At 34.5% G+C, this 144179-nt stretch overlaps 1 protein-coding gene across 1 annotated transcript; it reads left to right on the top strand.

Moving 5' to 3' along the window:
- Positions 1 to 25249: 25249 nt before the first annotated feature.
- SH3BGRL2 (SH3 domain binding glutamate rich protein like 2) lies at positions 25250 to 118315 on the top strand. The gene is made up of 4 exons (XM_003769228.4): positions 25250 to 25549; positions 81331 to 81516; positions 105086 to 105166; positions 116603 to 118315. The coding sequence occupies exons 1-4, from the start codon at positions 25505 to 25507 to the stop codon at positions 116612 to 116614; spliced, it is 324 nt and encodes a 107-aa protein (XP_003769276.1). The 5' UTR covers positions 25250 to 25504; the 3' UTR covers positions 116615 to 118315.
- Positions 118316 to 144179: the final 25864 nt, after the last annotated feature.

The raw sequence follows: 144179 nt of genomic DNA, 5'->3' as shown, positions 1-144179 counted from the left end.
AAGTTCTCTTATTCAGTATTATGACTTGATGATGTACTTTCTTGGACATTTGAATTATGGGAAAAATGATAACTGCTGGTCAGGTTTTAGTAGGATGAATTTTAAATGACTATAAATCTATGATGGGGATCTCTAATTTATATGAGGAAGACTGAAAACTGTATAGCCCTTAGGCCTTTCTGGAATCTAGAACAGCTGAATTTGATGTAGAGTTGTTGTTGTTCAGTCATTTCAGTTGTTCCAACGCTTTATGACTCCATTTGGGGCTTTCTTGGCAAAAATACTGGAGTGGAATGATATAGAGTGGCCATTTCTTTCTTAGACTTTTTACTGATGAGGAACTAAGGCATACAGGGTTAAGTGACTTACTCAAGATCTCATAGCTAGTATGTGTTTGAGATCAGATTTGAACTCATTAAGATGAGATTTCTTGACTCTAGGCCTGGCACTCTATCTATACCATCATCCAACTATCCTTTGGTGTCAGAGTACTGAACTTCAACTATTGGCTCTGATACTTATTATATTTGTGACTACAGCAAATGATTTAATTTCTCTGAGCACTGGTTTCCTTATCAGTGAAATGAAAGGTTTCAACTAGTTGATCTCTAAGTGCCCTATCAACTCTAAATTTATAATATTACGCTATTGGATCTCATTGTAAAATTAGCACAAAACAGTCCTCATGGTTGATGGTCATCATAACAGTTTCATTGAGTATGTATCTCTCAGTACATTCTGCAATCTCTCTGAAGTATGTTATTTTGAATCTTGTATCAATTAAATGTTAATAATTAATATAAAATCTTAACTATCCTCTTGGGAAGATAAAAAGGGCTGCATTTGAAATTTTCTTCTCCTACTGGAGAAAATGCAAGGTTTCCTGTCTGTGTGTTAGACTTTGGATAGTCTTGAATAAATCATGGGCCTTTGAATGGTCTGAAGGATAGCATTAAGAATTGCTTTTTTCCATGTAATTTTTGCTGCAATCAGTGTGTAAGTCTAGCTCTTAAAGTCAGCTGAGGCTTCTAAAAGGTGATTTGGGGGAGTGGCTAGAAGACCTATCTAACCCAGACTGCTTCCTCAATATCTTTAGAAAACCTCTATCAAAAACCTGAGAGTGGAGGGAAAAGAGGTCTATTATTTTAACACATTCATTTAAAGGCTTAACAGTGACCACTTTATCAGAGTAGGGTGCCTGCTTTTTCAAATTATAAATAAAAAGCAAGACCTATAAAAGATGGCCCTCAGAATAAATAAGCTTTAGTGGAGGGGAGGTAGGAGAAGTGTGAAAAACTAAAAATAGAAAAAATAATGGACAGCAGACATCCTGTTCAGTGCCTTAAGTGGGATATTTCATAGTTCATAGACTCCTCAATTTTGAGCTAGAAAAAATCATGAACTGAAGCCTAAAGCAATGAAACTATTGGCTTGGGGGTCACATATAATGCTGCACAGAGTTCTAAACATTGGGAAATGGGAAATGAAGACAATAAGCTCAGATGGTTTTATATAACTGTCAATATAGTACTTAATGTCACCCCTATCTACAATATATAATATATACAATAAACTTCAGTAGTTCCCTATTACCTTCAGTATCAAATATGAGTACCTGTACTTGACATTTCAAGCACTTTACAATCTGCCTCCAAGCTATCTTTCCAGACGCATTGTATATATACAATATACATGCAATATTGTATGTATACAATATTATCTTTCACCATATCCTTCCTGTTTTAGCCATCTTGGCTTCCTTGCTGTCCCTCACACATAACAGTCCATCTCTCATGTCTGTATTTGTATCGGATGTTTCCCATTCCTGTCATCGACTCCTTCCCCACCTTAGCTTTCTGGAATCACTGGATTCTTTTATGATAGTGTGAGTACCACCTTCCACGTGTACACAGGGCCTTGACCTCCATCAATAAAGTGAAAATCGCATAACAGTGAGTTTTGGAACTGAGGTTACACATATCAGACCTTTCCTAAAGTCTTTTATCCCTCCCTCCCTTGGAGCTGTCCTTCCTAAAGTTACTTAATTTTTTTTTCAAATGGTTTTTGCAGTAAACCTCTCTATGTGTGTGTATCTTCCCTTTTAGAATGTAAGTTCCTCAAGAGCAAGAGTGTTTTAGCATTTACCACAGTGCCTGACACATAATAAGTATTTAATAAATGTTTTCTTGATGGATTGGTTGTTTGAGCACCTATACACAATAATAATTATGATCACTATAATTCCATAGTCACATAGGTTTACCAAGTACTTTATGCATACAACCTTTTAAGGTAGATAATTCAAATATCAATATCTCTGAATCTTAAATGAAGAATCTGAAACTCAAAGAGGGAAAGTATATTCCCTAGTATGGCACAACCAATAAATTTCAGAGTTAGGACATGGAGCTAGATTTTTTGACTCCAAAACCAATGTTCTTCCCAAAATACAGAATTAGCAAGCAAATTGTGTTAGAAAAATACATTAAAAAAAAAAAAAAGAAAATGGCTAGTTAATCCAACCATATTATACAGCCCAAGGAAAACTTTCTGTAGAGCAGATAAAGAAATACATCTTCTTTCTCTTAGTAGAAGGGGACCATAGGTGTGGAATTCTACATATGCTTTCAGGCATAGTTGTGTTTTCTTATTTTGCTTACTTGTTTTTTGTTTGTTTGTTTTTGTTTTTTTGATACTAGAGAGTTTTCAATGGGAGGTGTTGAGGAGACAAGATGTATGCATGAGAAATAATGAGAGAACAATGCCAGATAGCACAGGGCCTGGTATAGAGTTACATGCTCAATGTTTGATGAATGAATGAATAATTAAGTGAAAAATTATGCAGTAGAAACAGATTCAGTACTAGGCAAAATTGTGAAATACTGTGAGGCATTTCTGTTTTATTGATGTCTTCTGTTCTTACAGACATAGTTATTTCCCAAAATAGTACTATCTGTCTCCCAGACAGGACTATGAGCTATTAAAGTCTAGTAAACCATAAGTTCTCTTTTCTTTCTGTTTTTTTCTATGTCCTTCTGTACTTACAACAGGGCTGCACACATGATAAACTATCAATAAATACTTATGGACTGATTAGATTGACATTGCCAATGCAGAGTGCTGAAATATACATGTGTATTATTTGCTTCTTCTTCTTCTTTTTAATGGTAATATTACCATCTTATCCTTATGACTAAATTAGTCAATCAATGATTATATATATTAAGTGCCTACTAAGTGCCTAGTCACTGAAGGTATAAAAGCAAAATGAAGCAAGACAAAGCACAAAGCACTGACCAAATTTCCAGATGTCCTTTTTGTTTTATTTTGCTGCTGATTAGTCTTTGTTCTAATGGTTCTGTTTTCTTTTATGGCGAATAGTACTTAAAGTCACCCCTATCTACAATATATAGATTTCCTTTTGGTGGTACAGTCCTTGTGAAAATTAATTCTCTCAAAGCTTTACCCTTAGGTTGATTCCCTCACTTGTACCTCTACTCTCTAAAAAAAAGGGAAGAATGAATTGCAACCTATTTGATTATATTCTAAATATCTGTAGACATTCTAAATTACTTCCATCTGGCCTTTATAAATCTGATAACAGAATGAGAATATGTTAAAAGTCATTAACAAAAAAGTATATGGTTATTTGTCAATATTTACACACCTTAAATTGCTAATTTATTTTGGGTGTGCCGACCCATTTTGGGTGTGTTTCTGCTGGCTGATGAATCATTTAGCAACCAAGCGTTGAATAAATGATTTGTGGATATTCCAAGATTAACAATTCCTTGCATTTTTTTAAAAGACAAATAATTATACTTGGTGATAGTAAATTGTCATATGGTAAAGATTAAACAAAATGGTAATAAATATTTACCCTTATTCAGAACAAGTAAAAAGAGACTTATTTATATCTTTTTATTAATATTTTTATCTTTTTATTAATTATTTTGTTTTTAATATCTCATTTATTACCAAATCTGTCTTTGCTTCCTGCCCTATTGAGCAAGCCATCACTTAAGAAAAAAAAAAAGAAATTTCAAAAGCAGTATATCAAAACTAATCAATATATCAACTACATATTAGGAAAATGTAAGCAAAGAGGGCCCAGAGAGTTATTCAATCACTTACTCAATCAGCAATTCAAAGCATTGGTTCACTGTCTCCCTACAATGAATGAAAGACGTTGTTAATATAAATTTAGGATAATCTTGGTGAAGAATACATGTAACAGAAACAAGGCATCACAAACTATACTATTTGTGATTCTATTATGATAGATACCTTGTTATTGCTAGGTCTTGCTATTTATGACTGTTATTGTCACTGCTAGTTACTGTTGTCAAATTGGAACGTCAAAGGAGGGTCTATACATTAACCCTAGAATGTACATAGTGCCACCTGGAGATAGCTGCTGTTAATGCAATACTAGCTTAATGCTGATTTTAATGTAACACTAGTTTAATTCTGGTCGTAATGTAACACTAGCTTAAAGAATATATAAACTCTGGTTCTTAGATTAATAAATAGAATTGCTCGACAGATTTACCCCCTGGCTCGTGCATATTAAGTTCATAATCACACTCTCAATATTAATTGGCGTTGAACTCCAACAGAATGTAATCATTGAATAATGATGCCTTGTAGGAAATAGATTGTTATTGACCAAAAAAATGTCATGTATAGTGAAGTTCTGAATAAACAGAAAACTAACATGGAACCATTCGATTGAATTATGATTCAATTCAATTGTGCAGAATTCCACAGAGGGAATTCAATTATACAGAATTCTTCAGATGGAATTGTTTTCACCTGTCTCTCCCCTCTCTCCCCCTTTAACCAAGTTACTTACCTTGTGAACTTTTATTTTATTATGTTTTGGCAAGACAATTGGGCTTAAGTGACTTGCTAGTGTTAAATGTTTGAGGCTGGTTTGGAACTTAGGTCCTCCTGACTCTAAGGTCATTGCTCTATCCACTGAACCATCCAGTTACCCATCCTTGTAAACTTTTAAAGACAGGAAGATGGTCAGGTGTCAGTAAAAATGTTTCTATAACAGCAATAGCTGATAGCAAGGTCTGTACCAGTTTTTGAGAATATTAACAAATTAAAAACACCTAGGAAAGACAACTTTAGGAAACATATTCCCTCAGGCAAAGAGAAATAATATAAGCTATGGAACTGAACAAAGTCACTGATCCCAAGAGCCCAATAGATAGCAACACCTACATAAAATATATGCCTCCACAAAGAAAGAGCTTCCTAGCAATCAAAAATTGTGAAGTACTCCCTTTGTCATATTTGTTGTTTATATATGTAGTTTGCTATTACTTTAGTATAAGTTTAAATTTTTGTGAGAAACCTTGTCTATAGAAGGGGGTAAGTTAAGGAGAGTTCATTTTGTAATAAATGTCTTTTCTATACCTGCTTAGTAAATACCCTTTCTAAAAATTAATTGTCTGCTGATAATCAATGTGAAACACGTTGGTGGGAGGTTATGAGCAAGTGTACTAGAATAACTCAGCATCTCAACATTCCTCCTAAAACTCTGAGAATAGTAGCAATTATTGCCCACTGAGGACATCATAGTTTCAGTGAGATTTGCAACACAGATGGAATGCTTCATTTGGCTGACAACACATAAAACATTTCAAATCCAAAGAACCATCCCTATACAAAAATTGAAGGGAAATGCATTTCGCCCCCAATTCTTCTCCAATGCTAAAGCTTTGTCATTATAATTACATAGTATTCAGTTTCATATTTTTGTTCTTTCTATTTACATTATTGTAGTCATTGTGTATGCAATTTATTTTATGTTGAATTACATGTATGTCTTCCCATGCTTCTTTGAATTTTTCACATTTACTGATTCTCACAGAATGGCAATATTCATAATATGTCAATCACATTTATCAAGCTATTCCCCACTGATGAGAATCTACTTTGGTCCAGTTTCTTGCTACTGCTGAAAATTACTAAGTGAATTATTTGTTAGCTGAGACTTTTCTGTCTCTTAGGGGTATATGTCTCCATGAAGGGATCTCTCCATTACTTTCTAAAGAGTAATTCCAAATTGGTTTCTAGAAGTGATATGCCAATTTTTAGTTCCACTATAATGTCTTCCCTAGTCCTTTCAGCACTGACAACATCTTTTAACATTTGTGTCAATTCCTTTGGGTATGGGATTAAACTTCAGAATTGTTTTCATTAAGAACTTGAAGCCACCATTCTCCAATTGATAAATAGTCAAAGGATATGAACAAACAATTCTCAGATGAAGAAATTGAAACTATTTCTAGCCATATGAAAAAATGCTCCAAGTCATTATTAATCAGAGAAATGCAAATTAAGAAAACTCTGAGATACCACTACACACCTGTCAGATTGGCTAGAATGACAGGGAAAGATAATGCGGAATGTTGGGAAAACAGGGACACTGATACATTGTTGGTGGAATTGTGAATACATCCAACCATTCTGGAGATCAATTTGGAACTATACTCAAAAAGTTATTAAACTGTGCATACCCTTTGATCCAGCAGTGTCACTACTGGGCTTACACCCCAAAGAGATCATAAAGAAGGGAAAGGGACATGTATGTACAAAAATGTTTGTGGCAGCCCTCTTTGTAGTGGCTAGAAACTGGAAATTGAGTGGATGCCCACAAATTGGAGAATAGCTGAATAAATTGTGGTATATGAATATTATGGAATATTATTGTTCTGTAAGAAATGACCAACAGGATTTCAGAAAGGCCTGGAGAGACTTACACGAATTGATGCTGAGTGAAACGAGCAGGGCCAGGAGATCATTATATACTTCAACAACAATACTATATGATGATCAATTCTGATGGACTTGGCCATCCTCAGCAATGAGATGAACCAAATCATTTCCAATGGAGCAGTAATGAACTGAACCAGCTACACCCAGCGAAAGAACTCTGGGAGATGACTAAAAACCATTACATTGAATTCCCACCTGCATTTTGGATTTTCACGGGCTAATTGTACAATATTTCAGAGTCCAATTCTTTTTGTACAGCAAAATAACGGTTTGGTCATGTATACTTATTGTGTATCTAATTTATATTTTAATATATTTAACATCTACTGGAGGAGGGAATGGGGGGAAAGAGGGGAAAAATTGGAACGAGGTTTGGCAATTGTCAGTGCTGTAAAGTTACCCATACATATAACCTGTAAATAAAAGGCTATTAAATTAAAAAAAAAAAAAAAAGGACAAAAAAAAAGAAAAAAAGAACTTGAAGCCAACTGTCACAGGGTCGTTAAAAGTTTGCAACTCTTTTGTCAACTTTTATATTAGATATAGACATATAGATACATATATTGGCCATTTATGCATGAAACAATGGCTCTAAAAAAGGCTTTTTTGAGGCCTCTTCAGTATCTACTAATTAATCTTGGTTAATTTAGATATCAATCTAGGAAGTATCTTTAATGTTGTTAAGACTTTATTAATAACTTTATCTAAGGAAATGATTATATATAGGAAGTCTTAAAAGAATACATAATTTGGTCTACAGAATGCTACATACATAGTTAGAGGATCTAGATTTGAATTCTGGCTCTATTATTTAAAACCTGTTTAATCTTAAGCAGATTATTTGACTTCTCTGAGCTCTAGTTTCCACATCTGTGAAATGGTAGCTTACCTTGAGGATGTTTTAGAGCACAAAATGGGAATTTTTGCCAAGAATTTTAGAAATACAGTACAAATTATGGAAACTCAAGGATCTTAACAGTGTTAATTAATATGGTGTTAAATATTTATTAAATTGGACAGAAGTGGGTGGGTCTTTTAAAAAAAGTATATACTATGGATACGTCTAGTTAATATAATGAAAATAAAAGTTTTCCTTCTAGAGATATACCTATCACTCATAAGGTCATCCTAATCAATATTGTTTTTTGTATCAAAATTATTAATATATTATAGACAAACCCTATTAACATGATGTTCTACCCAAGGTATTTTTGTGGAATTAATTAATAATGTTATGATTGCCTGTATTAATTTTGTGGCTGGAAATATTTTATACAATTAGATTTTTTTAAGCATCTTTATTTATTTTAATAACTTTTTATTGACAGGGTAATTTTTTACATTATCCCTTTCACTCACTTCTGTTCTGATTTTTCCCCTCCCTCCCTCCACCCTCTCCCCGAGATGGCAAGCAACAATTAGATTTTTTTATTGATGCATAGAATTTTTTACACATTAGACATTTCCAAACCTCTTCAAACATTTCCTATGCAGTACATGACTACCCCCACTCCAAACAGTTAAACAGCCCTCTCCCTCTTTAGAATAATTTTGGCTATAAATGTACAGTACATGCCAATATTTGTAGATTACCATTTATTATGATTATTTTAACTTTAATAGATTAGTACCAATATTGTTTTTCACATTTGATTTGTAGTTTGAGTATAGTTAATGCTATGAGCTAATGCTCATGTTTTTCTGACATATAATATCTTTGTGATCTTGAACAAGTAACTAAATTCTCAGTGCTCTACACAATCATTTATAAGATGCAGAGAAGATACCAATGTGTATGATAGGAGTTCCCTTATGCCAGTGAAATCATAAGTCTAACCCTTATCTCCTTTCTTTCTTTTGTATATATATATATAGAAGTCTTTATATATTTCTCTAAATTCCTCAAATGTTCATTCATTACAGAACATTAGAGAGGTAATATGACTTAGTAGTGAGAGAAATTATTGTTTTACTATTATATGTTATTGTAATGTTCTGGTTAGGTTTCTGGAGATCTTGGGACCAGCCTTCGTTTCAGCAGAGTAATCACCATGAGAATGGTCAGAGATAAAGTCCAACAGTCTTTATTGTCTCCTTTGTAGTCTTTCTCCTTGCCTGAGGCCCGGGCTAGCTTTCTGGAGGCCTTTCAGATGAGCCTTAGTCTCAATGAGGGAAGCAGGAGAGCCACCTCAAGGCCGATGAAGATGGAATGTCTCTCTCCAAGTCCCAGAGCTTGAGCTCCAGCTTATATACTCTATTACAACTACATCATTACATTATACCAAGTATAAACTAATCATTATATCACTAGGGAACCATTATTTGTTGTAAGATTAAATCAATTATATTGACCTAGAGAACTCACATGCTAAACTGGATAACCATTATGTTATCAATTCCACTGAGTTAACACCTTGTTTAAATCAACCATACTGAACCTTAAATATATTTCTCCAAAGTTCCTGCCCTTTACTGTAGAGGGCTGAAACTCTTGCACTATTTGTGGGGAGAGTCATCACTAATAGCCTGTGCGTTATTGCTATATGCTTGTGTAATACCTCCCATGCTGATGGATTTGTGCATACCTGTTTCTGATAAGACCCTTCAGTCCAGAAACCTGCTAGCAACCCCCACTTTCCCTTTTGTGCTTTTCATCTCTCTTCCTGAGATGTCGGGGAAGGCATGATCATCTCCTTTTTAGTGCTTTCACCTCCCTTCCTGAGAAGTCAAGGGGGATGTGATCACTTCCTTTTTGGTGTTTTCACCTCCTTTCCTGAGAAGTCAAGGACGGCATGATCATCTGTGTTCTAAAACAAAAGAAAGCGGGAGATGTAGAGGGCTGAAACTCTTGAGTCATTGCACTGAGGTCAGTTCAAGCACTTAGGGCTAATTAATTACCAATTGGACAATCTGCTATGGGCAAGTGCTTGGGAAATGGCTCTTTCCACTATCCTGTGATGGCTTGATAATTGGTGTATACAGAGAATTGTAGGAGGGACTAGGGCAAGGATCCTCAAACTACAGTCCGTGGGCCAGATGTGGCAGCTGAGGACAATTATCCCCCTCACCCAGGGCTATGAAGTTTCTTTATTTAAAAGCCCATAAAACAAAGTTTTTGTTTTTACTATAGTCCGGCCCTCCAACAGTCTGAGGGATAGTGAACTGGCCCCCTATTTAAAAAGTTTGAGGACCCCTGGACTAGGGGGTGGAGTAAGACTAGCCACTTTGGCAGTAGACGAGGAAGAAGGCGGTTGTGGAGATCCTGCTTCCATCTCCTTCACTTCTATCTCTAAAAACCAAGAATAAAGACTAAGGACTTTTGCTTATCCTGACTCCGGCTGATTCTGGGGTGTCTGGGGTGCTATTGCGGTCATCACACTTTACACATTATTAATAATTACATTGAGATCCAAGCTTTTCTCCTCTGTTTCTTCACTGAAACTCAACTCTTGGGGAAGGTCAGCTTCTAAAGGATATGACTGATTGAGATGCCCCAAAATTCAGGGAACATGCTCCTTCATCTTGGACCAGACCTCACTCAAGTAGGAGACCTTACTTCTGTTTAGAGTATAAACCAAGTTCAGTTTAATCAAGTTCTTACCCTGAGGAAAAGGAGCCATGTTCTTTTAACCCTCTATTAGAGTTTAGAGTGACCCATCTCATGAAGGAGAAAACCAACCAGAGTGATCTGGATGAAGATGAAGTCTCCTGATTACATTGCTGGAGACCATTGAGTCTCAGGATCAGGCCATATTCTCAGTAAAGTTGAAGAGTTTGAGCCTACATCCTCATTAAATGTCCACCAATCAGGGTTGATTTTTAGTTGTCAAGGGAATTTCTTTTCAAACATATTTAAAGTTTTTAGACTCTTTTTAGTTGCCAAGAGAAACCACTGACCATAAATTTATGGATCATTAGGTAATCTAATTAATGAAGTGATTATTAATTACCCAGAAATTTTGTCTTTAAGGTTTTTCATTCATCACGGTAGATAATACATCTAGGTTTGGAATTGGGAAGACCTAAGTTTAATTATTGCTCTTGACAAATATGAATTATGTCACCCTAAGCTAGTCATTTCATTTCTCAGTGTACTAGGCAATCCTCTAAGACTAAACATTACATAAAAGTTGCTATCTACATTGAAAGAAGGAACATCTGTCCAGAAATTCCTTATATCATCAAAATCACAGATTTAAACAAAATAACAATGACAACAATAGAGACCAATAATGTCCATTACATTTATATATCATGCCTTGTTCTGCCATTTTCCAAACCCCAATCATTGGGAATATAGTTCATTTCCAGCCTTTTGCTTTTAAAAATAGTTCTGCTAGCAAGATAATTATATAAATATGTATACATAAATTGGATTAACATATGTTTTAACATATTTAACATATATTGGATTACCTGCCATCTAGGGGAGGGGGTTGGGGAAAGGAGGGGAAAATTTGGAACACAACATTTTGCAAGGGTCAATGATGAAAAATTACTTATGCATATATATTTTGTAAATAAAAAGCTTTAATAAAAATACTGCTGATAGAAATAGTTTTGTAATATAAGGCAATTTCATTGCTGTTTACAAATACTTATGAAAGATCAGGAACTTAACTAGGCATCTGGAGAATAAAGACCTTGATATCTGAGTTTAGCTTTTGTGCTTCTGTAGTTGGGGTTTTTTGTTTGTTTGTTTGTTTTTTGGATAGTCCACATAATGCATTTAGGAGCCACTAAAAAAATTGTAGCCGATTAGAGACACAGTTCTGTGGATTTCTTTGGCAGACTCCCATATTCCTCTTAAAATGAGTTTAGGAACACAAGATTCCTAGGAAGAATTAGACAGGAAAGTAATAGAATATCCTAAACCAAAGTGAGGACTCCGTCAGAGAGGTTGTACAGATGAATAGAATTTTAATTCTGATGATTCTGGTGAGTTAGCACTTGGATGAGGACCTGTGATTTCATTCCACACAGATAACTTCCTGATTTAGAAAGTCCTGCATTAAAGATGACTGGATTTTCTTTATAAAATGGGGGGCAATGAAATGTTAATGACATAGCCAGTATTCTAAAAGGTAAGAACCGAATGTGGGTCTCCTTGACTCCAGCAGCTAGATTGTGTAAGGCTAGAGCTCCTGGTCAGAGACAGAAAACCTTGTATTCTTGAGTTCAAATTCAGCCTCAGACATTTACTAGCTATGTGTCTCTAAGCAAGTCACTTTACCACAGTTTTCTCATTTATAAAATGAGCTGCAGAAAGAAATGACAAACCATTTAAGTATCTTTTCCAAGAAATCTCCAAAGCGGGTCAGAGAGTTAACAACAACCTCCTAAGGAAAAAAAGAATAGAGATTCTTTATCATTGTTCTCCTAACAGCAGAATGTGTAAATGGAGATTATCCTATAATGAGAGAAATTAGATTTGATGATATACTGTTGTCTTATATATTGTAAACACTTAATAAAATGCTTATGAAATGAAGAATTTTATCTGAGAAAGGAAATACCTATTTTAGCCAAAGCTCAGAGAAAGAGACCTTTTATGAGAAGAATAGCCATTGGATTTTTTTCCTGGTACATCAATGACTGGGAATGTTGGAGATTTTGCCTTTGTAAAAGAACTGTAAGAAAGGGTCCTTATTTTTAAGCTAAAAAAAAAATTAATGCAATGCCTCATACACTTTCTATTTAAAATCTCCTTTGAACACATTAGCTGAGACTCTAGCTGAAGTCATAAAGAAAGAGGAGCTTCATGATCTTGTTCCCAGTGGAACTTCCACAGGCAATAATCAGAAGGAAAAAAGGACTAATCAATCAGCAAACATTTATTAAGCCCTCATTATGTTCTAGGTACTATGCTAGATCTAGGAATACAAATACAAGCAAAAAAATATAGTCACTGCTCTTAAAGAGCTTTTTTTTCTTCTTTTTTTCTTTTGGACTAGGTCTTTTTTTCTTTAAAAAAATTATTTTATTCATTTTGCACTTAAAAACAAAAAGACAAAAATAACAAAAAATTCACAACCATTCCCATGTACACAGCACAATATTAAAACAGGATTTATGAAACCATGAATTTCCATTTCATTTTACTTTTTTGAAAAACCTATGTAATAAATCACATCTTTTTTGAAAGCTATCCTGCTTTTCTGTGCTTCCTTCTAAGTTTAAAGGGTTTACTTTCTAATTGAGAAGATAATATGTAATAGGAAGCTAAAGACCAAGGAGAATGATCAGATGGCAAAGTTTAGAGGATATGGGAAATGAAGAGATAGGTGATCACACTCCTTAAATGGAAGTTCTAGGAAGAACTCTCCAATTAGAGGGATGGGCTCCAACTTGAGTCATAACTCTCTTAATAAATCTATGCTGTTTTTTTTGATGATTGCTTCTTTTTATGTCACAAAACTTCCAGTAAATAGTCCATTTGTGAATTTCACAATTTCGCTATAATCCTGTTTTCTAGCATGTAGCACCTGGACAATTCTCTAGGATTCCTCAAATACCACCAGTAGTGATCTGGCAATGACATCAGTAAGTTATTTCAGCACACTGGGAAGTAGTTTGCTACTTAAATTGTAAATTGAATTTATGAAGGACTGCTTGGTGCTCTCTTAGCATCTTTACTCTAAATTTTGGGTTTTAATTCCCTTTTATTCATTTCTCCCCTCTCCTTTCTCTCCTTTCCAGTCTGAAGATCATTTTCCTTGATAGAGAAAACTGAAGCAAAATAAGTGTTAAGTATTTCAGTCCTCTCTCAATTGTCCATTATCATTATCCTATCTACCCATAGCAGCTGGTCTATCCTTTCCTTGATCTTCTTCTTGTCCCCATTGTAGCTCTAAAGGCTCTTTTTGTTTTTCTCGGTACTTATCATAAGCATCCTCTAAATCTAAGCTTTATCCTTCCTGACACTGTTTTTGAAAGACAGGGCCACCTTTTCGGATTTGTCCTGAGTTGCCTGCCATGACATATCTTTTGTACATGGCTTTTAAACAGCTGAGCTTCTCCATGGTTTCTCAGTGCAGCTCTAATAGCAAATAATAATAATTCTAATAATTCTCTAATAATCTATTCTTCAGACTCTTCCTTCTCTTTTTCTTCAGCAGAATAATTTCCTGATATGTTTTGAAATATATTGTTCTTGAGAGTTTTGTCAAGAGCCCTTGATCTAATTTAATGTTTTAGAATTTAGAACTAAATATCTCCTGAGGTTCCTTCTCTCTCCAGTTCTATAATACTATGAACTTTAGAGGTCATCAAGGGAAAACCCCTTATTTTATAAATGAGGAAAGGGGGTCAGAGAAATTAAATGTTAAGTGAAGCCTCAGTTCAGAGAAGAGTGAGGTTCAATTCTCAGGTCTGCCTCTTACTATTCATGTAACATTGGGCTTAATTTAACACAACTTTCAGAACACCTCAGTTTTCTCAGGCTCATTTATTTCTTCTTGATGGGCTGGTAGCCTATACTATGATTCTTGTTATAGTAAAGCTTCTATTTCTCTCTCATTTGATCCTTTGAATCAGCTTGGTGGTTCAGGGAATAGCACACTGGGCCTAGAGTTAGAAAGACCTGAGTTTAGACACTTTCTAACTTTGGGATGCTGGGCAAAACACTAAAATGATTTCTTTTGCCTCAATTTCCTCAACTATAAAATAGGACTTATAATAATGCCTAACTCCCAGGATTTTTTTATGAGGATCAAATGAAATAATAATTAAAAAAAATAAAAGAAAGAAAAAGAAAGCCCTTAATACAGTGCCTAGCACATAGTAGGATAAATTAGTAAATGCTTATTCTTTCCCTCCCCAGTTATTCTGATCTACATCTGGCCATTGGACCCAGGTGGCTCCCAAAGAGGTGAGGCAGGTGACCTTGCACAGATCTCCCTCACTTATATCTCATTTACTTGCACATCATGGCATAACCTCCTTGATGTATGATTCTCTTTGGGAATAAAGGACAAACAATAATTAGCTTTTACTGGAAAGTTCTCTATTAGATCTCCTCCTTCAGATCTCTGGGTTTTCAAGTTGAATATTTCCTTTACATAAAATGTCACCTTACCACCCTTTTATATAATCTGTTTCCTTTAAGTTATATCGCTCCCATGCTACTGTCTAGTCATGATTTCTATCTCAACAAGACTCAGTTATGACGAGTTCATTGTTACCTCCTTGCAATAAGATTTCTGGCTCATTTTGCTTATTCTTAATACTCTGAAGCTTGGTATAATATAACTTTGACTTCTTCTCTTCCTCCTCTTTCTCTTCTTCTTCCCCCTTTTCCTCTTCCTCCTTTTCCTCCTTCTTCTTCTTCTCCTTATTTTCCTCCTCTTTCTTCTCTTCCTCCTTTTTCTACCACCACAACCACCATTATCACCACTACCATTGCTATTATCACTGTCACCACCACCACTACTATACTACTAGTACTACTACTACCACTGAATATTTTTTGCTTGGTATTTTATAAAACACTTTATGTTTTTCAATGCTCATCATAACCTTAGAAGGTAGGCTGGGCAGATAAGATTATTTCCCTTTTACAAATGAGAAATCTGAAGTTTTGAAATGCAAAAATGATTTGCCTACCATGACACAATTAGTAAATTAACATAACCTGTATTTAAAGCCAGGTCTAACTCTAAATCTAATTTTCTTTCTTTTTTTTTTTTTTTTCTTTTTTATACGCCATAGGTGCCCCTGTGGTATATTGAAACTTGACATAATGGATATTGTCCTTTTTCTCTTTTTCATTTATTGAGTTACTCTAGTGTAATTTTTCTTTCTGTTTTATACCTGTTATTCTCTACTACATCTGTCTTAACTATTTCTAGGTGATTTTCTCTTTCTCTCTTTTCAATATAAAACTCTTTTAACTCAGATCAGCTCTTTACTAGATAATTGCATATTTTTCCGACTCTCATCAGATATTCTCCTAGATAAGATCTCATCATCCTTATATCTTGGCCTTATACTATCAATCTAAATCTACTATTTATTCCCCACAAAGTTCAGCATAAAGCTTATCACATATTTAGTCCTATTGTAGGTAATGGTAATAGTAATGGAGACATATTACATCGCATAGAAAATTTCTAAAATGGTTATTATCAGTGGTATCTATAACCAATGTTTTAATGGGCATGAGTAGGCTGTAACTTATGACCAATGTGGAACTCTGAAGAATCAAAGAGGTAAAAGATTTTATCAAGAACATCAACAAAGGGTAATAGGAAGAGAAAATGGCTGCCCATAAAGCAAGAATTGAAGATGATGGCGGGGGATGGGGGTAGGGAGGAGGAGGGAAGAGGGAGCAGAGTTCTCTACTGGTACCATTGCAGTATCACGGGAAATTAAGGAAGGTCCAGCACTTTGGTTGGACCTCTTATGTCAAACTTAAGGAAGAATATAGACAATTTTACCCAAGCATGGAAAAATCTATGATCTATATCAATGAGATCATAGCTACAATTGACTACTTACATATGAAAATGCTTCTGTCTAAAGAAGCTATACCCCAATTTATCTGTAAAGTGTGACTATATAATGGTTGTTGCTTAAACTAAGGAAGATGTAGTTCTTGAATTTAAACTACTTATGCATTAGACAGGAAAAACAGACACACACACTGAGGGAAATGGTGATGGAAAAGAAATGGAGATATTCTAATATTACACTTCATTAAGATGCCTCCCACTGCCTTGACTCATAGAAAGTTAGTACTGGTACAGAACCGAGTGATATTATAGAGCAGACTCCTCATTTTACAGATAAAAATAGCTCACACTTATTTAGTACTTCCTGGTTTACAAAATGTTTTATATAATTTATCCTATTTGATTCCCAAGTCAACTTTATGAGGTAGGAACTATAAGCATTCCCATTTTGACAGATGAGGAAATTGAAGTTTCATGGAGTTTAGTGCTGTGTCCAATGTCACTTACCTAAACCATAGCCTATGGGAGGATTTAAACTCAGGACTTTTTGTATTTAAATACAGGATTCTAGCCAGTCTACCACACATGGAAGGATTTACCTGTTTTGGGAAAATGATAGAATTCTGATTTCAAGGTTTTTTAAAGTTTTCATCAAAACCACTCAATTTTCAGAAATTATTATGTTTCAATGCACACTCAGTTTCCATAGTTCTCTCTCTGAAGATAGATGGCTTTCTTCATCACATGTCTATTGGAATTGGACTGAATCACCTCATTGTTGAAAAGAGCCAGGTCCATCACAGTTGATCATCACATAATCTTGTTGGTGCTGTGTACAATGTTGTCTCGGTATTACTCACTTCACTTAGCATCAGTTCATATAAGTCTCTCCAGGCCTTTCTGAAATCATTCTGCTAATTGTTTCTTATGAATAATAATATTCCATCACATTCATATACCAGAACTTATTCAGCCATTCTCCAACTTCTGGGCATCCACTCAGTTTCCAGTTTCTTATCACTACAAAAAGGGTTTCCACAAACATTTTTGTATATGTGGACTCTTTTCCCTCTTTTATGACCTTTTTGGGACACAGACCCAGTGGTAACTCTGCTGAAAGAAAGGGTATGAACAGTTTGATAGTCCATTAGGCATAGTTCCAAATTGCTCTCCACAATGGTTGGATTATTTCACAACTCCACCAATAATGCATTAGGGTCTCAGTTTTCCTACATTCTCTACATTTCCTACATTTATTATTGTCTTTCTATCATTTTAGCCAATCTGAGAAATGTGAAGTGATACCTCAGAGTTGTTTTAATTTCCATTTCTCTAATCAATAGTGATCATTTTTTCACATGACTGTAAATGGCTTTAATTTATTCATCTGAAAATAAGACAAATAATTCCTAATTCAAAAAACTGAAACTCATTTATAATGTGATTTATGAAAGATCAAAATGTTTTCAGTATTTCAACAGTAATTTAGACATACTCATCTCCCTTTAATACAACAGGGAAATAATTTTAGAAGCTGAAAATTATTCTTTGGAAAGCATTGTCAAGCCCTTGGAAATTCCCATAACTTTGCATAATGTTATTACAAGCAGATAACAATTTTCCTATTTCAGCAATAAATTCAAAAGTAGAACAGCAATCTCATAGCACGACACCCAATACCGATTTATTTTTAAAGTATACACTTAAAGAAAGATAGAAAGAGAAATCTAAAGTTATGGGAATCTTCTAAGATAAAAACTTTACAATGCTGCTAGAATTTAAAAGCAGATAGATCTTTTTTTTTTTCCTGCTTAGTTATTACTAAGCTATTTTGATTTGCTATAATTGATTTTTGCTATTTGATTCCATTGGAAGGTGATAAAAATAGAGCAAAACTTTGATAATTGAAATGCCTCAAAAACAGGAGGAAATATACTGCTCATGGGACAGCTAGGTGGTGTAGTTGATAGAGCACGAGGCCTGAAGTCAGGAGGACCTGAGTTTAAATCTGACCTCAGACACTTAACACTTCCTATCTGTGTGGGAAAAGTCACTTAACTCCAATTGCCTCAACCAAAAAAAAAAAAAAAAAAAGTCAATCTAATAAAAAAAAAAAAAGATACGTATTTAATAATCTGGTTATTCTAGAAACTCTTAATTTCAACTATTTGTGTTAAAAATATTTCTAAAAACTTAGACTGTTTTCCTGCTTACAAGACAAATACAGTATAAAAAACATTGTTTTATCTTTCTTTGATGATTTGGAAACTGAGTTTCCTCAATTAGAATTTCAGTTTTCATTATCCAGCACTCTAGGGATGGGAGGATGTTGCAAAGAGGGTCCTTCATCAGAAGAAGAGGATCTATTGGTAGATCCTTAGACTATAAACTCCTTTTCAGTCAGAATAGATAATAAATGCTTGCTGGTTGATTTGTTTCATAGCCTTACCTAGTAGAGAGTAACAGAATCTTAGAGTTAGAAGATGACCTAGTCTAAGAGTTCTCAGACTTTTTACAATATTAAATACTAGGTTTACATTGTTATAATATAAATATTGGAAACATTTGCAATCTTAAAAATTAATGAAACCTGCCCCCCAAAAGCTTTTTTATGTGGGTTGAATCCAGGAGTGTGTTGATAAATGTTGACAACCATCTGTAGGGGAGGCAGTGGTAAAAAGCATGCAGAATACACTTTCACATTTAATCTGCTTTGTTAATATTTCCCAATCCTTTCTTAAGCCTGAACAATCAACAAAAAAATATACTAAACCCTAATCTGTAGTATTTGTAAATTTCTGAGTTGTAGATTCTCTTACTGTAAATTTAACAATTTGCTCTTGGGAGCCATTCAAACTGTTCCAGCATTCCCCCAGCTATTTTTATTGGCATTTAATTATCAGAAATAAAAATGTCTTTGTATTATTATGAAAAGTTTTGGAAGATCCCCTGAGAAGATTTTGGGGACTTCAGAGCTCCTCAGATCTTTGAGAATTTCTAATGTAGCTGAATCCCTATACTCCCACACCATTCCTGACAAATAGTCATCTAGCACCTTACCCAGTGCTGACACACAGTAGGTATTTAGTAAATGCAATGTGGATAACTTTTTTTTTACAAAGCTCTTTACAAATATTAACTCATTTTATTCTCATAACAATCTTGCAAGATAAGTGCTATTATTAATCTCATTTTACAGAAAAGGAAACTGAGACTAGCAGAGGTTAAATGAGTGTCATAAAGTTAACAAATGTCTGACTATTGATCTGAACTTGGGTCTTCCTGATTTTAAGTTTGGAACTCTCTATCTATTGAGCCATCTAACTACTACATTATGCCTTACAATAATATAAATAAATTATGTATACTAGGGGTTCATAACCTGATTTCTATAAATATTGAATAGAATTCAAAGAGGCCTATGAATTTGTTGTTTTTTATTATTTTGGTGACTTAAAAATCATAAATGATTTCCTTTGTAATCTTTTATATTTTCTTTTATGCATCCCTGAGAAGGGATCCATAGACTTCACTAGATTGATAAAAACGCTCATGATAAAATTAAGTAAATAAATAAAATAAAAAGTGAAGCTTTGATTTATAGGGAAAGAGCAGTCAACATCTATTGAAGACTCACAACATGCAGGATACCATACTACCACTTTGGAAAACTACAGAGGATATGACAAGCACATCTCTTATTCTTAAGGAATTTGTTTAAATGATAGATACAGGAGAAGTACAAGTGTATATACATGTGAAGTACATATATATATCCATGTTCATGGAGTCAAGTTCATAATCACCATTGTAACTGCCATGTGGCAATTATTCTCAATTCTTTCACATCCCTCTTAGAGATATAAGCCTCCTTCTTGTCACAAGTTACTGCTAGCCTTCTGCCTCTCCACGAAGTGTAATCTATTCTATTTTCCCAGGAAATAGTTCAAAGGCATTGCCAGTATTTTTCCATCCAGCCATGTTTTGGGGTATAAAAATAGGATGGAGTGGGATTGAGGAGCTGAGATTACTTCACCATGTCCTCTATGCTGCTCTACATATTGGCTATCAGTGGTGTCCTCAGCATAACTCATAGTACAAGAAGCTGTGAGCAAGTCTTGCTAAATGGGACTGCTACTTTGGGGCTAGTGAGAATGGATTATGGGCTATTGAGTGCTAACTGATTCTGACTGTGTATGCGTTAATAAAATCTTTTATTCTTATTAGTATCTCATGTAAGTCACTTCTAGCAACTTATGATTAGAAACTTGAGTACTGACTGTCTTGTCTGAAAGATATATACATGACACAGAAATAGCTTAGTGACTTAGGAAGAAATTATTCACTGCTCCATAAGCATTCTCAGACCCAACTGTCATGTCAGCTTGTTTAACTGGAGAGTAATCTTTTTTTTTTTTTTTTTTAAAACACTGAAATTTCCTAAGATATCATAGGGTTTACTGGCCAGATTTCTTTCTTAAGAACCATGATTTAAATTCAAATCATTGTGATTCTCATTGACTGGCTAACCGTGGATTCCAGGCCAAACCCAAACCGGTTATTGGTTGGGTCCTGATTGACTCAGAGTAAATGTAACTAGGAATTTGTTTTTGTTTTGGCCCGAAACGTCCAGGGTCTTCCCCTCCAAAAGTAGATTATTTATTTATTTTGACGAGATTAAAAAAAGGACATTCCTTGTCTCAATTCTTACCTCTTCTTAATTAATTATTGAGCATTGATTGTCTCAAACTGAGATCTGTTTAAAGACTTCAAAAGGCCAAGGTCTCCCAGTACTTTCAGGGTCATTTCCAGTCTATCTTGATCTATATCTTGCCACTTGACCTACATGATATCAATGTTTAATTGCAATGCCTGAATTTAAATACAACTTTCTTGCCTATCATGGCACCACCTCTCTGATGTCATGGTCCTTTTCAAGAACAAAGGACAAACAAGTATCTAGCACAAGTGCTTAATAAATGCTTGTTGATAATGATAATGAGGTGGTAAATCAGACAGCAAATACATCACCTTTAACATTTTAATAAAGGCTGCTTGCCTAAGTCACTCGTTATTCCACAAATCATTACTTGTGGAAGATGATGGGAGACCTGTTTTTTGGAGACAGGAGAAATAGTGCATATGTGAACATTCTATATTGGCCTTAAGCAGTAGTGAAAGGCACTGATGGGGATCAGTTCAACCTTATAATCCCACCCTCTGTGCAAGTCTTGGGTAGCCCTAATTTTCTATGTCCAGTTAGAAATCCAAGTTATGTCAAACATCCAAGATTAATCTGTCCATGGCCCATTCCAACTTTGCTGAACTCCTTTTGGGTTATATCCCATCACAGCATTCTGCCTCATAGTGTCTTTCTCCTCACTTCTTCCCCAAGCTTCATGGCATCTTTCTATTCTTATATCATTTACTCTTATCCCTTTTAAGATTTAGCCTGCCAGTCAATAGTACACTATTGTATTTCCTTTCTACTAGTTAATTGTGAGTTCCACTAGAAAACTTGTCCTTTTCATTGTTAATTGTTAAAACCTCTTTCCTTGCTATGTGTTCCTCCAATTCTATTTTATATTTACCATTCCTGATATTTTTATATTTTGTCTGTAACCTCTTCTAAATAAATCTACCTTTTGCCAAAGAGAATGACCATTGTGAACTCTTCATATGACGAACCCCAAAATTTGGTGCTGAGTCCCAAACACATCAAGATGACATTGTATGGGGACAAATAGATGGTTCAGTGGATAGAAAACCAGTCCCAAAGTCAGGAAGACCTGAGTTCAAATCCAGCCTCAGACACTTAACATTTACTAGCTATGTGACTCTGGGCATTTAATCCCAATTGCCTCAAAAAAAAAAAAAAAAAAAATGTGGCCACAAAGTCATGTGATTCCAAGAATTGGGCTTGGGGTTTTGGTGTTTTCATCATATTCAGTTCTAGGTGCACAGATTAGAGTCTCCAAACTAAGTCATGAGGATTGGGGAGTCCAGGAATTAAGAGTAGGTATTTCAAACAATCCAGCTAGGACTTCTTGAGGAACAAGAATCTAGGAGGCTAGCTCAGTGAGGATTTGAACTTGAACTTGTCAGAATTAATGCTATGAAGGAACTGTGATACTAAGTCTTCTGTAGGAGGGGTTATACCTTCCTCCCTCCCCCAAACCCCAAGTATTAGGGGAAAGCATTTTAATATATTTGTGTTATCATATCTTTGAATTAAATATCTCTTTGTAAAAGCCAAGACTATATATTAAGTGGTTAAATGGAACTGGGGTGACTCCTCAAAATAGGGCAAACATAGTTAAGTGGTGGGCTCAAGCTAATGGCTAAGAGAGACACCAACTGCTCACTGCCTTAGGGTACGGGAGAAAGTGAGAAGATCAAATGTAATAGAGCTGGACATTCTTTTTACTCTTACACATGCCTCCTAGAGATATAATATGCCTCCTTCCCGAGCAATGCCATGTTACACAATTACCATGATAAGTTTAGAACAATGTAAAACATGGGGAATCTCGGAGGGTCTGGAGAATGTCTATGTTATTTCATACTGAACCTCTTGAACATATGGATAGTATAGACTTGGGCAACAGTCAGACTTGAAATAGTAGAAAGATTCACTGGACACAGTGAGATTCCAAAGATAAAATCCTGAAAATTCAATGCCTAGAATATTTCAAATAATTCTTTAGTTAATTGGTGGATAAGTTTTACTTTTGGACAACAGTTTCCTCATCTGTATAATGAGGAAGTTATTATCTAAATGGCCTTTGACGTCCTTTCCAGCTCTACATCTAGAATCTAATAAGGATGTCTCTCTAGATTAGAATTACTTGATTCAAAATTCTTCCTCTAAAGTCTTGTATGTTATGAGCATATTTTTAAACTGTATATATCTGTACTCATTATTTTGCATTATTGTGGTAACTAAATTAAAACAGGCTTGCAGAGTTATAGAACCATAACAATTAAACACACACACACACCATATACACAAAAATCCCATGGTTTTTTATTGAGGGACCAAGGTATTTTCATATTCAGAGGAAAATTTGCCAAAAGAAAATATTTTTGTTACTGAACTTTAGTATAACCACTGAACTATTAAAAAAAAAAAAACTTGTATAGTGAGAAATCTATAGTAATAATAATGGCAGAGATAAATAATACTTAAAAATATGTGTACAAATGTGTACATGTGTATATGTGTATATGTATATATGTGTATATATGTTTACATATACACATAGATTTATTTTCAAAACCATAGATTCCCTGAGTTCAAAGGGATCTCAAAAGTCTCTTGTCCAAATCATAACTGAAAAACAATTCCTTCTATGTCCTGCCTGCCAAGTGATTGTCTTAGATCTGATAAAAGACCTCCAGAAGAGGGTTATTCACTACTTTCCAAAACATCACATTCCTCTTTAACACATCTCTTGTTAAGGAAATTTCTCTTATACTTTAAATCATACTCTGCAAATTTTACCCTTTGTCCTTATTTTGCCCTCTGAGACCAAATAGAGCCTTCTCTTACAAATGACAACCCTTTATCAGTATTTATTTTGGAAGGTTACCAAATTGCCTGTGCTCTCTAATTATCTGGCTATATCTCTGTCTCTCTGTCTCTAGGTTTCTGTGTGTCTCTCTCTTCCTCTTTCTTTTCGTAGATCTCTCTGTCCCGGGTATTAACATTTTACCAGGACTGGGCTAACCTTCCTTGCTGAGATAAGAAAGTAAATAAAGGACTACAGGTAGAAAATAGTCCATTTTCTCTACGGAGGAAGAGCCTTGGTATTCTTTTTTTTTTTTTTTTTTTGGATCATAGAATTTTCCTAAAGTATTAACAATAACAAATGGCATACATGTGTGGCATGAGGGAGTGGGGATAATAAATGGACATTCTCCTTGTTTCACTGGTATCCATTCAATATAAAGAGAATTCAAAGATGGCTTCTCAGAATATTGGGTGGATCCCCTGAGAAAGATTTATGGGAGGACACATAAGAGTTTCCACAGGATAGCCAGGCATGGATGATTTGCCATTTTGTACAGTTGAAACCAATGGTGAACAAAGTCCATCTATTCAATAACAACTTCCTGGAAAAATGTGCTAGAAAATCTGTAATTAAAAAAGACACACATTTATCTCAACTTCAGAAATTAGTTGCAATGAAATAAAACCCTACCAGAGTGATTTCCATTTTTTATATACTTTGTATTTATGTATTTCAAAGTTCTCAATATTTCTTGTCACAATTTTCCTATTAAAAAAAATCGATTACATTTCCAACTTTCAAAATGAACGGAAAAAACCCTCATAAATTTTAACTAGTTACAGAGCAATCTGTAGAACAAACTGCGGCTCTAGCCTTTCTCCCCTCCAGGAAGCATCTGCTGACCGATTCTGGGACCAGTTTTCAAAGTGGGATTCCTAAGAATTACACAACTGGAGAACTGCCCATCAGGAGTTTATTTATTTTGCCTCCCCCCTTCCCTTTTAAAAAATTATCATCAGTGACTTTCCTGGTCAGAATAAATGGAAAGAGTGTTAAGGGTCAAATTTGGATTCTAGAGAAGTAGGGTTCAAATTCAAAGTCTTCCACTTGCTACATCTGTGGCCTTGGACAAGTAACTTAGACGATCCTTTTCTCCCTTCCCCCACCCCATCACCACATCTTCCCCTACCCACCCATCCTATTTTACAAGGGGGGAAACTGAGGAGTTCAGGGATATTCCCTGTTCGGCTTTAATTTCATCCTCAGCAAAAAAAAAAAAAAGAAGCCAAGTACCAAGCGAAGTCCCTTCCAGTACAATTCTCTTTGACTGTCCTTTGAAATCAATTTTTACTGCTCCCCACCAACCCTGGCGCAAACCCTCCTTCCCCACCTCTCAGGCAATGAGGCAAACTACAAGTCCCGCCAGCCCGCGCGGCTCGCCTCCTTCGCCGCCCCCGCCCCTCCCGCGTCTCTCCCTAGGCTGGCGGCGGGGCTGGAGCTGGGCTTTTATCTCCCGGCTGGCGCTGGTCGGAGCCAGATCCCGTAGTCCTCTGAGACGTCAGGCTGCAGCCTTCGTTCCGCTCCGCATCCTCAGCCCGCGCTCGCGCCTCCCGTTGGAGCACCGTCTCACCTGTCCGCACCCTGCCTCCCACCGGGCGAGAAGTCGCTGGGGGGTCCAACCCCGACTGTCCAGCTCTCAGCCCTCCGTTCTCCTCTCAAGGAAGGGGCAGCGGATGAAGTGAGACGATGGTTATCCGAGTGTTCATCGCCTCCTCCTCAGGCTTTGTGGCGGTGAGTGAAGCAGGGGCGCTGGAGGGTGAGGAGGAGCAGCCCTGCCCGCACTGGGGACCCCCGGAGACCGTGGCTGTTCCCCGGCCGTAATGGGTCCCTAGCCCGGCTCCCGGCGGGGCGGGAGTCAAACTTTGCAAATGAGAAGGAGAAGGTGGGAACTTGGCAGCTCCACCTATAAACCCACTCCGAGGTTACAGTCTGGGAGAAGATAACGGGGTCTGTAGCTAGGAGGGGGTCGTGAAGTCCAGCCTCTTCCCCTCAGTTTACAGGTAGGGAAACTGAGAGGCCCAGAGAAAGGGAAACGACACGTCCAAGGTCAGGCAGGGAGTCCGTCAAAGAATCGATATTTGACTCCAAATCCCACATTCTTCCCCCTAGGAAGGAGAGTTCCCCTGCCTCATTCCTTACCCACCTATAGGGTCATACATTTAAAGCTGTAAGGAATCTCGGAGATGATCCGGTCCCATTCCTTCCTTTCACAGATGAAGAAACTGAGTTCCAGAAAAGGTTAAGGGACTGGGTTTAAATATTTTCTACTTAGATAAAAAATGGGAACACTACGGGAGTTTTGACTTCAAATTTAGCACTCTTGAATACAAGGGACCAAGCAGTTCTCTTCGAGTTTTTGGAACCTTTCTTCTTCCCATCTGATTATCATATCATAGAGTTAAAACTGGATCTAATACGACTCCCTAGTCAATCATCAAGCATTTATTAATCATCATATGCCTGGCAGATGAAGAAACTGAGGTCCATCAAGGTAAATATCCATAGTCCCTCAGGGAATAAGAGACATGGGAGAGTTTGCAACACAGGTTTTCTACCTCTGAATCAGAATTCCTTCTAGAGGGGAAGACGAAGATGGCTATTGGTTCTCCTCTTCCCTGACTCCAATCAACACCCTAATTCCTAGATTTAGAGCTAGAATGGACTTTAGGGATGATCTTTCCCACCCCCATCACTGGGATGAATTGACTTGGCCAAGGTCATACTAAAGTAGTAAGTTATCCAAGTCCACTGATCTGAAACCCAATGCTTGGAGATCACAGTCTTGGACTGTATGGCACTCAGGAATTGGGGGTGAGAGACAGAAGGGTGAACAATGCCTCTTGGCAATGCCTTTTGGGAGCACATCAGAGAAAATTTTCTTTTTTCTAGTGTTCTCGTTTGCATCTTGAGTCTTTTAACCACTTTTTCATTGGCTATGCCACATCCATTGTTTTGTTTTTAAATTTAGCTCCCAAAGGAAACATTTAAATGGAAGTACCTCCTCCCTTCTGTTCCACACCACCTTCCTCTAATATGTTTCTCCAGCTTTGTCTGGGTACAAAGAAAGGCAAACCAGGTTTTTCCTGCTCTGTCAGTTTTTAATGGTCACTCATAAAAGTAGTTCCTCCCTTTAGAGATACCTAATAATGTAATAAGTGTTTATTTCAGCTACATATTCCTGCTTGATTTATCTCTGGCCATGCTGGACATTTATTTCTTAGTAATTTAGAATTTAGAGCTAGAAGGGATCTCAAAGAATATCTAGTCTAGGTGTCCAGAACCCTCCAAAGGATCTCTGAATAGATTTTAGGGAGTTTGTGAAATTAGAAGGAAAAATAAATTCACATCTTGATTTAGTATTTCCTTCCTTGACACACAAAAAGGTTAAGAACCTTTGATCTAATCCAGCCATATCATGTTACAGATAAGGAAATTGAATTTCTGGGAGGTACAGTGACTTTCCCAAGGTGACAGAGAAGAATACCAGAGACAGGATTTAAAATAAATCTATATAGAGAGGTAGATATAATTTGTTTTTCCAATACCTTTATTTCCAAAATATTTTTCTTCTCCCTCCCTTACTCAGAGTGATCCCTTATAACAAGGAAAAAGGGAAAAAAAAAAAACCTCAGGGAAACTTAGCAACACATTAACCATAACTGATAGTGTTCCACACCCAAAGTATCATAGATTTAAGACTGGGAAAGACTTGGAGGTTTTGGAATCCAAATTTCTTCACTTTACAGGTGAAGAAACAGATCCAGAGGTATGAAAAATTTGTTCAAAGTTACCCAGGTATTAAATAATAGAGATAGGGTTTGCACATATGCTATATATATATTAGCTGCTATTTGGAGATAGTTGTTACTCTATGTTTTAGCCTTGGGATAAAGGCAGTGAGGAGAGAGCAAGTCTCATTTAAATAGCCAGAGAGTTTTCCTTTAAAAAAATTGAGTTGACATCTCATACTGCAGGAGTAATCTGTACTAGAGTTATTGCAATTTAAATTTCTTGAATGGGCAGTTAAAGTTCATATTAAGTTTATAAACATCCTAATATTAATAAATGCTTCATTAAGACAAGAATCTTAACATGCCTAAAGAAATGAAGGGGTTTCACTAATTTCTTGCCCTGTACTTGGGTGAAGTAATTTTATAGTGGATTCTTTTCCAAAGGGATTGGTGGAATTAAATATAGACTATGATGGCTTCTAAACCATCATAAGCATTTTAATTACAAGAGAAAACTCCAGAATACTGAGGCATTTGCCCAGAGAAAAATGGTGAGAAGTTATCATTTTGGCTAAGGAGGTCTGTGTGAGGTTTTTGTAGTTTTGTTTGTTTTGTTGCTGCTTAGTCATACCTACTTACTATAAATTTCCCCATTAAGTCACAAATCATGTTTCTGAGAAGAGTCTGTCTTAGGAGTGACAATGGTTGTCTAAATGTATCCTTCACTGGGGACGTTAGAAGGCTTTCATTTTTATCCCTGCCTCCTGTGCTTTAATATTTCTGTTCATGAATTTTTATTTACTGAAGGAAGGGAAGTAATGTCCTCTAGAGACTCAGGCTAGGCCCAGGCCTGATTGTCAGGAATTAACGTGTCATATTAATAACTGGATTCATGGGGAATGCAAATCAAAGTAGTTCTGTATGACCAAATCTTTCTTTCTCTCTTTAAAAAAACAAAAAAACAAACAAAAGAAAAACCATTTCTTTTCATTGAAAAGAACACTGGACTGGGAATTAGGAGATCTAAGTTCTCATCCTTGTCTTGCCACTCAGTGATGCCCTGTACTGGACAAATTGCTTCACCCCTCTGGGCCCTTGGAGTTTTTAAATTCAAGCTAGGGAATATTTAGAATGAAGGGCTATGACTGGATGACCTCAAGATCTCTTATAAACTCTAACATTCATCCTTTGAATCATGAATCATAGAGATGGAAGGGACTTTAGGGATCATCCAGGCTAGTGGTTCTCAAACTTTTTATGTTCTTAAAAATTGAGGATCCTTTACTAAGAACTTTTGTTTATGAGGATTATATCTATCTCTATTTACTGTAGTAGAAATTAAAATGTATTAGTTTATGAAAATAGTTTTGAAATGTGAACTCCATGAAAGGAAGGGTCTTGGAAACCTTCAGCTTCCCTGGACCTTGAGAACCACTGATCTAGCCTAATCCATACCCTCCAAAGAATTTCCACTGCCAGATAGTTGATAAGTGGTCACTTAAGCTTCTACTTGTGAAGTATAAGCCAGTGCTTCCAGAGGTAGACCTTTCCACTAGCAAAGTTTTTCCTTGTATCAGGCCTAATCTGCTGCTTTGTAACTTTCACCCATTTGTCCTTGTTCTTCCCACTGAGGCTAAAAGTCTAATCTTACTCTTCCTCATTACATCCCTTTCAGTGCTTAAGGCCAGCTCTCTTTCCCCCACTGAGTCTTTTCTTCTTTCTGAATTGACTGGATCTGGATAATTTCCTGAATAAAGTCCATTATTTTGTGTAGATAGGTCCTTAAAGTACATTTATTTCTTTTCTTTAGTGTTTAACTCTGTGGCATCTGTGTTCTGTTCAATATAATGCCTTACAGGTATTCTAACAGAGCTTGGCATGAGCAGTTAGAAATACTTAGCAGTTGCATACTCACAGCTAATGAAAACTAATTATCCATTTCAATGGACTTCTGTATAAACACTGATTCTTTTCAGGTTTCAAACAATAGACTTTCATTGAGGCTGCCTAACTGTAACATCCTATCCCATTAACCAGTAGTTCACTTTTTCTGAATAATTCAATACTGATTTTTTGGTAATTCTGGAGACTGTACCCAAATACAGGAATTAATAATTATTCCAAGAAATAATGAGCTGTTTATAGATTTCATTTAGGTCACCTGGGTCATCTGGCTGGGCAAAGTTAATAGGGCCTTATTGCTCTCCTACTAGTTATTAAGCGTGGAAATAAAGCCCAGTTTCTCCCACTCAAATAAACATAGTGATCATATTCACAGTTTCATTCTTAGTAAAACCTAGAAGTTTCAGTTCTTTCCAGAAAAGAGTATATATATATATATATATATATATATATATATATATATATACATATACACACACACACACACACACAGTCTTAGTTGTCCCAAATGAACAAAAATGACATGATCTTACCATGATTGGACTGTGGAAAAATAAATAGTTGGCTCTGTAAGTCAGTTTGGCTTTGGCAGAATCTTAGATAGCTGAGGTAAGAACAGAATTAGAACTAGATTGAGCCAAGTAAGTAATTTATCAGGGGCTGCTTAAAAAGAGAAGCATTGTGGCTTGGTGAATAGAGAGTTTGCTTGGTATCAAGAAGACCTACTTTCAAATCTGGCCTCTGACATATACTAGTTATGTCATTTTTGAGCAAGATAATTAAGCTTTCAATGCCCCCAAACATCTTTCCAACTTGATAAATTGCAGATGAGTTTATCTGTGTCAATGGAGGAATTTCTTGGTACTGGGAATCCTCACACTGATAATGCCACAACAGAAACAAAACAAAACAAAACAAAACAAAATTGGACTGACCAGGCTTAACTTTGAACAATGATTGCAAGTTAAAATTCTTGCACCCTATTCTAATTCGTGTGACTTTAGGCAATTCCGTCATTTCCCTGAGGCTCCAGACTCTGAGTTCCATTGTCAAGAGATTTGGGGAGAGGGAATCCCATTGGATTCTCCTATCCATCCCTAAGGGATCATCTGTCCCAGAGGGATTTGATGTATATTGACCTCTAGAGGAAATGGAATTGAAGAGACATTGTATGTGCTTATGAGACATGAGGCAGGAGATACCTGCCTTCTTGAAATATATAATCTAGTAAAAGTTGGGGGAGAATGTGACATATATACAGGCAGTTCAGACCAGAGTGGCACAATGGATAAATTGTAACTTTAATTTTATATTGTGCATATACATACATTTGATATATTATATATAGCATATATAATATACATATATGCAGATATATATTATATTGCTTTATGTGAATTTAGATGTGTATATATTTGCACATATACACATAAAATATACATTTATAGTTATAATTTATCCAATGTGCTGTTGTTTATGTACACACATGCATGCACTCTTAACATTGACAAAACCTATTTCACTGTGAAATAATAAAATATTCTGTGATATTGTATATATTTGAAAATGGTATATATATTATGTAAATGAAAGTTGGCATAATCCTAATAAGTGGCCATTCATTTAAATATTGGACCTGTACTGGTCCTGGAATCAAGAAAACTCAAGGTATGGGACATTGGGCAAGTCACTTAACTTCTAACTGCTTTGGGGTCCTTAACTGTCAAATGAAGACAATAATATCACACTTATCTCAGTGCTGTTGGGTAAGTAAAATGAGAAGATATTGTCAAGCTCTTGGCACAGTACCTGGCACATAGTGGGTACTTAATAAATGCTTGATCCCTTCTGTTCTTTAGAGCATGTTAAGTGAAGTATAAATAGCTTAAGATAGATCTGAGAAAGTGACAACCTCAGTTCTCCCCAGAAAATGGAGGCCTTAAAGTATCTGAAAAGGTAATATTAATAGGCTTTTTTAAAATTCAAAGGAGGAAGTTGCAATAGTAATCATTCAAAAAATCTTTCTTCTCCTTACTTTATGTATAGCACTATACTAAATGCTATTGCGTAGAATGGTCAGGGTAGAATGGAAGAGAATACCAATAAATCAGAGTATGTGAATTTGTAGAGTGTGGAAAGCACTGAATATGTAGTCACAAGACCTTGAGTTGTTACCTGGCTTGGCTGTTTGGTATCTGAGTAACCTTCACTAAATCACTTAGCCTTTTTTACCTCATTAGTCTCATCTGTAAAAGGAGAAAGTTGGCTCAGGTGATTCTAAGGTCCCATTCAGCTTTGAATCCTCTGCTTCTATCTTTTGTCCTTATGGTACTTACTATTAAACTGTGTAAATTAATACTTCTGCTAATAAAAAGGACATGTCATAAAGACACATTTCTTTGTCAGAAACTTCACAATCTAAGGTAGAAACGATAGACCAGGCCTAGGAATACTTTCTAGATTGGCTGTTATGGGTATTTGCTTCTAGATACTAATACATCAATTGTAATTTTAAAAAAATAGGAATTACAGAGATTTCTCTAGGGAGAAAAATAATTTCCTTTCTGCTACAGAAAAATTTTAATTGGGGTCAAAGTCTGTAATGACAGATACCTCAGTATATCAGGTATCTGTGATTGATCAATGAAGTATATGTCACTGCCTTTCTCTGGAAGAAGGTGGTCTTTGAGAGTCTGTTATACCCCTAAAATTCATCAGCTATGGTAATGAACCTTTCCAAGCTTAAATAAATTGTTCTTCAAACAATATGTACATTCAATCTACCATCTGTCTTTTATTTGAATCCTTTCCAACCTGGTAGTACCCAAAGCTTTTTGAAGATCCAGAGCCATCTCAACATCATGAAGAAGCTTCAGGAATGGTTGTTTTATGGGGAAATAAAAGAAATGGCTTAAAATTTATGTACTGGTATAATTGAAACTTTGAAACTCATTCATATTAAACTACAATCAATCAATCTTGAAGTATAAGTGAGTAATATGAATGCTTATCTGTTTTCATAGGTGGATGAGGCAAGAACTGGTTTAACAATTGATAATATGGAAAGAATGTGATGACTTAACATAATGTAAATAAAGCAGTTTTAGAACACTATGCATACTATGATTATTTAAGAGAAAAAAATATGCAGTAGGTACAGTGGAAAGGGTTTGGGATTGGAACCAGCTTCCTTTACTACCTTTGTGACTTTGGTTTATCCTCTTTAGTTCTCAGTATTCTCATATACAAAATAAACCAAATGATCTTTGAGATCCTTTATAATTCTTGATCTATGATCCTTTATCATTTGAATATTAAAATTTTAGGCAAAAGAAAACACTATTATATGGAAATATGTTTAAGAGGATTGCATATGTTTAACATATCAGATTGTTGTCTTGAAGAGGAAGGAGATAAAGGACAGAGAAAAATTTGGAACACAAAATCTTACAAAAATGAATGTTGGAAAGTATCTTTACATGTATCTTGAAAAATAAAATATTACTGAGAAAAAAAAATAAGAAAACTCTATTGATTCTGCACAGCTGTTTTTGTTTACTTTACACGACAACCTGAAGCTCAGGAACTTGTCACTACCCTGTAATTTAACAAAAATCTCCTAAGCACCTGCTTTGTAAAACATATTATATTTAGTGCCAATGATGCAATGACAAAATCTGAAGGGAAACATCAAAGGAGTACTATTCCTAATAATAAATGCAGATGTTATACATGTAAAATAATTTTCAGTTATAAATAGTTTTAAGTGTTTATTTGTTTTTTCCGTTTAAAGTCAAGTATAAAAATTTTTGAAAAGAGAATTTCTATAGTTGCAAAGTAACAATTAAATTTCATTTTTATCAGTGAAAATTAAAAAGTCCTGACTAAGCTGTAGTTATGATTAAGTTATCTCACTGGACAAAGCTGAATTTTTAAAGGTGTCACAGGGAGTATTTGTTCAGCTGTTAACCTTCAGCAGACTTGACCTCTAAGTTCTAATTGCAGATGAAATTTTTTCTTTCTCATTTATAAAATACTTTTCAAAAGGACATGTTTTGTTCTGACTTTAATTTTGAATGTAGGATGGTTTAGTTAAAAATATGAACCAACTTTTATTGATTCAAATACACAGTACAAATTTTATTAATTTGCTTTTTTATGTGATTCACTTTACATTTTGATTGCTTAAAACTCAAAGGGAAAATGGCGTTAGATCCCCAAGTTATAAACTTTATGATGAGTTTGCCTCTTTCTCTTGCTGGGTCACATTGAGTGCTCATTAAAATTTTGGGGAAAAGAAAACACTACTGACTCTACATAATTGTTTTTTGTTTACCTTCCAACTGAAGTTCAGGGACTTGACATTGAACCTTTCTCTTCAGTACTTTTGGCTGATCTTAATGCATCATAGTCCAGGAAAGCAGGAAACCTGCTTCACATAGCTCACACAGCTTGTAGAAGGAATTTATAACAGTGCTAAGATTTTATTGTGGACTTGTTCCATTAATAGGTCCCTCCTGATTGATACCATCAAGACTATTATTCCCAGTAATAGTTACAGTAGCCATAGTTATTGGATTAGTTGGATTAATTCACAAAAGTTTGGAAGAGCATAATTCATTTTTTTCCTTTTAGGTTCATTATGTGTTCAATCAACATGCTAAACATCAAAGAATAAAAATCTAGTCAAATGGTGCTCTACTGCATCATTGGTTCTCTTCTAGGACATTCTCCTAGATCAGTTTCAATGCAGGAATACTAAAAGCTTATTTGGAAATTGATTTGAATCTATCAGGATAGCCTAGAACTAAGCTGGTCTTCAGAGGGCTTCCTGTACCCCTGGGTCTTTTGGAAGTTATTTACTTTTTCATTAGAAGGGGATACAGGTGTTATTAGAAGGAACTTGGTAGGAAGCATCTCTCAACATTGTTATAGAACTCTCAGATCAGAGGAAAGTAAATCAGTTAATCAACCAACAATTTTATTAAACACCTATTTTGTGCCAGGCACTGTGCTAGGCAAAGATCATGAAAGAACCTTTCTCACAAGCCAGATCAAATTATTAGACTAGACTTGGATATAGAGGATGATAGTCACAATATGTTTCAAATTCCTATCGATCAAAAAAAAAAAAAAAATGGATGTGGAAATAGCTCTCTGTCCTCTTGGATTTAATAGCATGAAAAGCAGAAGATTAGTACCTGGATAAATAGAAGTAACTTTTCTGGACAAGAAGTAGCTCAATTTTATGTGATAAACCGATACTGATACAATGCCTGTGAATAAAAACACATACTTTTTATACCTTGGATAATTCCCTGGACCTGGGATAGGCTGTACCAGTGCAGATTACAACTCATTTTTTTTTTTTTTTTTAACCTGTGTGATTTTAGTCCTTTTCCTTTAAAACAGAGCTGGTGGCTAAGTAGATAAACCAATATGTGTAGACTGAAAGGAGTTCAGATTTGGCCTCTAAATACTTAATTAGCTGGGTAACACTGGCCTAGCCACCTCACCTCTGTTTGCCTCAATTTCCCTATTTAACAGAAGCAGACTATGGCACTTCTCTGAGGGCCGTGTGGCCTGGTAACAAAGGAAGCTCATAAGGTGCCACTATTTTCACCAAAAACTTTGAGTGAGAGCTGACCAAGTCTTTTATACTTACATGTTACCTTCCTTCTAATTGGCTTGGCACTATATCGTTGGGACCTCCCGTGGCAATTCTGATTGGTAGATATTTTAATGAGGAGCTAGAATAAAAATTCTCACTTCCTCACATTGAGAAAAGCAGTGGACCAGCCCTCAGATGTGGTCAGTCACATACTTCTGACTCCTAAGGAATGTCTCAGTTGCTAACATTCTTTTTTTTTTTTTTTTTTTTTTTTTTAAATATTTAATAGCCTTTTATTTACAGGATTTATACATGGGTAACTTTACAGCATTAACAATTGCCAAACCTCTTGTTCCAATTTTTCACCTCTTACCCCCCCACCCCCCACCCCCTCCCCTAGATGGCAGGATGACCAGTAGATGTTAAATATATTAAAATATAACTTAGATACACAATAAGTATACATGACCAAAACATTATTTTGCTGTACAAAAAGAATCAGACTCTGAATTATTGTACAATTAGCTTGTGAAGGAAATCAAAAATGCATGTGTGCATAAATATAGGGATTGGGAATTTAATGTAATGGTTTTTAGTCATCTCCCAGAGTTATTTTTCTGGGCATAGCTAGCTCAGTTCATTACTGCTCCATTAGAAATGATTTGGTTGATCTCGTTGCTGAGGATGGCCTGATCCATCAGAACTGGTCATCAGTTGCTAACATTCTTAACAAGAAAAACATAAGCCATCTCAATCAGGTTTTCTCCCTTTTATTTGGCTATTTCTCGGGTCACCCCAAACGTTAATGAAGGAAGCAAGGACTAGATTCCTACTTCTTTGATAAGAGTCTTATGCAAACTGGGAACATTTATAGACTAAACTGAAGAAAGAGTCCCATTCGGATGGGGCCCGCCCAAACTACTTAAGGATCTTTTGAGAACTGCCAATTTATATCCTTGGACCATATATCAGTTGGTGAAGGACTCTTATTATAATTTTGAATTGGTTCCCTATGCATCTTGAAAATGTCTTCTGTCAGAAAAAAAATTGCTGCAAATATCCTTTTCCTGGTTGCTAGTTTCTTTTCTAATTTTAGCCGCATTAATTTTGGTTGTGCAAATTTTTAATTTTTATGTAATCAACATTTTATGTTCTGTCATCTTTATACTTTATTTCATCATGAACTTTTACTATGGCCTACTTAAATTATATCTTTCTTGATTGTGTTTTGGGTTACCTAGTTTTGATGTTTTGAAGATTGTGATGTTCCCATGATTTGGAACCATATGGCATCACTAACAAGTTAACTCCCATGCATATTTTAACCTAATGCAAGATTCCTTGGTAGATGCAACTATAGAGACAATTGTGTATAGAGTTCAAGATTCTGTACTCTGTGCTCCTAAGAGATATTTACTGTTGTTGTGGAGATAACTTGTACATTTTTCAAATAGAAGAGTAACTCCTTATCAGTGGTGAAATTCTCCAGTTGCTCCTACTTGCAGATGACATTGTGCTGATTAAATCAAGCCCCAGACTGTAGGAGGCCTCCTGACTGAGATCACAGATAATCAAATGAGATCCATTAAGTACTCCACACAAGGGAAAAAAAAAAAAGTAGATAAAAAGAATATATTGATACTCATTTGGATAGGCAACTTGTGGCCTTTGTCCATTAGTACATCTCTTGAATAGAATCTGGGGACAATGAACTAGATCCAGAAATGAACAGAGAAGGAAAGCAGACTGAATTAATTCCAACGGGAAATTGTGCAACATTTTCAGTGATAATATACTGTTCCCCAACAGAGGAAGACACCAGTAAAATGCTAAACAAAATAAAATAAAATAGTGTTAGTATGATCTTGGTCAAGAAACTTATGTTTGCCTTAGTTTCCTCAACTATAAAATGGAAATAATAATACTACTTCAGGTTGTTGTGAGGATTACATGAGATAATATTTGTAAAGTACTTAGCACAGTACTTGGCTCAGGCACTTAATAAATGTTTATTCTCTGTCCTCTTATGTCAAAGTAAGTACAAGTTTTTTTTTTTCTCATTCATGAAATTTCTGTGTACATTGGAAGTATTCTTTCTGCTTAATTATGTATATTAGGATAATTATTGAAAGATGGCCTCCAGTAGGCTTTATGACATTTCAATGAACTAAAACTCATTAACTAGAATAAAAAAAAAAAAAAAACCTAAAAAACCCAGACTTGTAATTTCATTGGTATAGCAAATGCAAAGGTCATTACCTTCTCTTCAACTTAATCTTATAGAATTGCCTGGGCCCGTGAGAGACTAAGTAAATTACCTATGGTCAAGTAGTCATCATGTTACAAAGGCAAGGACTTAAACCCAGATTTTTCCCATTCTCTTTTCCCATTAAGCCACCTTGTTTCTCTTAAGTGGAATTTTTATATATAATTTTTGCAAAAAATCAAATGGGAACAAAACAAGTTGATGTCAAATTTACATATACATCCACTCATATACATGCAGATTTAGTTTTCTTTTATTTCTCTTAGCTTACTGTTGGAGCTGTAATGTGGTAGGACATAATTGTGATTCAAAAATATGACCCAGTAACACTGCAAATTCTTAATTATCAAAGAAACTCTAAATTCTATTTAGGATATACTACTAAAATAGGAAGGTGAAATTTTAGAAAAATTCTTGATAAGATTCAAACAAAAAGCGATTATGTTTAACCCTTAGGTAACCAGAAAACTAATTTAGTTAGAACAGTCCATTCCCTAAGCATTCTCAATTTAATCAAGGTTCTTCTGTAATAGTTTAATTACTACTGGGTATCTAATGGTTGCCCAATAGTAATTAAAGTTTTATAACTCGATGCAGTCTTTTTTGGATGCCTCCTTTATGCGCACTACTATGTTAGAGGTCACGGGTTAAAACAATTCTTTGAGTAATAATGAACATTAGAATTTGACTTAAAGCTAAGATTTATATTCTTTTTTTTTTTAATTTAATAGCCTTTTATTTACAGGTTATATGTATGGGTAACTTTACAGCATTAACAATTGTCAAACCTCTTGTTCCAATTTTTCATCTTTTACCCCCCATCCCCTCCCCCAGATGGCAGGATGACCAGTAGATGTTAAGTATATTAAAATATAAATTAGATACACAATAAGTATACATGACCAAACTGTTATTTTGCTGTACAAAAAGAATCAGACTCTGAAATACTGTACAATTAGCTTGTGAAGGAAATCAAAAATGCAGGTGGGCATAAGTATAGGGATTGGGAATTCAATGTAATGGTTTTTAGTCATCACCCAGAGTTCTTTCTCTGGGCGTAGCTGGTTCAGTTCATTACTGCTCCATTGGAAATGATTTGGTTGATCTCATTGCTGAGGATGGCCAGGTCCATCAGAACTGGTCATCATATAGTATTGTTGTTGAAGTATATAATGATCTCCTGGTCCTGCTCATTTCACTCAGCATCAGTTCGTGTAAGTCTCCCTCCAGGCCTTTCTGAAATCATCCTGTTGGTCATTTCTTACAGAACAATAATATTCCATAATTTTCATATACCACAATTTATTCAACCATTCTCCAACTGATGGGCATCCATTCAATTTCCAGTTTCTAGCCACTACAAACAGGGCTGCCACAAACATTCGTGCACATACAGGTCCCTTTCCCTTCTTTATAATCTCTTTGGGATATAAGCCCAGTAGTAACACTGCTGGAACAAAGGGTATGCACAGTTTGATAACTTTTTGAGCATAATTCCAAACTACTCTCCAGAATGGTTGGATTCGTTCACAACTCCACCAACAATGCATCAATGTCCCAGTTTTCTCTCATCCCCTCCAACAATCATCATTATTTTTTCCTGTCATCTTAGCCAATCTGACAGGTATGTAGGTGGTATAAGATTTATATTCTAAGATATGCCATTAGTGGCTTTCATTCTAATTTGGATTGGAGCTAGAATATTCTGGGGCTGTGAATATCATGGAAGAAAAGTATTATTTTTGTGAATTTTTTTAGAAAAACATTGTAATAACTTTCCAGTGATTATTTTCCTCTCCCCCCTACAAGAAAGTGTAAATGTAACAAAGAATATTCCTTGTGCCAGGTATATTTTCTCTTAGCTTCACCCCTTAAAAATGTAGATGCCGCCTTCTACAGAGGTTTGTTTTCCCCTTGAGACTCCCTTATATACATGCTTTTCCCCCCTTCATAAGATGTTTTTTGAAGGCAAATCTCTCTCTCTCTCTCTCTCTCTCTCTCTCTCTCTCTCTCTCTCTGTATATATATATATATATATATATATATATATTTAATTTTAAATTTTTTGCCTTTGTATCCTTAGATCTTAGCATAGTGACTCACACTAGTAAGCACTTAAAAAATTTATACTGATTGATTGATAGATGTCTAACAACTTAGACCTTGTTCTATAATTAAAGTCTGTCAACCTGGACAAGGGCAGCTAGGTAATAAAGTGAATAGGGTACAACACCTAAAATTAGGAAGACTTATCTTAATGAGTTCATATCTGTCCTCAGTTATGTGACTCATATCACTGTTGACTTCAGTTTTGTCATCTGTAAGATAACCTGGAGAAGGAAATGGCAAACTACTTCAGCCGAGAAAACTCCAAATGGGGTCACAAGAGTCAGACACAACTGAAAAATGACTAAACATCAAAATTTTGGCAAAGAAGGAAATCACTTATGAACATTTCTCCAAAATCTATTTCATCAATAATCAGAATTCTAGTTTCTTTCAATGTTACTAACGTTTCCTTTAATTAAAAAAAAAAAAAAAAAGATCCATGATTTCATTAATATAAGGAACTCTCAGGGAGGAAAACCCCTTTAATCAATGCAAATTGGTTATTTATAATTTTATAATTTTTAGAGAATTGGTTGGAGGACCAAAACATTAAATAATGGTCTGGAGGATACATAGCCAGTATTATGTCAGAGCAAGGATTTGAACCCTTTTTTCTTTCTTCTTTGGACTTTCTATTATGTTGCAACAGGTGGCAAAGTACAGTCAGGAATTGCAGATCCAGCCTAGGACAATTATTAGCTGTGGGACTTTGAGCAATTCGTTTAACCTTTGTCTGCCTCAGTTTCCTCATCTGTAGAATAGGAAAAATAGCATCTACCACCCAAGACTGTTATTAGAATAAAATGAGATAATATTTAATTAATACCTGTTAACTAACTAGCCAAGGTACTCTTCTTTTTATCTAAATTAAAAAATCACAGACTTGTGATTTAAAAGGGACCTCAGCAGCCAATTATTCAAACACAAACAAAAAAATTGACTAAAACATACCTGAATAATGTAAATACAGGCTCTGCCTGAAGTTCTCCAGTGAGAGGAACCCATGACCTTTTAAGGCAACCCAATTCACTTTTGAATAGCTTTTATGATTAGGAGCTAGGAATTATTAGGAAGTTTTTTTTGTTGGCATTATGCCTATATTTGTCCATTTCAGTTTTTACCCCTTTGATCATGGCTTTTGTTTTTGTTTTTCTCTCTGGGAACAAACAGGACAAGCCTAATCCTCCTTCCACAGGTCATCCCTTCAGATTCTTGAATGCAGCTCTCATATGTCCCCTTGCGCCTTCTCTTCTCAATGCTTTGGATGGATCTTCGTCTCACCATTTTGAGACCTATGTCATAAGGTTCTATTAATTTGGGTAAATCTATAAAATGACATGGAGATGCCTGCAATGTGTAATCATTTGGAAAAATAATGATTAAACAGTGTAAAATGTTAACAATTATAAGGGATTTAGAGACCACTTCATTTAAATACAAACAAATAGACCTAGAAGGGGCAAAATTAGTAAAATCACTAAAATGACGGCAGAGAGATGACTAAGAATTAGCCCTCTAAGGGCTGTATTATCTCTCCAGACACTAGTTTGCTTTTGTTATTTTTAAAGATGTTTTGCTGATGCCTTTTGTTTTTATGCCTTAGTATTTTCTGGATATCAATACCCTGCCCTCACCTTACCCCCACTTTGAATCCTCCTTTAAAACAAAATAAAGTAGCTAAGCAAAACTGACTATAATATTGTCTCACAGTATATGCTAAATTCCACACTCATATACCTTATTTTTTTTAGAAAGAAAGGTATACTTCCTTATTTGCTTTTTGGCACCAACATTAATGATTAAGAGTATTTGGTTGGCTTTTTTAGTGTTCATTTTGTTCACATTATGGTAATAAGGTTGTTATTATCTTCCCGAATCTGATTTTTTATCCTGTGTTCATATATTTTCTTACTTCCTTTTTTTTTTTTTTAAAGGTTTTCTTTTAATTAAAGTTTTTTTATTTTTAAAACCTTCATGGATAATTTTTCAACACTGACCCTTGCAAAACCTCCTTCCAAATTTTCCTCCTTCAACCACTCCCCAGATGACAAGTAATCCAATATATGTTAAACATGTTAAAAAATATGTTAAATCCAATATACGTATACATATTTACACAATTATTATGCTGCACAAGAAAAATCAGATCAAAAAGGAAAAAAAATGAGAAAGAAAACAAAATACAAGCAAACAACAAAAAGTATGAAAATGCTATGTTGTGATTTATACTCACTTCCTATAGTCTACTAGCTCTGAGTGTGGCTTTCTTCATTACAAGATCATTGGAACTGGCCTCAATCATCTCATTGTTGAAAAGAGCTCCATTCATCAGAATTGATCATCATATAATCTTGCTATTGTCCTGTACAATGATCTCCTGGTTCTGCTCATTTCACTTAGCATTAATTCATGCAAGTCTCCCCAGGCCTCTCTGAAATCATCCAGCTGATTGTTTCTTACAGAACAATAATATTCCCTAACATTCACATACCATAGCTTATTCAGCCATTCCCCAACTGATGGGCATCCACTCAGTTCCCAGTTTTTTGCCACTACAAAAAGGGCTGCCACAAACATTTTTGTACAAGTAGGTCCCTTTCCCTTCTTTAAGATTTCTTTGGAATATAAGCCTAGTAGAGACAATGCTTGATCAAAGGATATGCACAGTTTGAAAGCCCTTTGGGTATAGTTCCAGAAGGCTCTCCAGAATGGTTGGACCAGTTCACAACTCCACCAACAAAGTATAGTTTTCCCACATTCCCCCCCAACATTCATCATTATCTTTTCCAGTCATCTTAGCCAATCTGAGAGGTGTGTAGTGGTACTTCAGAGTTGTCTTAATTTGCATTTCTTTGATCAATAGTGATTTAAATCACCTTTTCAAATGTTCACATATTTTCCCACTTTTCTCTGAATTCATCATTTTCTATAATTCACATTATATGTGTATAATATAATTTATTCATCCATCACTGAAAAATGGGCACATATTATCTTCCAGTTTCTTTGGGAAGTGGTAACAAGGGAATTTGTTTTTTGCTATCACAAAGATCATTATTATGTATGTTATTAGCCTGCTTAAGAATTTCCAGTCATTCTATATTGACTATAAGACATAGTAAAAGAAACATCTCATTGATATTTAAATCCTTTCACAGACTGGTTTTACTTAACTTTAAAAAATAGGCTAATTGAAAATTGCTGTCCATATTGTTAGAGTCAATAAGCATTATTACTCCCCTACTACTGTATGCCAGGCACTTTGCTAAGTACTGGGGATAGAAAGTCATTAACTAGTCTCTGCTCCTGATTGTAGCCTTAATAGATCCTTGTTGAATTGAATTATTATAGATATTGTCATGTATGTAGTTATTGTTTCTATCTTTGACCTTCTTGTAGTATATGATCAGTAGTGAGATAACTAGCTGAAAAGATATGAGAAGTGATTTTTCTAACATAGTTCCAAATTGATTTCTAAAATGGTATTTGTGTGTACCAATTAAATATTAGTATGCTTGTCTTTTCACAGTGCTTTCAACATTTCTATTTCCAGTTTGGACAAGAGTTGAGGCCTTAAAGTTATTTTAACTTGACCTTTCTCTTATTATTATTAATAATTTGAAGTAGTTTTTCAAATATAGGTACAAATGATAATTTATAGTTTTTTTGAAAATTTTTCATATCTTTTCATTACTTGGATATTGAGATCAAAGCTCCCTGTATCATGTAGTCTCTTTAGCACAGAATTAATTCTGAGGTAAGCATCTCTTCAATTTTGTCCAAAAACATTAATCAGTTGATCATGTATTGAGCACCTGTGATGTGCTCAGTCTTGGAGGTAGGCCCTATGAGAGATGAAGAAAAAGCATCAACAAGATGAAGATGAACAAGATAAAGAAAAGTCAATCAATAAGCATTCATTAAGCTCAAACTCAAACTGTATTGAGTTTGCTAGATTGTGAAAGATTTAAATGGTCAAATGGAGAACTTGTTCCCTAAAAGAATTTAGAAACTGATCAGGGAAAGAAGACTAGTTCATGAAACAGAAAATGAAACTTGAACTTGAAATCAATTACAAAATTATGTGGTTCTGAATTTCAACTAAAAAGTGTTTAGTGATGGAAGAGTAACAAGAGTAGCAATAATCTCATTTGAATTCTAAGAATGTCAAGGAAATTTCCCCTGCCCAGAGATTTCAGCAGCACATTAAAAGGATATGTTATAATTTATAAAATGGAGCAAATGCCAGCACATCCCCTTCACTTATTTAATCAGTGCTATCTTTTCCATTAGATTTGGAGATGATGGTAGCTTGTTCTCTTATTTACTTCTAACATTGGTTTGTAGAAGACAGTCTATAGTGATACTTAAAACATAAGTTTGATTCTAAAGGATAATTAGCAAGAATATGATAATTAATCATTATCTATTCAGATTTCTTTTTGACTTTTAAAATAAAATAGTATATTTTTAATCAGTCAATCAGCATGATTTAAGAGCCTGAAAAAAATATTTTGTCCATTCACTGTTACATCAGAATTAATTTTGCACTGAATAAGAGTTTCTAACTTTACCAAAGAGATCATTCTTTAAATAGAAGCTCCTTGAGAAAAAACATACATACTCTTGGCTTCTTATGATGTGGGTCCTTAGCATTTGTATTTGAATAAGTTTTCCATCAGAATGTCTAAAATTAATGTAGGGACCTTTCATACAGAGAGACTTAATCTACATAGGCAGAGAAGTACCTTCTTTGTAATTTACAATCTTATAAAGATTTGCCTAGACTTCTGAGAGATCATACTTCACACAATATATGTCATAGGCCTATAGTTTTCACTAATATATGTACAGCAGACCTTTCTTTCTTATCAAGAGATCATATGATAACCTTAGTTATTAGTAATTCAGAAAGGACTCAGAACAACAAATTTGTCACAAAGCCTTGACACTGTACTCTGAAGCCAGGATCATCCTTGTGCCCATCCAGACATACGTGTAAAAGTTACAGATTAGAAATGAGGAATGCAGTTCTCTTTTGTGGCAAGAGGTATAATTGGCAGCAGAGAGTTGAAAAATTTAAAAATAAACAAATAAACAGATAAGTATAGCAGTAATCTGGGTTATAAAGGCAAACAGTCTGAAGAGACTTCACTAGTACCTGAGGACATCTTTGTATTTTATCACTATCCCAATTGGTTTTATATTTTTCCTATGCTTGTTTTAAAGGACAGAGAAACTTTCACAAGGATTTTCATCTAAAATAGTTAAAATAAAAATTATACTCAAGGAGATAAACTTTAGTTATCTTGAAAATTCAGTGATATGGAATGCATAATATCCTAAAAACTGCCTCACTAAGGAGTTCATTAATTAAAAAAACATTTATTTAGTATGAATTCTAGGTATGAGTTCAAAGCTGGAGATACAAAAGCAAAAATTAAAATAGTTATTGTCTCTATCAGTGAAACATTACTGTACATCCACAACCTATTTTACTTAACCATTCTTTTTTTGTTTTGTTTTGTTTTGTTTATATTTGTTTCTATCTGTTTGACTTTCTTGTCATCTCACTGTTCTATTTCCACATTCTTCTTTTCCTCCCAGTCAGTATCTCATTATTACACGATGTTATCTTTACTTTTTTCATTCTTTTTTTTGATATGATATGATATGGTATGGTACAGTAGATAGAGTTGGAGTAAAAAGTACTTGGGTTTATGTCCCAAGACTTCAGACACTGGCTGTGTGATTTAGGGCAAGCCAATCTTTCTCAGTCAGCCACCATTTGTTAAGTTTCTCTTTCCAAGTGGCAAGTACTGTTTGAGGTGCTAGGGGTATAAAGACAAAAATCAATGTCTTTGCCCTCTACAACTTTCTTTTCTTTTGGGGGTGATAGTATCTATGTACATATTTATAAAGAATATAATTATAATAAATATCAGGTCATTTGGGAGGGAACTAGGAACTGAAGGGACCGTGTGTAATGATTAATAAGAAGACCAATTTGGCTGTACTATGAAGTTGGGAAGGGGAGCAATGTATAATAAGGCTGAAAAGATCTTAAGGTCTGCATTATAAAGAGGTTTTGATACCAAACAAGAGAGTTTATTATATCTTTCAGGCAATAGAGAGCTATTAGAGTTTATTAAATATTAAATAGTCTCATATTTTAGGAAAGTCACCTTAACAGATATATGGAAAAAAAGATTGAAGAGAGGTAAGGCGAGGCAAGGAGAACATTTGGGAGGATATCACAATGGTACAGGCAAGAGGTGATGGGGCCCTAACAAGAATAGGTAGCCTTAGGAATAGGGAGAAGTAGGATGTGAGAAATGTCGAAGTAGGAAGAACAAGATTAGGCAGTTGAATGGATATGTGAGTTGAGGGATGGTGAAGAGACAAGAATAACACTGAATTTGTGGAACTGGGAAATTACAAGGATGGTGGCCCTCTTGACAGAAATAGGCAATTCTTTTTTTTTTTTTTTTCTTGGATTTATTTATTTATTTATTTATTTTAATTTAATAGCCTTTTATTTACAGGATATATACATGGGTAACTTCAGCATTAACAATTGCCAAACCTCTTGTTCCAATTTTTCACCTCTTACCCCCCCCCCCCCCCCCCCTAAATGGCAGGATGACCAGTAGATGTTAAATATATTAAAATATAACTTAGATACATAATAAGTATACATGACCAAAACATTATTTTGCTGTACAAAAAGAATCAGACTCTGAATTATTGTACAATTAGCTTGTGAAGGAAATCAAAAATGCAGGTGTGCATAAATATAGGGATTGGGAATTCAATGTAATGGTTTTTAGTCATCTCCCAGAGTTCTTTTTCTGGGTATAGCTGGTTCAGTTCATTACTGCTCCATTAGAAATGATTTGGTTGATCTTGTTGCTGAGGATGGCCTGAGAAATAGGCAATTCTTAAAAACGGATGGGTTTGGAGAGAAAGATAATTGAGTGTGAAGTTAGAAATATCTGGGCCTTAGCTTCTATATACATTTAAAAGGTTTTAAAATACCTATAATTGTTACCTCATGGGGATATTGTAAGGATTGAATGAAATCCTAAAAGGAGAGTGCTTAATTCTCTCATTCTTGATTTTTCTCATGAAGTCTTTAATTTTCCTGTATTTCCATCCAGGTTTTTTTAAATTCACTTTGAATATAGCACTCCTTTTAAATTTTTTTCCTTTTCTTGGTATCTACTCTTTACATTAAGCTCTATTTTACTGTTTTTTCATCCTCTTCTTCCTTTTCTTATTTTTGCTCCTTCCTAAGAGGGAAAATCTGTGCTCATTTTGTTTTTCTTTTCTGTGGAGTAAACTTAGGGAAAAAATTAACTTCTACTCAAGGTAATTTCATGTACTTTACATCTTTCACCTCCATTGCTCTCTCTATTATGCTCATCCATGTGGGGAAAGAAGGAAAGAATGGGAGCTATCATACCTAGCTTCTTGAAGCTAGTGGTGGAGTTGTGGTTGATTCCTCTTCTCCAACCTTGGCAAGGGGAAAAAAAAAATACAGCCCTCAGTATCTATCAATGGCAGGAATGTTACCGACCTGTTTCTACAAATGTTAAAAAAAAAAAAAAAAAAGTATGCATCATACATTTGGCCAAATAATACCAAAGTACTAAAGAGTATAAAGAACTCTTAGGGAATTTGAATTGTCTGTTCCTTTTTCCTTACAAAGACTTACAACAAACAGTTGTTTTGATAGAAATGGACATTTTGTTTTTTAAAGAGATTGTGTTGGGTTTTAAGTCATATTTTTCTTTGTTAAAAATTTTAAATAGTCATTTTAAGTATCTATGTCAAATTTTTAAATTTTAGGCTGACATCTTAGTGTACATTTTTATGCTCTTTTAATTGTAAATTGGCATACGCTCCAGATAAACTAACTACTCTTATTACTGATCCTTTCATAATATAAATTGGAAGATAATTCTACCACCTTTTTTTCTCAAAAAAAATCATATTATAAATTTTGAAGCTAAATGGAAATGCTGTGGCTATATTACCATGATTGCAACTTCTCAGATAATTGAGGTTACTCTCTAAGAAATATAATAGATTCCAAACCAAATTGTTTTTGCAAGGCAAAGCATTGGGGTAAATAACTTAATAGCTTAGGATATTGGGTAAAGGGAAGGCCTTTGGCTGGAGTCCTATGGAAAATATAGAACTCAGCAGGATTTCTTTCTTACTACAGCAGGATTTTGACTGTTGTAATAGCAACTTGTGCTGGAGCAGCTATTCTGAAATGTAAGGCAGTAATTAACAGGAAGTAGGGAGTATGAGGGCTTGTATATGATTTTCAAAAAAAGTGTCTCCTTTAGTAATTGTTCCCCCAAGTTTTCATTTTATGCCTTGAAGAATGCAGATTTTTTTTGTAAATAGTAATTTTTCTTCCTATTACCTATAAAAGTTTTCAACATTCATTTTTATAAGATTTTCAATTCCAAATTTTTCTTCTTTCCTCTCCGTTCCCTAAGAGGGCAAGCATTCTGATGGAGGTTATGCATGTGCAATTATGGAAACATTTCCACAGTAGATTTTTTTTTTTAAGAAAGTAAAGGTTTTATAATCTTGGTAGTATATTTGAAAACAGGAAGCAGAATGCTCACATCTTTCAGTCTGTGTTTCTGTTAATATTTTACAATGTCAGTTTCTCCTAAATAGTAAATTTGTATATAGCATTGTTTTTCATGTCAAAGACTAAAAACACTATGTTAACAACACCTACAAATTTGATGAAACAATCCTATTACTTAGAGGCAGCTAGGTAATGCAGTGGATTGGAATTGGAGGCAAGAAAATCAGAGTTCTAATTTGGCCTCAGGCACTTAATAACTGTGTGATTCTGGGTAAGGGATTTGGTCTCTATCTGCCTCAGTTTCTTCATCTGTAAATTGAAGATAAAATAGTATCTATCAGAGTTGTGAGGATAAAATAATTTAACCTTTACAAAATGCTCTCTTTGAAAATCTTTTTAAAGTATTATATAAATGCTAGCTATTACCTGAAGGAACTTGAAGGAGAATGTATCAATGAGTGTTTGCTGAATATCACTCAAAGTTTCAATCTTCTGTAAGTTGCTCATTGAAGGACAGAAACAAAAGAATTGCTGATGAAGTTGACACTATGATTGTTGACATGCTATATTGATGCAGTGTTGGATACTATTGTATACACAAGGATACACTATCTCCTTAAATATGTCTTCAAAGAGCTACTGATCTAATGGAATTAGAGCAGGAATTAAGATTTGTGCTATACTTTGAGAAGTAGATACAACTTGGGATAGAGAATGGAGAGAGAGATTTTCTGAGGGAGAACAATAAAAGTGGGGGTCAAGGTAGGAAAGAACTCAGCATAGTTGGAGATACAGTAGATAAATAGGGTAAAACCAGATTATAGGTAGTCTAGAAAGTCAGGTAGAAAAGTTTAGACTTAGATTGAGAAATAGTAGGGTACCCCTTTAAAAACCCTCTCTTACCAGTTGTTAGATTATATTTCACAATAGATTTTATAAAACTGTAAATTAATGAAATTAATAGTAACACTAGTAGCTGATGTTTATATAACATTTTACTTATGCCCTCTCATTTGATTCTCATAAAAGCCCTATGAATATGCCATGAGGAGGGCAAATACCTTTGACCCTTCTCTTTCCCCTCTGACACAGCCATCTTGGAGGAAACTGGAGCTCAACATTTTATCACTTGCCTACAGTGGCTCAGCTAATAACTATAAAGGATGTAACTCAAACCAACACATATCTCCTAACTCCAAATCTATTGCTTATACCATTCCCCATTGTAGCTCCTCTTGAGTTGATTCTATATAAAAGCAGCTAGTAATATTAGAACAATTTAATTATCCTTAGCATAAAGTAAATATTTTCTAAAATAGTATAGCAGAAGATGACCATTCCTTAAACATGAAACTAAAAGAAGAGTACCATTTGTTTGCTTCATGTATGCAAAATAATTTTTCTTATATTTTAAAAGAAAAAATAAACCTGACAATGAAAACTATGCATTCAGAAACTTAAAAAAATAAAAGCAAAGAAAGACAATGTTGTAAATTTCTAATTTAATTTCACTTGTAATAGAGGACATTTAGTGAATTTATTTATTTAAATTTAGTGAGGGTTGGTGTGATGACAGTTTAAAGATAGACATATGGGAATTGAATCTATGACCTTGACCTCATTAGTCAACACTGTGCCCTAGAAGACTGAGATCATTGACCCAAATCAAATCATTAATAGTAGTTTTAAATGCCTGATACTTTTCAATATCTTCATTACCTTTACAATCCACATTTTGGATTATATCCATATATATGTGTGCATATATATATCCATATATTGAATATATCTATTATGCCAACCATTACCTACTTCATTGTCTCTCCTACCACTGAAAAATGTCTCTCTCCAAAGTTAATTGCCAAATCTAATAGCATTTTCTCAGTTCTTCTAGACATTTCTGCAGCCTTTGACACTATCCTTTACTGCTTCATACTTTCTTCTCTCTAGGTTTTTATGATATTGCTCACTTCTGGTTCTCTGAGAAAACTAAGGTGGTGCAGTGGATTGATTTCAGGACTTCAAGAGTCAGGATCACTTGACTATAAATCCAACATAAGACACTTAACTAGCTTGGCCCTTGGCAAATCAATTAATCTTTATCTTCCTCAGTTTTACTTAACTGTAAAATGGGGATCATAATAGCACCTATCTCATAGGAGTTTTGTGGTAATTTGTTTGGTAGTAGTGCACTGATAGATTGAGCATAGGAGAGATTGGAAGTAGGGAGAACCAGTGAAGTAACCCTTGTGAAAGTTGATAAACTCCTGGCCCAGACCTATTTCAGTGGGAATGGTTTGGAATGAGGGAATGATCATGGTGCTGCTTGGCTAAATATCAGATCTTGGGAGAGGGAGCTGTCAAAGGGGATTTAAGAGTTTTTAGCTTGGATTACAAAAATGATACCACTATTGTCAGAATTAAAGAAGACCTGTAGGGGATTGGGAAGGGTTGGTGGTTTTAGAGAAAAAAAAAAAAGAAGTTTGGTTTTAGGCATTGAGTTTGAGATGTCCATGGAACATTTGAATGAAAATACTTAGCTAGTACTTGGAAATATTGGAGTGGTGCTGAAGATAAGTGATCCTTGAAATGTAATTTAGAAATCTTTTATGTAATAAGTGATAGCTAAAACCTTGGAATGGAAGAATTCTCAAGAGGAGAGATTTTGTATATGTTATAGAGCAAAGTTACAGAAGAGAGCAACAGCTCTGTCTTGCAGAAATGATTCTGCTGAGTTTTCCATATCACACCAGATCTGAAAGACCCCCACCTTTGTTTGCCACGTATCCATATAGTCTGCTCTTTTGTTTTCCATCTATGACAAGATCTTAGAAATCAAACCTTCCATAACATTGTTTAGAAAATAAGATACATGTAAAAAGTAATTGTTTTTTCTCTGACATCAATAATCCTTGAGAGTAGGACAAATCAATAGCTCATTTAAGCACAGCAGATAATTACTATAGCTCATGGCATTTTGTTTTTGGTGAAGACTTTTAAAATAAGATAGTTTGAGAATACTTTGAAAAAGAAAGGTGGGCTATTTGCTGTATGTTAAAAGGCAATGCTAGCAATACTTATATAGAGTATGCTGTACCTTTTTACATTGTGCATTTGTATTATAGTTTTGATAATTTATTCTGTTTTTAGAGGCAAGTAAATAGGTAGAGTTTGTATAATTTTTAGTTAGATACTTAAACATTAGTAGGATGGGGCTAAATGCTTTTATTTCCTGACTTTCTCTTACTGTGCCCTTTACTCCTTAAACTATGTTTTTCTGCTGAGGCCCAGTACCTCATGTCTTTTGTGCAAACCCATATTGACTCTATGACTTGGTTAACTTATTTTGCAGGCTGTTGTCTGTATAAAACAATAATTCTTTTTATTCTATTGTGCCAAAGGAATCAAGGAGTTTGTGAAGAATGAAATTAAAAGATAAGTTTATACCTAATCACCATTAATAACACTTCTCTTAGTTTTATTCTGATAGTTAAGCAATCTCAAAGGGAGTGCTGCAGACAGTATTGGTGTACACTTCATTTTGTTCCCTTTTAGATGACTTGTTACACATCTGAAAAAAAAAAACACTTTGAAAAAGATGAAACTGAAAATGCATTTTTTCTGCAAGACATAATAGAAGAATTCAGGCTGAATTAGGGGAAATCCAAGTGTCTTTTGTCACAGCTCCTTTCCAGAGTATAAAGGTCTCCAAGGTGAGGAGAGTAACGGATGTTGTTTATGACCTTTGTCTTTTTCAAAAACCCATAAGATCACATATGAACAAATAGATAATCTTGATCTTTGGTGAGCAATTTCAAAATTCTGACATGTACTCAAGCAAAAGTCCTTAGTATTTATTCTTGGTCTTTAGGGGTAGAAGTGAAGGGGGGAATGGAAGTAGGATCTCCACAATCTCCTTCTTCCTTGTCCACTGCCAAAGTAACTCTGAAAAGACTTATTCCACCCCCTAGTCCTTCCTACACCTCTGTATACACCAATGATCGAGCCAGCACAGAATAGTGGGAAGGGCCATTTTCCAAGCATATGCCCATAGAGTATTGCCCAATCGGTAACTAGCCTTAAGTGCTCGGTTATGCATGGACTCAAGCGTTTCAGCCTCTACAGTGGATAGCATTTTTCACCACTGAACTTTTGGAATCATAGTTTGTCATTATGTTGACCATAGTTCTTCAGTCTTTTAAAGTTATATATCTTTACAGTGTTGTATAAGTTAATCTGATTCTCCCTACTTTATTCTGCATCAGTACAAATGTCTTCCTAACTTTCTCTGAAACTGTACATTTCATCATTTCTTGCAGTAATTACATTTATATCTTATAATTTTTTCAAACATTGCCTAATGATCTTCCCCTCTTTATGAGACAGTAATCAATTAAAGTGCATTTAAAGTTTATCTGCACAGATTTATTATATGTATTTAGTCAGTTCCTATTGTTCTGACTTCCATCATCCTTAGTACTATTACTATTTATTTATAAAGTTTAACAAGGGCAGAGGTGGTAAAGAGTCCAAAAGTAGTGACTCCACTATTTTTGCCAATGTGAATAATCATTTTATTTACAAAAAAGTAAACAGAAGGCTAAATAAACTCTTTAAGAGACAGAAATAAAGCTCAAGACAAAATGCAGGCAGTTCTGTTAACTTTTTTTTTTTCATTCTCCTTCCAGTTTCATTTTTTCAGGATATTATGGTTTAGTTTATTATGGACTTTGTTCACTGAACTGCTTTTTCATATTTCACAATATTATTTAAAATTTTCCGCAATCCTTTTCTATTTTAATAGTATTTTTCAAAGTCTCCCCCCTCTATCCCCTCCCCCTCACTTCTTCCTCTCTTCCCCACCCCTGCTCAAGGTAATAATAATAATGAACTGACAATGTTGCAGAGTGTTTTATCATTATTTCATTTGAATTATTTCATTTATCACATAGTTACCACAGATATTGTTATCCCTGTTTTATAGTTGAGGAAACTGAGACTGAGCAATTAAGTAAGTGCCTTATACATAAATGATTATTGGAGACAAGATTAGAATTTGCATCTAGTAAGATGATATATTACTCACTATGTCTAGCTCCAAAAAGTTAGAAAATCTTGATAATAGCAAAATGATCAGTCTAATGAAACATACTGAGGAAGAAAAGTGAAAGGTACATTGTGCATGATAATATGGACATATGCGTTGCCTATTGAAAGATTTTTCTTTTTAATTAAAAAATCAAATTAGTCAATGGTTTAATCTATTTTATTGATTTTTTCATAAAACTACTTCCTAGTTTTATTTATTAGTTCAATGATTTTCTTACTTTGAATCTTATCAATCACTGATTTTTATTTTTATTTTTTTTTTTAGGATTTCTAACTTGACATTTAATTGGGAATTTTTAATTTATATTTTTCTAGTTCTTTATTTTATTACCATGTGTTTAAAGATATAAATTTCTCCCTAAGTATTGCTTTGGCTATATCATAAATTTTGGTATGTGAAATATTTTTCAATATGTTTTTCTCAGGAAATCTTAAACACTAATGCATTGTTGAAGTTGTGAACTGATCCATTCTGGAGAGCAATATTGAACTATGTCCAAAGGGCTATCAAACTGTGTATACCCTTTGATACAGCAATATCTTTACTGAGACTGTATCCCAAAGAAATCATAAAAAAGGGAAAAGGACCCACGTGCAAAAATATTTGTAGCAGCGCTTTTTGTAGTGGTAAGAAACTGGAAGCTGAGTAGATGCCCATCAATTGGGGAATGGATTAATAAGTTATAGTATATGAATTATAGAATATTATTATTCTATAAAAAATAATCAGCAGGATGATTTCAAAAAGTCCTGGAGAGACTTACATGAACTGATGCTAAGTGAAGTGAGTAAAACCTAGAGAACATTATACACAGCAACAGCAAGATCATACAATGATCAATTATGATGGACATGGCTCTTTTCAACAGTGAGGTGGTGGAGAGAGTCATCTGCACCCAGAGAGAGTACTGGGGGGATTGAGTATGGATCAGAATATAGTATCTTCACCATTTTTGTTGTTGTTTGCTTGCTTTTTGTTTTCTTTCTCATTTTTTTCTCTTTTTGATCTTATTTTTCTTGTGTAGCATGATAACTGTGGAAAATATATATAAGATTTCCATCTTTAGCATATATTGGATTACTTGCTGTCTAAAGGAGGGGGTGGAGGGAAGGGAGGGAGAAAAAAAATTTGGAACACAAGGTTTTGCAAGGGTGAATGTTCAAAACTATGCATGTATTTTGAAAATAAAAAGTTAAAAAAAGAGAAAGAAATCTAGCCAGTAAATCCCAAGATACGGAGGGTTCAGCAATTCCTTCTGCCCCTCCCCCTCCAAAACTTTTTAAGAGCATCTATAAGTGAAGGTATGAAAGCCTATGAGCTGTGCAAGGTAAACTAAGGCAAGATAGCCTAAGGGGAAAAGTATTCCTAAATTAAAATATTTTAGGGTTTGCATTACTTCATTCCCAAGGCCAGGTGGCCTGGGGTTATTACTACATTATTCCTACCGGTTATTCCACATCATTATGATGACCAAATAAGATAAAGAATATAAAGTGCTTTGTGAACCTTAAAGTTCTATATAATGATTAAATTTTTTTGGTAATATTGATCTTGAATGTAGTATCAATGATTAGTTGTAAGAGTTTTAGACATATGTCAGCATGTACTCAGGTCCCACTCTAGATCTGATGAGTCTTGGTGACATCAGATCTTCATTAGAATTAAAATTAGTTTTAGGTCCCAGTCCTATTCCTTCCTGAATGTGTGATACTGAGAAAGTCACCTGGAACTTTATCTCATGAGTCTTAGTTCATCATTTATAAAATGTGGACCAAAATATTTGCATCGTATATCTCTTAGGGTTGCTGTGAGGATCAAATGAGCTCCTTGAAAGAAAAGAGCTCTTTTTGAGTCCTATAGTCAATACATGGACAAGTCAATTAATGTTTCTGCATCTGCAAAATGGTGATAATTATACTACAATACATCTCATCAAGTTGTTTGGGTGACTGAATGAGGCATTATATTTTGCAAAACACTTTATAAAAGAAGACATTATACAAAAATATTAAAGCATAATATAAAAGAAAAAATAAAGTATTGCATAAATGTGAAAAACTTTTGTAGGCATCATAAGAGAAAAAAATCAGTAATAATGAATTTACATATGTGTATGTAACATACATACATAATACATGCACATATAAACTAATATCTTTAGGGTTTTTGAAATACCTTACACATATTTTATTTGAACTTCATGTCAGTCCTGTAAGGTAGATGCTATCTTTATCCCCTCCCCCCCTTTTAGAGATAAGGAAACTTAAGGCTAAAAGAGGTTAAGTAGATTGCCCAGGGTCACACACAGTCCTTTAAGTCCTTTAATAATAATTCAGTAATTTGGGGTTTTTATTTTGCAACCCCACCACCCTACAAGGATTTCTTTTATCCCTTTCTGGGGGAATGTGTTCCATAATCATGAAAACTTTATATATATATATATATATATATATATATATATATATATATATTTAATAAGATATATAAATATATATCTCAACTCTGATGGCTCCACAATCATGGGCACTTAGCCTCTTTGTTTCCTCATTTATAAAATGAAAAAAAAACAGCTTGCACTACAAAACTCATAGGAAATTTATGAGGAAATTGCTTTGTAAATTTTAAAGTACTATATGATGTGAACTATGATCATAATCACCATTGTATAGCTATATACATCATCTACAGCTGTATAAAAATATAGAATGTTTAGTGAAATGAATGGAAAAAGGAATTGCTGAGTGATTAGATTCATCTGTGTTTGTATGGGAGGGTTTCTTGCTGGTGAGGTGAGCCAGCAGAATTTAGTAGGAAGGAGGAGGTGTTTCTTTTATGAAAGAGACAAGAAAACATTTGAGTCAACAGACATATTCTCAGTGAGAGAAGAAATGACATGAAGTGATAGCTTTGTCCAGCTAAAGATGGATTGCATATGGTGTATTGTTAGAAAATCATAGAAAAATTCACATAGGATGAAGTGTTAAGGATTAATCTGGATTAATGAAGTGAACACACATGATTGTGGTGTTAACCAGCTGGGTTATAACAAAAACTGAAAAGCCATAAAGGATTTTCTTTTTTCTTGTTTCTTTTTTAAGTGGAAAAGCAATTGGGATTCTTAGAAATGTGGTGATGTGGCGACTTAAGCACAAATTCTGCTTGCTTCTGTAACTGGGACATATTTCATGGGATCTCATAATTGAAAGACACTTCAGAGAAGAAAGAAAAATTCTCTACCTGTGAAATGTTTTGTTATTAGAAGACCTCTAGTGATGGGAAACCCATTACATTTCAAGATAGTCAATTACACTTTTGGATAATTTCAATCATAAGTAGTATTTTCCTTCTAAGCCAGTGATTCTCTCCTTCCTCATATTATGTCTATACTCATCTTTCTATATGCTGTATTCTTTGAGCTTAGTGATCTTTCCCCCCCCATTTTTTCTTTGTATTTCCAGCTTTTAGCATAGTACTTTATTCATATAATTAGTCATTTTCAGGCGCATTTGGGGTTTTCTTGGCAAAGATAATGGAGTTGTTTGCCATGCTCATTTTACAGATTAAGTGACTTGCCCAAGTATCTTGAGGCCAGATTTGAAGTCATAAAGATGAGTCTTCCTCACTGCAGGTTCAGCACTCTTATTTGTTTCACCACCTAGGCACTTAACAAATGCTTATTGGATTAAATTGGATCTGCCACTGTGACTTCAATCCATTGTTTTTATGTCTGCGTTTTTTTGTGTCAACTGAGCAAATCTAATGGTCTCCTGCCACTCCACTATTCTGATTGCCCTATAACATGCTTCAGTTTTGTCAGTGTCTTTCCTAAAATGTGTTATCCAGAACTGAGCATGAGAGCCTGGTTATAGTTGGACCAGAGCAGAGTATAATGGTCCATCATAATCCAAATGAACTTTCATCTCTACCATTTGTGCTTAAGATAGTATAGAGGATTATCATCTCCCTTGTTCTAATAGTTTTTCATCTGGTAATGGAGGACAAGCATTTTTGTTGACCATGTCACTTGACTTATTTTGAATTTGTAAAGTATTAAAATCCCCAGACTTTTTTTTCCCCCCACAGGAACTATTGCCTAACAATGACTTTCTCCATCTTCTGACTGTATAGCTGATTTTAATTATTTAAAGTGTAGGATATTTATATTTATCTTTATTAAATTTCATTTTATTACATTTGCAAATTTGACATTTATGTTATCATTTTCTTTATCTGCAAATTTGATAAACATTGTGCTTTTCATTTAATTTTTGATTATGATGTTGAAAAATGATAATAAAATGCCATTATAAATATGTCTCAAAATAATAGATTTAGAAGTGGAAGATTTAAAACTACTTTATAGATCATTTTGCCCCAAATCTTCATTTTATCATTGAGATAAAGTGACTTGATTAAGGTCATAATAGTTTTGGATAGCAGGTATTAATTTTGAACCTAGAGGCCTCAACTCAGGACCAAAAGAATATTGTACTATATATTCTATATTTTTAAGACTTTTTTCACATGATGTGTGACAGACATATAAGAATTTAAATATACATATATATATGCCTAGTAAATATTAGCTATAGGATTTGAACTAGATCTTCCTAATTTTAAACCTATTGTTATATTACATGATGCTGACTTTTACATACTGCCTTTTAATTGATAAAATAGACACTAAAAATGTTGATGTGTTTAGAATTAAGGGCATATATATGGAACACTTCCAAGAAAGAGACTGTTCTCCAATTTACCATCATTGAAGAGAGTAAGGTTGACAAGGAGACTTTTGAAATAATTGGTGCATGGGCCTGGAGTGAAATGGAAACAAATAAGATTCTAAAAACTGAATTTTCAAAACTTGGCAGATGAAGGAATTGGATTTAAGGAGCACAAAAGAGATGATGATTCCTTGGTTATGTCCAGCCAACCATGAAAAAGGAAATGAATGTTATTACACTTGGTGATGGGGAAGCTGTGAGGGGCGGAGGGTTTATGGATGAAAATAATGAGGCTGTTAGAGTAAGTCTTGGAAATAAATTATTATAGCTCAAATGTTCTTTAAAAAGGTTAATTAAAACATATGGCTGCTATTTAGGTTATAGGCTAGCTGATTTTATTCTCAAATTTACTGCAATATCTAGTTGCCCCTTTTAAAAAGCTTAGAAATATTAGAAGTAAACAAATCATTTTAGTAGCTTGTCTCTGATCACAGATGTGATGTAATAAGAATTGAATAAACTGCTTTCTGAAAATATTTATGTTCCTAATCAGAAACTATTTACTGGTAACATTGTATTCTGATTATGAATTAGATTACAGTTCCTGGGAAGAACTGTTTCTGGCAGCTGTAGGGAAACTGTCTGTGATCTGTTATGAAAGATTACTTTGAACTCAAAGGTACTAGACCATAAATTCAGACACCTGCCTGCACCTTAGTCTAGTGAATAAGTTGATCCTCAAGAAATTTAATTTTGTACTAACTCTCTGTTAGTTTTCATATCAGTCATGGCAGATCCCATATTGATTGTAACAGAAGTTTTGATCTGTTACATTTAAACAAAGGATTCAAGTCCAGAAGTCCCAAGTTCAAATTCTGCCTGTTAATTACTAGATACATAACAATGGACAAATCACAATTTTTTTTAGCATTAATTTCTTCATCTGTAAAATGGGGATAAAAATAGTACCTACCTCCCAGGGTATTATGAGTGAAAAAACAGATTTGGAAGGGTAAAATCAATGTAAAAAAAAAAGACTTTAAAAAAATACTTTTTGAATCTTAAAGTGCTATGTGTAAGTTATCATTGTCATCATCCTCATTGTTGTTATTAGTTTAAGTTCCAAAAAGAAACCAACTGATTCACATATTTAAAAAGACCAAAAAAATTATATTGTCTACTTAGGATAATTTTTAAACTACCTTAAAATGAACTTTTGCTTTTAAGGCAGAACTATAGGGATATTGGATTAATTGTTTTTTCTAATGTCCCCATTTTTTACCTTCACTGGTCCATCTCACCACTTCACTTTCTAGCCTCAATTTCATTTCTTGTCTTACCTTCATTGTAACTTAGTTCAAATCCAAAATTAAAAAAAAAAATTACTGTGAATGTTAAACCAAGTACTGTGTTATTTGTCTATTATTTTTGTCTTCTCTGTTCTGAGGTTAGTTCATTAGCTTCGAATATTCTGCCAATTTATGGCCAGATAGTTTCACATATAAACAACTTTTTGTTTTCGTTGTACTATTGTCAACTTCACTTCTGATCCTGAACTGTTATCTCAGAAATAATGATGATAATGATAAAAGTTAAAATTTTTAGAGTACTTTAAAGGTTGCAAAGTCTTTTCTATTCATTGTGTTATTATTCTTACAGCAGTCCCTGACATAGATGCTTACTGACAATATTATCCATATTTTGCAGATGAGAAATCTGAGATTCAGTTTTTTCAATTAAATAGCTGGAAAGTATCAAGGCAGAATTTGAACCTAGATCCTCCTAATTCTAAATCTTCTACTTAGTTTATATGCTGTTGCTCATATGGCAAAAAATTGATTAATACAAACTGGAGGAGAAAAAAGTAAGTACATGTTCTGTTTACATGGGGATATTTAGCACCTTATATATATTTAGTATATATGGAGATTTTAAGTCCCTAGAATGTATGTATATACTATGTTTTATTTTTAAAAATTGGGTCATCCTATCTCATCCAGGCTGAAAGTGCAGTGGCTACTCATGGCTTGATCCTATTATTGATTGGCACTGAAGTTTTGATCTGTTCTATTTTCAACCTGGGGTTTGGTTTGCTCCTCCTTAGGGAGCCTAGTGGTCCTTCTGCTCCTGAGATCTCGCTTATCATATTTGTGCCAATTTGAATGCACAATCTGATCAACTTTCACTCTATTTCAGCTCAGAACTTCTGACTTCAAGAGATCTGTAAGTGACAGCTTCCCTGATAAGAGAGATTATAGGCATGTGTCATCATCTTTGTTTTCTGAAATTTGATTTTATGTAGTGTCTTGTTCTGTCCATGATTTTTCTGGTTTTGCTTTTTTTTTTTTACTTGTATTATTTCATAAAACTATTTACATATTTCTCTATGCCTCATACTTAATCTTCATTACATTACAGTTTTCCATGACATTCGTGTAGTATAGCGTTATTTATCTATTACCCAATGGTTGACATTTAGGTGATTTCTGGAGGGTTTTTTGGTAATTATATATTATGCCATGAAAATCTTTGGAAATATACATGCTAGCTTTAAAAAAGAGATAAATTTATATAGAACTTCCTTTCTTTCTTGACTAGTCATGCACAATGTAAAATAACTGGTGTAATTTGTTGCTCCGACACATGGCAAAGCCAGATGGACCATGTGAGGATCAAATCCACAACCTTGGCCTCATTAGCTTAGGCAGGCATACTGAGCTGACTGGACACAGATACAATATAGAAGATTTCACAGATTTGCACATCATACTTGCATAAGGGCCACACTGTTTTCTTCCATTCAAGAAATATGTATGCTACTAAATTGAGCATAGTTGAGTCTCTTATTTAAGATTCTAATTGAGATTTTTGGAATCATAGAAATAACTTATTTGTTATAATTATAAGAGAATGAAGATTTTTAATGCATTTAATTTCATTTAAGTGTGGTGATAATCATTGGATCCTGCTAACATCCAGCTCTGATAGCTCATTATGAATTCGAGGTGACCCTGTATTCTTGAAGGTTAGGGCAGTAGAGCACAATCCCTGGCAGGGCCCACCAAGCTGCAAAATAAATGAAGGCAATGGAGCCTGGAAACACTTACTATCTTTATCGCCGCATATTATAGTCAATCAACTTTGCTTTGCTGCCAGAATTTTGCAGGCTTATTGCCAAATGCAGTGTAATGTTTGAAGACTTTAAGATTAGAAACCACTGATCATCCCTGATGCAGCCTGCTCTTCATATCATAGGCATAAACCCTATGGGCAGAGCTATCAGTATGCATTTTCATAGATGATCTTTATTTTTTTTCCAGCTTATAATTCTCTATCTTTTGTAACTTTCAGTCTTCAGTGATTTATACAGTTTTTGTGTTCCTATGCTTATAAACATGATTTATTCAGTTTCTATTTGGTCAAATATTAGAATTCTTGATGCATTTTCAATGTTTATGGGGACAACAGAATAGAATATTTAAAATTGTGATTGGCATAGAAAATTCAGTATCTCTGGTTTTGTACCCCAGGCCAAATTGAATATTGTGTTAGTTCATTTGAATTGATTGAATATATTGAATTAAATATGCTGTGTTCAGTATATAAATTATGTGTCAGTCAGTATTATATAGTTCAACAACAGTGAACAAAGATCAGTTTTTAAAATGGCCCTCAATCTTGTCTCACTGCAGGTGGTGGAATAGTTGAAAAAGGGAGGAACAATTGTAAGAGTTAGAGTTTTAGATTATCTATTATGCTTATAAGTATTCTAAATGTGGTATGTTGTCAAATGACCAAGAAATTGAGATGCTGCTAAAACAACTGAATCATATTGGTATTCTTGTGACAAATTAAATCAAATGAATGAAAATTGTAGCTAATAGAAATTCACAGGTTTCCTTTGGAAAAATAAGTAAGGATGTCAGAGGAACTGGTTTTATTGTGGGAATATTCATGGAATATTTGTCCATATCACTTTGTAACATTAGTTAGCCTAAGCAAAAAGACCGTAAGAAAAATAGGTTATGTACTGCTGTAGCAGACCTTAAATCACTGTGCAAATCTAGTTCTTGTTTGATTTCCAATTGATGTGGAGGTTCCTTGTTGGGTACTAGAGGTGAACACTGACCTTTGGAGGTGATATGGATGTTTTTGTCTATGGAATTTCTTGCATAGTATGGTTTTGTCAACTTCTAGGGTAATTTTTATGAATGTCAGGTAGCGTCTAACTCTTTAAGTAGTATTTGGCTGTTGGGATGGTCCAATGAAGTAAGTAGTGAGGATAGTGTGCAGGCTGGGTGCTAGACCTCCTTTCCCAAATTAGCTAATCAGAGACATCTTCAGGTGCAAAGAGAAAGCATTTATTTAGTCCTTGCAGGGAGAGGCCCAGACACACACCAGGGAGCCATCCCAGCTCCCACCATGTGTTCATGAAACCCGACCATCTTCCTGCTTCTCGGTTTTAAATAACAAAAAACTCAAGCCTTTTCACTGGATAGACTAAAAGGACAGAACTATCCTTGACCAATGGTTACCAATTTTGTCTGCTTCCCACGGGTCACGTCACTTCCTGTAACTTCACTAACTTCATATGACTTCCTGCATCCCAGGGTTCAAGGCCTGGGAATAGGAATCATGTGACTTAGTCTCAAACTGAGAAAACTTCATCCAAACAGTCTCATTCGGTAGAATTTGTAATTGGGTAGAAATAGCAAATCCTAAGTAGAGGTGTGAATGGAATTGTTGAAACAATTCAGGAATAGGTAAAGGCAAAAGGGTCCCCATTTATTCTGATGGTAATTCCTTAATTACACAGAGTTCAAAGGTACAGCTTTTTCCCTCATCAGATTCTTGGTCTAAGGTGTATAGTGGGAAGATAGAATTCGATGTGCAATGTTGGGAAAAAAGGCCCATCCAAAATGAGAAACGAAATGTGATCTATGGAGGGTGAGAACATTTCCTAGAGAAACCGTTATTTGTTTACTCCAGACTTAATTTAAAAATCTTACTCTTCAAGATCATCAAGAAAAATTTCTAAGTAATAAGAAGTCAATTTTAGCTGTTTCCATATATATCATTAAATGTATCCAGGGACTGGATTTATGATTTCATTTGTATAGGAATCTTCCAAGTGAGGAAATTCTCTCTGCTAATTAAGATGATAGTTGCTGAGGATTGCCTTGGAATATTGAAAAGTGACATAACTTTCCCAGGATCACATAATGTGTGACAGATATACAAAAAATTATATACATGTGTACATACAGATGTGTGGCTATGCGTAAGTACACATATATTTTATAAGTATTGAAATTACCAATTTTCTGTAAACTCCTAACCTGAAAATTTAATTTTTTTTCTTTTATTGATTTTATTATACCCAATCTCATCCAGGTTGGAAGTACAGGGGTTACTTATAGGTCCAGTTTCACTCCAATCCACACAGGAGCTTTGTCCTGCTTTGTTTTAGACCAGGGCTGGGTTGTTATTTCAGAGGCAACCTCATGGCCTCCCACTTCTGGGGGCTCACCCTATTAATGCCAAACTTAGTTTGGGTAACTGTTCAGCATAATTCACTCCCATTCAGAGATTTGTTGCTCATGAGATCTGTTAGATTCAGTTTCCCCAAAGCTGGGATTACAAGCATAAGATTTTTATATCATCTTCTACATTTCCACAATTTAATTGTCAAATAGGCTTCATTGCAGAGTAAAGGAAATTATCAGCTGTAAATTTATTAGAAGTCTTTGTACAATAATGGTAAATATTATAGTATATAGATTAGCTATTAAGTTACATCAATTAGGAGAAAACTTTTTGTCAATTTTAAGTCAATGAATTAATAAAAAGAATTGTGATTATAGACTACACACAATTCCATTAAGCTTGAGTGGAAAAGGTGGTCTAGGTTTTATATGTTGTTGGCAACTGGATTCACAACACCTGGGCTTGAGATTCAGCTCAAATAATACATTTATTAAGTATATGACCCTGGGCAAATCACTTAGTCACTCAAACTTATTTGTAAAATGAGCAGAGTTATCCTGAAGATCCAATGAAATATGTGTAAGTGCTTTGCAAACTGTAAAAGTATGTAATTGTAGACTATTATTACAGTGATTAATTATATTCTATTCCTGAATATCATGTTGACAAAGAAAATGCAGGATTTAAAAAAAAAAACTAAATAATTTATATTAGTATATTTAATGAATCTGAAGAATTACTGTCATAACAATGTAAAGTTACAAAAACAGTCTTGAAAATCATGGACATCTAGAGAAGCTTGTTATCAGAATAAGGTTTTTAAACAGATAAAATAAAATATGAAGAATTACAAAGAAAATCAGTCAGACTGAAATAGTCATTTTAAAAAAAATTACTCACTTATCTCAGGTTAAGAACCCTTGTTGAAGTTCAACTCCCTTATCTGACGTAGTCACTTTCTCAGTCTTAGTTTCCTCATCTGTGAAATTAAGTATTGGGGCAGATCATTTTCAAGATCCCTTCCAGTTCTAAATCTGTAATCCTATGTTGACAAGAAACAGAAGCCCAGAGTTGAAGTAACCTGTGTAAGCATAATGTATGGCTTTTCATGGTAGAGTTTGACTTTAAGCAGAGTTGAGAGGGAGCTACTTGTAATTTAGAGCTGTTTACTTCGTAAGAGTATCTAAAATTTTTAAGACATATATATAGCTCACTAATTATTATTTGTTATCTGTACATGTGACTCATTATTCTATTAGACAGGATGCTGGTGAGATAAGGAAAAGAGTTGAGCTTTATTCAAACTCCATAATTCCTATGTCTGGCACAAGGTTCTACATTCTTCATTAGAACAAGGTTCTTGAGGGCAGAAACTGTTTTTACCTCTCTTTGTATTTCTATATCTTAGCATATAGTAAATGCTTACTGTAAATCCTTCTCGACTGACTTCACTCAATCTATGCTTAATAAATATTTGTTGAATTAGACTTTAGGAGATATAAATCAGACTTAAAAGTATCTCCTCCCCAGTACCCATACATATATAGGAAACCAAGCAACCTAAATCCATTTTCTCTACAGGGTTGCTTTATTGATTTATTGAATGAATAGTGCTATCCCATATAGTGCTTTTGCTTTTGTTCTTGAATGCACATTAAACACTTTCATGTTCAAACATATTTCAGTGTGACATTTCTCTTTCAAAAGCTAGCCTGAGATGGAAGCTGAATGATTCACTGCACTGTGTAGTCTTTCAAAAGCTAGGAGTGGTTTTGAAACTCCCTGCCTTCCCAACTATGTTCCCTCTCTACTTTGCCTCCTCCAAACCCCCCAATCTGTGGATAGAAAGGGAGAAGGGGACATATTTAGTCTGGGTAGCTGTGGTGTTCTTTTTCTTTAAAATAATAATGGTTCTCTCTGGGAGCAGGTTTCTTGGGGAGGTTTTCTGGAGTCAGCCTTCGTTTCAGTTAAAAGTAATAATTACTCCAAATGCAGCCAAGTGTTAAAAGTTCAGATCTTTTATTGCTTCCTCCAAAATAGCCCGGTTAGTTTTCTTAGAGACCTATCTCTCTGTTTGGTTCCAAGAGCTCTTGCAGTTGTCTTTTCCCTCTGCTTTCTTCAGCCTCCAGCCAGCACCAAGGTGAAAGTTGGAATGAATCTGACTCCACCTCCGAGATGGGGCTTGTGGGCTTCCTCCCAGAGTGCTCCTCTCTGACCCTGGCAATGTTCTTCTAAGAGCTTCTATATATATGATCTCCCAAAGGTTGACTCCTCCTTCTGGAGGCAGGGATTAAGGGAGGTGTGAATTCACAAATTTAGAAAGTTAACTTTGTGAATCTCCCATACTTGTGAACTCCAATGAGTTGCTTAAATCTTGATTATATGAGCTCTCTAAAGGTGTGAACACAAGCATTGTTTCTATTAGCTCCACTTAGTACCTTGTTTCTTCTGGCCCATAACATCTCCTTGTAAGATCAATCATACTGAACCATGCTAAATTAGATAACTGACATCACTTTGTAAGGATTCCAACAGGTAGCCAGACCTTTACGCTCACAGAATCTGAAAAGAGAAGAACTCTTAAATTCAGTTTAACTCATCAACCATTTATTGATTGGCTTTTGAGTGCCAGCAACTATTTTAGGCATCAAAGATACAAACATAGAAGTGGATACAGGGCCTCTCTCTTAAAGGAATTTAGGTTCTAACAGGACTGTAACATTTTTCTTTCCAAAATATTCCGGAAGAGTGTTTGGTAGAGTTTTCCAACAGTCAAATGAATGAATATTGTTGAATAAAGGATCAGTCAAGGATCCTAAAATGAGGAAAGAAACAAACTAAACAATTTTGGAGGTTAGTAACCATGACCACCTTATGAGTCAGTAACTAAGGAAGGCTCTAGAATTAGAGGACCTGGGGATAACTCCTCCTGTGATGCTATCTGTGTGACCTTGGATAAATCACCTTCCTAGTCCTACTGTTCAATGAGGGGAAGGGAAATGATTAGGACTAAATTATCTTTGAAGTCCCTTCAGTTCTGAATATTATAAATTCATCATAAAATGGCTAGCACAGCACATGTAACTAATGGGTACTTAAACATTCTAGTTGAATTTGCTAGTGATATATATCATTATCTTCCTTAAAGACCTACTATAGAACTGATCTGGTGGGAGAGGTGACCTTTTGAAGGCTTTGAAGGCCTATGTCAAGAAAAAACGAGTTGCAATAGTGTCAAACTAGATTTTAAGTAAGGTCCATTAGTAGGACCACCCATCTATCTTTGTGAGGATAGGTAGATGATGAAATGAATAAAGTAGTCAGGAAGACTTGAGTTCAAATCTGGCCTCAGACACTTACTAGCTGTATGCCCACTTAAACCTGATTATCTCAGTTTCTCATCTGCCAAGTGAAAGATGGAAAATGGAGAAGAAAATGGCAAACCATTTCAATATCTTTGACAAGAAAATCCTAAATGGGGTCATGAAGAGTCGAATACAACTGAAATGACAGAATAACATCTGTCTTCTGAAAACAGGCTTTTCTACAGGCTGATTACAAGAAAGTTTGTTACCAGATGTTGAGTGATTTTAATTATGACAATGAAACAGTTTTGCTAAGGCATGGAAGTAGTTGCAGTGTGCATAACTGGAGGGAAGCCAATGCAAAAATGATATGATTTAGTTTGCTCTCCTCCACTCCCCCACCCCCCACATAATTTTACAGGTAACACTTAACTTAACACAGGCAGCATAGTCAACAATTGAACCCAGATCTTATCATAACAAATCTATTGTCTTTGAAACATTTTGTTCAATCATTTTTCAATTGTGTCCAACCCTTTATGACCCCATTGAGGATTTTGTTGACAAAAATACTATAGTGGTTTGCACTTTTTTTCTCCCACTCATTTGACAGATGGGGAAACTGAGGCACACAGCGTTAAGTGACTTGCCCGGGGACACATAGTTAATAAATGTCTGGGGCTAGGTTTGAACTCAGGAAGATGAGTCTTCTAGACTCTTGGCCTGGCCCTCTATCTACTGCACCACTTAGCTGCCCCTTGAATCTTTTGAAATATTATACTGTTCTGTCTTGGGCCCATTTCTCTTCTACTATACAACTTTACTTGGTGATCTCATCAGCTCCTGTGATTTTAATTATCATATCTATGCTAATGATTCTCAGATTTGCCTATCCTGTCCTAACTTCTCTGCTGACCTCCAATAACAATAAATTGAACAAAGTTTTGCGATATTTTAAAAAATCAATAGTTGTTATGACTTTTAAAATGTAGAAACTCTTAGCTTAGATGATCAGTATTATATTTTCACTTGTTCTTATATTTGTTAGGTATGCTGTACTCCAAAAGCAACTCAAGCAAAGAAAGTGAACCAAAATTATTTAATCACAAAAATCTAATATTTTTATAAGGCCTACATGCAATATGGCACAGTGGAATACAGAGCCAGCATTGAAGCAAGAAGATCTGAGTTCAAATTTAATTGCTGATTTATACTAGTTGTATGACTCTGGGCAATTCACTTAGCTTTTCAATACTCTAAGAAAGTCATAAATACAGAGTATGTGCTGACCTGCATTGCTAGGAGAGATTTTCTCCACAGGGAATTCCCTATGCCAGTGAAATTACAAGTTCAAATACCAACCCTTTCCTTGTAGGGTCTAATAATCATTGTTCCAACATAAGCCTAGCATGCTTCGTGTTCCTTCTAAAATATCACTGCATTCTTGTAGCCCATCTTTATGTTGTCATCCCCACTGTTCTTGTAACCTGGTTTCTTAAAGGTCAAGCAGTTTTGCTGTTATCTTTGGTTAAATGACCTGATATCTGCTTTCCAGCAAGATAAATTGGAAAAGAAACCAGACATAGTACTTATGTACTATCTAGGGTTTTTTTTTTTTTTTTATTTCAAGGACCCTAGAAAGTTAACAATTAACAAGAATGACATTGGAGTAACTATGCACTTTAAAAATTCAGTAGTTTTGCTATTTTTTGTATTTCAAATGGTAATCAAATTCAGGTTATTTTATCCGATTCTTTTAATGGTATTTATTGTGATGATGATACATAAAATTGATCAGTAGTTGTTTATTCTTTAACCAAAAACTTTGCTGTCAGATGTAAATTATAAGTGATCTTAACTGCAATCCTCTGATGTTCTTAGCAAGGGAAGGAAGGATGTCATTCATTCTTTTGCTCCTTATAAGGATGCTGGATAGATGTGGGAACCTTCAAATGGGACTACAAAAATAACATACTGATGGCTCAAACCATCCCTTGATTTATTGAATTGTTGGTTTGTTTTGAAAGTTTGTTGTTGCAGTAAGTACCACTTTGCACTTTGCATCTATATAAAGCCACTGTGGTTAAAATATATTAGAGTACTCCCATTTCAGGTTATTGATAAAGAGAAAATACCCCAGAGATTGTTATTCCCCCTTTACAAATTAAGAAAAAGAAATCCTAGTTGTGAATTATTCTAGCAGAGTTGAAGTAGAACTTCATTTTCCCTAAAACCTAATCTAGAACTTTTTTTTTTTTTTTAAATTACTGAGCTGGAGGATTTAGTCACTTCAAAGAGAAGGTGTGGGAGCCTGAACTTTATGGACTTCCATTGATAATATTGATATCATATAATGAGAAACTATAGGTTCTTTGTGCTTTGTGTATTATCTAGTTTTGAGAGGGCCATTTTTATCTTGTAGTCTTGCCATATCTGCCTTACCTTCTTATAATGGAATTTAGTCTCTTGATTATTATTAACTGACTAGGCCAAGTAACAGTCTCCCTGGACCTTGGTTTCCTTAAGTATAAAATACCTGTTCCTTCTAAGCTTCAGTTTCTTCTCCCCTTGGCTAATTTCTGTCCCTTTTGTTGATAGCATAATTCCTAGAACATAGGAAATGCATCTTTATTGAGACATTTGAATTAGTTGACTTCTGGTGTTTCTTCCAGGCTCTAGTTTTGTTCTACAATATAATTTGAATTAGAGTCTTTCTTAAATTGGAAAGGGATCCTGATTATTCAAGTAGAGGAAATAACCTTTAATAATCTATACTTTACTATTTGGTAATTATTCATATTGAGTGTAAAGCCCCTTATTGGTCCAAGTTACTTTATATTATTAGTGTTTTTTAATGAATCAAGTCAAAAAAAAAAAAGGATAATGCAAAGAACTCTTTAATTAGGCAGTAAATCTATAGGTAAAAATGAACAAACTGTCTTAATCTTTATCATCTATGATAATTGCATTTTCCTTCCGTCATATGATTCAGTTTGATTTTCAGTTAGGAACAAAACCAGAACATTTCAATATTTCTGTTTGAGGAAGAGTCATATTTGGTGTCTGCCCAGTGACTCATCTGGGAAAGTAGTTTCAGGATGACTTTTTTCTTGACTATAGCCCTAAAGAAAAGACAGTGTGACTGGGGATAGGAGGAAGACAGAAAGGACACTGTTGGGTGTGTTTCTATGTGCAGGGTAGCCAAAGGCAATGTTATCACAACTCAGAATCCTAAGCCTTTCAAACTCATAAGCCTACCTACCAAAGGGAAAGAAACAACTTTAAAAAAAAAAAAAAAAAAAAAAAAAAAAGAGGCAAAATGAGCCAGGATTGCCACTGTAGGAGGCTAACCCAGTTAATCTTCTGGTTAGCTAAGATCAAATCAACATAATTTACCCTTTCCATCCCCTACTCCTCTTGAAAAACTATTTGGACATCACAAGTTGGAGAGAAGAGGACTCATTATATTTCCACCAAACAAGTTTGGAGTATTATTAATGATATAATAAGATAGCTCATGGATAATAAACACATGATTTATAAACTTTTGGTTTCCATTGTAATCTATCAATAAGAATTTATTAAATAGTTACTATGTACCAAATACTGCTACAAAGATAAAATAAAAGAATTCCTACACTCAGGGAGCTAATATAAGTTTATACACAACCTATATAAAATAAATTCAGGGTAACTTTAGAGAGAAAATAGTAGCCTTTGAGGCAACTGGCAAAGGATATAGGGTAGAAGATAGTGATTAAGGGTAGTGATTTCCGGAATCTAGGATAAGAAATAAGGGAGTGTATTCCAAGCAGAGATGTAGCATGTAGAGTGTCCAGTACAAAAACAAAACAAAACAAAAAACAAGAAGATCTGTTTGGTTGGACCTTGAAGTTTGCTGAGGAAGTCTGCAAGGCAAGAAGCTAGGGAGGACTTTAAATGCCAAACAGAGAAATGTATATTTTATCTTAAGAGGCACCTGGAGAAAATCATTTTGGGCATCTAGGTGGAAGTTGGATTGGAGAAGAGATAGACTTGTAAATTCCATGATAGAAGTGATTGAGTCTTCTTTATCAGCACCTAATTGAGCATTTCTGAATATTCTAAGTGACAGAACCTCTCCAGATAGCAACCAAAATGTACTACACTGACACTGCTACTCCTTAGTTACTAGTATGGTGACCTCTTCTCCATTCCAATATGTTCTCTTTATTCTCTCCCAAAGGAATCAGGCATACACACCATTTGTGGCTCTGATTTCCTTTGTGGCTCTTACAGTTCAGTTAATTCTACTTCAAGCAATCTCTTTTGTACATTACAAATATACTATTTAATCCTACTTTTTAAAATATACCTTTTCTCTTTCCAGTGCTCTCTACTTAACCTCAGAAAGTTCTATCTTCCTTTTCACTGATGTCAAAAAACAATTCTAATCATGGCTGGCAGGCATAAAAGGCTAAAGAAAAGGGAAACCATAAGTTGTGAAATGAAATTGGAACAACATAAAGAACCAGTGCTATCAATCTCTTAAGCCCTTGAAAGATCTCAGAATGTTCTTCAGAATCTCCATAAAAGTTTCTAAGTACTCCATGAGATAGTTTCTCACTTTATCCTAATCAAAGCATTCAAAAATTGTTCCTCATTCAGTTTTATCCTTAAATTTGGTTTAAACTTTTTTGCCATGATATAATTATTAGCTTTTAAACATTTTCGATTATAAATGTGATTTCTATTATGAGATTTTGAGGATTTTTTTGGTATCCAAACTACTATATATAGCATTGTTCCTGTGTGAATATGAGTTTCTGATTTACAAATGAAGTTGAGGACTTCCTTTTCTTAGATGTACACAGTGGTTTCTTACATGTACACAGAACTTATTGTTCTGGCGCTGTAGATTTTTGTAACCACCAGAAATTAGAATGATCAACTCAAATGACATTTATCAAGCACCTACCTACTGTGACTGGCACATAGTAATAAATGCTTTTTTCCTTTTAAAAAAAACTAGTCTATTCAAAAAAAATTCCATTTTGCCTTAGAAAAGAGAGATGTGGTACAATGACTACCTACAGAACTCCTGCAATCCTGCAGAATAAAGCCTCATTTTTTTCCCTTAGTGCTGTAGTTTTCCACATTTTAGAATCATTTTACCTTTGGTCTCATCCAAACTGAGCTATTTTTTCCTCAAATATGCCCCACTTTTTCTGCTACTAAGTCTTTATCCATGTTGTTCCTTCCAATTTAAGAATGCCCTTCTCTCCCCCACCCCCAGTTCTATTTTTCTGATCCTTACTCATATTTTAAGATCTAACTAAAATCCTTAGTCCTCAAAAGAAAGGATTTGTCTTTGCTCTTGAATCAGAAAACTCTTTTGAAGTGTTAGAATTATGTCTCCATGGTCTACTTTGTATCAAACTTATCCATGTCCAGGACTTCAGTTTCTCAGATATCTGTTAAATGGACAAAAAAAAAAAAAAAGTTGCCTGGAAGGGAGGGGAATGATGCTAAAAATGAACAAACAAACAATTGGTTTAATCTAAGAATTTTTTTCTAAATTTTATCATGAGCTATCAGTATTCTCTGATGTCTCCAAGAAATTGCATACATACATAGATAATCAAATAGTTATGCCTAAGTAAGTCAAGTATTTGAAAAATCAGAGTTCACCTAAAAAGTTAATTAAGGGTTCCTTGTATATTAGAAATCCTAATATTCCTTTCTAAATATTGTTTATTTAAGTATCTAATACTTAACCAATTTAAATATAACACGTTTACAGAACTGATTTATCCTCAAATTTTTCGAAATATATCTTTTTGGTATGTATTTGCATATATATATATATATAGCTTTAATGTGTGTGTGTGTGTGTGTGTGTGTGCAAAATGAATTTAGCTTACTTTTATACTTTAGATTCATGGTCTCATTACTGTGGGGTAACTCTCACTAAAACATACCATTTCACCCTTTGTGGTTCTTATTCATGATTTCCCAAAATCACCAATTTCATATCTAAGAGGCCACTTAGTTGAATTCTTTTTTTTTTTTTTTTTAATGGACTTATCATTGGTTTAGGAGCTCCTAAGGAAACATTTCTTATACCAGTGCACATTCTTCTTCTTCAAATCTTCAGGAGTTGCCTGGGATGCTGAGAGATAATTACATGACTTGTAAAGGGTCATGGAGTCAGTAGGTGTCAGAGGTGGTAAATGAACCCATTTCTTTCTGACCCTAAGATTAACTCTGTATCCACTCTACTGAGCCAACATTCATACCTAAACAAAAATCCTTTGATCAATGTGACTCATGCAGCCATTACTTGAAGACTTTGGATAAGGAAAACCTGCCTCTTAATAACACTGGCAATCATCATAGTTTCTTCATCAGCCTATTCTACGTTTTGAAGCTTGAATCAATCAGTTTTTCTTTACATTGAGCCAATGTCCATCCTCTCTGACAATTCCACCCATTCTAATTTTTTTCTGGTGCCTAAAACAATCTTTCAAATAAATGTCCTTTCTTCCCATTTACTTCCAAATCCTCTCTCCTCCAAATTAATCATCCCTGATTCCTTCAGTGAGTCCTTTTGTGGCACGATCTTGAGGCCCTTGAATCCCTCACTATCATATGGCCATTTTCCAGCTTATTGATATTCTAACTATGCTGTGGCTTATCACTCTACCTGGAAGTCTTCCTTTGGTTCTTATGTTATTTTGACATATCCATATATGTACTGCATTGTATGGTTTATAATCATTAATAAAGAGTCAGTGTTTTCATCTAGGAATTGTAACTGGTAATTATCAAGATAATACAAAATGATTCTTCTAAGTTTTCTAATATAGAACAAGAATCCTCAGTTTTAATCTTGAGATTTTTTTATGGACAACTAGCTTGCAATCCTTCAGGTTATCCCCAGATGATGATAAAATTTGGAGTGCTTTATGTTTTTTCCAACTCCTTTTCTTGGGAAATAACTGTCTTGGCATAACCAAAATCACTAGCTGTGTAATTCTGAGCAAGTCACTTTAACTTAATGTGGAATGGGGAGATGGAGGAAGGGAAGAGAGGCTCTCTTCTTCCTTAATAAAAGAAAGGCATTTAATTACATGATCTCTAAATTCCCTTCCTGTCCTACCTATAATGCTATATATAATATTTCTCATAGGGCAGCTCTGATATCACACTAAGAATTTAAGAACTTCCTGTCTTATATTAGATCCCTTCAAAGAACACATAGTTTCTGAATGGAAAGTATTATGGGTGGTTTTTTTATGTTCAGGTGTCAGCATGCTTTAACTGTTTTGTCAAGCCTCTCCATTTCTCTCTGCAAGACACAACTCCTCGTTTAGCCCACATTCAAACCAGGCAAATGTATTTCAAAGTGTATTCATTTCAGAAGGCACTTGGAACAGTGCCTATCAGCATGACTAATCTTCTTTCTTGGATGTCATTTTAGTAAAATAAACTTTGTAAACTTTCTTTTCTAATCTTTTTGGTGATTTTATTTCATCCTAACTTTCTTTTGTCTTTTCTTATTGTTATTTTCAAAAGCTTATTTTTCCTAATAAGTGAAAACAAATCTGAAGACAGAAGCCTGTTAGGTAATAAAATGTGAAGTTTGATTAAGAAGGGGAGGTCTCCTAATTTTTTTAAAAAAATCTCACCTATTATTATAAGTCTACAAGGAATACAAGACTATTCATTCCATCTTTATGTCTGCCTCAGTTTCCCTCTATTCCTTTAAGGTGAAATTTAGACATTATTTTCTGCATGAAGTCTTTCTTCATTCCTATAATTGCTAGTGTCCTCCCTTCCATAGTACTTTGTATTTTACTAAATCTTGCATTATTTAAGTGCTAATGTTTTATCAGACTATTCAGTGCCCACATGAGATTTAATCCAGGTATGCAGAGCTTTCAGTATTAGGAAAATTAAAAGATAATTAAAGATAGCAATAAAAAAAATTATATGATTATCTTAATGGATGCAGAAAAAGCTTTTTAACAAAACAGAACACCCATAAAAACACTAGAAAATATAGGAATCAGTGGAGTTTTTCTGTTAAAATGATAAGTAATGTCTAATTAAAATCAAGAGCAAGCATCATTTGTGAGAACGTAAACTACAGACATCCCTAATATGATGAGAGATGAAGCAATGATGTCCATTATCAGCACTTTTATTCAGTATTGCAATAGAAATGTTAGTTTTAGCAATAATACAAGAAAAAAATCGAAAGAATAAAAATAGGCAAAGAGGAAACAAAACTATCAATCTTTGCAGATGACATAATGATATCCTTAGAGAATCAACTAAAAGTAGTTGAAACAGTGAGTTGCAGGATATACAATAAACCCACATACATCAATATTTCTATATATTGCCATCAAAACCTAGCAGGAAAAAATTGAAAGAAAAAATTCCATTAAAAATAGCTACAGACAATGTAAAATATGTGGGAACCTGACAGTCATGACAAACCCAGGAATGATATGAATATGATTACAAAATACTTTTCACACAAATAAATACATCTAAACAAAATGAGAATTTTATATAAATTAATTTACTTATTCAATGTAATATCAAATTACCAAAAATTATTTTATAGAGCTTTAAAAAAACCCAAAAGGTCAAGAATATCAAGGCTATATATATATATAAATGTGAAATGCATTTTAGCAGTACCAGATTTCAAACTATATTACAAAACATTAATTATTGAAATAATCTGGTACAGGCTAAGAAATAGAACAGTGAACCAGTAAAATAAATTAAGTATTATAATTCATATTAAAAGACCTTAGTAATCAATCTAGTGTTTGATAAATCCAAAGATGCAGTTTTTTGGGTAAAAACTCAGTATTTGGCAAAAATTCCTGGGGAAATTGGAAGGTAGTTTGGCAGAATCTTGGCATACATCAATATCTCACACCATATACCAAGGTCAAAATGGATAAATGAGTTAAGTATGAAGGATAATATCATAAGCAAATTAGGGGAACATGGAAAATTTTACCTCAAATTTGTGAATAAGAGAAGAGTTTATGACCAAATAATGTAGAGATAACCATAGGAATATAATGGATAATTTTGACTGCATGGAATTAAAAAAAAGTTTTCACACAAACAAAAGTAGTGTAGCCAAAATTAGAAGGAAAGCTGGAAACTAGGAAAAAATTTTAAGCAAGTTTTTTGATAAAAATCTCATTTCCTAAATATATAGGGAATTGAGTCATTTATAAAAATAAGAGCATTCCCCAATTGATAAGTGATCAAGGGATAGGAACAGGAGGTTTTCAAAAGAAGAAATTGCAGCTAACTATAATCATATAAAAATTCTCTAAATTGCTACTGATTAGAGAAATGCAAATTGAAACAACTCTGAGGTACAATCCATCAAATTGGTTAACATAGCAGAAAAGGAAAATGACAAATTCTGAAGGAAATACAGAAAAGTCTAGACAATAGTGCATTGTTCATAAAGTTGTGTACTGGTTCAATCATTCTGGAGAACAATTTGAAACTATGCACAAAGATCTATAAAAAGTGTCCATATATTTTGACCATGCAATATCACTAGTAAGTCTGTATCCCAAAGAGACCAAAGAAAAAAGGACCTATATGTACAAAAATATTTCTAGCAATTCTTTCTATGGTGATGAAGAATTGGAAATTGAGGGAACATCTATCTGTTGGGGAGTGACTGAACAAATTGTGGTAATGATTATGATGGTTATAGCACTGTGCTATAGGATATAACAAGGAGGATGGTTTCAAAAAAACCTCATAAGACCTATAAGCAGAACTGGGAGATCATTGTGCAAAATCACAACAATAATTTTAACAATGATTAATTGTGAAAGACAGCTATTCTATCCAAAACTGTTCCAAAGCCTTACAATGGTAAAGGGCTGAAACTCTTGGACAACTTGAGCACTTAAGGCTAGTTACCAATTGGACAATATTCTGTATGGATGTGCTTGGAAAATGGCTCTTCCCACTCTCCTATGCTGGCTCGATAATTGGTGTATACAGAGAATTGTAGGAAGGACTAGAGGGTAGAATAAGACTAGCCAGGGTCACGTTGGTGGTAGACGAGGAAGAAGGAGATCTTGGAGATTCTGCGTCCATCCAATTCACTTCTACCTTTAAAGACCAAGAATAAAGACCAAGGACTTTTTCTTATCCTGACTCTGGTTGATTCTAAGGTATCCACGGTGCTAAGACAGTTATCACACTTTATGATGAAAAATGCTATTTACCTCCAAAGAGAGGATTGATGATTTCTGAGAGCAAGTTCAAGTATATTTTTTTTCATTTTATTTATTTTACAACATGGCTAATATAGAAATATATTTTGCATAATTTCACATGTATAATTGATATCATATTACTTGTCTTCACAAGTAGGTGAAGGAAAAGCCAGAGAGTTGGAGAGAATTTGGACCTCAAAATTTAAAAAGAATGCTAAAAATAAATAATAACATTTTAAAAAGAATTTTACGTTTGGATTTTCTGTTTCGGAACTTTTTTTGCCTTTCCTTCTTAATTCCTCAGACCAAGTATTTAAAAATATTTTAAGAAAGTAATCATTCTATTTATAAAAATTGAGCTCAAGTGTTCTTTACAGGAATGTTTCAGTTTTCTAAACCTATGTACATCTGGATTAATATTGGTAGCATCACTGGCTTATAATAGTTATTCTAATGCCATTTTCAGTACCATTGAACTTGAAACATTCCACTAAACTATCATGTCTGTCTTTCCTTAAGTCACTGTTTTGGAAACCAGTCACAACATTCAACTCTCTTTGTGTATGGCATGTACTATTATTAGTAGCATGAGTATTTTATTATCTATTGGTAACTGTGTTTTATTATTAATGTCAAAGACTCCTTTTAAATTTATTGTAATCAATTATGTGAGTACTTGCTCCCCAATACAAGATAAAAGATCTTTTAAAATATTGCTTGATACATTAGTATCAAGCACCAGTGCCATAATTTTGACTGTCCATATAGAAGAATCTCTTCAATTCAAACTACAGTGTTGTAAAATCATATGTAGTTGCCTAAGTCTAAGAGAAATTTAATGATTTGCTCATAGTCGAACCACTATTTAGTCTCAAAAGCAGACATTTTTCCCCCCTGAGGCATTTGGGGTTAAGTGACTTGCCCAGGGTCACACAACTAGGAAGTGTTAAGTGTCTGAGGCCAGATTTGAACTTAGGTCCTCTTGACTTCAAGACTGATGCTCTATCCACTGTACCACCAACTGCCCCAAAGGCAGAATTTTAAACTATATTTTTTGGATTCCAATTCTAGCATCCTATCTACTATGCTATTTTTATATTAGTTATTTTTTATGTTAGTTAAGCCATCTCAAAAAAATTTTGTGGGTTCCTTGAGCAAATTATATCTAGCTACTGTTAGAAATTCATTGTTCCACTTTTCCTGGCACCCTCAGGAGTTTTCAGATTGCTTGTATCAGTATAGAGGAACCACAGAAATCTCAGATTGATTGAATTAATCATTTGGTAATATAAACTAGACATGGACAAGCCATTAATCAATTTCAGAGCCACAAAATGTTTTGATCTTGGATAAACATAAATGATGCTACATAGGAAACATTTTGTGATTGCCTGACTCAGAAATACCTCTGGGCTTATATACAAAACAACAAGCCATCTGACAATTTCAAAGTCAGTAATGGTTCGTTCTAAAGGTGGAAGAACTCTAGTCAAGTCGGGTTAGGAGAGGGTTTCTAACTTCTTTCCCCAATGTGAGGCCATTTTGGGGTTTGGAAGATCTTTTGTTTCCATTAGATAAGTTTTACCATTAACCAGAGTTGGTAGTTGTGGCCATTGGAGTGATAGTGATAGTAATAACAAAGAAAGAATTTTCAGTCAGAGGTGGAATGACAGTCATTTGAGAACAGTATCAACTTCAGGAAGTGGGAAACCTCATGGCACAAAAAAAGATTCAACTGTGAACTCAATGGAGGCAACAATCCTTGTAGTCCAGTAAAGAGCTATACACAGGAGGAATTTCATGAGAATTCTTTGAAGGGAGAAAAAGATTTTCAGTAAATAGGCACTGTTAACTTTTTCTTTTGGTCACACATATTTTCCACATTTAAGCTTTACTATCATTTTCCTCTCAAGGACTACCCAACCATCTTATGTATATAGTGGGAAGGTATACCTTTAGTTTTAAGGAATGTTTTTGTAACTTCTTGCTAAATATTCTTTTCTAAAAATTAATTGATGATACTAGTTGTTAATAGATAATATTGGTAGAAACTTGGGAACTACAGTACTAGGAACCCTGTGTCTCAGGGTTACTTCTAGAACACTGATTTAGTAGTAGTTATCTGTTCTGGTATCCCAAATTACACATTTGGGTACAAACTGGAGGAAGTGAGCTTGGTGGTATGGTTGCATAGTCTTGTTCTTTAAACAATACTTAATGTTGACAGTAAATAATGTTTCTGTCCAAAATGTTTCAATATATACTTTTAAATTTTAAAATTGAATATACATTTTTTAAGACTCTGTTAATAAGTAATTCTGGCAAAAGAGTACAGGTGACACCTAGTGACTAAGAAAGGTAATGGAAAACTAAAGGAATAAAAAGGGTTAAACATTTAATGAAACTGAGTTAGACATTATATCCTTACTCATCTCTTATTTTAGAAGTAGAGTGTGTGTGTGTGTGTTTTTGCTGTGAATTAATGAAAGAAAATATCTTTAAGATGAAGTTGAATTGTTGCTGTGCTGTTTAAAAAAAAATAAACTGATGAAAAAAGGATATCTCCCAATTCCCCAAATAACTCAGATGTTACCTCCACAGAGCATTGGAAGCATAGTTGGTGAAAAGAGCCCTGGACAAAAGTCAGAAGATCTGGATTTGAGTCCTAGCTTCTGTATTTCTATAAAAGTTGTGATTCCTTTTAAAAAAAAAAACAACACCTTTTTTAAAAATAGCTTTTTATTTACAAGTTATATGCATGGATAATTTTGCAGCATTGACCATTGCCAAACCTTTTGTTCCAATTTTTCCCTTTCTTCTCCCTACCCCCTCCCCTAAATGGCAGGTTGACCAATACTTGTTAAATATGTTAAAGTATAAATTAAATACAAAATAAGTATACATGTCCAAACAGTTATTTTGCTGTGCAAAAAGAATTGGACTCTGAAATAGTGTACAATTAGCCTGTGAAGGAAATCAAAAATGCAGGTGGACAAAAATATAGGGATTGGGAATTCTATATAGTGAAAAACACTCAACTTCTGAATTCTATTTCCCATTATAAGCAATACTCTGTCTATCTTAAAAGGTCATAAGAACTGAGTGCATGTAAAAGTGCTTTGTAAACGGTAATGTTTTATACTAATGTTTTTTTAATTTGTACTTATCATATTATCATTTTTCAATTAATCAGTAAATAATCACTGATTAAAGCATCTATTATGAGCCAGGTACTTTGTTGAGCACCAGGAATACAAAAATATAACTATCTTTTATTCTTTTGAAGAAAACAATACATACACACATAAGTAAATACAACATATATAATTAGTTTGAGTGAGCACTAGTAGCTGGAGAGAGGTTAGGAAAGATCTCATGTGAAAAATGGCACTTAAAAGGAGCTTTTATAGAAACTAGGAATCTAAAGTTGAGGATGAAAGGCATTATAGGGACAAAAAAAGGGAGGACAGCTTGTTCAAAAGCATGAGGGTGATAAATAGAATGTCAGAAGGAAGGGACAGCAATGTGGATAGCACTTTGGCTGGAATGTAGCATCCCCAAAGGGGAATTAGTATAATGTGCGTGGAGAAGTAGACTGGTGCCAGATTGTGAAGCTCTTTAAGAGCAAAACAGAAGTGTTTGCATCTTATTGTAGAAGTAATTAAGGAGCATTAAAATTTCTCTGAGCTCAGGAGTGACATTGACAATCAGATCTAGGCTTTAGGACTGGCATTTTTGTGGAGGTTGGACTGAAGTAGGTTTCTTCAGGTAGGAGACCTAATAGAGACTATTGTAGTAATAAAGGTTATATGATGAGCATCTGAATCTGAGTGGTGACTAAGAGTAGAGAGAGGGGAATAAATTGGAAATAAGGTAAAGATAGACTCAATGTTTGGATATTGGGGGAAAGGGGAAATGGAAGAGGAAGGAGAGTGAAAAGGAGAATATGATTCAAAGATTGCTTTTTAACTATTTGGCTACTACAAGGATGGTGACAGAAATTGATAGAAATAGTACAATTGAGACTTTTCATTATAATAAATAACCATCTCTCTCTCTTATGTGGTGCTGGGTTTGAGCCTGCATGTGATTTACAGATAAAAAAATGAATGTGTATTTCTTTCAAGTAACCTTAACGTATCTCAGAAAACCTTGGAGTTTAGTGAGAGCCAACTGAAAAACAGCTATTCTAGGAATTACTTCAGACATCCCTTGGTATATATTGCAGGTTACCTGCCTGATTCATTACTTCTGTGCACAACTCATCCTAAGAAATTAAATTTGGTTCATTTTGAATGAAATTCAAAAAGTCTCCCCCAACAACAACAAAAAAAGAAATCCCTTCCATGGTTCAAATTTCCTCTCATTTGCTGATCTTTTCTCTCTAGATAAAAAAGAAACAGCAAGATGTAGTTCGTTTTCTGGAAGCCAACAAGATAGAATTTGAGGAGATAGATATCACCATGTCAGAGGAGCAAAGACAATGGATGTACAAGAACATTCCTCCAGAAAAAAAACCAGCTCAGGGCAATCCAACGCCACCACAAATATTCAATGGAGATCGATACTGTGGTGTAAGTAACCAAAATAGTATATTATAACTTAGATACATATGCATGTTGATTTTTCTGTATATAGCATATATAATTTCTGCATATATTATATGATATATAGCATTTACAAAATATTTTATATAATATGAATGTGGATATGTATTTATGTATATATAGTTTGAATATTAGAACAGGATATATTATTTCATTTGCCAGCACTCTACCCACTCTACTGGTTGTCTCTTTATGTGCCTGCAGATGAATGGAAGGATAGATAAATGGATAGGGACACAGGGAGATAGCCTAACAGACAGATATATTAGTAGGTAGATAGGTAGATAAATAGATAGTCTGACAGACAGATGGTCAAAGGAAAGGAGGGAAGGACAGAGAGAGAGAGAGAGAGAGAGAGAGAGAGAGAGAGAGGAGAAGACCTAAATTTAAGTTCCCTCTCTGCCATACTAGCTGTGTGACCCTTGATAAATCTCTCTGCACTCCAGGCAGCTCTCCAAGACTCTTAAGTGGCATAGCATGAATTCCCTATTATGAATGAAATCAAGCTTTAATTAAAAAAAAAAAAAATTTAAATAGTCACCATCTCAATTTATCTGCTTTGTGGATACCCTTATTTTTTCTGGTACTCAGCTAGTTTCAGACCACTAACAGAACTAGAGTCTGAAGACAAACACAATAAAGTATGTGTGTTTGTGTCTTTCTATCTTTTATTTATGGTTATATTTCATATTTAAATATAAATGACTTTTGAATTAACATTTTTGGAGACAGGAGAAAATTAACTCTGCTTCTTTGCCCTTATATTAGTATGAATAATCAAGAATTGACTCTGAACCTAAGTCCTCTTCAGCCATCTTTATGAGCTTTTGAAATATATTAGGTCCATATAACTATACATAAGAGAAGACCCAGTACCTATTCTCTAATGCATAACTTAGGTCTTTCCAAACATACTATTAATTTTGCCCCACAGCCTTAAGAAGAAATGAACTGGAGAAATTGGAAAGATACTTAGTGCTCAAAAACAGAAGTAATACCTTTGAATTAAGATGTCCAAGTTAAAACAGGCAGTTTGATTCTTATTAAGTGGGAAAATAGGAAAACAAGATTTATCAAATGAAATAATATTTATGAAATACTGTGCAAATATTAAAGTGCTATGTAAATGTGTGCTTTTAATATTATTTATTATAATTTTGAAGAAAAGGAAAGGGGCAGTTAGAGCAATGGAGCATAAAGTTCCAAGATGAACTGTTATTTTCTTTGGTGGCTGGATTATTAGTCTAGTCTAGGTAAAACTGATGTTTTATGTGATGAAGAGTGACTTTAGTTGCAGGAGCTACACCCTGTATGATAATGAATGAATTTAAAAGAACTTGGGCACTATGCACTGCACAAAATAACAGACTTTTTCAATAGTTAGGTTAATTTTGATATTTTTTTTCTTTCCTCCTTTTTTATTCTTTATTTTAAAGAATAGCTTCATCAGAGAAGGGAGGGATACATTGGGAACTGAAGATAATACAAAAACAATAAAACATTTTAAAGGACTATCTTTACCTACTTAGAGGCTGTGAATAAATTCTTTAAAATGGGTAGCCTTGCATAAGCCGTTAAGTGAAAAATTGCCTCCAAATCTTGAAGGAAGGGGATTTTGAAGCCTTGATATTAAGCTCATTCTTCCTTTAGTGTCTTTTGGGCAGATTTTGAAAATAAATGTTTATTTTTGAAATTTCATTTTTTGGCACATAGCTAGTCATAAAACCATAGAATGTTAGAACTAGAAGAACTTAGAGATCATCCAGTCCAACCTCATTTTATTTGTTAACAAGTAAAGATAGCCAGTAGAAAGACCCAATTTCAAATCCAACCTCAAACACTAGCTGGGAAAGTCACTTAGATTTTTTTCTGCCTTAGTTTCTTCAACTGTTAAATGGGGTAATAATAGTACCTATTTTCCAAAGCTATTGTAAGGATGAAATGAGCTGTTAATTATAAATCACTTAGCATAGTTCCTGGTACATAGTAAGTGCCTAATCCCTTCCCAAATAACAACAATAATAATAGCTAATATTTATATAGCACTTTAAGATTTTCAACCTGCTTTTCATATATTATCTCATTTCTTCAGAAAGATAACTTTATCACTTAGAGAAATATATCCCTTCCCCCAACACATACAACCTAAGATCTAAGATAAGTAGAGGAAGAACTGTGACTGGAACTCTTCCCTGATACCTAGTCCAGGCCCCCTCTCCAGAGCAACCTCTTTCCTCTTACTCTAATTTTTCAATTTGCCTTATTGTATTTCATGGGTTTTTTGGTCAGATGGAATATTTTAGGGATTGTTGCATAGAGCGCACATATTGAAATAACCTAAGCCAAACACAGAATCAACTCTTAATAAGCAGTTTAATCCCAGGCTACTCCCTGTCCTTTTTGTCTGATTTGGAAGGAATTTTGCAAAAAAGTCTATGCACATCGAGGCCACTTCATTTTATTTCAACATTATTTCATCACTAAGGAACAAGTAGCCAAAGAGTCAATTTCATTAGCTTTCCTTTAAAAATGACTGAAGCTTCCTTTTTTCTCTCTTGCACGTTCCCTGTTTCCTGTCTACCTAGTAGAAGAGTTTGGATTTATCTTTTTTGATCTGTGAATAGGAATAGAAATATAAGACTTTACTCTCCCCTTAACCCTTCACTAAGATGGGGTGTAAAGATGAATTGATCCAAGCAGGAAAAGAGCAAATGAAGAGGCTACTGAAAGAATCAATGTTGCCTTTCTTTCCCGATCCCCTGATCTCTAAAGGAGAAAAAAGAGAAAAACATATGGCAACTGTTATTCTTCCTCACTTGGCATCCTTCATCTTACCTAACAAATATTTTTCCAATGAAAGAGTTTATAGACTATAAAGTGTAAAGAAATAAATGAATTAGTTTCCCCCTCTCTCCCCCCCCCCCCCCCCCCCCCCCCATTGAATTGTTAGCACAATGTAACAAGGGACTGTGTTTCTCACTTCCTGGACACATAGTGCATTATATGGAGGTGCTTAAAGATGTTTGTTGAATTAGATTGAAAAAGGCCAAAAAATTGGTCTACAAATAAAATTCATTTTATGCATTAGGTCCATTTCCAAAAAAGTATGAATAGATCAGATACTCAAAATTTAGTCGTAGTTTAAGTGTACTGAGGAATTCACTATTTAAAGGAAACTAAATCCTATCATAAGGCAAATTATCACTCTCTAATTAATCAGCTTTGTAAATTCAGCTTTCACACCCTGAATTTTCCTTAAACAGAAGTCACATATATAAAAAGCTATTTTTCAGCCAGAACTGTTACAAAATGATGGAGATGGCAAGAGAATATTAAGACCCTGGTGTAGGATTGGTTTTGAGCATTTCTTTTTATTATTATTATTATTAGTCTCTTAATGTGTGTGAAGTGTTATATCAGAGCACAGACTAGGAGAGGAAATCTTATAGAAGGACCTATTCCAATTTTACTTCCAGCTTCTTGGGTTCTTCAGCCAACTCTCAAAAGTTTCTTGGAAGTCTACTTTGGCTTCTTAAATTGGATGGGAGAATATTTGGGAGGAGATGCCAAATTATTCAGATATTAAGGTTTACAGTTTTAAAGCCCTAACCTTAAGAATAATTAGCATTTATAGAGTATTTTTACACAGACTTTAATAATAATAGCTAGCATTTATATAATGCTTAAGATTTGTAAAGTGCTTTACAAATAGTATCTCATTCATTATAAGGCAGGTGTTATTATTCCCATTTTTTTTTTTTTTTTTTGGTGTGTGCTTAATTTTTTTAAATTTTTAAAATTTTTAAATAATAGCTTTTTATTTTCAAAATATATGCAAAGATAGTTTTCAACATTCACTCTTGCAAAACCTTGTGTTCCAAATTTTTCTCCCTCCCTTCTGCCACCTCCTCCTTACTCTAGCAAATAATCCCATATATGTTAAACATGTACAATTCTTCTATATTATCCTCACTTTATAATTAAGAAAAGTAAGGCTGACTAGTTCAGTGACTTGTGCGAGTCCATACAGCTATTACATGTCTAAAGGCAGAATCTAAACTTTTAACTCAGGTCTTCCAGCAGTCTTTCTGCTATACCTAGTCAGCTGCTTCATAAGGTACTTTTAAAAAGCGTTGGGAGTGGAGGAAGTCTCCCGTAAATAGATGATATGTCACAAAATTGTTCAAAGATTTAATGTAGTAGGTGGCAGAGCTAGTGTATTGTGGTCTGATTTCCTCTAGCTTGATTTTCCTTTGTCTTATATTTCTATTCCTATTCACAGATCAAAAAAGATAAATCCAAACTCTTCTACTAGGTAGACAGGAAACAGGGAACGTGCAAGAGAGAAAAAAGGAAGCTTCAGTCATTTTTAAAGGAAAGCTAATGAAATTGACTCTTTGGCTACTTGTTCCTTAGTGATGAAATAATGTTGAAATAAAATGAAGGATTTCCTTTAGCTTGATTCATGGTCCTCCCAGTAGAAACTTCAGGCTCTGTGAAAAAGAGTCCATTTCATTTTCACCTTGGTTTATTCAATTCCTTGTATATATTAGACCTCTAAAAAAACACCTGCTAAATTTTATTCCATTGAATGCTGCCTCTTCCCCATCCTCTTCATTTGCTTCATGTTCCAGCCAACTTTGTACCTCTGCTGCACCAAACTTGAACTTTATTGCCAGTTTCTGCATGGCAATATGAATACACACAGTACAAACAAATCATCTTTGAGACCTGGGATATACTCATTTTTTCCTTTAAGGAAGATTCTATCTTCCTTCAATGCTTTGTCACTTTTTCTCGGAAGTCTTTTATGATTGCCCAGTTGCTAAGTGTTCTCCCTCTAACTTATTTTATACTATAATCATGTCTATATTATATCTCCAAGTAGAATGTATGTTCCTCTAATGGTAGGTACTACTTCATTTTTCTTTTTTTCCTCAGTGCCTACTTGGCACATAGCACATTAATCAATCTTTGTTGAATTGCTGTGTTGAATCCTAAATTTGTATAGTTCTTAGAATGGTGGGCCACCATTGTTTCACTAATAAAAACTATTGTCAAATGGCTTTCAGTTCTAGTGTATCATGAGCCTTTTAAAAATTGTATTCAATGAATCTTGTCTGATACCACCTCAAACCGAAGCATCTCTGCCTTAAATGCCATTTTTTTTCTTTTCAAAGATTTGTCTGAGTTTTTCACAAACATATATTCATGAGTTCATAGGTGTAGAACTGAAAGGGGCCTCTAGTATAACCTCATAATTTTACAAATGAATAAAACTGAGACCAAAAATGTTTAAGCAGCTAAGGCAGTTTATCTAAAGAACTCAGAAGGTGTCTGAGAGATAATTTCATCAATCATATTTCAGCATTTAGCTATCTATAACACTGAGATAGAAACTTAGAGGCCAATGGGACCTCAGTGCTCATTTAGTCAACCCATATCTCAACAAAAATACCTTCTTATAGCAGATTCCCCAAATAGTCATCCTGTCACCACTTGAAAACCTCCTCTGATGGGGAACCCACTTCCTCTTGAGGCAGTCTATTTTATTTTGGGATAGCTCAAATTGTTTCTTCCATTTGGTACTGCTAATTCTGCCTTCTGGAAGACCAGTAGAACGAGTTTGACCCCTCTTCCAATTAATAGCTCTTTGATACCTATCGTGAATCCCTTGCAGTGACTTTTCTCCATATTAAACAGTCTCTTCCCAATCCATCTAGCATTCTTATTACCCTTTTTGGATGTGCTCCATCTCACTAACAGGTGGGATAGAGGTCTGGTCAGTTCTCAGTGCTATCTGAGGTAAAAGAATATTCTGGTCCTGTAAATATCTCAAGGAGAGGGGGAAGTGTTTACTCCTCAAGCAGGCTAGAAAAGGGCAAATGTGTTTGAATTTCTTATGTCCTGCTGATAAATCTTGAATCTTGAATTTTATGCTCCAAAGCATAAAAATGTAATATGATATCTTTTGTAATTTTATCTATTCTTTACAACTCCACTTTCTTTTCTACTTTTCTAAATGTTTAATCCTGCCCTTTTTTCACGTTTTCTAGGTTGTTTGCCTTAGTGTTCTACGGTGATGAATCCCTATGATGTGATTACACCTTGAAAATGGTTGTTTGTGCTGTGAATATTGAAAACCCTCAGCTAAACAGTTTTCAAGGCCACTCACAATTCCACATACAACCTTGAACTTGGCCTATAAATTTAACCCAAGCCTTTTTTCCCCTTAATGCTCTAAATCTGTGTCAAAACTGACGATAGACCAATAGGACCATTTTATTATATGCTTAAGATTAAAGCTTGGGAGGAAAAATTTCACAGTTCTGCAACTTATTTCTTTAGGACTACTTATTTCATTCTAATGGGCTATCAGACTTTATGTCTCATCCTGCCAGTTAACATACAGATTAATTATTAAAAGTTTTTCCTCAAAGAGGAATCTCAAGTTAATCTCAAAGAGATTAACTAAAGGAGAGGAGAAACATGTTTATTTTGAGCCCTATAGTGCAAGTGAATATGAATAATTACAGTATTGCATTTTTTCCTTTCAGGCTAATTCTTTGGTTAATGTTAAACATTTTTTCCTTCCTCTTCTGCAATTAAATGGCTTTTACTGGAAAAATAAGATATACACATATTTTAAATATGTATTTTATTTTAAATCTACCTTTAAGATTTGCCTTTACTGTTAGATAGTCTATTAAAAGATTTGAATAGAACTACTTTGTGTGGGCATATCTTCCATACCCTTTTAGGAGAATGTCAGCTTCTCCCATCATGATTTCTTGAGATGGACTGAATGAAACAGAAAGTAGCCTTTAGCCATTAAGTGAAGAAATTCAGCTTGTAGGATGCCCTCAGGCATGAAAGAAAAAGCCCCTGCCCAGTTTAAGCCACTGGCAAAAACCCTTAGACTTTTTTTTAAAAAATCATGTTCATTTCCTTCCCTAGGGCAAGCCAGTTTATCTCGCTTCATTTGGTAATGATTGAAGTTGACCTTTTTCTTAGCGTCTCATTTCTGTTTTTACCCCCTGTTTGGCTTAGTCTTCCTTATTCAGCAGTACAACTGGTAATATCAGCTTGTCACCTGATTGTCTCTGATTTTGCAATAGGAAACAGCCCAGCTATTCAAAGCAGCTGGAAGGGAGGGATCTGTTTCACCATCCAACCAAATCTTTTTCTCTTTGGGGGAAAATATTGGAATATCATAATACTGTAAGGTTCACTGTCTCAAATGCTGTCTAATTCAAGACAGCTTAATCAGTTTGCCTTTAATATTCTGCAGTGTTCTCAGACTGTGAAGCCTGGATTTGATAACTCTGCTATTTGCTGCTTGTATGATCTTGAACAAATCACTTCATCTTCCTGGGCCTCAGTTTCCCTCTTTTGTAAAATAATGATTGATTGCACCATATGACCTCTGAGGATCCTTCCAGCTCTTGCTATATGATCAATTGTTCCTTCTTTTATTAAATCTTCCCAACACCACTTATAAAAGATTTGACTTAAGGATCAAATAGGAGCATAGTTGATAAGAATTTTTAAACAATTTTAAAACTTTATAATTCTTATGTCTAGAATGGTCAGAGGAGTGTTTTTAAAAGCAAATACCCAAACAGCATCCAGGAAATTTCTGTCACTTTCTTAAGTGACTCCCTTAACCTATAAACCTATAACAAAGTGATTTTTTTTCATCTAGCCTCAGCAGTTCTGTATAGGGAACTAAGTTTCTGAAACTGGTTGAGGGCATGTGCAGACTTGCCCTTAATGATATTTGTGTGTTTTCATCTTGCCTCAAAGGAGTTGCTGAACTAATTGTTGGATGGAATATTTATGGGTATGTTTGAAGAAAAAATTAGCACACTTAACTAGAGTAAAAAAAAAAAAACTTCATTGTATTTTAATTGAAACATATATGTTAGATAAAATAATTTTTGATGAGGAAGCAAGGAGGTTTTAAAATGCAATTCCATTAATTATTCTCATGTAATAGAAAATACTTTTTTTCTTCCTATAGCCATACAAGTATTGGACTTACTGCTCATTTTATAGTATTGGATGTAAATAGAATGTAAACTACTTGAGGGCAAGGACTGACTGACTTTTGACTTTGAATCCCTAGTACCTAGAAAGTGCCTGACATATTAAGCATAAATGTTTATTAGTTGTTAAATTTTTTTTTCAATCTGAGATAAATAGGTTAAAGATAAAGACAGAAAAATCTACTTGCTTGAAGTCCTAAAATATGAACTATCAGTTACTATTCTTTAATCTAACAATTTGAAAATGAATGATTTATCTTAAGAATTCAACATACCATCAGGAATGAACTAAATATCACTAATGGAAAGGAGAGTGATGTCAGGGTGGAAAAAGATCACACTGATGAGCAATACAATAGAATTCTGATTCAATAAAGTTTGTGTTAATGACATCACACTATCCATAAGGTGAAATTTTTGCATGTTACCAAGTAACAACTATTATTACAGTTAAGCATCAAAATACAAAAATATTTTCTTTAAATAAAGAGCTATTCACTCATTTTGAGGTTTAACACAATCTTCATCACTAAGGGCATATTTCAACATTTAGGAACCATGATACGCTATATATTTATTTGTAAATGGCTGAAACCCAAATGTCATGTTAATATCTTGCATGAAAAGGAACATGGCATCCAGTTGAAAAATAGCAGGAAAAAAAAATACATTTGACTAGTACAGTAGTGTTGTATACATGATTAAAGAGTGTTAGAATTACTATAAAGCACTTTGAAAACATAAAAGTTTTTATTTTTTAAAAAAATTGTTTGCTTTTGTTTATTTGACTTTGTCACAAGCAAGGATTTGTTGGAGATAGGTGATAGTTTGAAATGTATGAATATAAAAACTGGTACCCAGTTCAAAAATAGCAGAAAAAGTACATTTGATTGTATTACAGCAATGTGGTATAGATGATTAAAGAATATTAGGATTACTTTAAAGCACTTTGAAGACATGAGTGCTATTTTAAAAAAATAGATGCTTTTGTTTATTTGACTTTTTCTTGTCACAAGCAAGGATTCATTGGAAGTGGGTGGTAGTTTGAAATGTATGAGTATAAAAACAAGGCATCAGTAAAATATATTAAAAGAGCAAAATTGCCATTTAAATGCAGTAAAAGCTCAATAGGAGGAACAGACTTGTCCTTTGTGAAAGTGTTAAGAAAACAAAGATCTGGGGCAGCTAGATGGTGCAGTGGAGAGATCACCAACCCTGAAGTCAGGAGCACCTGAGTTCAAAACTGGTCTCAGACACTTAACAATAACTAGCTGTGTGATCCTGGGTGAGTCACTTAACCCAGTTGCCTCAGCAAAAAAAAAAGGAAAAAGGAAACAAAAGATCTTCAGCAAACAGTAACATAAATAACTTTGTCAAGGTTTTATTGTTTTTCAATCATGTTTTTAATCATGTCCAACTTTGTGTGACCCCGTTTGAGGTTTTCTTGACAGAGATACTGGAGTAGCTTGCCATTTCCCTTTCTAACTCATTTCACAGATGTGGAAACTGAACTGTGCTAAGGGTCACACAGCTAGTAAGTGTGATCACATTTGAACTTAGGAAAGTAATGATAGGCTTGCCATTCTATCTACTACATCACTTTAGCTGTCCTTTCTAAAGGGGTAAACAACACTATTTGTTAATACCTTTTGGATTTACCTACAGAGTTCATGTATGTATAAAGTTAATTTCTTTAGAAATTACCTGAATCTTTTGATAAATGGTCAAAGGATATGAACAGACAATTCTCAGACGAAGAAATTGAACTATTTCTAGCCATATGAAAAGATGCTCCAAGTCATTATTGATCAGAGAAATGCAAATTAAGACAACTCTGTTGTCTTAGTACACTACACACCCTGTCAGATTGGCTAGAATGACAGGGAAAGATAATGCGCAATGTTGGAGGGGATGTGGGAAAACTGGGACACTGATACATTGTTGGTGGAATTGTGAATACATCCAGCCATTCTGGAGAGCAATTTGGAACTATGCTCAAAGTTATCAAACTGTGCATACTCTTTGATTCAGCAGTGTTACTACTGGGCTTATATCCTAAAGAGATTTTGAAGAAGGGAAAAAGGCCTGCATGTGCATGAATGTTTGTGGCAGCCCTCTTTATAGTGGCCAGAAACTGGAAACTGAGTGGATGCCCATCAATTGGAGAATGGCTGAATAAATTGTGGTATATGAATATTATGGAATATTATTGTTCTATAAGAAATGGCCAACAGGATGATTTCAGAAAGACCTGGAGAGACTTACATGAACTGATGCTGAGTGAAATGAGCAGGACCAGGACATTATTATATACTTCAAGAACAATACCATATGATGATCAATTCTGATGGACGTGGCCACCTCCAGCAATGAGATGAACCAAATCAGTTTCAATAGAGCAGTAATGAACTGAATCAGCTACACCCAGTGAAAGAACTCTGGGAGATGACTATGAACCACTATGTAAATTCCCAATCCTTCTATTTTTGTCTGCCTGCATTTTTGATTTCCTTTACAGGCTAATTGTACACTATTTCAAAGTCCAATTCTTTTTGTACAAGAAAATAACGGTATGGGCATGTATACATATATTGTATTTAACGTATACTTTAACATATTTAACATGTATTGGTCAACTTGCCATCTGAAGGAGGGGGTAGGAGAAGGAGGGGAAAAATTGGAACAAAAGGTTTGGCAATTGTCAATGCTGTAAAATTAGCCATGCGTATAACTTGTAAATAAAAAGCTATAATTAAAAAAAAAAAAAAAAGAAGCCCTTTCTTAAAGCTAGCTACCACCTTATTTCTGTATTGTCCTGAATGTATGTTGTCTGCACATAGTTGTTTGCCTGTAATTTCCTTCATTAGACTGTGAGTTCCTTGTGAGAAAGGCTGTCTTGTCTCTCTCTGTATTCATAGCATTTAGAACAGTGCCTAGCATATAATGTCTTTAATAAATGCTTTCCATTGTTGTCATATGCATGATACAGGCCATCAATACAGTAGTTCAAAGGAAAGAACCATAATATAGACTATGTGCAATCAAGGAAGGCTTAAAAAAAATAAAAAGAAATTACCTGAATCTGAATTACACATTGTACTTGTTTGATATTCTGTACCAGAGAGATTTTTTAAAAATTTTGATTATTAAGAAACCAAGGAAGTTTCATTTATGAAAATAAATAATGTAAAAATTTTTAAGAAATAGGAAAAAATTTTTTCAGTTCATTTTAATGAAAACTCAGAGTCAGGAATCAAATAAAGGAAAGAAATACTATCATTGCTGCATCATTTGGTGGAATTATAAAACAAACAGCATGTAGGATGTGCAGTGAAGCAAGTAACTTTCAAATGTTGTTGCATACAGAACATTATCAGGTGCATGTCCCAGATAGACTGACATTATAATACAAGCATGTCTCCTTGCAATTCTGAAGACCTAACATTTTATACTTTTGATTCCTTTTGTCTGCTTCCAGCATCTTTTTTTTTTTTTTTTTTGTTAGGTTTCAGTCATATATGACTCTTAGTGACCCCTGTTTGGGATTTTCTTGCCAAAGACTATAGTGGTTTGCCGTTTTCTTCTCTAGCTCATTTTATATATGAGGAAATTGAGGAAAATAGGATTAAGTAACTTATCTAGTTGTCGTTGACATAGTAAATGTTTGAGGCTAGATTTGAACTTATAATGATGCATCTTTTTGATTCAAAAACTGGCGTCCTCTCTACAGTGCCACCTCACTGCTCTTCATACTTTTTAGTTTTATGAAATCTTTCTAGGATGCCTAATATTTAGACATATACCATACATTGAGATTAACAATGTTCATTTAAATCCTGGCAAGCCTTTAGTTTTGAAAAGATTATGGTGAAACTGAAGCAGAAACTGCTGATAATCAGAAAATAATACTGATTGGTTTGAAAAATTTTTCAGATGAGTTAGTTTATTTTCCCCTCATTTCCTCTGTTCTTTATAGAAAAACACCAAGTTCAAAAAAATGTAACTTTGCTACAATATGTATTTATCTATTTTTATCTATTCAAACTTTTGTTTCTTCTCAAAATAAAAAAAAAAAAACTAACATGGTAAATTTTTAAGGTTTCATTTTCAGTTTCCAATTTTAAAAACATTACTGATCAAATATATAGAAATATGTCTTGCTTTCACAGAATCAGTCTCAGAACCAGGACCTCAGAAGCCTTTAGCACAAATAGACCATACTTGGACATTGATTTCCTCCTACATAGATAGGGAAACTGGTCATATGGTCTTATTTTGAAGAGTTCCTCTAGAATTTAAAAAAATATATATCAAGCCTAAATTTGCTTCTTAAAGGGTTCCATCTATACTTTTCTAACTGCTCTCTGAGACAGAATAGAACAAGTCTAGTTCTTCTTCCATATTGTAGCTCTTCAGATACTCAGATGAAAATGATCATTTTCCTCCATGGGATCAACTCACCATTCTGTTTGCCCTCTTATGGAGGCTTCCATTTTATCAATGTCCTTTCTAAATGGGCTGTCCATTCCAATATTTCCAAACTAGGTGAGTATAGCCTTCGATGTTGTCAGTATAGGGAATGCTCTTCATATTAATCACACTTGCTTCTCCTGATGACTTAATATTCAGAAATCCTGTTTCTAACATCATAATAGGCTAATAGGAAACTAGATGCAAATTTGATGAATCAAGGATGTAGGACTTCCATGTGGTAGGAAGGGTGCTGAATTAATGGATGAAAGAAGCTTGGTTCAAATCTTGGCTCAATCACTAAGTGACCTTGGACATGCCAACTGATTTCTTTGAGCCTCAGTTTCCTCAGCTTAAGACTGGAGGACAGAAGCCTGGACCCACCAGCCTTGGGGCCCTAGTGCCAATTGTTTCCACAGAATGCTGTATGGGGCAAGCTGCAATGGTACCTGAGTTGAATTTCAGGGGCAAGGATTATTGTGGCCCAAAGCACTATTCACATGGATATTAGTTTTAGATTTATGATGAAATTACTAAATCAAAATGGTGGGTTTTTAAATTTTTTAATAATTAGAAGTTTTCATCTTGCCATATGATTTCTAAAGTTCCTTCCAACTCTACATCTTTGGTCCTTTGATTTGAAGATTTTAAGAATTAATATTTTAACATTTTCAGGTAAAATTTCATGAGAAAAATTAATCATATATGAAAAAACCTATGTAAGGATTCAGAATGTGTTTTCTTTATATGTGTACACTTAAATGTCTTTATATAAATATGTATGAAAAATTTTGTGAGGCTATTGTTTATAGTTTCTGAATATTTTAAGATTAAAATTTCCAATAGAAACATATTGAAGCCTGGAATGTAGAAGATAATTTCATATATTTGTAGTGTAATCTTTCTAATGTACAGAACTTGAGAGTTATATAAAGTCAACCTTTTTACAGTCAGGTTCTAGTTACATAGATAGTATATGGTAATTATTCTTCATTGTTTCAATAGTAAGAGGCATAAATAATGGTGTACTACAGCAGTTTTCAAAGGTTTTAGTTTCGGGATCCCTTTGTAAGTCTTAAACATTGTGGAAGACTCCCCAAAGAACTATGATGTAGGTTATATCTACTGATATTTTAACATTAGAAATCATTTGTTTTGTAAATTAAGATTTCTTAAGATTATTATGAAAATCATTTTGACCTCATGGATCCCCTGCAAGGGTCTTGGGGATCACTGGGGACTCCAGACCACATTTTGAGAACTGTTAAGAGACAAAGAAGTAACCTCACAGTCTGAAAGACTTAGAATGAAATTGTACCTCCAACACTTTTGAGTTATGTGACTTAAAAGTTAAATTGCAAAGCAGCTTTAAATATTCATTGGAAGAGAACTCTTCCTTTACTAATAAAATCACTGATCCAACCTCTTCCATCTCAACAACAAATATGCAAATTGTCTAAATTCCCGTTTCTCTTCCTATTTTAATAAATCAGCCTAGCTGAGTTTTAATACTTAGCAATTCAGAGTTGTTTTTAGAGACCCTGGGCTCCTGGATTGTTTTCTTTTTGTCTTAAAGGTAATTGTCAGGCAATAATTTGCGTGACCAACTAGAGCAACTCTTCTAGCTTATCCCAGTAATTATCCTTATAGTAGAGTTTTCAGAGCTTGAGAAATAGTGACTGAAGATGACGTAGTCAGTCACACATTGCTATTGTTCACATATACTACCCTTCCTTACCGCCAACAATTAAAATCTCCAATATTCCTTACCTCTGCTATATACTTTCTTTCTGTCCAGGATCAGTCCCAACTTTCATCTAGATCTGAAAAAGAAGAATGAGTGAGATATATTGTCATAGGAATAGAATTGCCCAGTCTAACTCTGGTTATATATAAAAGAACATTACAAACTACTCCCTGGGATACCCAGCTTGTTTGCCATAGTATAATTTAGTCACAACTGAACTAACATGAATGAATACAATGAATAGGCTGTATGTAATCACATTCCTGGCCTGCAGGGATTGGAAATTAAACAAATCCAAGAGCCAACATTTCTGTAGAGCAGTTATGTGTGTGTGAGGCAACCGTGTCTGTCACTCTCATCCATTTATTTTTGCACGCTCTAGAGAGATCTTTTGGTGTTATGTATTGTCTTAGTGGGAGTAAAATGTTTGGCAGATTGAGGAGTAATTTTTGGAGGGAATAGTGAGGAGATTTGAAGAAGATAGATGAAGATTAATTTTTCTATGTGTGTTTCTTCCTTGATGGTAGGATCCATGTATATTTATCTCAGTTTACTCTTTGCATGTACTTTACCATGCAGTAGAGGTAGTGTGGTCTAATAGATAGGCTTTGAAGTCCCAAAAGATTTCAAGTTCCCTCTCTGATACATTCTGACTGTATGACATTGGGTGAGTCACTTACCTTCAAGGTGCCCTAATCAACTCTCTGAATGTTTTAAGTTGCAGAGAAGGTATTAAAAGAGGAAAAGTGCTCCTTGGGAGTTCCCTTGTTATGCCTTTTCTCTTTTATTGTCCTGACTCAATTACCCTTATTATCTTGACTCAGTTTTCCTAATTGTTCTTCCTCAGTTTCTAATTGTTCTGCTCACTCCTTCAAAACCACCCCTCCCTCTTAATCAGAACATTTGATAAGGTTAAAAGATCTTATGTTTTAGAATATAAGAATGCCTCTCCCCATCCCAAGTTATCAGAATATCAGATACCGTCTTATCAAGATGCCTCTCCCCATCTCCTGGGTTCCTCCCCCCACTTTCCTCTTCCCACTTTCAGCACCCTGACTCTGCCCCTATCTCAATATGCCCCCTGAGAATGAGCCATGTGTATATATGTCATTGAGAACTCACATTGTTTGCTAGATTCTTGGAGTCTTATTCAACCCTGGGACCAAACCATGCATACATTTGGTTCCCATAAATCTCTCCCTTTTAAATAAATTATTAAATACTCTCTAATCCCTTATCTTGCCTTAGTTTCTCTGTCTATGCCAATGAAATCAGAGGTCCATTCCTTATCTGATACTTTAATATTGATGCTTCAAATATTAGTGTTTTATACCTATCTAAACTTAGTAAGTAGTCTTCGGGAGTTGCCATGGCAAGGAAAAAAAGAAAAAAAAATTGTTATCCAATACTAATGCAGACAAGATTAGAAGGGAAGCAGTAAACTGGGAAAACATTTTTACATCCAAAGGATTGGATAAAGGCCTCATTTCCAAAATATATAGAGAACTGACTCAAATTTATAATAGTTCAAGCCATTCTCCAATTGATAAATGGTCAAAGGATATGAACAGACAATTTTCAAATGAAGAAATTGAAACTATTTGTAGTCACATGAAAAGTTGCTCTAAATCACTATTGATCAGAGAAATGCAAATTAAGACAACTCTGAGATACCACTATACATCTGTCAGATTGGCTAGAATGACAGGGAAAGATAATGTGGAATGTTGGAGGGAATGTGGGAAAACTAGGACACTGCTACATTATTGGTGGAACTGTGAATGGATCCAACCATTCTGGAGAGCAATTTGGAACTATACCCAAAGAGATATCAAACTGTGCATAGATCCAGCAATGTTTCTACTGGGCTTATATCCCAAAGAGATTTTAAAGAAGGGAAAAAGGCCTGTGTGTGCAAGAATGTTTGTGACAGCCCTCTTTGTAATAGCCAGAAACTGGAAACTGAGTGGATGTCCATCAATTGGGGAATGACTGAATAAATTGTGGTATATGAATATTATGGAATATTATTGTTCTGTAAGAAATGGCCAAAAGGATATTTCAGAAAGGCTTGGAGAGGCCTACATGAACTGATGCTGAATGAAATGAGCAAGACCAGATCATTATACACAGCACAACAAGATTATATGAAGATCAATTCTGATGGACATGGCTCTTTTCCACAACGAGAGGATTCAAACCAGTTCTACTTGTTCAGTGATGAAGAGAGCCATCTACACCCAAAGAGAGGACCATGGGAGTTGAGTGTGGAACACAACATAGCATTCTCACTCTCTCTGTTGTTGTTTGCTTGCATTTTGTTTTTTTTCCTAGTTTTTCTTTTCCTTCATTCTTGATCTGATTTTTTTTTTTTTTTTTTTTTTTTGTGCAGCAAGATAACTGTATAAATATGTATACATATATTGGGTTCAGCATGTATTTCAACATATTTAATATGTATTGGACTACCTGCCAGCTAGGGAAGAGGGGTGGGGAAAGTGATGAGGTGTGGGAATAGAGGGAGAGATCCCCTCTGCTTGCAAACCCGAAATCTGTTTGTGGCAAAAAAAGGGATTTTTATTGTTCACTAAGAAGAAACTCTCTTAGTGGGCAAAACTCCTCATTAGGAATTTGGCAAAGATGTGTTAACAGACCCCTGGTTATATGGGCAAATGTTGGCCTGAGGCTGGGAGCTGTCTAGTTTAATCAATAAAGTACCATCAGACAGATCTCCAATTGAATAAAATCACTTACCTGGGAGTTTGAAGGCTTTTCCCCAGAGTCTGGGAACTCCCTGGAAAGGGCACCAGGCCGCCTCACCCCCCACCCCCCCAAACATCTGTTTCAATAGAAGGTAATTTGACCAAGATCTCCGATTGAAGGAAGCCACTTAACTTGGGAAGGGCTTGTCTGGGGAAGGTATGCTTTTACCAGGGTTTGGGAATATGTATGTGTGTGTGGCGGAGGGGGTGGGGGGGGAGGCAAACGTTACATCATTTTCCCCCAAACATCTCATTTTACATCAAAATGAGAGGAAATTTTGGAACAAGGTTTTGCAAGGGTCAGTGTTGGAAAAATTACCTATGCATATGCTTTGTAAATAAAAAAAATTAATAAATGAATAAATAAAAAAAAGAAAAAAACATTGTTATCCTGCAAATTGGCAAAATAAATGCCTTTGAGATAGAATAAACAATCATTAAGGGTGTATTATATGCTAAGTACTGTGCTAAGCATTTGAAGATACATACATACACACACACACACACACACACACACACACACAAGTCTTTCTCCTCAAGAAATTTATATTCTAACAAGGGAGAAAGACAAGACAATCTATAAAGGGGAATTGGAAAAAGGAGGTAGTGAAACTGAAGGAAATGTAGTGTCCTTTTGTTCCCAGCCAGATAAAGTAAGAGACTGAGTTATCAGAGCTTGGGAAAAACAGCAGTTATAGCCTAGTTGTGGGTGAGATGGAGCTGATCTACAGATAATAGACACAGTTCATCATTAAGCTCATATTCAAAGTCTTTCTGAGTTGGAAGAACCTGCTAGAGGTTACTCTCCCCTGCCATAACATTGGAGAATTCAAGGTCACCTTCATGCCCCAGGAAGCTTTGTTATAGCTCTTTAGTGGAGACCTTGATTCTAGGCCCCTAATGTTTATTTCACTGAATTGCTACATAAAGGAAGACTAATGAATGAGTATTGAAGTCATTTAATTTTAGCTTTTGTCTCCCTTGTATTTAGTGTAAATGGCATCATTATATAACTAAGAACCAGAGAAAGCATTTGTCATGAGGTCATGTTCTTGAAACCAGATTTTTTTGAAATATTATTATTAAGGCCTCACACCTTGGACATTAAGACAAGCAACAAATATTTATTTTAAGCTGCTTTAGGGCAGGAAGCCTGTTGCTTTTCTGGTTCCTTTTCTTCCTTCTTTCTCTTTACTCCCCAGTTTTTAGCTTAGTGCTTTGCATATATAAATCATTAATTATTTTAAATATTAAAAATAACTATAATAAAATCTGTTATGTCCAAGGTCCCAGACTAGGTGCTTCAGAAGATGCAAATTAAAGACAAATAAGGCATGGTCTCTCTTGCTCTGATGGAGTTAACAGTCATCCAGGAGAATAGAGAACATCTAGAAAAGGAATTCTTCACCTTTTTTTATGTATGCCATGAACCCAATCTAGTGAAGTCTTTTTTCTCGGGATTAATGCTCTCTAAGATATAAAATACATAGGATTTCAAAGGAAATCAATTATATTAAAATATAATTTTCAAGAGCAGCTAGGTGGTGAAGTAGATAAGAGTACTAGGCCTGAAGTCAGGAGGATTCATTTCCCTGAGTTCAAATCTGGCATCAGATGCTTTCTGGTTGTGTGACCCATGGGCAAGTCACTTAAGCCTGTTAGCTTCACTTTCTCTATCTGAAAAATGAATTGTAAAATGTAAGGAACTCATAGACCACTCCAGTATTTTTGCTACAAAAAATTCTATATGGCATCTGAAGAGTCAGATATGACTGAAATAACTGAACAACAAGAAGCAATTTTGAAAATCAAAACTTTTTTTATGGATCTTACATTAAGAACCACTGCTTTCTTTATTTTAAAGATAAGGAAACTGAAGCTCATAGAGGTTCTATCACTGCCAAAGATCCCACAGCAAGTAGCAGAGTTGAGATTCAAAACTGTACCTTTTGCTTCTAAATCCAATGCACTTTCACTACCCAGTGTTGCTTTCATGTCTATGTACTTCAAAGTAAAATGCACATTCTATAAAAGAGACAAATAATACCATCACTAGAAAGTTCAGAAGTAGGGGAAATTATTTCCTGATGACTGAGAATGAGGAAAGGGCAAAGAAGAATCATAAAATTTAAATCATACTTTAAAGTGACTTGGACAAGTGGAACAGTCAGGAATCGGCATTCCAGGTGGGGAAATAGCTAAGCAAATGCTCAGGACAAGAAAGCTTGGATTGTCAGGGAATGTTCAGGGTTCCTCAAGGAGCTTGGATTGGCTGTAGCAAAAGATATGTGCAGAGATATTAGGAGGAGATAAGAATGAAAAGGTAAATGGAATTCTAATAATGGAGGGTCTTAAATGCCAGGCAAACAAGACTACTTGTATTTTTTAGATAATAGGGAAAGAGATATTAAAGATCTTTGAGTCAAAGGTGGGGTATATGTCCATGAATGTGAAAACTGGGTCTTTTATTTCATTCAGTTCCACCACTGGATACGCACAAAAGCTTTAATCAATGTAGTTTTTCTGACTGGAACTAGTTCACTCCTCCCTAAACAGCCTGCTAGTTTTTTAGCCTTCAAGGTTTATTATACTGATGCCTACCTTATTATGGCCCCTCACTTAGCCTGCAGATCAGTTCAGAGTTCAAAGTCTTCCACCAGTCTCAACCTCTCCTAGGAATCTACTCAAATGCCATCATTCTTGGCTTAGAAATGTTTTGGTTTTGTTTTTGTTTTTTTGCTTTTTTTTGTTTTAAGATTTTATTAGTATTTATATTACACTTAATTATAGAGTCATGCAACAATTCACTTAAACCATTATTTATAATAGGCAAACCATTTGAATTCAGTATTTTTGTACTGTTTTGAGAGCTGCAAGCCTATATAAGTATGACACTATTAACTTCTCTGTAGTACAGGTGCTGTATTTTGTAAAGAACAGAGACAGTCATGACCATGGTCTCAAACAGCTGGCTCCTAAGTTGCTGCAGCCTAGAGATAAGCTGGCTGGAACACAGTTCAAACATTTATGAATCAAATGCACTAGGAAGTTCCAAGAAATAAGGCTCTTCCAAGAAAAAAAAAATGTTGCTTTTCTTTTTACAACTTCTGGATAAGGTTCAGTTTGTAACTCTGCAGCAAGAAACTAGGAAATGTGTTAATCAAGGGCCAGTACTTTTTAGCATTCAAATCATATTAGTATTAATTGGTGCCAGCAGTAGCAGCAATTAAATGTTTATTGTCTGAGAAATCTCAAATGAAAGCAGGATTTTTTTTTTTGCTCTAAAAAATGTATATGTAAATAAGCTTTATAAAAGTTCCAGACATTCCATTGATGTTAATAATCTTTTATGTTTACTCTTTCTTGTTCATGAGAGGTAGCATGACATAGTTTATAATAATCATTTGGAACCGGGAAGATCAAGGTTTAAGCCCTGCCTCATATATTGCCTTTATGACCTTGGGCAAGTGACAACCTCTCAGTGCTTGAGGCAACTCTTTAAGACTACTAATTTACAGAGAAGGCTTCTTTGGTGGAAGGAGTCTTTTCACTGAGAGTTCTTTAAAGCAAGAAAATCAAGAGATCTGAAATCTCTGAGAAGGATACATAAGAGCTAAACATGGAGGCAAAATTTCTTTTCTAATTTTGTGTGTGGTTGTCTTTCCTCTACTTGCTCTCCTTTATTTTTGGGATGTTTTTAAATCTGTTTATGAACGCTTAAGAAATAGTACTCTCTACTGCAGTCAAGAGTTTGCAACTGATCCCAGTAACCAATAAGTATAGTCATGGTTATAATCTCAACCTCTTCTTCCAGCTTCATTGGGTTTTACTCTCTGTCCCACATTTTGTGATCCAATAGTACTGGCCTCCTCTCTCTTCATTCATGTCATTTCATTTCCTATCTCTCTTTACCTTTGTCCTCGTTATTCTTCAATCACATAGTAAATTTTTCCATCACAGAAACCCACAAAGAATTATCATGGACTGTGGTCTATAACAATGGAGGACATACTTTGGCTGATATAATCATGGACCCCTGCAGTATGAAAATACTTAAGCAGATGAGGCACAAAAGATACACAATGAGCCTTAACAAAGAATGTTACTAGGCATTTCAAAATTTGCAGCTTTGAAAATGGTATTTCCTCCTTTAAATATATTTGTCCTCTTTAGTACTTACAACAACAGCATACTCTTAAACGACCCTCCAATCTGTATTGGTGTGATAATAAGCAAGAGAACTTTTAAGTTCTCTGTAGAACTTGGGCAGCTCCTAAAGATATACCCTTATTTTATGTTATTTTCATGAATCAGAATGGTAAGACTGTCCTTGAAGAAGCTTTGCTTGCTTCTGTAGGACATCATTTTGAAGCTTTTGTTTATCATTGTTACATAGTTCTGCTCCTTTATGCCTTCTCGTCCTGTGTAAATATTGTCCCATGTTTTCCTGTGAATTGTCCACAGAAAAGCTGTGCTATATTCTAGAAGCTCTCTAGGTCTTTAAAAAAAGAATAATCTACATTGCGTCAATACACAAAGCAAAAAAGTTTAAAGATTAGTAGTTTAAACCCAGGCTAGACATTTTTTTTATTAAATGAATGAATTGATGGTGCTGCTTCTACAATCAATCAACAAGCATTTATTTAGTGTCAGGCATTTTGCTAGATACTGGGCTATAAAGACAAAAAATTAAAAAGTCTCTTCCCTCAAGAAGCTTTCATTCTAATGGAGGAAACGTATGTAAATAGATACAAATAAGGTTCATTTAGTGAAGGGAAGTATAATCCCAGAGGGCAAGTTAGTAGCAGCTGATAATACTTTAAGGTTTATAGAAATGCTTTTCATATGTTCATTCATTCATTCATTCTAATTCTGTGATGGTTCTTCCTGTAAAATAGAGGTAGTATAGTATACCTGAAGGAGTTGTATATTTTGGGATAACAAGGCCTGAATGAAAACTTCAACTCTGTCATTTCATAGACTTGTGATCTTGTGCAAATCACTTCTATCTGAGCTTCAGTTTTCTTAATTTGTAAAATAAAAAGATTTTACTATATGACTTCCAAGTGTCCTTCCAATACTGGAGGAAAGATTTTGTGATCTGATTGCAGCAAAAGAGAAATGGTTTGATAATTGTGGAAATATGTATAGAAGAATTGCACGTGTTTAACATATATTGGATTACTTGCTCTCTAAGGGAGGGAGAAATATTTGGAACACAAGGTTTTTGCAATGATGAATGTTGAAAACTATCTTTGCATGTATTTTGAAAATAAAAAAAAAAACTTATTTAAAAAACAGAAGTGGTTCTTTAGATAATGGTTTTGAAAACTATAGCTTTCCTGTTTAATAATTAACATATTTTAAAATAGCATTTTAGTATTACAAAATGCTATCATCATTAAACACACATACACACATACACATACACACACACACACACTTTCTACTTTACCAAGGGAAGAAATTAAGTCTCAGAGGGAGAGAATTCAGAAGCCCTTTTCATACTGTTTCTTAAAAAAAATAGAAAGTGAATGAAATTAAGTAAATGAAAAAGACTACTAATGTGCCAAGTACCAGGGCAAGCAATACAAAAGCCAAAACAATCTTTATAATTCCTCAAGGATCAAACATGCAAATGGAGGAAACAAATTAGGGGTGTGATTTCCAGGGAATAGTGTTTTGATTTGGGAATCAATAGAACTATGAGTCTGCCATAAATGAATTGATCAATTTACTTTTTCTGGTATAGTAAATAGTATTGATATTTGTTAGAGAAAGAGTTGGAAAGCGAGCTTCAGTGTAACATGTCAAGACAATGTGCAAGGTGGAATGTGAAACAGGACTGGAGCATTCTGTATCTAGTGAACTGTGGGAGTTCATGCTTGTGCACTCACCAGTCATGACAGTATGAGCCTGGGGCCAGTGTTCCAAAGCTTGAACGGATTAAATCACTCAGGGCACAGTCTGAGGCCCTGTTGTCTGTTTGTCCTATTTCATTTGGGGTGGCATGTCAGAAGAAAGGGCATATACCATTTCAGGAAAATTTGCAAGCACTTAGAGTATGGGGTAATTCTTAATTTGGGTTCATGAACTTTTCTTTTTTTTTTTTTTTTAATTAAGAATTGTATTTTAGTATAATTTTTTTCCTTTGTACTTTTATTATTTTATTTTATGCATTTAAAAACATTATTTCAAGTTGTCAATAAAGACAAAGATTTAAGAACTTCTTTCTTAGGAAAGCAAGAATGTAGGGGGAAATTAATGCATTATTGTGTCATTTTCTCTATTTAATTTATATGACTCTAGACTTTACATTTGTGTGAAAAGAGAAAGGAGGATTTAAAAGCAAAGTAGAATAAAAGCAACAAATTATTTGTGACTTTCCCTAAAAGTAGATACAGATATGTTTTGTTTTTATTTACATAGACTTTAAGGGATTATGTGTCTAAGACATTAAAAATACTGTTTGATTTTGTTTCTTTTCTCTTTTTCCCTTATTTTTTTAGGATTATGACAGCTTTTTTGAATCAAAGGAAAGCAATACCGTCTTTTCATTCTTAGGCCTGAAAGCAAGATTGCCATCAAAGGTAAATAAACATCTTCTTAATCCCCTTTTGGAATTTGTCCTTCTAAGTCCAGGTGAAGCATGTGAACTCATTGCTCTCAGTTTCCATTTTCTCAGCTGATTAACTGATAAGAAATGCATTCAAAACAGTTATGTAATGATAGCTATGGATAGACCATCAGGAATGATTGAGTATAAACCCTACTCCAAAACCATTCCTGTTAATACCATCTCTGGGCCTATTAGTAGCCAGTGTCTATACAGCATGGTGAGATAGGGAGAACCAGTTTAAGAAAACAAAAATAAAGAATACAAATTAAAAATAGGTACCATCCGTATACTTCTGGTATAAAGTGATGTTTTGTTTTTCATCATTTGAGTCTCCAGATGGTTGTGGGTGTTTCCCCTACATATGTGTTAAGCAAAAACAAAGCCCACACATACACGTTTTAAAAGTTCTTGGAAGTGTTCTTAATATAGAACAATTGTGTGCTTGTTAAAATTCTAGTATCTATATAAAATTTTTCACAAAAGGATCTTAAGAATGCAAATTTATCTGCAAAGAACTAAAAATGTGTGTTGTGGGTTGATAAAAACTGAAAAGTACCTTAATGTTATCTAATGCACCCTGTATTTGACCAAAACATTTCTTTACCACATCACTAATGAGTCATTCAATTTATGCTTGAAGACCTTCAATAAGGGAAAATATCAAGTGGGCTAGTTTGACTGAACAAAAAATACTTGAAGGGATAATGTATATAAAAGCTCAAAAGTTAGATTAAAGTTAGATTGGTTTTTTTTTCCCAAAGAAAAGCTAGTAAAATTCGCTATTTTCCTAATTTTTATTTTTGACTGATTTCCAAATTCCTTAATCAATTTTGTCTTAACATTTTTGAGACTTTTTAAAAAAATAATTATAACTTTTTATTGACAGAACCCATGCCTGGGTAATTTTTTACAATATTATCCCTTGCATTCACTTCTGTTCCCGACTTTTCCCCTCCCCCAGATGGCAAGCAGTCCTATACATGTTAAATATATAAATTTATCAGTATATCCTACATACAATATATGTGTGCAGAACCAAACAGTTCTCTTGTTGCACAGGGAGAATTGGATTCAGAAGGTAAAAATAACCCGGGAAGAAAATCAAAAACAAAAATGCAAACAGTTTACATTCATTTCCCAGTGTTCTTTCTTTGGGTGTAGCTGATTCTGTGCATCATTGATCAATTGAAACTGAGTTAGATCTTCTCTTTGTCGAAGAAATCCACTTCCATCAAAATACATCCTCATACAATATCGTTGTTGAAGTATATAATGATCTCCTGGTTCTGCTCATTTCACTCAGCATCAGTTCATATAAGTCTCTCCAAGCCTCTCTGTATTCATCCTGCTGGTCATTTCTTACAGAACAATAATATTCCATAATATTCATATACCACAATTTACCCAACCATTCTCCAATTGATGGGCATCCATTCAGTTTCTAGTTTCTAGCCACTACAAACAGGGCTGCCACAAACATTTTGGCACATACAGGTCCCTTTCTCTTCTTTAGTATCTCTTTCACACTGGATTAAAGGGTATGCACAGTTTGATAACTTTTTGGGCATAATTCCAGATTGCTCTCCAGAATTGTTGGGTTCATTCACAATTCCACTAACAATGCATCAATGTTCCAGTTTTCCCGCATCCCCTCCAACATTCATCATTATTTTTTTCCTGTCATCTTAGCCAATCTGACAGGTGTGTAGTGGTATCTCAAAGTTGTCTTAATTTGCATTTCTCTGATCAATAGTGATTTGGAACACTCTTTCATATGAGTGGAATTAGTTTCAATTTCATCATCTGAAAATTGTCTGTTCATATCCTTTGATAGATTGGGTTTTAAATGCCAAACAGAAGTTTGTCTTTGCTTTTAAAGGTATGCAGGAGAGAGAGACATGATCAAACCTGTGCATTAAGAAAAATCATATTGGTAGCTATATCCAGTACAGATCAGATGGGGGAAAGATTTAAGCTAGAGATGGCAATTACGAGGTCATTGAAGTAGTTCTGGTAAGAGATGTTGTAGGCCTGCACTATGGTAATGATCATTTGACTAGAGAGAAAGACACAAGAAATATGGAGGTAGAATAAACAAGATCTGGTAACTGATTGGATATGTGAGGTAAGGGAAAGTGAAAAGTCAGAGATGACTCCAAGAATGTATACCTAAGTTACTGAAAATATGTGTCTCAACAGAAATGGAGTTCAGTTAAGTTTGAGGGAGAAAGATAATGAGTTGGTTCTGTTTTAATTTCTGTTCTGACATGTTGAGTTTGAGACCCTGCAGGGTATCCTATTAGAAATGTCTAAAAGACAGACAATGGTGTAAGTCTGGAGCTCAGAAGAAATCAGGTTAGATATAGAGGTACAAGAGTCATCTGCATTTGAGGTGATTTATTAAACCCATGGGAACTAATGAGGTCCGTGAAAGAGTATATTGAGACTGAGCCTTGGAGCATATTGATGCTTGAGAACATGATATGGATGAAGAACCTCAAAGGAAACTCAACAGTTTATGTTGTGTAGAACAAAAACTGAGAGAACATTGTCAGAAAAACCCAGATATGAGAGTTTCTAGAAGAGGGGCGTTAACAGCATCAAAAGCATCAGAAAGATCACATAGGGTGAATATTGAGAAAAGGCTATCTGACTTTGCAATACAAAAATTATCTCAAGAGAGGCCAGTTTCTGTTGAGTAGTGAAGTTGTAAGGGATTGAAAGATGGATGAAAAAAGGGGAAATAGAGATAACAAGAGAAGAAAACTTTTTGTAGGATTTTAGCTTTGAAAGGGAGGAGAAATAGAAAACAATAATAGCTTATGGAGATTTTAGAAGCAAGTGAGTTTTATTTTTTAAAAACATGATGCAGATCAGGGCATGTTTTTTTTTTTTTTTTTTTTTTTTTTTTGCATTAAGGAAGGAAGGATTAAAGATGAGAGCGAGGGAGGGAGGGAATGAATTTTAGGAGGCAATCAGAACAAGTTTATCCTTTTTATATTTCAATACTTTTGATAACTTAAGACAACTAACACATTCCCTCCCCACCTTTCCTCACCAGCTGTTGCTTTTATAAGCTGCTATCCCTAGTTCTTCTGCCCTTGTGTGGCATAAAGCCAAACCATTTCATGATCCTAGTCACTCTTTTTTGAATGATTTCTATTATTTTACATCTTTGCTAAAATATGCCCCAACATGATTAACCTAACTAGGGCAGAATATGAAGACTCATTGCCTCCCTTATGCTGGACACTAAGGTTCTCTTAATGCCGCCTACGAAAACATTAGATTTTATTTTTTACTATCATGCCACATTGATGATGCCACTTGTATTTCACTTTCATCTCAAGATCTTTGTCATAGGAACTGTTTTATAGTGATTATAAACTTGCTATTTTGAACCTAAGTTCAAATTTTACATTTATTCCAATTTAATTTTATCTTATTAGAGTAACTTCATTTTTCTGGCTTGTTAAGAATTTTTTGGACCATTTTTTTTTTTTTTTTGGATATATCTTCTGTCTTTTCCATCTTCTCAAAGTGAGAACAGGAATCCAACAAGAGTCTGGAGAAAGGGAAATAAGTTTTTTCAGGCAGTGTCAAAAGGAAGCTTCCCTCAGTCCTTTTGCCTAACTATCCTATTACTAGTCCATATTGCTCCACCTTGTCCACTTGTTTTCATCTCAGACTTTGTTAAATGCTTTGATAAAATCTGGGGAAACTTTTTCCTGCATTCCTGTGACACTGATATTTTTGATATGTGGTTTACTGGGGTTATCTTTTCTTCTTTGTCAAAAAGGGAAAGGAAGTTAGTCTGTTATAACCTGTTATTGATGAAGCCATGTTCCTTTTAGTGATCACTGCTTCTTTTTTAAGTGTTCATACATACACTATCCTCTTAATAGTGTCTTAAAGAGTTTTTCAGGGAATAAAGATCAAGCTTCCTTGTTTATAGTTTCCATGTCCCTGTTTCTCCTCTCTCTCTTTTTTTTTTTTTTTAAAGGATATTTGCCCTTCCCTAGATCTATAGCATTTTTCCTATTCTTTAAAATGTTTCAAAAACCACTCTTGGCAACTCAGTAATCTAGGATGTACTTCATCCAGACCTGATGACTTGAATTTAATGAAGATAGTTTGATACTGTCAAATAATATACTCATTTATTTTGGGCTTCTGTATTTTGCTCACCAATTTTATTCTTTCCTTCCCAGGCCTTTGAAGAAAATAAAAGAGAAACAAAATATGATTTGAATAATTTAGCTTAGTTAGTCATCCTTTTTCACCTTCCTGTCCATCTTGAATAGTAGTTCAATCCTTTGTTGATTTTTTTTTCTTGCTCCGAATATAGCTGAAAATCAAGAAAAAAAAATATTGTCCCCAGTGATTAAGATGCTCCTGACCCAATTCTTAAAAGACCCTGTGTCATTTTCCTTCACATTATTATGATCACCATATAAATTGTTCTTTAGACTTTATTCTATATCAATTCAGTCTTCCCAAGTTTTTTGAAACTCTTCCTATTTGTCATTGAAACTCTTCCTATTTGTCATTGATTAAATTATAATAATATAAAATTTAATTATTAAGAATTTTCCATCTTTCCTTCAAAAATATTAGATCATTGAATTAGACCTGTCGTTTTTCTGAACCTTCCAAAAATTGTTCTTGTAAGAATTTGCAGGGTTTTTTTTTCCTATCACAAATTCTTTGCCTGAGTATTCACTTGTCCCAAAGTTGCAGGTCATCTATAGGTTATAATCACGTTTTCCTTTGAGAATATACAGGACACATACTACTGGGCTTATATCCCAAAGAGATCATAAAGTAGGGAAAGGGACCTGTATGTGCATGAATGTTTGTGGCAGCCCTTTTTGTAGTGGCTAGAAACTGGAAACTGAGTGGATGCCCATCAGTTGGAGAATGGCTGAATAAATTGTGGTATATGAATATTATGGAATATTATTGTTCTGTTAGAAATGACCAACAGGATGATGTCAGAAAGGCCTGGAGAGACTTACACGAACTGATGCTGAGTGAAACAAGCAGGGCCAAGAGATCATTATATACTTCAGCAATAATACTAGATAATGACCAGTTCTGATGGACGTGGCATCCTCGGCAATGAGATCAACCAAATCATTTCCAATGGAGCAGTAATGAACTGAACCAGCTACGCCCAGCAAAAGAACTCTGGGAGATGACTAAAAACCATTACATTGAATTCCCAATCCCTATATTTTTGCCCACCTGCATTTTTGATTTCCTTCACAAGCCAATTGTACAATATTTCAGAGTCTGATTCTATTTGTACAGCAAAATAACGGTTTGGTCATGGATACTTATTGTGTATCTAATTTATATTTTAACATATTTAACATCTACTGGTCATCCTGACATCTGGGGGAGGGGGTGGAGGGGTAAGAGGGGAAAAATTGGAACAAGAAGTTTGGCAATTGTCAATGCTGTAAAGTTACCCATACATATAACCTGTAAATAAAAGGCTATTAAATAAATAAAAAAGAAAAGAAAAGAAAAAAATGAAATGCAAAAATAAAAAAAAAATTTTTAAAAAGAGAATATACAGGACACAAAGATAAATGGGTCCAGTGACTCTCGTTGCTCATTAAGTTCTATCATAAGGTTATGAGCACTTATTATTCTTGGTTTTCCTTTTCCCCAAAGATAAAAGGAATGTGTAATTACTTAGAAAATATAAAGGCTATTTACAAGAAATTGAATATCAGATACATTGTTGTCAATAATTACCTAGCAAATTAGAAGAAATTGGAAATTTATATTGGTGTTTTAACTTATGACCATAATATTAAACACTATTTTAGGCCAACAGAAGTTTGAGTAGGTAAAGGAAAAAGAAATATGACTATTTTACTTCTTTGAAATTTCAACCATCGTATTTTGTGACATTTTCCAATCTGGCATATGAAATAGTTCCGATAATGACATGAATCTTTATTTTTTGAGTGAACTATTCATGATCCCGAGAATTAATAAATACTATATCATACTTTATTCTTACATAAAGGATGTACATCTTGTCTTCAGAAAAAAAAATCACCTTTTCTTCCTACATAACTGATCATTTTTATATTAAGTGATTTTCATTTTAAATTTTTCCTTTTGTCTTCCATTTGGAAATCATTTCATAGTAGTAATTTCTAGGCAATAAGAGACAATAGAATAAATCATTATTATACTAAGTTGGAATAAGTGTATTGTATTCTAAGATACACTGAGTGGAGATGGGATCAAAACGATTCCATGAATCAACAAAATTGACAGAATTGGCTTCTTTGGAAACTTTAGTATGACTCATTAATCAAGCCCATTGCAAGGTAATTAAGATAAAATGCAGCCAATTGGAAGTGACACTGATTTCTCTTTTCATGTATGCAGAGGCACCTACCTGTCTGAAAGTTACAACCCTCAAACATATTTACTTGTGGAGTTTTAGAATTGCTTCCTGTAACACTTTGTAAAACATTAAGAAAAGAAAATGAAAACTTCAATTCAGTGATCTGATTTAGTGAACATTTATTAACTACCTCCTATGGATAGAGAACTAGCCTTGCAGCTGGGAGAGCCTGGATTCCTGATGTATGCAAACTCTGTGATTCTGAACAAATTTCTTAAACTCTCAATACACTAGGAATGTTTCTTAGGAATATAAATATTTTTAAGTAAAATATTTTCTGATTAAAAAAAAGTTCTCTCTTTCTCTGTCTCCCACCTCCTCATACACCCCCATTGGGCAAAACAAAATAAGAATAAAAACCAAACTCCCTCATTAGAATCTGAGATTCTTAAGTTACAAAGAGATTGCCAATCTTCAGTGACAGGAAGTTTCACAAATCTGGGAGGTTTTTTTTTTTTTTTCACAAATAAAATCATTATGTCCAGTCCCTAGCCAATATATTTTTCAAAAATTCTAGAATATTATTTATTTAAACTTTATCACATCCTTTAAATATTTCTATTTCTGTATACATATTATAATGAACATGTTAGCACGGTAGCACACACATATATAATAAACAAATATACATATATTAGTGGTACATGCTCAGAATTTTTTACTGATATTTACCAAAGAGTTTGAAGATCTTTGTACTAGAGGAAATACTGTGTATACATACAAATAAAAAATAATTGGAGAAGAGAGAGAGCAGTAACTATTAGGGGCATCAGAAAAGGATGCCCTTTAGAAGGTGGCACCTAAGGTGAGTTTGAAGGCCCTAATGATGTTAAGAGGGTAAGAAGAGACAGTGCTAGGGGATGGTGCTAACAAAGGCACACAGATGAGAAAAACAGAATCTGGGCCAGTTTTTCTAGTACATGGACTGAAATGTGGAAGGGAGTCATGTGAAATGTAGCCAAAGGGAGCCTGGGGTCAAATTGTGAAGGGTTTTAAATGCTGACCTTATAGAATAGTATTTTGTCCTGAAAGGAATAGGAATCTACTGAAGATCAGTGAGTGGATATTGTGGAGGGGAAGAAAGTTCTTTTACAAAAATATTTCAATCCAATTCATTTAGTTCATACAGAGATCTATGAAAGCACAGATAACACAGAAAATTAACCTCCCTGGCACTGTCTTTCTGCCCTGTAGCTGAGGTAGTTAGGTGGTGCAGCATATAGAACACTGAGCCTGAAGTTAGAACTATTTGAGTTAAAATCCAGGCTTAGACACTAACTAGCTATCACCATAACTTCTGCTTCAATTTCTTCAACTGTAAAGTGGAGATAATAACTACTTCCAGAGTTGTTGTGAAGATCCAATGAAATAATGTCTGTAAAGTTCTTAGCATGGTGTGAAGCACAGAGAAGGAGCTTAATAAATACTGGTTTGTTTCCCTCATCCCCCTGATCAGGAATATACAATACCTTCAATATTTATTGGGAGGTAGTGTGGAATAATGGAAAGGGCACTGAGTATGCACTCGGAAGCACCTGGAGTCCTATCTTTTCCTAAATGACTTAACTGGCTTTTTGATATGAGCATGTCACTGAATCTTTTTGCACCTCATCTTTAAAGTTAAGTAAATAAGACACTATGTACTTTACAAGCACTTTACAAAAGGGAGTTTCCATTAATCATTAACCTAGGGGCACTCCTTTTAGATTTTGTATGTTGCTCTAGAAAGAACACTGGTTCTAGATTCAGAAGACCTAGATTCAAATCCCAACTTTGATATTTACTATCCCTGTGACTTTGGATGAATTACTCTCTGGGGGGTCTTAGTTTTTTCATCTGTAAAATGAAATGATTGGTCTCTGAAATGAAATTATATGACCTCTGAAGTTCCTCTGAGCTCTAGATTTATAATCTTACATCAACTTCATCTGTAAAATGAAAGTGATGACTTTCCGAAGTCCCTTCTAACTCTATGGTTCTATGATCTAAAGTCATTTAACCTCTTCAGACCTTGATTTCCTTAACTGTAAAATGAGAGAATTGACTTTATTGCCTTTTCTGAATTGAGTGCTGTGATTCATTTTGGGCCATTTTGACCATAGGGACTTAGGCCAGACCTTGGATTTCTGTCAAAACTGGCCTGGTTAGTGGTTAGAGTAGCAACTCTACTCCAGTGATTTTCATGTATCATGCTGACAGTAGAACTTTGAAGTGTCTAATTATTTGCATCTCCAAATAAGGACATTCTTTCCTTTATAGAAATTCACTTATTGATTTAAGCTTTCATAAATTAAGACAGAAACTCACTTTGCAGAAGTGTATCTGCCCAAACTTAACTGACTTCTGTCCCTGCCACTATTGCCAGCTTTAATTCTTTGCCTTAGGTTAGCTCAATCAACTGCTCATGGCACCACCCCAGGAGCAAGAAGCCTTGTCTTAAACTCCTGCCTTAGTGATAAATTAGAGGCACAAAACATTCTAACCTCATATTGTTCATGCCCATGTAGGCCTGAGATAAATATTTGTTGAATTGAATAATGAGGCTATCAGGCAGTAACATCAAATAAATCAAAACAAACTGAACATGAAGTTGAGCAGATTTTTTTGGTTGGGTATAATGTGTTAATCAGACATTAGTTTCTTTTAGCAAGGTCCAATTTGAAACAAATATTAGAGTTGAACTTTGTTGCCTCTTACAATGTGAAAGACAATTGTAAGGGAGAACACTATAAATATCTTCCAAGTACTTGAAGGCTATCTTGAAAAGGAGTTATAGCTTGTTCTGTTTGGTCACAGAGGATAGAAAGAAGAACAATGGATGAAAGGGGTAGAGAATCATATTTTCACTTGACCTAAGGAAAACCTTCTTACTTAGAACTATCCCGTAGTAAAATGTGCCCTGAGTTCTCCTTCCCTGGTTTTGTCAAACATAAGCTTGTTAAGTACCTGTTAAAAAATTTGTAGACAGAATTCTTTCAACAAAACAAAAGTTGGACTAGGTGATTGCTGAGAGCACCTTTACAAATCCTGATATTCTATATTCTGAGGATATTATTAAGTCAAGTCAACCAGCTAAGCCTTGGGGATACAAAGTAAACAAAAAGAAAAACAGCGCCAGTTTTCAAGGACCTTACCTTTTTATGGGTGAGACAATATTTAAAAAGGAACTGGCAAGGCAGTGGTAGATGATATTGACTCAGAAGCAAAGTGATAAATGGTGGTTGAAGTGATAAATTGAGGATGAAGAATGGCAAGATCTAGGCCCTTCCTCAAAATGGAAATTCCAGAAAATACTCACCAATAAGAAATGATGGTGGAGGTGCCATTATAATTGTCATAATTGCTGTAATTGTGATCAGTAAATTAAAATGATGAAAAAAACAAAAACAAAATTACACAATTTCATTTGCATATAAAATTAGAATTAGTAAGTGATCTGAAGTTGGGTAGTAGAACAATGAATGAGTAGTGCACAGTAAAACACACATTCAGCCTGCCAGTTTTTTTTTAAATTTTCTTTTAAATTCAGTACAATTGTTAATTTTTTTTAGTATTATTGATACCTTATAGAAAACTTGTCTTCTTTCCCTTTACATTTGCTTTTAAAAATCTCGTTTGTTGTAGATTTATGTAAGGTTATATATATATATATATATTTAGGTGACAAAAATTTTCCAGAACATTATTTTCTGCTTCTTTATGAAAGCCAAATAGAAAAGAGAATTAATGGAAATTTATTTTTATAGGAGTGATGAAATATATTTATTCCATTAAGCTTGGATATCTGTCAAGTGGTTCTAAAAATGTCTCCTTTCCTAGCAGTCTGTGTAACCTTGTCACTAAGTGTTAAAGCCACAAAAAGTACCTAATTTTCACTTTCCAAGTCTTTCAGTAGGAGAGAAATTTTTACATCTCCAATGAAAGGTAAATGAAAAAAAAAAAAAAAAAAAGAAACAACAAAAAAAAAACTGACCTATATCTTATTTATTTAAGTAGACTTTGACATCCAGACTTAAATAAGAAAGAAGTTCCTTCTCCAAAAATTGCCTTCTCATTAAAATCCTGCTTCAGGTTTGGATACCATTAACCAGAACACATGGATTAATAGATGGTTCATAAAGTAAGGTACTATGGGAGGTCCTATTGTAGTTTGAGGCCCTGCAGATACATTAACATCTATGAAGAAAAATCTCTGGAAAGGATTTGTATCATGGAACATAGGGATGGCACATTTAATGAGGACAAACATTTTTCTATGTTTCCCAATAGGATATATAAGCTCTTTGAGGGAGTGTATTGAATTGTTTTTGGTTTCATAGATAGTACCTAGTACTTTTTTTTCTTTGGATCTGGACCTTAATTTCATTCTTTTCACCTGGAGCCCTTTCCTGCTTTAGACACTTCCTGTACTGATACAAATCAGTAACTCATCTGTATCTTGGAATCTTAGATGTTTGAGCCACTGAGAGTTTGTCACTTGCCTAGGGGTCACACAGCTATATGTCATTATTCTATAACACTAAGGCTTGCCTTCTCTGTAGTATTACTCATTGATAGGAAAACATGAACTGGGATTAAGCATTTGAGATAGGTTAATTTTATCTCACTGAGTTTACTGAATTACAGTTTGTGGAATTGAATTGAATTGTTATTATGTTTCTACTCTGTTTTTCTTTTCTTTCCTCTTGGTTACAAAACTCAAATTTTACCTCATGAATTAGTTTATAGAATATAAGCTCCTTGAGGTCAGAAACTGTTTCATTTTTGTCTCTATAGGCACATTGCCTGGCACACAGTAAGCACTAAATAAGTTCTTATTGATTTTTTTGTTCAAGGCAACATTTCCTTCCATGAAAAGTTGTTGCCAGTGTCACAGAGAAAAAATAGTGGGTTGGATATGGAAAAATATTGTTTTGCATTTCATAGAATATGACAAATCATGGTTCTCTATGTTTTCTTTCTTATCACATCTAGGCAGAGCCCTAAGAGTGGAAAGGAAACTATGAAGACAGAAGTACATTTGGAAGAGCAAGTGAGGTGTTCAGCAAACAGCCGCTTACCTAATAGATCACTGTGATAAAAGCTACTTGCAACATCAGCACTTTGCTTGCCACTGAAGAAATGCTTTCCAAAGATGTGGGACCACTGGGCATTACAAAAATCTATAAATCAAATTGGTCATATGGTGGATTGTTCCTTATTTTCTGATTTACCTACAGTTGATGAGCTGTCTTTGGGGAGTCTTTTACTGGGTACTCATAGTCTTGCTTTATAGTTTCAAAGTTAAGTGGATGGTAGTCACTAGATGATAATTGTAGTATCCCTATGCTATTGCAGTATATACCCATGTTAGTTAGACATGCTTTCCTTTAAGCTAATGCTGCCCAGATCATGTTCTTGAAATTAGTTTATTAGGAATTTGCATGTCTTGAGCCAGAAAAGGGGGCAGGGGAAAGTGATGCTTAGAACAAGCAGGGTGATGAAGAAAAATGTCTCATAACTAGGAATGATGATATTTCTGCTATTTGTAAATACCACATAAATATAACTTGATGTTACAGCCTACTTACTATTATAGGAGCTCTTCAAACATAAGTGAAACATATAAGTGACTTGAATTGAGGAAAATCTTCCTAGAGTATTGAAAACTCTAATGATATTTTGGAAAGTATCTGGGTTTGTTTGTTTTTTTCTTTCTCCTTAGAAAAATTTTCCACTTAAATGCCATAAGATGCTTGACAGAGATATTTTAAATTGTGAAGGCCATGCACTAATTTAATCAAAACTTAATAAGAAAATGTTTGAGTTACATCTGAAAGTTTTGTGACTACAGAGATATATTATATGTATGTATGTGCATATATGTATATATACACACATATATATCTATATGTATATCCCACACATATATATTTTTAGTGTACCCCTTCCCAATAGCTACTTATTGTTTCTTGTAAAAGGATTATATTTTTTGAAAAGGGAGCTCTTGGCTAGATATATTTTGTGTACCCACTGATGAGTAATATTAAATGATACTAATACCTCTGCATAAGTGAATATTTCTTTCTATGTAACCTTTCCTTTAACCTTGCTTCTCCTGGGCCCTATGCTAACTTTAATCTTTTAAAAATTTAAACATTTCAACTTAATGCAGATAAATACAGTTTTCCTACTAATCCTGCCTTCAAGGATAAATTTGCAGACTATGCATTTGCAACAGAATTACTTTATGGCATACAGTATCCTTTCCCTCCCACTATAACTATAAACTTTGTTAGGTGATTCTCCCATTTAGACAGATGTGCTTTTCTGCATCTTAAGTGTTCTTAGTGTAAACAATTTGTATTTTTATAGTATGTGATAGCTAAATATGGGACTTTGGTATGTTCTTTGCATAAGACATCTCAGAGCACCCTTGAAAAACTCCTTGATCTGCATACAGACACACACATATACACATACTCACATCTACATGTACAACAATATCTGAGCTATTAGGCCCAGAGAACTAACACAGAATTTCAGCAGTTTATATAAAATTGAAAGAACAGCTGAAATGTCCACAAATCTATTTACCTGAACAATTTATTCAATGGGGAAGCATTTCATTGTGAAAATTAAAACAAAAACTCAGACCAGATATTTGTAGTCCAACACTTTAACCAAAAAAAAAAAAAAAAAAAAAAATACAGTATTCATTTCTATTTCATAAAAACAAGAGACTTGATCTATTTCATAAAAACAAGAGACTTTGGATAGATCCAAAGAAAAAGTTAGTTAGGCAGCTTGCATGTCATTGGTTGTTTGGCAATGAGTAGGGTGAAGGTCAGATCCTATTACTGTGAATTCCAAGGGCTTGTCCAGGAATTTTGTGTAATTGAGTATTGATTGAATATATGAGCCCTGTGCTGCAATTTTGAAACTATTATGAAGAGATTTCTATTGTATGTGATAGAATTTAATACATATTCCATTTCATTAAACTTTGCAAACAACAACAAAGTTGAACTTGAAGGATAAGGGTGAGTTTGGGTTCTTGGAATAATGAGACCAGTGACATATATCCTGAAAAAAGCAGTGCCCCAGATTGGCTGTTTCCCTTATGAATTCCTAATTTCCCATTGTAAATCTTTCATCTTTATGATAAATGAGTGTTTGTTTTTCTGAATTCATTTGACATGCAACATCCATCCTTTGCTTTGTCAGTTAAATAATAAAAGTAGATAGAGCAGGCAGTGCATTAATTCCAGTGAATAATTAATTTTGGAAGTATGTTATTTATATTAGGACCAATGGATGACTATACTGTTTTAGGGTACTGCATATTACCTGAACATTGTGTCTATGCAATAGTTATTTATTTCATTGTCCAGGCCTAATCAAACTACCGAATGACATACTCATAATGACCTTCTTTCATTTATTTCAATTAAATTTAATACTTTTTTTTTTTTTTTAAAGCACATACTATACACAAAAGGCTAATCTAAATGTGAATGGTCCCTGACCTGAAGGACTTTATAGTCCAATACAGGAATAAAATACATTTATAAATATTTTTATAAAGGTAGATACTTTTAAGGGCAGAAGTAGGATAAAGCTAGATAAAGTACTATAAGAAATGTGAGAAATAAATGAACCCGCTTTAATGAAGAAATCAATGAAGTCTTCATCAAGGAAGGGGCACTTGAGCTGTCTCTTAAAGAAAGAGAAATCTTTTGATACAACTTTGATGTGTATGAAATACTTTAATTATTATGGGATTGTGGTGGCCATTGTCTTAAAAACCAAGTTTGGGGAGGAATTATGATTATGGGAACTACAGTTACAAACTTTAAATGTTAGGTCAGTCGTTCTCTTGTGAGTTCCTATTGGAAATGGTTTTAGGGCAAAAATCAAATTCTGTGACTTTTAATCAGAGTCTTTTGTTGCTGCCAGAAGGTTTTATAGTATAAATTATTTAGGGAAGGAAATTTTTGTTTTTTTCAGGTTTTAAGTGTTATAATATATCAGATATCAAAATAGACAAGAATTATCTTTGATTCCAAAACAGTTTTCAGAATTTTTTAGAATAAAAAAATTCCAGTGTGACATCTATAGTTTAACATTTTCTTTTTTTAAGACCTTAAAAATATAGCAAGGTAAACTGACTATATATTCCCTTTAGAGAAAACAACAAACTCTGTTTTTACTTTTTTTTTTACAAGTGTTTTTCATTTTGCTGTCACTCTCCATATTGCTTTGTAGCTCCTCTTACTGTTTTTGTCTTTAGTTTTGTTTATCTGCTCATAAAATAAGTTGCATACCTGGTTGTAAATCTAACAGCAAAAGAATGTATGTGAATCGCTTTAAAGCATTTACTGAAATTGGGGTGTTCCCCTGCCAACAATTTTCCACATCTATACCACCTTTGTATGATTTTCTTTACAAAACAAAACTTCTTGCTTAAGTATACTTGTCTGCCGTATTTCAGCTGTTCACATGCATGTAGCAGCCTAAATACTAAAGACTCTGTCTTATAACCAATGTAATAAAAGGAGTACCCATTGAATAGGACTCTGGGGAAAAAAAGTTTGTCAGATAGAAAACCATCAATCAATACAGCACAAAGCAGCAGCAATTGTGTCAGCTCCTTTGTTTTAGATTAGTGAATCCTTGCCTGCCCGAGCACATAGATGCTTCATAGTTGGTGAGTTAAAAGTAGAGGATAAAATTCTGGGCTTAGACTTTGGCCTGATACTACTAAATGAGACTGGATGTATTATTAATCTATACATTCCTAAGGCAATTCCTAGGATTTCTCTAAGTATATAATATATAAGTCATTAGGGATTTTGATCTGTAGAAGCAGAGGGAATTCCTAGACTGATGAAAGCATACATCTTTACATATCTGGGTAGCAGAGAAAAAAAAGAAATCTTAGCTTGTATGGAGATAAGCAGTACCTCTTGTTCAACATGTCACTTTAAAGGTAACAATACCTGAAATTCATTCCATCACTCAATTCCAGTTAATATTGGTCCATTACATTTTTTCATTGTATTGTGGTGCATTGGAAACAACTCCGTTTAACTGCACGAATCACTTAACCCCATGGGTCTCAGTTTCCTCATTTGCAAAATGAGGAGATTGGATCAGATGATTATTAAATATCCTTTTCACCTCTATATGATCTTATGATCTTACCAGTCAACAAGTAAATACATTAAGGCAGCTTTGAAGGCACAGTGATAAGTCAGGAAGATTAGAATTTGAATCCTGCCTTAGACACTTCTTAGCTGTATGACTTACTAGTTATATATACAAATCATTTAGTCTCTTTGACACACTTTCCTCATCTGTAAAATGGAAATAATATTAGCATGTACCTCATGGAGTGCTTGTAAGGCTTAAATGAATAAGCATGTAAACTGTTTCTCCAGCCTTAAAGTACTGTATAAATACCAGTTAGATACTAGTTATTATGTGTTGGGTGCTAGAGATAACAAACAAAAAAATGAAACAATATTAGTGACCATGTGTTTTAATGGGAATGAATCTTGGAAGCAGGAGAAGGAGGTTGGGGAAATTTTAAGACTGTCATGTTTTTACTGTGTCCAAATTAAAGAAGAGGAAGGAACTAACCAAAAAGCTACTGCTGTTAGAGGAAAAATAATTCTTCATTCAATTTGTATGATAGGTGCTAAATAGAATTATTAAATTTAGAAATTATAGGAGTAATTAGAAGTTTTATTATGCTTCAGCATTGTTTCAGAATTCAGAAAAATAACACTGAGCAAAGAATGAAGTTTCTGACAAAGACATTATAGAGAAAAATTATATCAGAGAAATAGTTTGGGTTAATTTATTTTTTTAAACATAGATTCTCCATGGCCTTTTATGCCATAAAGATCACAAGAGACATAGTCAAATGTTCTTTATCTCATGCTTCAATTAAGGTTGAACAAACTAAGAAGTTAGTAAAGAGACAAAGTTACAGGTTTAAATGCTTAATTTACAAAATCCTACATTTCCAAAACTATTAAGGCTACATTCTAAAGAGGTCTTAATGGACTAATTGAAGGGAGAAATTTACATGTAACAAAAATAACCAAAGGTTCAGCATCAGGGAAATTGTTCAAAGATTTGAGTTAGCTAAATTACTTGTCAGGTTTTGAAATTTTTTGTAATTGCTTTATTCCCTTCATCCTCTTCTTTTGGTTTCTTATCTTAGGAATATAAAAAAAGTCTTCGTTTATTACTGTTATCCATGAATTAGATTTTAGCCAGATGAGTTTAATAAGAACAGGAATAAGTTTGTTAGCCAAATGATTCAGCAGTAATCACATAAAATTCAATAAAAGGGAATAAAAAAATTCTCATAATATTATTAATAATATAAGAAGATACCAAAACTACTAAGACAAATGTAATCAATACTATGGTCCAGTTTTTCCAATTTTTCAAAAAAGATTATAAAATTCAGGATAACAAGATCGTTTAGAATTGTTGTTGCTACTTTGAAATGAGGATTTGAGTATGTATTTTCTAATTACAAATCAGAAGAAACAGTGTTAAGATTGCTTTAAAAGTATGTAAAGGAAATTTCTTTTATTGACTAAAAAAATATATTTCAGTATAACAAGGATCCTGATATGTTGGTAACTCAGTTTCCCCAACTCATATTCCAATTGGTCCATAGCTTAAGTTATAGAGAAATGCCGGTGGCATATTAAAAGTAAAAAAACTTTGTTTTACAGGACCAGTAAATTTCAGAGGCAGAATTTCAACCCTACTCTTTGACTCCAAGCCCAGCATTCTATCTTCAATCATTCTGCCTCTAATAATTTATGTTATTTGTAAATAATGTTAATTTTTAGTGCTCTAAGTGCAAACAAAGGTACTTAGAAAGTTGTCAGTGTATCTTGAAAGACAGACTAAGGCCTTTGCTTAAGCTTTCATTTCTTTGTTAGAAATCCAAGTCATTAGAATTACAAATTGATTTGCTGCTATTGAATTTCAGCGAAAGAAAATCTTTGTATAAACTAGAAGTGTGTCTATGCACCTTTGCTACATGCCCACATGCATGCTGTGCATGTAACAGCAGGAAGATTCACAAATAGGCAAAATAGCGTTCTTATACATTAAAAAACCATGAAGAAGGTTATTCGCTTAAAGCAGGAATTCTTAATCTGAGGTAGATTTCAGGGCCCTATGAATTTGAATGGGAAAATTGCATTGGTTTCCTTTATATTTTATGTATATATTCCTATGAATTTATGCATGTTAAGACATGATTCTTAGAAAAGGTCCAAATGTTTTACTAGACTGCTAGTGTAGCCATGTCAGAAATAGTTAAGAACCTCTTGTGTTAAGCCATTGGAAATTTAAATAACTTAATTCAATAATTAACTGAATGATAGTCTTTAAACATTACACAAAATACCTCATGCAAGCAGCATGCTTTAGTATATTAGTTAATCACTGGTTGGTTTATATCAGGAATATGAAATTAGAAGTTATATTCTCTATGGAACCTATTGACCTAAAAGGTCAATATTTTTATTTTTATTTTTTTTAATTTTTTAATAGCTTTTTATTTACAAGATATATATATATATATACATGGGTAATTTTTCAGCATTGACCCTTGCCAAATCTGTTCCAACTTTTCCCCCTCCTTTCCTCCACCCTCACCCCTAAATGGCAGGTAGACCCATATGTGTTAAATATGTTAAAGTATATATTAAATACAATATATGTATACATATCCATACAGTTATTTTGTTGCATAAGAAAAATCAGACTTAGAAATAAGGTAAAAATAACCTGAGAAGGAAATAAAAAATGCAAGCGGACAAAAACAAAGGGAGTGGAAATGCTATGTTGTGGCTCATACTCATTTCCCATAGTTTTTCACTGGGTACAGCTGGTTCTCTTCATTATTGAAAAATGGAACTGATTTGATTCATCTCATTGTTGAAGAGAGCCATGTCCATCAGAATTGATCATCATATAGTGTTGGAATACACAGGAGAGCTGCTGAAATACACGGGAGACACATGCCAGTGGCTGCTGGAAATCCAACCCAGAATGGATCTCTTCTTGTGAGAGAATGATACAAGGAGACTGAGAAACCGTTGTTCTCTGATCTCTCTGACTGAGAGGCCATTGCGTTGTCTGACCTCTCTCCTTTTCCCTCTGCCTCCAGTTTATCTCATTCCCAGCAAAGGCTACTTTGCAACTCCTTTAGATGTTATGATACACAGCTATGGAGGCTCTCAGAAAATTGACCTGCCCTTTAACAATTCCCTGTTTGTTTGTTTGTTTGTTTGTTTTTTGTTGTTGTTGTTTGTTTGTGCTGTTATTTCCCTCCCAGAGCATGGTCCGCATACTGAGGAATGCAAGAGCACTATCACTTCTGTATGGTTGTAGCAGGTGTTGATCGAGGCAAACTTTCCATTAGAGAAAAGGACTGTTGTCAAAACAGGCATTAAAATCTCTCATCAGTCTCCTGGCTCGGTCCTTTAATGTATTAGCCCATTTAATTACCTTGACTAAAAAAATCTAACTTGGGCTCTTCCTTAACTCTGGAAGGATCCTTCTCATGAACAGCTCAGGTTCTTCTTGTAATTCTTGTGCTTCTTTATACCCCACGTTAAGGCGCCATATGTTGGAATACACAGGAAAGCTGCTGAAATATATGGGAGCCACCTAACAGTGGCTGCTGGAGAAACAACCCAGAATGGATCTCTTCTTGTGAGAGAATGATGCAAGGAGACTGAGAGGCCGTTGTTCTCTGACCTCTCTGACTGAGAGGCCGTTGCGTTGTCTGACTTCTCTCCTTTTTCCTCTGTCTCCACTTTATCTCATTCCTAGTCCGCTATACTTGTCAGCAAAGGCTGCATTGCAAACCCTTCCGATGTTATAATCCACAGCTGTAGAGGCTCTCGGGGAATTGACCTGTCCCTTAACAACATAGTATTGTTGTTGAAGTATATAATTGTAAAGGGCTGAAACTCTTGTGTTTATGCACTGAGGTCAGACAACTGAGCACTTAAGGCTAACTACCGATTGGACAATACTCTATTAGCATATGCTTGGAAAATGGTCCTTCCCACTATTCTGTACTGGCTCGATAATTGGTGTATACAGAGAATTGTAGGAGGGATTAAGGGGTGGAGTAAGACTAGCCAGAGTCACTTTTCAGCGGGAGACAGAGAAAAGGTCGTGGAGATTCTGCGTCTATCCAATTCACTCCTACCTCTGAAGACCAAGAATAAACACCAAGGACTTTTGCTTATCCTGACTCTGGCTGATTCTAAGGTATCCAGGGTGCTAACGCAGTCATCACATATAATGACCTCCTGGTCCTGCTCATTTCGTTCAGCATCAGTTCATGTAAGTCTCTCCAGGCCTTTCTGAAATCATCCTCCTGGGTCATTTCTTATAGAACAATAATATTCTATAGCATTCATATACCACAACTTATTCGCCATTCTCCAATTGATGGGCATCCACTCAATTTCCAGTTTTTTTGCCCTTCCAAAGAGGGCTGCCACAAATATTTTTGCACATGCAGGTCCCTTTCCTTTCTTTAAGATCTCTTTGGGATATAAGCCCAGTAGTAGCATTGCTGAATCAAAGGGTATGCACAGTTTGATAAATTTTTGAGCATAGTTCCAAATTGCTCTCCAGAATGGTTGAATGTATTCACACTTCCATCAACAATGTATCAGTGTCCCAGTTTTCCCACATCCCCTCCAACATTCAGCATTATCTTTTCCTGTCATCATAGCCAATCTGACAAGTGTGTAGTGGTATCTCAGAGTTGTCTTAATTTGCATTTCTCTGATAATGATTTGGAGCATCTTTTCACATGGCTAGAAATAGTTTCTATTTCTTCATCTAAAAATTGTATGTTTATATACTTTGACCATTTATCAATTGAAAAATGGCTTGATTTCTTATAAATTAGAGTCAATTCTCTATTTTAGAAATGAGGCCTTTATCAGAATGTTTGATTGTAAATGTTTTCCCAGTTTATTGCTTAAGGGTCAATATTTTTAATAGCCAATTTTTAAGACACTGGTATTTGAAAACTCATTGGCTTTAAAATGTTGGGACTTACAAAACATATACACATATATACACACATAATATTACTTTTTAGTGATAAAATTGAGCAAAGATATTTTATTTTTATATTGTTACACAGTAGTAGAATGCTGGACATGGGAGTCAGGAAGACTTGAATTCAAATTCTGCTGCAGATACGAGTTTTGTGACCCCCAAGTGACTCACTTAACCTGTATCAGCTTCATTTATCTTTCATTATTTATAAAATAGAGATTATAATTGCAATTACCTAATAGGGCTGTTATGAAGATCAAATAGGATGATAGGTAGAGATATATCTATATTTAGTTATCAAATCTATATAGATATGAGACATTTATGTAAGATCTATCAGCTAATTTCTATTATATTCCAGACCATAAAGCACTATATAAATGTTAGCCATTTTCTTTATAATTTTCATTATTACTACTATTATAAGATTATTTTCTGTTTTGTCTTTGTATCTTCAGTGCCTTGTACATTTTTTGTGAGGAGATTAGACTTGTGATTCCATAGTTCATATGATTGTTATAGTTACTGTAAAGATTCAAGTCAGAACTAGTGCTACCACTTACTGACTTAGTTGCCTTGAAGGTGCCTTGAATGACCTGAGAAATGTGGGCACAGTTAGGTGGTACTGTTGAGTTTTGGAATGAAGATGATGGGTTCAAATTCTGCCTCAGTACCTATTAGTTGTATGATCCTGGGCAAGGTACTTAGCCTAAGTTTCCTTATTTATAAAGTGTGCATAATAATAGCATCTACCTTCCATAGATGTTGTGGGTTCAGATGAGATAACAGGTAAAATATTTTACAAACCTTAAAGTGCCCAATTATTGTTGGTTTGAATACTATAAAAACAACAGGAAAATATATGAAAGTTATTTGACTCTGAATTAAAACTAAAATCCTCCACATGCAGTTTCCCACCCCCCGCACCCCCATACAAAAAGAACTTCAGGAAACACAAGATGGAAACATTCATCACTTGGGTAATACAAGTGAAAATTCTATACTAACCTTCAAAATTGAATTTGCAATAGAAAGATAAATATCTCTAAAAGCTTGTACCATGTGTTTTGACGGAATCTTTTCTTCTTCAATCAATGCTTCTAGTAGAAGAGGTGGGGAAATAAATATATTATGGACTGTAATTCTTTAGTACAACTGCCAAGATAAAATGCTCTGGGTTTATTTCTTGCTGTAGTTGTTTGTAGCAAGTTTTCTTCTTTAAAACAAAACAACAAAAAAAAGATTTGAGATCTGCCTTTTCTCCTATGTAAACAAGTAATACATGTGTGTCTATAGCATGTGACAGATGTCTGTATATCTTGTTTCCTAGAATTGGACTTCAGTCCTCTGGTTTTTACATTATTTTATAAAACATTTGTTCCCACTCATTAATCATTTAGTGCTTATATGCCCAATCACAGTGTTTGTTTGTTTTTCTTAAGGAATATGTTTAATAGGTCAGATTCAGACACCATTAATAAAATGCAGGACAGCAGAATAGAAACCTAATTTCCTCTAGAATTCCTGAGATATTGACTCCCTGTGTCTGGGGAAATGTCATGTCACTAATCACTGTTTACCCATTCTCCTGATCAAATAACCAGAAGGATGTGGAGGTTGGGAAGGAAATTTTATTTTGATTTTGTTCTTTATCACAGTGTATAGGAAGCTAGAATAATTCAGAAAATCTTGGTGATGGTATTCTGAGGGATCTACCTAAAATGAGAGTTCCCCTAACATAAAAGATTAACAAGTTTATTATAATCTTGGTGAGGTAAGAGGTAGGGTAGCTACTGTAATTGTCATCTGAACTCTTCTAACTGAAGTTACATAGATTTGGATTTTTTTTTTTTCTTTGTGTTCACAGCACCCTGAAAGTTCCTCAATAAATGTTGGCTGAATCGAATTTAATTGAATTATTTAAGTTTTGTGATGCCAGTGAACAACCCTGTTTTTAGGTCTCTGCTTGATTTTTTGACTTCTTTTTTTCCCCTTTCATCAGCTCACGTTTCAAAGCTGTCAAATTTAAATGTACATAAACCAGTTCCTTTTAATTTTCTTCAACACGTGGGTTCAGGTTTTCAAACTCTCTTGCTATCCTTCCTGTCAGCTTGTTTCATATTGTGTGTCACTGACATCATCAAGGCTTCAATATTAATCAGTAGCACTAGATTAGCTAGATTCAAAAAAAAGAAAAAAAAAAAAGCAAATCCCAGTTTTGCTCAGTCCAGAAAGTGTCTCTTTTATAACTCAGGCCTGAATGCCATATAATTTGAGGCCACCTGGGTCATCCTAACCCATTTGCCTATCTTTCATTCATCTATAATGTCAAGATACCCAGGGACCATTTACTCCTTCCCACCACTCCCTGATCAATGCCAGTAGCAAAAATGATAATAAAGGCATTATTTCCAATTTTCAAGACATTCTTGGAATCAAAAGAAATTGAATTTTGAACTGCCATTCTCATATTTTTTGAAATACCTAATAAATATTTATCATTATTATCCCATCATAGAAATGGGGGAAAAAACTGACAGGTTTTTCCATTCAAGCTGTGGATAGGTCGTGCAAACAATCTTAGAAGATATACACGTATATCAGACAAGATGACTACAACACAACTGTAGACAGTGAATGAATGGAAAAGATGGAGCCCTTCCTTGTCACTCTGTGATTGAGAGCAACAAGCTGCCTTCAAGGAAAGCCATCTCCAGGGGGACTCATTTCCTAGTATAGATTGTGGCAGAACTAGGAAATGAGTAAACAGCTACATTTGCAGCGAAGAAGGAGAGATCTCTTTAAACTGAAATTGGATAGATGCAGGCAAAGTGACAAGTTGATGATAAGTGGAATTGGGTAGTAGTCAGGCAGACGGTAATCAAGGGGACAGCTGTCATCCTGAAACAAATCATTTTGGCAGAGCATATATTTTAAGTTTGATGAAAAGCTGCTTTTTCTAATGTTTTCATCATCATCTCAAACTGTTTATTAGTCACTCACATGCATACAGTCTTCCATTAGGTTAGTAACACTGTGGTTACTAATGTTCCTGTTGTTGCTGATTTGAAATACGCTCCCTCACATGCCTTTGGAAGAGCCAAGGAAGGCTTCCCAGGAAATACAGACAGGGAAATCTACCTTTCCCCCACATTGTGGTACTGAGAGGGATGGGGGTAGGGAAGGATGTGTTATCTAGTGGAAAATGTAAGAATAAAAATGCCTGCCCTGGCTCCTTGCCCCTTTTTGAAAGGCAATATAGAGGAAACAGCCTTTTATGAGATTCTGGGCATAGACCCAGGATTAGGGATGGTGGTGTGGGGTCAGTATTCCATAGACAGGGGAAGGATCTTCCCAAACACACAGGATGAAAATCAGAAAGTAGTTCTGTTCTGTGAACTGGAATCAGAGTTGCATCTGGAAGGAAGGTAAGTATTTCAGAGAGGCAGGGTTGAACAATAGATAGGGAACTGTATTTAAAGTTAGGGAGACCAGGGTTCAAATTCTGCCTCAGACAATTGCAAATTCATTCACTTAGACAGTCTTTTTATTTCTCTTTATATCTCATTTTCTCTTCTGGAATATAAAGGGGCTGGATTTGATGGTTTCTTGGATTTCTATGGTCCTTTCCTGGCATCAAGGTGGCACAGTGGGTAAAATGTAGGACCTGAGTCCTTAGTTAAAATCTGACTTCAGATATATTAGCTGTATGACTCAGGGCAAGTCACTTAACCCCATCTGCCTCAGTTTCCTCATTTATAAAAGGAGCTATAGAAGGAAATGGCAAACCACTCCAAAATTTTTGCCAAGAAAACCCCAAATGGACAGACCAATAAATGCTTAGTCCAGAGTTTCTTTATAATAAAGTTGACTACGTGCCCTACTAGGAAAGTGATCATCTTCAAAAAAATCAAAAACAAAAAATAACCAGATAACCTTGGCACCAAACCATCTGCATATGCATTCCATTTTCTTGACAGCTGATTCATCAGATATTTACTAAATGCCTGTCCTCAAAGTTATTTAGTACATGTTGAAAAATAGAATAGAAGGACATGAGCAAATGATAAGAAACAATTTGCAAGAGTAACCTAGGGTTTGGTAAACCCAAGAACTGAAGTGACTGAGAAAAGGACTCCTTTTTTTTGGGGGGGGGGCGCACAAGAATTTCTTGGAAGACTAGAAATCAGTATAGCAGAAATTAGGTTCAAACATCTTATATGAAGTAGCCAATAAATTCAAAATGACTGTGATATGAATATAAAAGGTTATAACATAAAAATCAGACAAGCTGGGATATGCTCCACAACTATTGCTAGAGGGAAAGTTCTTAAGAGAAAGATCATAAAAGATAAAAATATAAAATTTAACTAATAACTAACATACAGCACTTATCATGTACTAGCATTGTACTAAATCTTTTACAATGCTCATAACCTGGAAAATAAGTGCTACTTTTGCCCCCATTTTACGGATGAGGAAACAGGTAAAAATCAAGTAGCTTGCCTCTTTTCACACAGATATTAAATGTTTGAGATTACATTTGGACTCAGGTCTTTCTGATTGGAGATCCAGTGTTCTATCCACTATACCATCTATCTACCTAGTTATGTTTAAAAACATGTTGTGTGAATATAATAAATTTAGACAGAATTTGAAGAGAAATGGTAGTATGGGAACTTTTTTCTATCTTATGTCATTGATAGTCTGTTCAATATATATATATATATATATATATATATATATATATATATATATATGAAATTGATGAAAAGGTAGGGTACTAATAGCCATTTCCCAATAGATAAAGTTGTTAAAAGATAACAGTTTGCAAAAAATTGCAAACTACAAATGACAAAAGGACAAGCTGCTATCGATCACTAATAAGAGAAGTTCAATCCTGAAATTTCATCTTACACCAGGCAAGGAAAACAAAATATAGAACAAGGTGATATAGAAGGAGCTGTGGGCAAACAGGTACAATATTATGCTGTTAGTGTAGTTGTGAAGTGGTCCAACTATTCTGGTTATCGATTTGGAAGTGGGCCAAAAAAATTACTATTCAGCACTTCTATGGAAACAAAAAATGATTTTTGAGATTTTTTAAAATAATAAAAAATAGATTTTTTAAATACATGCAAAGATAGTTTTCAATATTTACTTTTGGAAAAGCTTGTGTTCCAAATTTTTCTTTCTCCTTTCCCCTTCTCCTAGACAATAAACAATCCAATATAAGTTAAACGTGCAATTCTTCTATCACTTTTTGAGATTTCCTCTGTGGACATTTTGTCCTCATCTGAATTGGTATTTTGGTCTACCTTGTCACCATAGTAGCTTTCTATGATCAAGGTTCTTTTCTGTTTCTTGCTTATTTTATTTCCTTTTCTTTTTCCAATTTTTTTTTTTTAACTTTTAAGGTCAAGCTCTGCTCCTAAGGTAAGGGGGGTGATGTCCTAAGCTCCCTGTGTGGCTCTCAGCCTTGGCTTTGATCACAGGGTCCCCTTGTGTTTTCAGGGTGTAGCTTTGTCTGTTCTATTCAGGAAACAGCCTAGTTTCCCAAAATTTGCCTTCTGAGCTGGGACTGGAAGCTGCCCCAGTGTTTTGCTTTTATACTGGGCCAGGACTGAGGGTCTTAGTTGCTGATTAGCTTAGATTAAGACCCTCTTACCATCTTTCCCAGAGTCTCCTCTCCTCTCCCCTCCTCTCTCCTCCTCTCCCCTTCTCTCCTCTCTTCTCCCTTCCCCTCCTCTCTTCTGCCCTCCCCTCCTCTCCTCTCCCCTCCTCTCTCCCCCTCTCCCTTTCTCTCTTCTCTTCTCCCCTCCCCTCCTCTCCCCTTCTCTCTCCTCCTCTCCTCTCTTCTGTTCTCCTCTGTTCTCCTCTCCTCTCTTCTTCTCTCCCCTTCTCTCCTCTCCTTTTCTTTCCCCTCCTCTCCTCTCTTCTCCTTTCCTTTTATTTTTATCTTTCATATTTTGTATTTAAGAGTCTCCCTCCCTCCCTTCCTCCTTCCTTCCTTCCTTCCTTCCTTCCTTCCTTCCTTCCTTCCTTCCTTCCTTCCTTCCTTCCTTCCTTCCTTCCTTCCTTCTGCCCTTCCTTCTGCCCTTCCTCTTCCCCTTCCTGTCTTCCTCCTTCCTCTTTTCCCTTTATTCCTTTCTTCCCTTCCCATTTGTTTGCTTGCTGTATTCAAAGGAGAGGGTTTGCACTCCAGGATTGGAGTTATGTTGAAAGTGAGAAGTTGGTGGTAATAGCATTGCTATTAGAAGGCTGAACTGTTGCACAGTTGCCAGCTATAGCCCTTGTGAGCTAATTATTCCGTACAGCACATTTCTTAGACCCACTGAGTGGGTGGGTGATAAAAGCAGCATGTTCTCTTGTCTAACTATATCTTTGGGCCTATTCAAAGACATCAGAATTGGGATGTACTTTTTCAAAGGCCCATGTGCTGTAACAGCTTGTACAGTGGGTGTGTCCATTGCAGAACAGAGCAAATTATTCTAGATTAGAACATATTTAACAGGCATTTCTTGGCATTAGGTGGAGGCTTTCCCCAATTCCAGTTCTAACAATATCTAAGTTGCTTATAGGCACAAAAGACATTTGTAATTTGAGACAGAATTGTCACATTTCTCCAAAAGGCAGTGAAATAGATACTAAAAGGCAAGATCTGAGTTCAAATTCTAGTTACTACCTGTATGATCTTGGGAAAGTACAATCACTTCTCAGGGACTCAGTTTCTTCAGCTGTAAAATGATAGGATTAGATTTGATAATCTTTGTGGTATCAGTCTTCTCTATACCATGCTTCCTACACATCTGCCATCATTCTTAGGTCCTTCCCATTAGAGACTTAATCTTTGGGATTCTCAGGTGTGATTGATAAATTTTCACCTCATCTTGCCCAGCACTAAGGCAACCATACCACTTCTCAACTACCTTCATATGAACACTTCTCTCCACCATTCTAACTCCCCTTAATATGCTTCCTCCATTAGAATGCAAATTAGCCCCTTGAGAACAGGGACCATCTTACTTACATTTTTATATTCATCCTTTAGCACAATGCCTGGTAATAGCAAATACTTAGTAAATATATTTTTAAAATATATCTAATCTCTCTGCCTATCTATATATCATCTACCTATCCATTTATTTATTTTTAGTTATATAATTTATCAATCTATTCATCTATATATATTTATATAATCAATCTATCTTTATCATTCATCTCTCTGTCTATGGTCCTGTGTATACACATATACCATTATTTTAAGATTGCACCAGTTACAAAGTTTATATATAAACTATGTCACTTTATCCTTCCATCAGCTCTGAAGGACATACAGACAGACACTGTGTTACACAATGTGATTTTTTTTCAGTTCAGCTCAGCTCTGTCACTAATAATATTGCAATATGAGAAGATTTTTACAAAGCCCAGTCTTTCAGAAAGACAAAAGTAGGATCCCTTATTGAAACTGAATTTCAGTGCCAACTCTTAAGAAGAAACAAAAAAAAAAAATAGATTAGATGCCCTAGTAAGTCTCTTTCACTTCTAAATCTCGGATCCTATGTATATGGGAATGGTCTGTGAAAAAAAATGGTCTATCTGAGCAAAGCTTGTGGGACTTTTCTTCTGACATGATACAAAATATTTAGCAAATATCTCTTATTTAAAGTCAGAGTCCTTTTGGGTAGCTCTTGTATGATGCTGACATCTAGAGGTCTGAGTATAAAACATTTCTCAAGCTGTGCTCCTTGCTAGCTGAGCGTGGAGCAGTGGAGCCTTTGGATTGCTGAAATATAAAAACCGAAAACAGAAAGAGAGGAATGAGAGTGAGAATAGCTTTTGTGAGTCCTTCAAAAAAAAAGGATCTAGGCTAGACTGTAAATTAATTGACCTTAGAGATAACAAACTGTTTCCATATGGATACACTCAATGCCATTTATTTTCTGAGACAGCTTTATTTTTTCCAGTTCTTTGTATTCATTATTCAATTCAATTCAATTTCATATTTATTAATCTCCTACTATGTGTCAGACACTGTGTGAGACTCCTGGGCATACAAAGATGGAAATAAACTAGAAAATTAAACACAAAATATGTAATGATGATTAGCATGCATACAGATAGTGCTTTAAGATTTACAAAGGACTTTACAAATATTATTTCTATTGATCCCACAATAACCCTGGAGTAAAGTGCTATTATTATCCTCCTTTTTCAAATGAGGAGATTAAAGCAAACAGCAGTTAAATGACTTGCCCAGAATCATACATCTGGGAAATATATAGATATTATATTTGAACTCCAATCTTTTTGACTACAGGTCCCAGCCTGCTAGCCACTGTACTGCAGTGGCTGCAGTGTGGGCAAGTGTGTGACTAAAATCAAGGGATCCATTACTTGGTTTTCTTCATCAACATATATGAACCAAAAATTTATATAAAGTGCTTAGTGCAGGACACTAAACTAAGATTGCTGTGAGCTATGCTAAAAATTTAGGTTCAAAATTTTCCTTGTTTAAAATGCAATAAGTATTTGTGAACCCTCATAATCCAATATTTGTTGTTGTTTGGATGTGTCCAATTCTTTGTGATCCCATTTGACGTTTTTCTGGCAAAGATATTGAAGTGGTTTGTCATTTCTTTCTCCTGCTCATTTTATAGATGAGCAAAGCAAGGCAAACTGTTCAGTGCCCAGGGTCACATAGCTAATGAATGTCTAAAGTCAAATGGGAACTCATATATTCCTGACTCCAGGTTTGGTGCCTGACTCCAGGCTTGGAGCTCTATTCACTGTATCTCCTGGCCATCCAAAAATCATATATACATGTATGTATATGCATAAATGTACATATTGGATTTATATATATATATGTATGTATATATATTACTACTGTGTCTTTAAATGAGTTTTATTTAATATATTTTGAATTTTTATGTCTTGGCCTAAACTTTAGATTTTAAAATCCAATATACATCACTTTAAAATCAAATGTTTAAAAACACACTCACACAAACAAAATAAATCAATTAAAAACTTATTTTAAGAAACATATAATAGTAAGATGAAAGGATATAAAACATATTTCCCCTACAGAAGTAAGGAACTTGAGGAAGAAGTGCTGACAGTTCAAACACATGGAAACATTTATAATTCTCTTCCTATCCCCAGGCCAAAATTTTTATAATTCAAACCATCATTGTTATAAAGCTATAGGGGATAGGGAAAGAGGATTGCTGTTTGTGTCCACCACTGCTATGTAGGTGTTGGGGAAAATGCAGCTATAGTGGGAAAAGTAAGGGATTTGGAGTCAGAGAACTGGGATTTGTTGAAGGCAAAGTTGGTGAAAGTAAAGCCAACCAGAGTCAAGCAACTAAGAAGTATCTGGGACAGAATTTGAACTCAGTCCTCAGGTGATCTGGATTTAAATCCTGCTTCCATCTCCTTGTATATAACCTTTTAGAAGTTACTTAATCTCTGACCTTCAATTTCCTACTTTGTGAAATGAGGGACTTGGACTAGATGGTCTCTGATTCCATTCCAGTTCTAAATCTAGGATTCCCTAATATTATGATGTAATGATATCCATTCTCATGAAACTTTTTTATTCTTTTTAGGGTCTGTCTGTAGTATAAAGGATGCCTCTAAGAAAGTGATTTTGATAAAGAAAATAGGACAGTGGGTCCTTTTGGACAAGAGACATCATTTTGTGCTAAAAGAAAAAAAAAAGAAAAGGTTATGAAAATTCAAAAACTTTACAAATGTAAATAGCTGTGAGGATGATGAGAAAGTAGAAAATGATGATGATAGTGGGGGGAAAATAAAGGAAGGTCTTAAATGGAAAAATAAGATGAAGATCAAAATTAGATAGGGTAGGTAGAACTCTGTCTAGAAGAATCTATAAAGCATTCTGGGGATTCAGAGATGGAAATAGTTAAGCAAGATAAAAGGCAGAATTTTTGTGAAAATTTCCTGAGTAGACCAGAAACAAGAAAGAAAATCTTGGAGATGAGAGATGTTTAAAGACCTACCAGTAAAGAAAGAAGAAAAGTTTTTAGGGACACAGTAAAGCACCAAAAGCTTGCAAGTTTTTCATTTTCTATGTGAAAGAACACATCTAAATCAAAAAGCACATGTGGATCTCTATGTAGTTTACATTTTTTTAAAATATATTTCATGATATGTTGGAAACACTTCTTTATAATACATATAAAATGTGTCTAAATATAACCCTCAAATCTGGCAAAAATAAAACTTAATTATGGCTTATACATAGTGGCATGGCATAAATAGTTTGCAACATTCACCCTTGCAAACTTGTGTTCCAAATTCTTTTTTTCTCCCTCCTTCCTCCTACTCCCTCTCCTACGTGGCAAGTAACCTAATATATATTAAACATGTACAATTCTTCTAAACATTTTCCCACAATTATCATGCTGCACAAGAAAAATCAGATCAAAAAGGAAAAAAAATGAAAAAGAATAAAATGCAAGCAAACAACTACAAGAAAAATCAGATCAAAAAGGAAAACAAATGAGAAAAAATGCAAGCAAACAACAACAAAAAAAAGGTGAAAATACTATATTGTGATCCACACTTAGTGCCCACAGTTATTTCTCTGGGTACAGATGACTCTCTGCATCACAAGATCATTGGAACTGTCCTGAATCAGTTCACTATTGAAAAAAGCCACATCCATCAGAATTGATCATTGCATAATCTTGCTATTGCTAAGCACAATGTTCTCTTGGTTCTACTTACTTCCCTTGGCATCAGTTCGTGTCTCTCCAGATCTTTCTGAAATCATCCTGCTGATCATTTCTTATAGAAAAATAATATTCTATAACATTTATATACTATAACTTATTCAGCCATTCTCCAACTGATGGGCATCCACTCAGTTTCCAGTTTCTTGCCACTCCAAAAAATACTTTGCATATCTGGGTCCTTTTCCCTTTTTTTATGATCTCTTTGGGAGATAGACCTAGTAGAGACACTGCTGGATTAGAGGACATATACAATTTCCCAATACATTTATAACAAAATAATTTAAATAAAGGAGAAAAAAAGCAGCAAAGAAAAGCAACTAATACATCAACCAAATCTGATAGTATACATAATATTCCACATCCATACTATATCTGCTCTGGAAGTAAAGGAGGGAAGTACATTTTCTCAGCTCTTCTCTACAGAAAATCTCTTCATCATTATAGTTATAGTATTTAATTTCAATTTTTAATCTTTCAATTATTTTAGTTTAGTAGTGGTTTTTGCTTTTCTTATTCTATTTACTCCATTCTTCATGGTTTATATATCTTCCTGTGCTTCTCTGAAATCCGTATTTTTATTATTTTTTTCCAAAAAACATTATGGTACATTAATTTATCACAACTAATTTGGTTATCTTTCCGTTGAAGGGAATCTATTTTGTTCCCCATTCTTGGTTATGGAAGACATGATTATTTCTTTCTCATATTAATAGCCAATTATTAAAAAACTAGGGAGACCCAAACATTTTTCCCCTATGCTATTTCATTGTACAACCTCTCAAGGAAAGGGTTGATAAATGATAAGATTAACATTCTCCTAATTCTAGATATTGCTACTTCACCTAACTATCTCAGGCTTGAATGGGAGATACAGATTCTTTTCTAGATTGCTGGGGGTGATCTGGTTATAGGGATAGTCTCTTTCCATGAGTGACATGATGTCACTCTCAGTCCCTCATTGAAGTGAGCTCACTTTGTTTTGTAAACTCCACCTTTCACTAATTGTTTACTAATCAGAGTTGATTGTCTCTCTCAAGAATAGTCATTTTCCTAACGGCATATAAGCCGTGATCCCACTGCTTTGACATCCTTGGAGGAAATGCCTAATGATAGATCCCTGAATAAAAGGATATTTCCCACCTCGTGCTTCATTTTATAGCTCCCCCCCTTACTTATGGAAGTCATCTCAGGTTCAGGATTAGCATCTACTCAAAATCAGAGCCTAAAAGCCCCCAGTGATGATCTTTAAAAAACAAACAAAAAAACAAAAACATATTTGACTAGATACTACTAATTTAAAATCAAAGATTTTAATTAAATAACAGCAAAGTAGATAAAGGGAAATTCCCCCACAGACACAGTTATATACCTATAGATTCCTACAGCAAACCACCTGTCTAATTTCATATTGTGAGACCAGTCCTTATTTCTTCCCACATTGCCTCTTTGTACCAGAAGAGAACAGAGGTATGGTTTACAGAAAAGTTTCCTGGCTTTCTTTTTTCTCCCCAACAAATGTAAAGAACTGATATGAATCACAGCTGAGGACCTGAGTTCTGGGGATACAGACCTGTCCTGGTCCTTAGGAGAAAGTATCTTAGAAAGGGGACCTAAAGGAATGTTGACACCCCTCACCTGATTCTGATGCCCACACTGATGCTGAGAATAATGAGAAGCAGCAGATATAAGCTCATCTTTCTTGTGCTATTTAAAAACTTCAGTTCTCAGAGAGGCTATTTAACATTGGGTACTAGGTAAACGTCCCTCACATTACAATCTAAATCTTGCAGTTCAGGATCTGTTCCCAAACCTGAAGCATTGTAGAAGATGTAGTTCAGAAAGAAACATGGGAGTCTGTTTCTGACTTGTTCCTTAAAACTGAAGATGTTCCTTACATTTGGACAATGTGCATTCCAGGTAGCTTGTTCTACCAAGCCACCAAGGCTTTCCAAAAGATTTTTTCCAGATAATAGTAATTGTTTTAGGATTTGGGAGACCAAGTTTAGATAAACTCAGATTTACAGGGTATAACTGAAAACTTGGGCTGATAGATTTCCACATTTTCTTATTTTAAAAAAAAAGTAATTAAAATTCAGATGAATTCACACTGCTCTTTTTTTGTAGGACCTGTGTGTGTATGTGTTTTTCTCCCCAAATCATGTTACATCATGTAAAATATCATTCTCTGAATCAAAAATCAAATGTAGAAGAAGTTGAAATTGGCCACAGATTTATTTAATTCTTTACCCAGGTGCTAATTCCTAAATTTGAATTTGTTTACCTTAAGGGAGAACTTTAACATAAATCATTCATTCACTAAAAATAATTTGGCTTTTTTCCTCCCTGAATTAAATGAGAATTAGTCATATTTAAGAAGCTAGATGGACAGAAGGAGTTAGTTATAAAAAAACTAGAAAAGGGAACCTAGGTGACTAATACCTATAAGCCTTTCAGGTTTGCAATAGTGGGTATTGAAAAGAAGGGGGGAAAGGGTAATAACTTATTTAGCCAGGCACTGTGTTGTGAACTTCTATGAATATAAATATAAGCAGAAAAAGAGAAATAACATCATGGAAGAAAGACAACACAAGAAAGAGAACTGATTGTGGGGTTGGTGTGGGAATAAAGGTACAGGATTTGGGGTAAGGAATGGAAGAGCAAGTCTACTGAATCAGAAATGAAGCCTGGAAAAGAATGTATGCCTAAGAGGATTTTTTCTTAAAAATGATAATTCCAAAATGAGAATAGGGACATAGGTTTTGTGAGTTTCTAGGATAAAGAACTTTTTATGGCAAAGTAGAGAAAGTCCTTGAACATGAGTCAATTGTGCAGTCCAAAGATGAAAGGTAGGGAAAAAAGAAAAGGTAATTCCAAGGTTTCATGCTTGAGTGACTGTTGGTGTTGGTGATGTCATTAACAGAAATGTCAAAGTTAGGAGGAAAAAGACATTTAGGTAGAGAGGTGATGAGTTTGCTTTTGGAAATATAAAGTGAAATTCAATAAATATTTATTGACTGTGTCTATTCTGTGCCAACACAATCTGCTATTGATTAGGAATAAAAACAGTTCATTTTTCACAAGGTGGCCTCAAGGAACTTTATAATCTATTGAATTACAAATAATGCACATAATAAACATTTAATAAATGTTTTTTCATTCACTCATTTATAGAGAAGTTGAAGCTTGTATATGCATAACTTTAATGTATGAATAAGTGAAGAATCTGTGCTTCCATGGGAAACCTTTCCTGATCCCCCAACTATTAGTGTACAGATTCACTAACTGTTTTATATTTAATTTATAATTATTCTCAATATGAGAATATATGTATATATTGTTTCAATAGAATGCAAGCTCCTGGAGAGCCACAATTTTTTTTGTCTTGGTGTCCCCAGTGCCTAGCATGACTGGCACATAGTAAGCACTTTAATAAATGCTTATTGATTGATTAGATGACTGAGAACTCCTTACTATTGTTACAGACTGCAACCATTTAGGATTTCAGAGACAGGTCCAGAAAATTGCCTGAAGCACTGAGAAAATTAATGATTTACACAGTCACACAGCTATTAAGTACTTCATGCCAGATGTGGCATGATTATTCTGATTATTCTGATTTCTAGTCTAGTATTTTTACAAATCTCACAATACTGACTCTATAACTGTAATTAATGTGTATGTAGTTATATTCTCATTCTCTCTACAAATGAGAATATACCTACATTTGTAAGAGAAGTCAAATATAGTATATTGAGAATTTCAAGAAAAAGGGGGAATAAAATTACTTCATTTCTAATTCAGGGAGTTGGAGAATGATTCATTGAAGGAAGTAGTAATCTGAGTTAGCAGGGTAAAACTTAGTCTGGCTGCAGCAATGAATGTGTGAATAGATTTAAGTCTGAATAAGGCTAGAAAGGTAGGATGGAAGCAAGATGTGTTTTTTTTTTTTCAAATTAGAGCCTTAGAGTTTGTAGTTTATGTAATGATCAGAACCAAGAAAACACTGTAAAGCATAACAGCAATATTATTATTTTTTTCTTTTTTTGCTGAGGCAATTGGGGTTAAAAGACTTACCTAGGGAAACACAACTAGGAAATGTTAAGTGTCAGAAGTCACATTTGAACTCAGGACCTCCTGACTTCAGAGCTGGTGCTAGCAATATTATTTTGAAAACAATATTGACGGAATAGGTCTTTTTGACTTATAAATATCCAAATTAGCTACAAAGGACATATAAAAGAAGATGCTATGTGCATCCTGAGAAAGAACTGATAAATAAAAATATATATAGAATGATTTTATATATATTTATTCCTTCCACATCAAGATTTTCCCCATTACAGTTTTAATATATCATGAATCAGCATAAGAAATTAAATAGGAATTTTTTGAGGAATTTTGCAGAAGCTACAGAAAACTCACAAATACCAGCAGATGACACAGAACCTATGACCAAATGCTTAACCCAAATTTTACAATAAGATATCATAAACACCCCACAAAAGAAAAAGAAAAGAAAAAATTAAGACTTCTTTTCTGGTACAAAAGGAGGGTCAAATATTTTTACATGGATTTTCCAGATTGGAGGGGGGCGGGGAACCAGATCCCTAGCTCCCATGGTGAGGAAGGATACATATTCATATCTAATAATAGTAATCTATGGGTAAGGGGAGGAAAAGAAAAGAAATTTATGTGATAATTTTATTATATATTTAAAAGAAATAGCAAATTGTACACAATCAATTTTGTGCAATTGTATTTTTTATTATACTATGTTGCAAAAATGCTTCTTTTATTCCATCATTTAAAAATGAAATAAAAAAATTTAAAAGCATTAATTCTAATTATTATAATAATTATTTGATACTCACAGAGGCTGTAAAAATAAACAGGGACTATTTCACAGCATTATAGGTTTACAGTTAAAAGAAGTCCTAGAGGTTATTGAGTCTAATCCTTTCATGTTACAGCCTTGTCCAGGGTCACACATAAGTGTCAGAGGTATGATCAGAATCCAAGTTTTCCTGACTAGAGATGGAGAGATACAAAACAGACTGTTTCCATATAAGGATATGTGATTTATATTAAAGGACTGGCCAGCAGAAGAAATTAAGCAAAATAGAATATCAGGGTCCTTCTCTGGCTTTTGTGATCAAGGGTTACTCAAATAGGGCAAGAGTCAGCAGTCAACAGTAAAATAGGTCATAACTACTTTTATCCTACTTTGGGGCTAGGAATCAGCTTAGTAGGGCAAATGTTCATGCTCAATAACCTCATAAATATTAACCTCCCCTGAAAGGAGTAAGGGTTCATTGTAATGATTATGCAATGCATGTGGCAGGAGGGGGAAACATACCAAGGGGATGTGTGAACAAGGCAGACCATGAAATTGTATACTCCATAGTAGCTAGCCAATGGGGAAACTCATCTCCCAGAGTTCTTTCCCTAGGTGTAGCTGGTCATAATAGATTCTCAATAAATGTATGTTGATTGGTTAGTCAAATCTCCACTATAATACTATAGGATAAAATATTTGGGAGGGCTAGGAGATGATTTCCAGATTTTTGAAGAGTAGAGCAAAATACTTAGAAGAATCCTGTTCTGTGATGAGGACATTATGAGATAGGGAAAGGAATGGAGTTTGGCAGAGCAACCAGATGCACAGTCTTGCTCTTCTCTGGAACAGTAATTAGTGTGCCAAAGTGAAATAGAGAAGGAAAAAATAGTCTAAGCCTCTCTTCTAACTGATATAGTGTAAAAGAGACTTGATTTTAGAGTCAAGGGGCCTGGATTTGAATTCCAGCTTCTCATAATCTGTGATCATTTGGACAAATTATTTAATGTCTCTGAACTTCAAATTTTTCCACGTGTAAAATAGGCAGATTGGACTAAGTAACTTCTAAGGTACCCTTTAGCCCTCCATCTATGATCTTATGATATTAATGAATAATAACTCATATTCTTTAATGCTTTGGAATTAACAAAACACTTTCCTCAGCACAACCTGGTATAAGACAAGTCTAAGCACTATTGTCATAATTTTATTAATGAGGGAACTGGGGCTTATAAAGGCAATATGACTTCTTTAAGTTATTCAACTAATGTGGCAGATAGAGGGTTCCTTCCTAGTTGTCCTGATTCTAAATCTAACATTTCCTTCTTCAATGTCTACTTATCTATACTCAAACAATAGATATTTGTAGAATCTTGGAGTTTGAAAGGACCTTAGTTATTTTTTTTTCCAGAAAAACAACAATCAGTTATTTAGCATGCACACACATGTATATCCCCATTGCCCTTTGGGTGACATGTATTTTGAGCTTTTGAAAATCACAGTATTCCATAATTTATCTATAATCACCAGAAGCATAATGATATTATAAAGATGGTTTTTAATTGTTTGGAGAAGTAAGGGTTGTCAAAAATACAGTATCTCAAATGTAATCTAGCTCATGCTTTTTCTCCTACTTAATTCAGCACACAACTCATTTCCACATGTAGTGTCTGGCTGTCTAGTCAATGGCATATCAGCCTAGACAATAGACATTCTTCTTATTATTTCACTGACCTCTTCTGAATGGTTGTAGATCTCATTTATTCAATATTCTTGGGTCTGATCTGATCAGCACAATGTCATCTGCAAACAGAGACATTTAGAGACAATCATCATTCATGAGGAAGCCTTCTTAAGAGGACTTGGATGCTGTAATGGACATCTGCCTGCAAATAGGAAGGATGGTTGAGGAATCTACATCTTGTTTTATGCCATGTTTGATTTCATAAATTGGAGCATACATACAGAACTCCCAAAGAATCTATAGGTAGATTTCAGGGTATTGTGGCTGATTTAAACACTAGATAATGGTGGACACCAAATGTTGAGGTTCAGTCATGTGAAGAATTTACAATGGCCGTTCTCTAGCAAAAAGTAGGTTTATTTATGGGAAAAGATTACAGACAAATTGAAAAGATACAATAGATACCAGTAATGGTAAATATGAAATAGAGTGGGAGAGCACATAGCAACCAAAGGGGTTAATAATTATTGATGGAAAAGACAAGTACTGGGAAGTGGAGCTTCAATTAGCCAGGAGAAAACAACAACAACAACTCATGAAGTTGGAGTGTGGCCTTAGCTGGCAGACTAAAATTTTGTTGTGTCCTACTTTCTAGAGCTCCCAAATTGGGGTGACAAAATGTACTGTGCTTTCTAGAGTCCCCACACCAGGGTGATTAAAATATATCATCCTAGTAGAGAAGTGATGAGGCAGGATGCCTGAGCATGGTAGAAAAATGGAGTCTGTTTATTCCAAGGACTTTCCCCTTTTTATACCCTCATATAAAAAATGTAACAAAAACATGTAACAAAAACACTGGGATGCTCCAAGTATATACTGCATACATGGGACCACATAAACAACTTGCTATTGTATATAATTTGCTACCTGCTATCACTCTTTGCCACCTGATATCATTTTGCTTCAATCATAACACAAGTTGTCACTGTTCCCTGACTTCTCAGGAAAAGTCGAGAACCCTTAGGGGAGATGGGGAGCTGAACCAGACATTGTTAGCAGGTTCCCTCTGGGCTGAAGGGTCTTATACCTCAACCAGAGTTTCCCTACTGACAGTGACCCTCTACAAATCCTAAAAGGGATTAAGCATCTAAA

Source organism: Sarcophilus harrisii, chromosome 4, assembly GCF_902635505.1.
Source record: "Sarcophilus harrisii chromosome 4, mSarHar1.11, whole genome shotgun sequence".
Classification (NCBI taxonomy): Eukaryota; Metazoa; Chordata; class Mammalia; order Dasyuromorphia; family Dasyuridae; genus Sarcophilus; species Sarcophilus harrisii.
This window is presented reverse-complemented; position numbering and strand designations above follow the sequence as displayed.

Excerpts from the sequence above, each read along its gene's own strand:
- SH3BGRL2 (XM_003769228.4), top strand. The coding sequence starts at position 25,505 with ATGGTTATCCGAGTGTTCATCGCCTCCTCCTCAGGCTTTGTGGCG. Across the intron at positions 25,550-81,330 it reads CCTCCTCAGGCTTTGTGGCG|ATAAAAAAGAAACAGCAAGA; the intron begins GTGAGTGAAGCA and ends TTTTCTCTCTAG. Across the intron at positions 81,517-105,085 it reads ATGGAGATCGATACTGTGGT|GATTATGACAGCTTTTTTGA; the intron begins GTAAGTAACCAA and ends TTATTTTTTTAG.